The 121,770-nt window shown below is 37.7% G+C and overlaps 5 protein-coding genes across 10 annotated transcripts; 2 read left to right on the top strand and 3 right to left on the bottom strand.

Moving 5' to 3' along the window:
- Window positions 1–21,698: 21,698 nt before the first annotated feature.
- On the bottom strand, window positions 21,699–90,816 carry elfn2b (extracellular leucine-rich repeat and fibronectin type III domain containing 2b). The gene is made up of 4 exons (XM_088436373.1): window positions 90,698–90,816; window positions 66,130–66,292; window positions 32,075–32,689; window positions 21,699–31,522 (listed from the first exon to the last, which is right to left on the bottom strand). Exons 3-4 carry the CDS (start codon window positions 32,411–32,413, stop codon window positions 29,033–29,035), a joined length of 2,829 nt encoding a protein of 942 aa, XP_088292499.1. The 5' UTR covers window positions 32,414–32,689; window positions 66,130–66,292; window positions 90,698–90,816; the 3' UTR covers window positions 21,699–29,032.
- Window positions 90,817–97,769: 6,953 nt separating this feature from the next.
- Window positions 97,770–105,703, bottom strand: LOC148410616 (adhesion G protein-coupled receptor L4-like). Its single transcript, XM_088436872.1, has 23 exons — window positions 105,697–105,703; window positions 105,554–105,598; window positions 105,111–105,479; window positions 104,897–105,025; window positions 104,670–104,816; window positions 104,460–104,585; window positions 103,367–103,510; window positions 103,014–103,160; window positions 102,781–102,927; window positions 102,647–102,684; window positions 102,111–102,191; window positions 101,980–102,009; window positions 101,728–101,890; window positions 101,528–101,641; window positions 100,768–100,943; window positions 100,479–100,670; window positions 100,201–100,404; window positions 99,746–99,987; window positions 99,570–99,636; window positions 99,383–99,474; window positions 98,871–99,030; window positions 98,726–98,788; window positions 97,770–97,876 (listed from the first exon to the last, which is right to left on the bottom strand). Exons 1-23 carry the CDS (start codon window positions 105,701–105,703, stop codon window positions 97,811–97,813), a joined length of 2,949 nt encoding a protein of 982 aa, XP_088292998.1. The 3' UTR covers window positions 97,770–97,810.
- A 3,843-nt stretch (window positions 105,704–109,546) lies between these two features.
- LOC148410615 (ubiquitin carboxyl-terminal hydrolase 37-like) lies at window positions 109,547–112,283 on the top strand. The gene is made up of 9 exons (XM_088437917.1): window positions 109,547–109,606; window positions 109,731–109,862; window positions 109,943–110,066; window positions 110,158–110,309; window positions 110,377–110,479; window positions 110,550–110,626; window positions 111,540–111,648; window positions 111,727–111,787; window positions 112,117–112,283. Exons 1-9 carry the CDS (start codon window positions 109,566–109,568, stop codon window positions 112,278–112,280), a joined length of 963 nt encoding a protein of 320 aa, XP_088294043.1. The 5' UTR covers window positions 109,547–109,565; the 3' UTR covers window positions 112,281–112,283.
- A 1,219-nt stretch (window positions 112,284–113,502) lies between these two features.
- gtf2f1 (general transcription factor IIF, polypeptide 1) lies at window positions 113,503–118,923 on the top strand. Of its 5 annotated transcripts, none has more exons than XM_088436378.1 (14): window positions 113,503–113,598; window positions 114,539–114,584; window positions 114,762–114,808; window positions 114,939–115,011; window positions 115,576–115,769; window positions 115,856–116,026; window positions 116,106–116,308; window positions 116,388–116,532; window positions 117,006–117,061; window positions 117,142–117,273; window positions 117,402–117,472; window positions 117,622–117,763; window positions 118,242–118,380; window positions 118,489–118,923. In XM_088436378.1, exons 2-14 carry the CDS (start codon window positions 114,573–114,575, stop codon window positions 118,691–118,693), a joined length of 1,590 nt encoding a protein of 529 aa, XP_088292504.1. In that variant the 5' UTR covers window positions 113,503–113,598; window positions 114,539–114,572; the 3' UTR covers window positions 118,694–118,923. The 5 variants fall into 5 exon arrangements, with proteins under 5 accessions (XP_088292504.1, XP_088292501.1, XP_088292502.1 ...); XM_088436375.1 differs by having other exon boundaries at window positions 117,402–117,475; XM_088436376.1 differs by having other exon boundaries at window positions 113,521–113,719; window positions 117,402–117,475.
- alkbh7 (alkB homolog 7, RNA demethylase) lies at window positions 117,412–121,360 on the bottom strand. 2 transcript variants are annotated; one of them, XM_088436380.1, is made up of 5 exons: window positions 120,994–121,360; window positions 119,857–120,030; window positions 119,648–119,772; window positions 119,397–119,565; window positions 117,412–117,753 (listed from the first exon to the last, which is right to left on the bottom strand). In XM_088436380.1, the coding sequence occupies exons 1-4, from the start codon at window positions 121,294–121,296 to the stop codon at window positions 119,445–119,447; spliced, it is 723 nt and encodes a 240-aa protein (XP_088292506.1). In that variant the 5' UTR covers window positions 121,297–121,360; the 3' UTR covers window positions 117,412–117,753; window positions 119,397–119,444. The 2 variants fall into 2 exon arrangements, with proteins under 2 accessions (XP_088292506.1, XP_088292505.1); XM_088436379.1 differs by lacking the exon at window positions 117,412–117,753 and having other exon boundaries at window positions 119,232–119,565.
- Between the last annotated feature and the right edge of the window lie 410 nt (window positions 121,361–121,770).

Here is a 121,770-nt window from a genome sequence, read left to right as displayed (position 1 = left end):
ATTTCTTTAATTCTTTAATTTTCTAATTTTCTTTTCAGGGAACCATTAGTTACCAGGGGTAAAATAAGCTCTGATATATACATATGTATGTATGTACTTTATAACATACATAAATACATATCGGGACAGACACCTTCATCTGACATGCTGAAAAAAAGTATTTGAAGTATTGTCTTCCTTTAAAATATTTGGGCAGCAACCCTTCACCCGAAGTGATCTTCAAGCTCGTATGAGTTACCTGCATTTGATCAAATATTTAAGGCACTTCCCTTCATCCCACTTTTCCATGAAGGCTCAGCACAGGAAATCAAATATTGAAAGTCTATATTTTAATAAGTAACTTGGGCATGCTGCACATCCTCGCAATCAAGAGAAGAGATGCTTCTGTGCTCACATGCAGCCATGCATGTACAACCAGCGATCTACATAGTAATGTCTTACACAAAAATACCATTTTACCGCAGCAAAAGGCTGGAATAGAACATTTTGAGTTGCTATTTGTGCCTCCGCATACAACATCAGTGATTCTCTGTGCTGCCATGCATTGTATAAATAGGGTTCACACGAGAATTCGCCTTCAATCGGTGTGCGAGCATATTATGTATACGCCACATGCGTCATCACTGGGATGCCACATTCCCTGAGAACGTGACTTGACCACTAATGGCTAAGAGAGACCAAGTGATCACATCTCAGCACTGGTCCGGCCTCACTAACTTTGACGTTTGCCCATTCATTTTAGATGACAATATTTCAAGATTCTAATAATATACACATTGTAATTTATTCAAATGCAGTTTTCTTCTGGAGAGCATGGTATTACACAATATTAGGTTATAATTGCCTCATTGATTTCATCATGATGAGTTGATTTTCTCCCAAGAGCCGTCCCATAAACACCTTTACTGGACAAGAAATCGCATTTTCTAACTTTATTGGTGAGGACTCACTCTATTGTGCTGAACAATCAGTGATGAAAAATCAGTAAAAGCAAAGGAAGAAAAATGGAATGTGATGCTGTTTGCCAAGCTACAGTTACATCAAGGCTTGAAATGAGTTTTTACGTGTTTTGTGAATTGTATTTTGTCTCCATAATTTCAATTCTCAAGCATTACCCTTTTAAAAAACAAAAATAAAAAATAAATAGTTTGCTACCTTGAAAATAAATCTGCAATGTAAACATTTATCTTACCTTTTTCAACAAAAATAAAGAGTTTGCTACCTTGAAAATAAATCTGCAATGTAAACATTTATCTCCCGAGGGAAAAGAGATGAAGCGCACATATAGCATTTTATTGACACAATTATGAAATGGTTGAGAATATTTAGTTACCCTCTTAATGTTTCCACATCCCCTATGCAATCTTTTTTTACTCAACATTGAAAAACTGCTGTAAATTGCATCTGTATTATTACTATTATTATTATTATTATTATTATTATAAATATTCTAAAACCAGTCTTGTCACAAACATCTGATCTGAAATAATTTTGGTTTTGCTTTGCTTTGATTCAAATGAAAAAATTGATTTGGAACATTTAACATTTTAAAGTATTTAAAGCTCTGTGACTTTGTACCAGATGCTATATTTGTTCTTACTATCGAAAAAAAAGGAAATACAGTAATAAAAAGAATGGGAAATCAAATAAGAGAAAATAAAATAGAATATAGAGACTATAAACTCCCTTTCAGTTTTTATGACCCTAAATGGTAGCTCTTAACTTGAAAAAAACAAACATTAAGCCTTGGCGGAGGTCTTCGTCTTCTGAGCGCTCTTGCTTTATCAAATTCTTCTCTGTTCTACCCATTCTATCTGCTCATCTCCTGCACACTTCTTTGCTCAGCTTCTGAAAAGGAGCTTGACAATGCTTTGCTCCAACGGCTCACCTCGCCGCTACACATCGAGAATGTGAATGGGATGCAGAGAAGGGTGGCATGAGTAAAATCCTGTAACGGAGGGGGGATGGTTTCATTTCTGGTGCAAGGATAAGTCTATACAGCTGTGACGCCTCTGTGCAATAGATGGGAAGTGAGCATGTGATCTATCGTGACTGAGGTCAGGATTTAAAATAAAACGTTTAAAATCAGTAAACATGGCATATTTATCTTGAAATAATCACTTGTCTGTCTCAGGTTATCTGTCATCGTCTCCCTTTCCTCTTAAAAGCCAGAGCATGCTCACCATTGATCATTATTATTTAAAAGCGAAATCAGCAAGGAGAAGAAAGTTTTTTCCGCGTGTCTGTCAAAAAAAAAGATTTTAGAACATCAATGTTTAATTGTGCTTGCGGCAGACAGATTGCTAGCTTAGCAAATGAAGCAAAACGGCAAATCTAAAGATTTAGCCTTGTTGAGAACATGGTTTTGAAAGAATTTCAACCTTATTCAGCAAGCAAGAAGGTAAATCCCCGCAAAGTGACTGTACACTAGATTAACACTCTCCAAAATACACATACACACACACATGCACACACACGGTTGGTGATTTATCCATTTTCACCGTGAGACCAAGGAGAGGTGAGCATCCAGCACCGAGTAATAAAATTTAAAGCTGACTTTTACCAGCTAGCTTTACTTTTATTAGAAGTGCTGAAGCAGCAAGATCACGATATGAAATATGCCACAATTCATGCTAGGAGCAATATTTTAATCTGGTTCCTGTAAAACGGTTTGAATAGATCAAGTGCGCTTGGTTTCCATATTTAAATAAAGGTACATGGGCACATTGGTTATATTTCAATGAAAGATAAAAAATGAGCAATATGGTCTGTGTTTTATTGTTATATGTATCATAATTTCAACTAAGATATTTTTTTGCCTAATGACTGCTGGCAAAATTAATTTCCTACTCCACTACCCGATAAAATAAAACACAACACAAGCAGAATGGATCGCATTAAAATCACATTTAAAAACAGCATGCACATTAATTTTATTCCACCCGGCAGAACCTATTTACCAAATTATATAATAGTGTATGAAAGGGAAAATAGCTTGAGGTGCAATGCATTTTCCTCTACTCAAAACAGCATGTACTGTGGAGATAAATGTACAATAATGTAATTCTGTTGCCAGTTTCACCTTTGTGAATTTGTCACAATGTGTGGATAGTAAAATCCTCCTCCAAAAAATGGGGATATGCAAATGAAGACAGTGAAAAGGCAATAATTACGAAAGGTTAAAAAGTAACACTTTGGGGAAAGTAAACTATACCTGAATGTTATAATAAAAGTATAACGGAAGTATAATTCAGTGAAGCGCTATATGTACAAAGATTTATTTTATGATGATGACGCATTCATTGTGCTATCTAGTGTGAGTGAGTTAGTGCTGTTCAAACAAACATTTCCCGGAAAAAAAATGCCTCATAAATCAAACAGCACCTGGAGTTCAAGGTGAATGGTTTTACTTTTTGTTTTATTATGTGCTTGGATTCTCTAAATTCTTTTTTAGATTTGTGTGACAGCTAGGGAAGTTAAAGTTAATGATAGCAACAGTTTGAGTCTGGAACAAATACATTTAATGTCTGTTATATCACAGATTTATACCATGCACCTTTTCTTCTTTCAGTGGTCCATTTCTCACCAGTGCTTCCTTGTTCCAGTAAGTGGTGCAAATCTTGTTTATCTAGTTGATGTCCGAACTGGTATGACTTTGTCAATTGTGAGAATTCCAAACCTGGGCTTTGGGCCAAAGTCAGTGTTCTTAACCCCTAGAATATGCAGCCTCTCCCATGGATTACCAAAAGTCTCAGGCAACAGTAGCCCAGTAGGAGAAGGAGCCAGATGGACTGTCATTTAAAGATAAGACCCTTTATGGCATGTACAACATGAAATTTAAGGAGTCTCTGACATTAAGTGAACATATCAGTGGCTTGAAAAGTCTGGACTGAGGCCCTATTCATGGAAGCACAAGAACAGGCCCTAAAAAGAAAATCAATATAGGCCAGGATCTACCCTATCAGACAGGATCCCATGTGTAAAGAAGCCTCAGAGATACTACAGCACATCACAGCAGGGTGTGCTGGCGGGCAAGGCAAACATGGAGCGACATAATCAGGTAAGAAGAATGGTGTACCAAATATAGATTAGCGGTCCCAGAATCAAGATGGCAGACACCTCCAAACATACTGGAGAACAACCAGGCCAAGATTGTGTTGGACTTCGAGATAAAGACTGACAAAGTGGTGAGGGCCAACCAGCTTGATATAGTAGTGGACGATAAACATCAGAAGACAGCAGTTGTGATAGATGTAGCAACCAAGAGTGATGGCAACATCCGGAAAAAAAATCACTTGAAAAGCTGGAGAAGTATCAAGGGCCGGGGGGAGAACTAGAGAACATGTGGAGGATAAAAACAAGAGTGGTATCAGTTGTGATAAGGGCGTGAGGGGTTGTTACACTCAAGCTGAATGGATGATTCCAGCAGATACCAGGAAGAACGTCTGAAAAAAAACGCAACAGTAAGAACAGCTAATATCCGAAACAGAACCCTCAAACTCCCAGGCCTCTTTTAGAGGAGATACCGCTTAGAGCTTGGAGATACCGCCCAGAGCTCGGAGATACCACCCAGGTGGACAAGAAAACAGTTTTTAAATGTTACTTATTCAATATACTGTACATATATTGCATGTGGCCATTTATAAAAAGTGAAGTGTGGAGAGTCTCTGTTTTTGTAACAAATTCAATGAATGGGGTGTTCTGTGCCTCTAAATTATGTACAACATCCAGACTGTAACTAATTCATGGTTACAAAAAAAAAAAAAACTTTTCATGTTTTTATATTACTGTGTATTTTTGCATTACATAAATCTGTTTACTGTGGGTAAATCACAGCCGAGACTTGACCTAGAAGCTGCAATCAAGCACACCAGCAAACATCACCCAGAGGTGCACACCCCTCCACATAATCAAAATAATATCTGCACTATGATGCAAATTCACATACTTTGCATTGCTCCCGGCAAATTCCCAACCGTGCATCTTGATTTTAAAAGGGAAGCCAACCCAAAAATGTTTATTTCACAATATGTTCAATTCAATCCCACTTGTCTAAACACAACTAAAATTATCTGACTGGACTCATTTGCAACACTATTTTCGACATGAAACTTTCTTCCACAGGTATGCAGTTTTGCAGAAGTGGCAAGGGAGAAAGACACCCCCAAAATACAGGTGATATCACAAATTTGGGCTTATTCCAATTAAAAAAGTGTGACAAAACTAAAGTAACATTCAATTATTGCAAAAAGAAAAAGGCATGCCGCAGCAGTACTTTTGGAGGGAAAAAAATAAACATTTTCAAAGACCGTTTTGACATACAGCTCTTATTACCTGACTTGGTGCACCATCTAGTGGCCCAATGCCCGATGCTCTTTATGTGCTTAAAGGGACACTGTGTATAATTTAGACCGTTTTTCATTAAAAAGGAATAAATTAAATGATTATGGATTTCAAAAACTTGCAAATAAATGTATGTTTTAAATATAATCGTGGGTCTCGTTATCATTAAATTATATTACATGGGGGCAGGCACTTCTCTGGAGGCTGCCATGTTTCTTAGAGCAACAGACAATGGTAAATGCAGCACCTGCAGCACCTCCTGCTCTCCATAATGAAAACTAATCTAAATCTTACACAGTTTCCCTTTAAAAAAAACAAAAACACAAATTAAGATTGCCCAGTTTGCTTGTCAAGAAGAAGAAGAAGAAGAGCAGGAAGTTCTTGACCTCATAGAAGCATACAGCCTGTAAGCTTGTATAATACAGGCAGCAGTTTATTCATGACACCATTACATGTGTAATGTGCATATTAACACTATATGTAATATAAATGCTCATAACTATGGGTTGACCTTAAGCGGTAATTGCTAGTGCTAATGCTAATCGCGGTTGCTAACCGGTTCAATGGTGACAGCCCTACTGTTGACTGAAAATGACATCATCGTTATTTAGAACTCAGGTAATAACCAATCACAACACCAGGTGAAGTTTGTTGGTTACTTCCTGTTCCACAAATGCAGTATGAATCAGAATATTGTTTTACAACCAGTGGGGGCTCAGAAATACGGTACAGAAAATGTTTCGGTTGACTTCTCCCTTAACGGTTGACACTTGAAGGCGTTTTTTTCAGTCCACTTTATTTTTTTGGGCTGATTGTTGTGGTAAACGTAGTCAATAAATGTGACCCTCTGCAGTCTGATGAAAATCCTCGCGTGCATTGATTTCTGGCCTGCTGTCTGCGCTTGTCACTATAATGTAGCAATGCTTTATATGATCAGGAGTCTGCAGAGTGTTTTATTTTGAAGACCTCGATTTTATGTCAGGGGTCTGCCTGATTGAGCCCGCGCAGACTGATGCCGCTTCTACCACAAATGGACTGCGCTGTTTTGAAGTAGAGCATAACGAAGAAATGCCTCCGGGATGCTTTTGCAATACAATATTTGTCGCAGGTGGACAAGGTGCGAGTCCTTGTCACACTACCTAACAGGGATTTGAAATATGGCATCCCAGCTGTACTGTATGAAAAAAAAAATCTATCACTGCCGTGTGTACAAGGAAAGCGTCTGTAGAGTTTATCCTATTACATTTGACACACATCGCTAATAGGATTGGCCCAACAACTACTACTCGAACTAATAGTGTAATGTGACACTGCCAGGGGACACTTGAACCGAAGCATAACACGGAACTCATGTTACTCCAATACTGGGACTGATCAGCGTTATCCAAGAACCACTGGCCTGATATTCTATCTGATTGCGCGTTTGCACTCAGAACTCGGAGAGCGTAACCCAGGGTGACAATTCAGCCCCGCTTCAGACCACGAATCCAAGCGTAAAGATGATTTGAAGAAGTCAAACGCTGACAGAGGCAGGATGACTGTGCTTGGGTGCCGTTTCCCATTCGGAAAAGTCGACCGTATGCGCTCAGTGCGGATGCCAAGCACCCTCGGGTTCCGCTGTGAATCAGGTTTTCTGTCGCAACGCATTCGTTATAACGCAGACATGCTCCAGGGAGTCTAGAGCCGAACCTCTGTGCTCAGTGTGCATGTGTGTGTTTCTGTATGTTTGACTGGATGGGTGTAAAAATGCCATAAAACTAGAAGCGATATAAAAAAGCTTAGTAATAGTGTCTGGAATTTTAACATAGTTTCATTTCGATTTTTTTAAAACCTAAAAATATTCTTCATCACATTTACAAGGCCTTCAAAAATGAACTTTTACTTTAATGATTTAAGAAATATTGACATTGGCCATCAAAATTACAGGTCATCTGCAAATACATTTTGATCTTCATTAATTAAAAACAATGGATACTGTCCATCACAGTTACAGTTTATTCAAAAATCAATTTAGATCTTAATGAATTAAGAACTATGGGCACTGTCCATCACAGTAGAGAGAATTTGCAAACACAATTCAATCGTAATACATTGTAATTTAAGAAGCATGAACATTGTCAAACAAAAGTGCAGTGCAGCTAAATTTCAAATATATTTTGACATTATTGAAGAATTAAGAATATTGTCTATCACCATCACAAGACATTTTCAAAACCATTTTGACCTGACTGAAATAAAAAACCTATGAATATTGCCCTACATTGTTATAGGTAAATTGCAAAAACATTTTGGGTTTAATGAATTAGGAATTATGGATTTTGTCCATCAAAATTACAGCTCAATTGCAAAAAAAATTAGACATGAATGAATTCTGAATATTTCCTATCAAATCCATCAAAATTACACATGAACCACAATTACATTTTGACATTAATGAATCCAAAACTTTGAATGGTTATGTGTTCCATCTTGTAATATTTTAGTGTGATTGTGGAAATACGACTGCGACGCTCTCAAAATTCCCTCCATGCTCGCTATCTTCAGCCCACCTCTTATTGTGAACTACTCATGCACTAAATTGCCTCTCAAGAAATGTAAAAGATGTAGAAAGATGCGAGAAGAGATTCTTGCAAGAGGATTTAACTTTCCACTGCAAGCAGCATGTTCAATTCATGTCTCCGTCCTTCCATTGCACACCTTGCACACGTCTCCTATTATTGATCCAAGTGAACAGATTTAGCGGGGCGCGTCGATGAAAAAGTGGCGAGCTATATGCACGCCATGTGTTCTTCAATCTCTCGATCTCTCCCCCATCAAACCTTCAGTCATCCAGTCATTTCTTCACCTATCAACCATCATCACCTACTGGATCTATTCTAATGTCAGATCCTCCATTCCATTGCTGGCATTCCTCCACAAATCTTACATAAACTATTTCTCTCATTATATCTCAATCATCCCTCCATCTACCATTCTTTTTTATCAACAATCCATTCCTTCATCATTCCATTCCTTCCTCCATCAACATATCCATCCTTTCCTGATGTTACTCGTTCTATATTGACATTGGGTTAGAAAAATAAATATTTGTTTATTCAGTGCCAATATTTTTGTGTAACGATAGTAAATTAAAAAAGTGAATGCCGGATATCCGCTTAATATCGCAGGGGAGCGTATGTATTGACTCACTTTTGCAAAAACCCAAGCTTCCCTTTAATCAGCGCGCAAAAGAGCAGAAATCTTTACAGCGCCCGTTACAACCTTCAACGGTATGAATTATTATCACCATGTTTTTCTGAGTCGACTATCTTTTCTTTTCCTTTCTACTCTTATCCTTATTTTTCCATTTGCTGGTTTTGCAGAGGTGAGTTACCGGTAATTACAGATTGCACACGCACAAGCACGCTCACACACCAGAGGCCCTCATGGAGGACTGGAGCATTACAAATTTATAGGGGGGCTCCGAGAGGTTATGCCTCCCTGAAATTTTAATGTTCTGTATCTTTACAGCTACAACCTATGGATGTACATCATATACGGTCTAGCAGCAGAGGTGGGTGAAAGGTGCCCTGTGATTATCGGACACACCCCATTCACCCAGCCACACAAAAACACTTATGCATATACAGTGCAAAATATATACATATATAATCTGCAAAATAATGCTCCAGAAAATTTGAAAATTGATACTGAAATTAAATCAATGATTCACACAACTAATAATAAATCAATCATTCATCCTTGTACAGGTATAAAGAGTAGACTCCTGTGATAACAATGCAACTTTGTCATTTATGATTATTTTCCCAAAATTACATAACAAGACAAGTTTAGACCATCTATATCATTCTATAACTGCTGCATTATTGTATATTCTTGAGATTCACAAAGGTAATGCGTTCATGATAATATTATAGCTACTGGTCAAAAATTAGTCGTTTGAGTTGCTAGTAATAAAGTTCGCAAAAAGTCAAGGGTTCATGAAAAAAAACGACAAAAAATTTCATATGACTTGCCCAGAAAAGTTACTCTTTACTCCTTTTTTCCCATTTTTAATTACTTAAAACCGAGAATCAAATGGAAGAGAATTCAAATGGCAGAACGCGGATGCCCAACCCTAATATACATACATACATACACACGCGCATTTACTATGCATTTAAACACATACTATGCATGATCTAAACATAAACATACACCACAAATAACATTAACTTAATGTGATAAATCATTCTTTTCGACCCCAGCAGGGATTGCTTGTTTAATTTAATGATTTTAAGAAATGTGAGTAGAAATTGCATTTTGTTGGTTAGCCTTCTATATCCAGCGAACTTGCAAAATAATCCAAGGTTTCAGCAAAGTGAAGTAAAGGGGACATTTTAGTAGTTGTTTGTCCAAATACCTTCATGCTGCACTAAGTAGTCAACAAGGTCGTCGTGTGTGGCGAGCTGTCAGCTGGGGGTTCATAGCGTGATGAGCTCCAAGTGGAGCATGACAGGCCTGGCGGTGGACAGACCTCATGGGGAGGTCATATTTCTGGGCTCGGGGGAGAGAGGTAAAGGTTAGTCACCACGGAACATGCTGCGGCCCATTTGGGACAAAAGTATTCTAGGATATATATGATTTAAACACAGAGTGTGAAATAAAGTGGTAAACTTTTGGAAAACTAGCAAATAATTCTGCCCAAGGTGACCTTTAATGGCCATAAACTCCTTCGATCCCAAAGACATATTTTTACTTATCAGATCAGTATGTAAAAAAAAAAAACGGAAATTAAAACTAAACTGATTGCTCCGTTCAAAGTTCCAATACTTTTGGATGAAGTTGCGTTCTATCCCCCACGCTGTCCAAATCCTGCTGCCGACTTCACTTGAGCAGATCAATCGCTCGGCCGCCCGCATTCTTTGAACCCATCAGTCCCTGTTGCTGTGCTCCAAATAACATTGCACACCCAGTGAAGTGAGGACGCATCGTGAAAGCAAATTAAAATGAAATCCGATCTTCCCTTGTTAAAATAGTAATAAGAAAAAAGACTACAATCATTTCCCCGAGGAAATATCCAGCTCTCACATCACAACATAATTGAGTGAGTCATTATTTGAGCTATCACATGAGAACTCAATTATAAGAAATATCAAGCGTAAAATTATTGTTTAGGGTATGACAGTGCATTCAGATTGAAGAAGAAATTGTGACTAACAGATATATTTTCCCCTCCGCATAGTTGATTAAATGAAGCGGAGTATCAGAGAAGCAGAATGACAAACATCATCTCGGTGGAAGGCTGCACGACATTGCCATTATCTGTACAATTTTATACAATTCATCAATATAGCTCCCACTATCCTGGCTGATTCATAACAAGACCATCCAGCCATCCATTCACTTTATATAGCTGCTTATTCTCACTAGGGTCGCAGGCTTGCTGGTGCCTATCCCTGAACTGGTTGCCAGCCAATTGCATGGCACATAGGGACGAAGAACCATTCACTCACCCAATCACCCCTTAGTGTCCAAAACACCTGCCATGTATGCATTTGAAAGGAGGGAGCGCGCAGGCTTGGGGAGAACATGCAAACTCTACACAGGAAGGCCGTAGCAAGCTGGAATTGAACTCAAACTCAAAAACAGCAAGAGAAGTGCTAACCGCTCCTCTGCCGAGCCGATCTAATTTTGTTCAAATAGAGCACATTGTTGAGAGTGCTCACATTTCATCAATTGAGTTCTTTTCATTAAACGATGCAGACCGGGCTAACAAATGCAGAACCCGGTTTGATGATGGTGCTGAATGTTGCCGGTGAGGCAAAGTTAAGGATTCATTTGCACATGCTGACACAGCACCAGAAGCAACTGGGGATTTAGTAGCTTGCTGAAGGAGACGTTGAAACTGGGGATCGCAACATGAGAATATATCATCTTCATAACTCTGCACACACATGCAAATTCATTACAAAATTCACTTTTCGCTTCAACTCTTCTCCAAACGCTGTGTAAAAATGTATCCGGGAGAGGCATCGAGGGGGGAAAATGTTTTCCAAAATAATATGTTATTGTCGACTACGCTCGCTGGGCAGCGTGACTCAGCCACAAGAGGTGATTGGGATTGCGGGCAAGCGCGCTGCAGGAAAGCAATGCGATAAATTGGATGGTGCAAAATAAAATTATTCATCCACCCATAAAACAAATATCATATAAAATAAAAGGAAACATTCAGCGCAGGTCCTGCAGCGTGCAACGACATCACAGCGCTTTGTGGTGTACATTCTTATTCCCTGGATGCATCGCTTAAGCCGAGAGAAGTGAAATCAACAAACCACAGCCCCGTTCTCAATGCTTGTCACACTTGAATTAGCAGAGGCCTCTCTGAAGGGAATTGGGATCTATATTGCGTCATATACAATAAAGTGTGTACATTGCACACAAAGCACATTTGGTACTGCAAAGCTGTGGTTACGTACTGATAAAAGGCTCACAACTATTGTGAAGATGTAACAGCTAATGAAAAAAAAAACATTACAATAATACTTAACTATATTCATAATTGTATGAATGTGGAAATTTGGCATTCAATTTCATTCATATTTCTGGAGCAATTCAAATCATTCCAACTTCAACATGTTCCAAAAATTCAGGATTCCAAGCTATTATTATTCTTATTTATAATTTTCACAGTATTCAACATTTTTTTTCCCTGAAAATTCCCATTCATTTCTGATGGGATAGGTTGTAAAAATGTGTTTCCATTTGAAATTCCAAATGTTTAGCACATTCAATTTACCTCAAATTTATTTTGAGATTGAAAACAGTAAATGGATAATATAAAACATGTTTTACAATACAACTTAACTATATTTATAATTTTATATACCTGTGTGTGGAAAGTCCATGTTACCAAAATATATGTGTGCCTGTATTTGTGCAGTCAAAGAATAAGCCCCATCTTCTGTATTTTCACTAGGTCTCAATTTTTTTTTTTTTTGTTAGAATGTGGCCACATATTGTGCAATAAAATAGGTTAAAAGGGAAGTCAAATAAAATATTTTCTTAACAGTATTTTCTAACAAAACCTGGTATCCTGATTAAGTTTGTGTTTGTGGACTATGAATTAGGAAGCAAAATCCATCTGTTTATATCCATCTCAGGGGACGGCCATTTTGCCACTTGCTCTTGAGTGAAAATGACATCAGTTGCTCACGTTCTGGCCTCAACCAATCACAACTCATCTGTTACCTAAGTTTGGTCATGTCGCATTCATAAACGGAGTCGTAATTCCCTTGTCAAATTGCCGCACCTTGAGATGTATAAAAAGCAAGTATTTGTGTTTCATAACTCATATTCCACAAACTCAATATTATTCAGAGTGTCATATTTTGTAAAGTATAGCATATAACATATAGTAAAGACATTTTTCATCAGACTTAAAGGTATTTTACATCAAAAAGCATCGAAAGAAGACACTAGGGAGCTGAAATCTCACCCAGACGGTCACATCGTGTCAAAGTTCATCACGGCACGGCCATTGTTAGCATTATATCTGTTCATATTCATGTTTTTAAAAGTAATTATTTTACTTTTGTTGATTTAAAGTTGTTTAGTGAACATTTTATTTTGTTAACACATGGTAAGAAATGTTTTTTTCTCCCACAGAGTATATGTATAAGTTGTAACCGCAGTACTTATCTACATAATGTTATGAAGAACCTGTCTGGCCCTGACATGAATGCATGAAGTTAATGTTCATGCTGCCAATGAACGGTGCTGTCAGAGTGGAAAAAAAATTGCCAAGGACGTGTGATCATCCACTTGAGACCTTGTTACAACATTGAAAAAGGCCCATTTACCAACACGAATATCTCGTACTTTCTTCTTCTCACCTATTACTCTCTTTGAAATATTGCTCTCAGTGCATTCTACTTTTTCTTTAATGGCAGGGCTGTGTTATTTGTAGTCAAAGAAAAGAGGCTGTATTTTTTTTTAACCTGATAATAATGCCAGGTGTTGCACATTATATATATATATATATATATATATATATATATATATATATATATATATATATATATATATATATATATATATATATATATATATATATATATATATATATATCCCTTTGGTGCACTTGGTTATTTTTTTCTGTTTTAGACTAAGCTGTAACCCATGTAAAAACTGTAAAAATATTAACAGTTGAAAGTTATTGTTTTATATTGCTTTTTTTTGTTAATATTAAAAAGGATACAGGCTTCTGTATACTTATAAAACTTGTATAAATAATAATCTTATTTATAATCATTTATTATTTGATTTATTATTTATTACTGTGTGAGGGGTGCAAAAAACGTTTTCTTTCCGAGGAGGGCTTGTAAAATTATGACTGAGAAGCACCGTATATTATGAGCTGGAGTCTTTTATCGAGAGTAAGAGAGTCAACAGTTGTGTGAGTCTATCTCACCTCTTTCAAGTTAAGTTTGAGCAAAATTTCCATTAAAAAAGAGCATCGGAGCAAGCAAGCTTTCCTAAACAAATCAAAAATCACTCCGAGGCAATTGAGGCACTCTTACTTTGTGATCGCGGCAATTTCAAGGTTTGCGGTTTACTACTTTAATCACCCGCTAATCTATCGGTGGCAAAGTGACTAATGATCAGATGATTACTTGAGTCTCATGAGTGAAATTTGTTGTGATGCGTGTTATTATGACAGACAGGTTTCTCAGGGCTGCTATGAAAAGCACTCTGGTGAATATTTGCACAAATGGCTCCTGTGATTTGTGTAATGAGAATTGTGCTCCAGCCCCGTTATTCTTTCACTCCCGGCATATGTGTTACGTATCGATCTGCGGCTTTATTGGCCTCGAGGATCAATGTTGAGATTCTGGTGCGGCTGAAAGGTTTTACTGGTGCAATTATGTCCACGCTAATGGCCGTTGTGTGCAGCGTTGTGACAAGAGCAGCTGCTACTAGCTAAACATGCAGAGAACTTTGAGCAAAGCTCCTGGGCACGTTCATGCTCACAGGCATTGCGGGGGGATCTGACATCACTACGCTTGAGTTAGCCGCGCAGCATCCAAGACGCGTGTTTTGAAAATGTGTGATTTGTGCCGCATGTGCCGGATGTTTCTAGAATACACTGACTGCGTTGGCACTGGCGCAAGATCACTGTGATTGTTACCGGCGGCAGTGTGAGGCTGGCTGCGTAGCGGTGCCAGGAAGGTCACAAATTAGATGAAGCCAATTTTACTGGAAAGATGATGCAATAAAACACACACACGAGTAGCACTAAGCAAGAGGCACATTATGACTGTAGTCAGGGAGGCTTTGGAACAAATGTGTCTAAAAACACATTCAAAATTCATCATCTAGCATTCATTTTTAAGCACAATGAATAAAACATCTGACAGAATCCTGAATGCTCATTCGACATTAAAAATGAAGAGCATGCTTCCAACAGGTTTTAATGAGCCTGAAAGGTTGCAGGAAAGATGTGATTTGTGTCATGTGTCACATTGTCAAGTTTACCAAAGGCGTGGTAAGATGTGTTCCGTGGCAGCTGAACTCTGGAAGTGACTAATTATAGGAGGATTGTATTACAATTTTTATTTTAACTAATTCCAGTAGTTTTGTCAATTAAGGCAGGTCACGATATATCGAAAGGTCGTTTGTAGGGGGATGAGATTTTCCAAATTAAAAAACTGAAACATGCGAGAAATCTTCGCGGGAAATTTTCAAAGCAAATATAATCACTAAGCTTTTTTGCTCTGGATCAGTGTTGTCCAAATTGAAAATTTGTATTCCCTGCCACTGCAACTTGAGTTGACATGCGGCCGTTCAGATCTTGAGTTGTAAAATTAATTATAAAATGTTTCCACGTACCCCCCGACAATGTGTTCACAGACGATTCTATGCTCTTTTGTGCATTTAATGAGTATTTCCATTGACATTTGAGATGTCCTACTGCGCAAGTGATCGCTAAAGGCCCCTCCAGTCAACTCAGTGAGCGAATACCATGCTCGCTTTTTTTGCTTCCCCACACAGCTATCAGTCATGGAAGGCAAGCATTTTTTTTTCAAAACCTAGACATCAATTGGCACAAGACACTATGCAGGCCCAAGCGTCGTCAGAAAGCTCAGATGATTACGGTCTGACGTCATTTTCCATGATTCTTAGACATGGAAACAGTAGTTCCGATTTGACATCAACATGAAAGTATACAATTTAAAATACTTTTCAACTGGTTTATTGTACAAACGCCATAGGTGGGTATTTTATCAATTTATTTTTGTGCTGGTCCATCCTTTGTAGTCCCATCTGTTCGTGGACCCACTTTCATTGCTGTTGGTCTGTTCTTTTTGTAAATTTACCCGAATTGTATCGGCAATCGGTTAGCCAAATATTAACGGCACTTCTGTCATCACATCAAAAAATGAAAAAACATGCTCAAGAAAACAACTATAACATCTCCATCCCCTTAAACCAAAAGCCAAAGCTATTGCAGTATTGCAATTATCCTAAAAAGGTATAACAAAAAACACTAAACCCACACTATAATGCCTAGCATGCATGCCACAACACACATATGCTATACGTTGGTGTAATTTGGTGTCACTTTGCGATGAGCTCATTGGTTACTTGAGTGCCGTACCCTGCCAGGCCAGAATGTTCAACTGTGTGCAAGCTATTTATTCATTTAAATTATATTTAAACAGCGCTGGCGAAATCCATAGACACTCCAAACACAAGTCTTTGTCCCAGTTAAATCGTCATGTCTGCTCAGCCTAATTATTCAATGGGAAAAAAAATGCACACTATCTTTTTCGGGGACTCAATAAATGGTAATTTGCTTGTGTGTTTGTTTATATATGGCTTCATCACATGTGCTGCTTCTCCCTTCTGTCTGTCAATTTGGACCGTGCTGCGAAAGCAACACTTTGTGCACACACAAACACTCGGGATGGAATGGCTTTGGAAAAATGCTTCATTTCTATGATTCCATTTGTGTCTCATCCATGTACTGTATATCCATGTTGAACTCTATCAACTTTTTTAAGGCGCAACAGTGATACTGATGCTAACCATTGTTTGGCTAACAGGGATAATCTGCAGTGCTCTTTTTTTCATATTTTCATTGCTCGTTTAATTTACAATATGTTATGTGGCCAGCACCAGTTATCTTCTTGAGAATTGAGCATAGATTCTTTTTAGCTCATTGCAAGATCTCTGGTACATCAAGAGATGTAACAGCTTGCCTCAAAATCGCTCTATATTTATACTTTAATTAGATAACATGGAAATCATCCTATGTTGAGCCAAGCTATCAGTTTTACATGATAAAAATCTCACAGGTATCCACGATAGAAATAATACACAAATTAATGGAAAAATAGGTAAAACCAGAGTTTATCGTGATAGTTTTAGGGAAAATATATCATCCTAAAAACATGTTATGGTGACAGATCAAATGAACTTTAATAGAAACTGGAATGGGGCTGTGTCATGAGCAAATTGTTAAAAAACAAACAAAAAGCAAGTAAGTAAGTAAAAAGTATGTAAGTTTTTTTCTGTAAATCATGAAAAATATTCTATATAACAACAGTTTAGCAAACTGATGCTAACGCGTTTCCATGGCAACAGCAAAGATAGATTAGTCCTGTATTACAACAAGTATGTTTACCATTGTAATGGGGCATTACAAATTGAATAAAAGCCATTCTTCAACACAGGGACACTTTTCTATTCATCTGGCAAAAAAAGAAAAAAAAAAGTTAAATACTCAACATGGCCTTGATGGCAAGATTTAAAATGGATTAGGAAATTGCACAATCTGACAATCTCCACCTTCGCTAGGGAGCAGCACGATAGGCTCATGCAAGGTGTGATGAACTAACATGAGGATTACGGCGTAAGGGACGTTTAAACGCTGACGGAGGTTGGGATGGCAGCATGAAAGGACATTCAAATGAGAGTTAATCGTTTTAAAGCTGCACCGGGTGACATGTTTTTAATGCCGGAGCAAGGATGACACATAGTATTCAGAGTAATAGCACGTGCTGTGGAAAGCTTTTAAATCCTCATAGTGTGGCTGCCTTTTCAGTCTATTGTTCTTTTTGTTAGCAAGAGGAAAAAGAGATGTGCTTCATTAACACCTACAACAACAAAGCAGGTGATGCTACAATTTCTGTACTGGGTAATCAAAACATGTTTGGATCTAAGCTTTCAGCACTCAACCAATTAATAATAATGACATGTTACTTTTCAGGAACATTATTACAGTAAATGCCTATGTGTTAGGTGATGAACTAGACACAAGTCTGATAAATCCTTTCAAAATACATTTCTGATGGATGAAATCGATCTATTGATCGATCTATCTTTTTTTCCAGTACAATGAGTTGGTATTAGGCTATTATCATTTTTAGGCAGCCCTGTATTCACATCTTCATTTATTTTGCTAGCTACGAGTAGGCTAAAACCACGCGCTAGCAAATTGACTACAACTGTGTTGTTTCCACACACTTTGACCACAATTTCATTTCTTGGGGTGCTGGGAGACAAAATGGAGATTTTAAGGATGACTTACCTTCAAGATAATGGTCCGGAGTTTACTTTGAAATCTTTCTGATTTATCGTTGCGATCCACACGTTTTTCCTCCGGTCTCTCAATTGCTTTGTTTGTTCACATTCGCGGTGTCTAACAAAAGGTACGCCAAAGAAGCTTCCTTTCACATCCTTGTTTGCTTTATTGTTGCACCCAGGAATGATGCATGTGTGAACCATTGTGAAGGGGCTAGTGAAAAAAAAGAGAATGAATGAAAGTGACTTTTTTCAGCTTTTACGTTTGATCCCTGGCCTACAAAAGTTTGTTAGACTCAGAAAATCGTCACTTGGTCGATTTGGATGGTTCAATGACGTCGTGAATACTGTCGACATCATATCGATTTGCTACTTACTCTACTCTACTTACTTGTTACTCTATGGAGGGAGGGGGAAAACAATGAACAATGACATTGAATTTCGGATTATAAACCACTACTTTTTTCTCATGCTTTGAACCTTGCAGTTTATAGTCCGGTTCAGTGTACGTGCATTTTTTTTAATAGCCGCCAGGGGGCAATATACACTGGATTCTGTGAAAGCAGCCACCAGGCATGTTACTTTTGATTTTGTGCAGTATTCTAACATTACGAGTGTGTCGGAGTGATGTCAAAAATATGCTGGTGCTGCTCTTATTTCTAAGCATGGAAAAAACAAACATTTTTCTTTTTGATGTTTAATATATATTACTATATGGTATAAAAACCACCAAAGTGTACAGTGCGCTATTTGAATCTGAGTGTTGCAAAAAGACACAGGCTTAAAGAGATAGCAGTCAGGATTAACAGTTAGTTTAAATGAAGAAGGGACAGCGAAGGGTTAATCCGGCCCTCTAATCCTCAAGCGATAAAGATCTTAATGTGGATGCTGCACAGTTATGGATATTTAGAACTATGGGTTATTTCTGCAGTGTGTCGGCTTATATAATAGTCAACGGGGAATTGGTAACAATAAAAAAGATGGCCAGGGGGTAGTACGGTCAGAAAAACAGCAGGGAGGTGAGTGACGGATGAAACCGTGAGGAAAGAAAGCAACAGAATGTTGAGACATTGTATGAGCTTCAAGTCATTGATTCCATTTCTGGGGATGCATACAAACTGATGGGATAACATTTTGATCACCGACATGTACGGCTCCCTGTAATTGGATGGTAATGCTTGGAACCTGCAGTCATGATGATACATTCATCTTTAATCACTCCTTCGACGTCAGGTTAAGAAAGTGGGGCATGCAGACAGCATCATCCCTCCAACCCTGACAGGCCTTAAAGAAACAGCACTTTAATTTCAAAATGGTGAGTGTCTTTACAAGATGAACGTCTTATTAGCTCGCAGAGTCAGATACTCGATGGATGGATGGATAGATAGATAGATAGATAGATAGATAGATAGATAGATAGATAGATAGATAGATAGATAGATAGATAGATAGATAGATAGATAGATAGATAGATAGATAGATAGATAGATAGATAGATAGATAGATAGATAGATAGATAGATAGATAGATAGATAGATAGATAGATAGATAGATAGATAGATAGATAGATAGATAGTGAATGTGTGTGTGCATATAGTTTTATTGCATACACACATACTTATATGTATACATTTATACACACACGCAACTGCAGTAAATATATGCACAGTATAACTCAATAAGAAACTTTCCTTTTTTAATGCCATCTTGGTTTTGTCATGATACGTATACAAGTCTTCCATGCAAACACGTAAGCATTGAAGTTCTATTTCAACAAGATTTCTTCATTGTCAAAACAGTCCCTAGTGACTGAGCGCAATCAAACACACTTCTTTCGCAACGTTTTTATTACGCTTCAAACGCTACAAATGCCGCTGAGGGAATAAATGATCCTACCAACCTATTCGACCAATTCCAATAGTCTTTTTAAACTTGTGATTATAGTGAAGACAGGTACTGGTTCCAACATTTCAAACACAAACATAAGTCAGAAATAAGACTTATTTTGCCATCTGTTGTTGTGTCAGTGCAAAAAGACTCCCTGATGCTGACCATTCAGCTCACAGCTCCCTTTGGTGTACCGTTCCAACATAATCAGGCATTCTCCAGTGGCAATAACAGTAAAGACAGCAAACGTGACCAAGGGCAACCATTTGAATAAATTGCACATTACAATATGCACCCTTTTTGAAAGGAATATGGACTAAGGCTGTAGAACAAGTATTCATTCCTTGAACACATTTCTACCGTGAGTGCACAAGCCGCCTTGAACATCCCACCAATACTGCAGCATTGAATCATTTTAATGCACTGTCTAAACGCAGTTCAGCTTGACATTTTGTGCCCCATGAAAACACAACAGATCCCTGCAAGCGCATTATATCATTGACATGTACCGGCAACAGCCTGTCATCTCAGAACCCCACCTTTTATGTCATATTTTGCTCCACTATGTCCTAGCGGCACATAAAAGGTCACAAAGCAAATTCCCCGGCTGTCACTGCCTCATACGTCCCCTTGTTCTGTCACCTACTCATTAAAATTGTACACCGAGCAAAGCGTTTTCTAGCATTAAACTTAAACAACTGACTCTCAATGGAACTGGTACTTAGGTGGACCCGTCGCTTTAATGACTCATCATACTTAGTCCTTGAATACCCAGATGTGCTGGAGAAATGGTGTCAAGAACATGGAAAGGTTTTTACCCAGCCAAAAAAGCCAGCTGTGTGTGTATGCGCAAATCCAGCAATCTGTCACTTTACAAGTAGTTGAAGCCCTTGGTGCATGAATAATTGAATTGCATAGCATCAGGAAGTCTGCTCTCACAAGAATTTAGCAGGATTTTGTTTGAAAGGGACATTTTTCTATGAATCTCTTAGAATGACAAAACCAAAGTTTTAATCTTTGCAAAAAATACTTTTCAGTATCAAGTAAGAAGTTCTGAAACTTTGATCTGGTCAGATGTTGGAACGTACTGAAAATAATGGAAATTGCTTTAATATGACCAACGATTGAAGAAAACCTTTGAGATTTTGACATTGCCATAAAAGTATAAAAGCAAGCAGGGGTGAAACGAGTCTTTCATGTAATTTGAGTACCTCTGTCCCAAAAAAAAAACGTTTAAGGTATTTTTTCCCTTAGCAAATAAAATCTATATTCAAATTGTTATCCAACTACTCGATATTCGATTCTTCAGCCCTAAAAAATAAGGTAAGAAGCAAACAAGAAATTATGGACTTACCCTTTGGCAGTACGTCGAGGAAAACTGCTGGTGAGTCATCATATTTCATGCTTTTTGAACTTTTTAACTGTCAAGAGTGAAAAGAAATGAAGCACAATATGGATTGAACAATACTTATATCAAAAATGGGTTAAGAAAAAGTCCTGCCAAAAGTGAATCCTTTCACAAAATCCTCTAAATGCAGTTGTTGGGGTGTATATTTGTATTTCTATTGTTAATAATGCCGGTCATATTACAATGAATTACAATGACAAATGTAGCTATTTATTGCCATTCTAATAAAATCAATAGCTTGGTTCAAATTTAATGTTTTCTTTCACTTCATTGTTATGGCACTCAATGAAAGCAAAGAAAAATCCAAAAATAAATGTGGTCCGATACTCTTTTCATTCGCCTTAATTCATCTAGTACTTTGGACATGAATGCGTTTTTATATCAAACCACAGGTAAACTGCATTGAAAGCCTCAAGGAATCAGGCCCAATGTGAATCAGCTCATACAATGCCTCTTTCAGCAAGGTTTTACAATAATGGCCAAAAACCCAAAGTTTGATTTTAATTACAAATTTATTGCAAATATAGAAATAGATCTTTTGTACAGAAATTGCAAATGGAACATGTCAATACCAGCAACCAATAATACATCAGAGCAAAAAGAACATTTTTTTTTTCCATGTACCACCATCTATCATATATATATGATGCGTTTTCACAAAAGCAGGCCTATGTCATGAATATTAGTTTCTAATTGATCACACAAAAAGAACAGAAGTGCATTTTTAGGATCTCCATTAAAAAAAGCCTCCTTAAGGTCATGACTTTCATTTGGACATTACTAGCAGCCAAATGGTCAAAATGGTAATTGAAGTGTATGAAAATAAGTTTGTAGATGATGCACACCAATGAAAGATTAATTTGCCAAAACTTTAAACATGTTTTCTCAAAAATAGGGCTTTCAGCTTGGCAGCATTCAAATTGTTGTAACTTTGTCAATTTTTGAGCTACCTCGTGTGTTATAGTTTTAAAAAAAATTAGAGGTAAACATAAGCCTGATTTCGTGAAAATGCATCATGTATATATATTTAGTGTGTGAGCCTCATAAATACTACATTTAAGCAAACATATTTTCAAAAGAATGATGTAGTGACAGCCCCTTATAGGAAACAATAAATTTGAGAAAAGATTAGTGCAAGAACCTTGTTCACTATAGTGCTTTGAAATTAGTTGGGCCACTTGATGGATCACACGGATGGATGGCAAACTTCAGTTGCAAGGTAAGGATCATACCAAGAATCATCTTACCCAAAAGAAATAATGTTAGTAGGATAAAGAATCCATCCTCTGCAATCTAGGAGCATAACAAACACAATTAATCAGAATAGTCGGGAACTGACGTCTTCTCTCAGTCCAGTGAGACCTTTTAATAAGTCGCACTGCTCTGGAGGTTAAAGAAATGTCATTTCTGACGTACAAAATGGGCCCCCGGCACTAATAAATGCCCGGCTCATGTGATTATGGCGCAATCTCATCCAATTAAAACATGACTCCACAAATTGGATGCCAGATGCGAAATGGCCGCACTGACAAGTTGAGTAGTCGTGCGTGGCAGATCCCTATCTCAAACAAGGGGAGGGCGCAAAGGCCAATTGTATTGGATAAAACTGCCAGTGACATTTGAATGAGCCGCCGATTCAATAATGAATACATCAAGGATATGGAATTTGTCATAAAATGTTACATGATTAATGTTGAAAAAGGCAGGCTGTTGCCGTTGTTTGGGTGATGTATCGCGCATGAGTAAATGTTGGTTTTATAGTTCGCAACCAAAATGATTACTAGCTTCTGCAAGAGTCTCAAAAGGAGAGATTGCAGACAGAAAAGCAATGCCGCGCTAATGCGGCGACATTAATGGAAGAGCAAAGCACTTAGTCAGCATTCAGTCTGATTTTTTGGGATGTCCTTCCTATACTTCCACCAGCCATGGAGATTTTACTTTTACCTTTTTTTGTCTATGAATGGTGAATAATGGGAAAAACCTTTTTAGGTCTTTTATCAAATATAGTTATTTCTTTAGAGACTTTAATGTGGACTATAAGCTTAGGTTTCAGGTGATATTCTGTATTTTATTATTCATTACCAATTTTACGTTGTGCCGTGAGTGGGAAGTGTATGCTTTTAATTAAACTCTTAAATCCTAGTGCTACTTGCAGGTGTTACTACGTGGAGTAATAATTTTCAGTATTGTGACACATACACAAAAGTAACCAATGGCGACATTAAAAAAGTAACTTCAATCTGATTTCGAGTGCTGCAAACGTGAGTCACGTACGTTTTATTTTCCCTCCGGTCTTTTTTTTCTCTCCATTCTCATGGAACAGCAGGGGTCACCAACATGGTGCCTGCAGGCACCAGGTAGCCCCAGAGGACATGAGTAGCCTGCGGGCTTGCTCTAAAAATAGTACCAGTGAGATGTGTCTATTTTTGTGTGTGCTGCTATTCTTAAAAAGAAAGAGAGAAAAACACAGCATACCGGTTAGAAGCATCTCACCTTTTGCTATTCTCTTAAAAAAAAAGTATATATATATATATATATATATATATATATATATATATATATATATATATATATATTTTAAGTGATTTTAAGTGATTTCCATCAAGTGGCCATTTAACATGAGAATAGCAAATACGGGAAAGAGACTGGTGCTGTAGCCCACAGAAAGTGGGTGCACGCAGAATCAGCTGATGCGCTACTAATGGTTCAGGATTAAATTATGAGCATCAGAACATTCCGTGTTTGATCCAGAAAATTCTTCCATCCACCCACATAACGTATTGATTTCGAAAAGCATGACTTTTGAAGCACTTGAACAAGTTTTGCAACTTTGAAGAATTACGCATGACTTTGCAAGTGAAGGGACACTTTCTTGACCACGTTTTTGTGCCAGAAAAAAACAAAAAAGAAAAATGTAATCATCAAGAGGTACAGAAAACAAGGAAAAGCTAGAAAAAAATCTAACTTATACGTACAGTCCTTATTTGTTTTTGTTTCATTGCACGTCCACTCATGGTACACAACAATATACATTTTTTTGTCTTCCAAAAGTACAGAGAATCATGCAAATATACAACTTTCTTTTATGTAGCATACTATTATAAGCTTTCTCTGCTCTTAATCTGTTATAACACATACCACTGCATGTAATAAAGTCCCAGCACCCTCAAAACAAAAATAACCATAGATCAAAAATACATTTAAAAATAAAGAAAAATAACACAGACATATCAAGAGCTCAGGCTGAGTATAAAACATCCATATAAGTATTTTTACATATATTTTTTGAGTGTGTACAAAATTAACATATTTCACAGATGCTTTCAAGTCCTTGTGTCCTTTGAAAACCAAACCCTATACATGGAGGTCATTATAAAAGATCAAATCAATCTATTTGTGAATAGTGAAAAAAAAAGTTGCGATGGGCAGTCTTGTGGTAATTATTTAAATTAAGCTTGGAATTTAAGTGCTCTTCTGCTCAGAAATCGCTGAACAGCAGAAACACATTTGAGGCGTTGATAACGTCTGACATTCGCATACAATAATTGACTGTCCATACCGTACTAATGAAGCCGGCTCCATCCTAGCATTTTTTTTTTTTTTTTTATCCATCGTCAAGAGCGTTGGCAAATCGGTAGTTTGCGTGGGAAGTGTTTGCACTGTCAAGTGCGAAGAGTGTCCAAGAAATCAGTCAAGCCATTTGTCTGGACTTAGCAGTCCAACTTCAAAGCATGAATCTATCCACCCCCCCCAAAAATTACATGCATTTGACTGAAAGGCATTCAACTATCCATCCTTAAAAAATAGTTCAGCGGAAAGTCAACAAAGGGATGGAAGATATCGTTTCCTGTCGGGCCTAATTAATATCTGCCTCCAAAACGAAGCGCTCTTTTAAGGCTTCAAAGCTGAGCTGCTTTTTATTCATTTGAAAAGCATTAGCCACTCGGGCTTAGTTTATATGTGCACTTTTACTTAAGCGCCCCTCAAAATCTAACAGGGTCAGTTGGAGGCCATGTGGAAATTCCACATTATATTGCCCATTTGTGGGCCTGCATTGTGCCAAAGACCTCGTCTCACTGTTCACCTCTATTTGAAGACCTTTCTCTTTAGAATTGCCTTTCAATAAAATTTAGCGTGTGACTCATTCTGACTCACTTGCAACTGTTGGGGAGCGGGGAGGGCACAAGAAGGCCAAATCAAAAATAAATTAAAATTCTATTTTTTTCATCATCTTGTCTGAATTGATCATGTTTAGTAATTTTAATGAACTACAGACTTTGCTCGTCACCTAATTTTGACTGACCAACACAGGTACATTTTTCAGTACTGTAATTTAAAAAAATGATTGGATTTGAATGGCTCACATTCATTATGTTTAAATAGAGGATATAAAAAACTAATTAGCTGTACAAAATAATCCATTTGAGCTTTATTGAGTGATGATGAAGAGATAATGTATTTTTGCAAGTTATCAAAGCTTTGACATTCTTCAATAGACTTTATTAACTCAGTCAATCCCAAATGCATTCATTTTTTTAAAGAGTCCAGACGTTCACACTTACTATTTACTCTTTTTGTGGGATTGACTAAGGGAAGGTCTTAAATTAGCTCGTAATATAGAAATTAAATACTAAAGTAATCGTTACATTAGCTAATTAAGTACCTAAGTAATCGTTGTCTACTAAAGTAATCCAACTCTATTGGTAATTAACTCCTGAAGAAATTGGTAACTTCATCACCTATTAATTACTTTAGTACTCAAAAAAATCTAATACTTGAGTACCAAAGTATTTTGATTAGTCTTTATGTACATAAAGTAATTGATTACCTCAGTACTTTACATCTCCAATAATTGTTTCCTTTTGAACTTACTTGAAACACTTCATTACTTTATTACTTACACTCTAAAAAAAACAATAAAACTAGAAAACTTTTTTTTTTTTATGTTTACTTGTAGTAAACGACCCACTTTTACGAGGGGAAAGTAGATTTATATTACTTCATTTGTTGCATCAATGTTAAAAAGGATGGAGGTTTAGGTATAGTTACACAATTTTTATAGATCATAATATTTTTTTATTATTAATAAAGTCAGCGCGTCGTTATTGGGGGTGCAAAAGGTTTTCTCTTTCCTAGGGGGGTCTTGGCAAAATATTGAGAAGCATTGCCTTAAGTAGTACAGTACTAAATTAAGCAACAGTAATTCATTACTTTAGAACTTAATTTATTTAGTAGCCACCATTTTTTCACCTGGCTTTAGCCAAACTTGTAATAACTGAAAAAAATATGCACATAAAAATATCTTTGGGACTGAATGAATTAAGTAGTATAAATTATGCATGAATATTAGCCCTGCGAATGTATGGTGTTCTGTGTGATTTATTTCCCTGATTTATGCCAATTTTACACAGTTGAATAACACAATATTGTCGACACAAAAGCACTAGTTTTGACCAAACAATCACAGGTTTTCAATGTTAATGTCAGACGTGGAATGTGGAAATCGCTGAGCAGAAGAACACTTTGACACAACGGCTATTTCATCACATTTTGATTAAAAGTGAAAAGTCATCCATGTGACAGCGGCAAGATGTAATGACTGTTTGATGGCAGTTTAAAAAAGATCGATCCTGACACAAGTGCTAAAATGAACTTTCTGATATCTATCCTCCAGTGTAAGTCCGCGCCTTTCAAGATATTTCGGCAGTCTAACACACAAAATAAGAAAATCCTCTCCCCTCAAATGATGCAACGTCGGTTTATAATCACAGTAACTTGGCAACGTTTTCACATTATAAAAAGATCAGAAAGTGAACATTTTTCTTGATGTGCTAAAGAGGGTGTGGTCAATTCCGCGACTGAAGCAAAGAAAGATCCAAAAACAGAACGCAATTCTGCTCAGATTAACACTGGAGATGGGAGTAACATTTAAAAAGAGATTCTACTCCATTAACTCATTCAGTACCATTGACAACTATAACATCCATTTTTATTGGACTCTACTGACGGCTATAGAAGCCAAAGATCCATTTTAAATGTGCTGACAGTGAATGAGTTAAAAATAACAATTGATCGTCATTTTTTTTTCAAAACTCAAGCATATTACGCAAGAAAATATCTAATGATCATTCAGCTAACACCCTAAGTATGAACAAAATTTGACTATAAATGAAGATTCTAATATATATATATATATATATATATATATATATATATATATATATACACACACACACACTCACAGTTAAAGCTATCCCAAGCATACTCCCTTACGATTCCTTCATACAATCAACAGGTGGTAACAGGAAAGTGATGAGTGGTGTGCCATAAATCCTCACGCATTGATTATTAATCTAGAAAGGCCTGAATTTAGAAATGCCTCTGTAACATGTTTTCATTATCAGCCCTAAATATAAACGTGAGGCAAGGATCACTTGAGTTTTCACATTTGAGGGCAGGAAAAAAAATAGCCAAAAAATGTATTATGTTTCACAGCAGTTTAGGTAGGCAGATTGGTGATCCCAATCAGATTGTTGCCATAGAAAAGGCCAAGTGAAGGAAAATGTTTGAAGTACATAAATATGATTATGGCTGTAGTAGCAAGAGGCACTGGGCTACTTTAGAATTATTATGTTATGATGTACGTCAGGAAAATAATGCAAAATAATACTACTGTTGTTTGTGCATTCGTCTATGTCTTTCGTCACGTGGAAGGAATTATACTGTACATAGCAGGACATTTATTTAATCGGATATTCACAAGTATTCAGTAAAATCAATTTAGGCATAGACGATAAAATCTGGCAAGGCATGCCGACACCCACTTTTACTCAACACTGTGCACTCACACACGCACAGACACTTAAGTCATAAGGTGCAAGTGAACATGCCTGTCATGAGATGGGTAATTTAAAAAAAAAAAGAGCAAATATAAATAAGTAAATAACCGCAACAGATCAGAAATGTTGGCAGTAAATTGAAATGAGGTCTTCTCACTTTTGTTACTGATTTGATTTAAATATGAAAGGATTTGGAATGTTTTGTCAACTTTTTTCTCGGAATTTGCTTGAATCTGATTTCTTTTGCAATTACTTCATGATATCGTCTGGTCTCCTTCACAGTCATTTTCACTAAAACCTAACCTGGGGTATTTTGTTGTTGTTGAAGCATAAATTGACAATAATCAGCAAAAAGTGTGGTTAAAAGTGTGGGGCACCACATTGTTTTTGGCAATCATTAATATGCCGTGACATACTGATGCAGGTTCCACTTTCCATTGGTATTTATTTGACCTTTTTCCAGTGTAGACGCTGCTGTTATAGTGTAAATACATCTATTCCTTTGGGTATCTCGTGGTGAAGACCAATAATCAATCGACTCAGCTTCAACTTCCCTCAGATCAAAATGACGTGCCTCTGGTTGGTTCCCAAAGACTAAAAAAATGGCACGGAGTAAGTACTATCTAAAAAATCACAAAATGTGAGCACACATACTGTATATTACTTGACTGCAGAGTTAACTTTTGTTCCCTGTGGAGATAAATGAAACCCGCAGTTGTTAAAATAATCCTGAAAGGGTGCTACAATGAAGTGTAAAATAAAAGCCTGTAGTGAGTTATTATCCCAGGTTTCCCAGGCACAGTTGCACAGTCCGTGCTGAACGCACAATACTCTATACACTTGAGCATGCCCAAAAAAGAAAAAAAAAGGGCAAAACTGTGTCCCACATGTTTTGTCCCTTCAAGAAGATTCTCCAGCCAAGAAAGGGCACGACACAACCAGACGTAAACAACCGCTTTCCTCACAATGGTGAATTCTGGTCCCACAGTCAAAGCTTCTGCTGTGCTGACACCCCCTTCCAGTAATCCAGGATGTCATGGAGGTCCTCGCCTTTAGCGAATTGCACCTTTTTTCGAAGGGCATTCCCGGCCGTTACATAACAGGCCTCCTCGCGCTGGCCTTTACGGTAGGGACGAAAGCGCTCCCAGATCCTCAGTGTGCTCTCTGACGAGTACTCTGGGCTGGAGGAGTAGCCAGAGTAACTGGAATGATGGCGAGCTGGTGAAAGCTGGGAGTAGGAGGCCGCATCCTTACGGGAGCGCGAGAGTGGCTTTAGAAAGGAAACCCTCTGGGCTGGGGAACCCTGATGGGAGCCATCGTAGTAAAGAGCTGGGACGGAGTGGCGGTGCTCTGAGCAGTGGTAGTCTTGCTGCACCTCTAACTGCTGTTGCTGCTGTGGCTGTTGATGGTAATGGTGTGGATTTAGGTTTTCTTGATGTTGGGCACCAACACCACTACTGTCGCAACCACCGCCACCCCCTCCGGCGCAGCTGATACTCCCCACTAACGGCAGTCTTTCCAGGGGTTCCCCGCAGCCCACAGGACTGGCACGATCTTGGTACTGTTGTTGTTGATTGCAGGCATCCGGACTCCTTGGCTCTGGAACGTCCAGGCTATATACACGAGACCCTCCGCGTTCCCTTTCCCGGCCCACAGATCCACATGAGGCGGTGCTGCCCTGTTTTTTGACAGCATTTACAATCACCACAGCCGCATCTGCACTCATTTGGCGCTGGATGGGGCGTACAGCATTGGCTGGTGGAGGCGGCCTGTAGGGAGGGGTAGCAACAAATCCACCGCCGCTGATCCCCGGGCGCTCGGAAAGTGGGGTATTCAAAGCGGGGAGTGGGGGAGGAGGTGGAATTTTGTTAACTTGGCATGATTCATTCATCCCTTGAGAAAGAGTTATTAAACCACGAGTGAGAGCAGAGGTGCTGTTTGGGGGTGGGGAGGTAGGGTTGGAGGATGGCGTCGGATTCGGAGACGAGCCCGAAGCAGCGACAGCGGCCGCATCCAGTTTCAGCGCGTCGATGCAGTTGTTTATAATCTGGTTGACTTTGTCTACCTCCATGGCGATGGTCGAGATCTCGGATGCGGAGCCATGTCCGTCGTCGTCCGAGTCATCCCCGACATCAGTGCCGTCGTCGTCCCTTAAATCTTCCCCCCTCATACCTCCGTGCCCACTCTCTCCTCCGTGCCTCTCGATCCCTGCCCCTCCGCTTCTGATATCCATGTAGTTTCCTTTACCTCCCATGGCTTCCGAGAAGGCAGTGGCCATTTTTTCTACTTGGGGGATAGAGGAAAGCCTCGAGGAACTAGTGTTGGCCGAGTGAAGCATTCCAGAGCTCGAGGACGTAGACATGGGAAGCTTGCCCCCGTGGTGGTGGTGATATTGGTGGTGCTCTCTGGAGTGTTCCTGAAGCTTGTGGACTGCCGCCGGATCATTGGCAACTGCTGCTGCCACCTCAGGTCCGTAACGCATTTCCAGTATTGTTTTCTTGACACAGATGGACTTCTTTTTCTCATCATGCATGCGTTTCTTACGTAAACAGTAATAAACAAAGCCCAAAACAATGAGCATGCCGAAGAGACATCCCACAATGGTCATGATGTAGTGTGTCGTGGTTGATGGTGTGGGGAGAATGTTGTTTGGATTTTGAGACCGCGTGGAAAATTGGAGGCACGTGTGGTTATATCGCTGGGAGTTACGGATAGATGCCACACAGAAGGTGTAGTTGGTGTGAGGTTTAAGCTTGTTGAGGGTGATCATCTCCTTCTTGTTTTTCAGGGTCATAACGTCAGATACAAAAGTGTGGTTGTATTGTGTTAGTATGTACATTTTGCTGAAGGGCCTCGGGATCTGTACAAGGAGAGAGGCCGACGACAAGGACACCTGATGGAGCTTGATGCTAGGAATGAAACTGTTTTCTGTGGATGTGGAGGTGTTGGGCTGGTGGTAAGGTCCCACACCACCAAACATCTCTGGACCAATTCCGGACGGACCGTCTAAGTCCGGTGGGAGGGATGTCATTCCAGGAATCATCACTCCATCTCTGCAGTGAGAGTACAATATGTTTTTGGCATTTCGACCAGCATGACCGGCAGCAATGGGGCTTAGGAGGGGAAAGCCAAACATCTCCCGTGGTGTCTCACACTGGAGACGATCGTAGGTATGTGTGACATTGTTGAAGGATTCTAGCCAGGTAAGGAAGCTGTAAAGATCACAGCCACAATGGAAAGGATTTGCAGCCAGTTCACAAACCATTAGGCGATTGAGAACAGTGAACGTAGATGGATCAATACGGGCAAGTTTGTTGGATGACAGGTCAATGCTGCTAAGGCTGGGGCACTCCCAGAATGCATTGCTGGCAATAACTTCAATGAGGTTGTGTTGAAGGAAGAGACATTGCATGCGGCCAAGCCCTCTCATCATACCCTCTGTTAAGTTGGTCAGCTTGTTATAGCCCAGTTGAAGAACCTAAGAAGCACAAAATCAATCATAAATACATAGATATGATCATATATAATGCTGTAGACTAGAACACACCCATTGAGACAAAGACAAAATTAAGATAATTCAAGGCAGAATCAAGACCAAGACTTGAGAAGGTTGAGCCAAAGACAAGACTAATAACTTTGAAGGTTTAGATCGAGACAAGCCCAAGACTTTTAGAGATTGAGACAAGACCAAGACTCTTGGAGGGTGAGACAGAGACAAGACCAAAACTACATTTATCAAAGACAAATCACAAAAAAAAGTGTTAGAAACACAAAAATACTGCTCTGCTGTTTTTGAAAATAGTAGTGTGAAACAAACAAAAAAAAGCATGCAATTTCTCATTCATCACAGCAGTAGTAGTAGTAGTAGTAATGGTCTTTGTGAAAAATCCAGAGCCCGCTCTTTCCAAGACTGAGTGATGCTTTCAGAGATGGGGCCCTTAAAAAGTGGTCTTGGGACCAAAGCTAATCTCGAGTACTACGACACTACTAATCCACAACCGTATACAATAAGTTGTTTTTCATTGATCACCTGCAGGTTAGCTTGTCCCGAAAAAGCTCCGTCTTCGATGTAGCCGATTTCATTCTTGGTAAGGTTGAGGTCTGTGAGGTTGGTAAAGCGGTACATGGAGTTTAAGTGCACCGCTTTCAGCTTGTTCTCATTGAGTCTCAAGTCATGAACGGTGTTGTTGATGTGCTGTGGAATGGTCTCATACGGTGGCTGGTTCTGACTGCAGATAGCCAACCACACATACCCTTTGTCCCCTTCAATGAGCCAGCAGTCCCCATTGACCACGCTGGGAAAACGGGTGGCAATTAGGAGGGAGGAGACAATAAGAATGAAATCCGAGGTGGTGGAAAGGCTCTGCATGATGGAGATGAAAGAGGGGATGTTATTGTAATCAAGAGGAGAAATGCAAGCACAAAAGGGGGGCGTGATTGTTGGAGAAAAGAAACTAGCAAAGGTGTCTGGGAAGGACTGCGGCAGAGGAGGAACAGGGTATAGAAAAAGGGGTTTTGAATGCCAGTCACAGCTTTAGGGCTATCATGGTGGATTAGCAGGTCACCCAGGTTATGTCATATCTTGTTGGGCTGCAATGAGGGGAGTCACAGCTTGTCTTCATGCTCTCTCAGGAGGACCTCAGCTCTGTGGGAACAACAGAACAGAAGGCATACATTATAGGATATATATTTTAATGACTTCATTTAAAAAAAAATGTACAATTGGCTACCACGGGGAATGAACGTATTGAACTATAATATGCTATTTCTCTTAGATGTTGACTTGTTTGTTTAAATTGTTTGCAAGTAATCACAGAATTCTCTGCGAGCTGTGGAAGAATTCATTGCTCTCCCTACACTTTGAAATCAGTTTTAGCCAAAGTGTTTTACATGTACAAAGTTCATTTTCTGATCTAGACTGTAGATTTGAGAGCCACTATTACTGATAGAATTTGAAGACAAAAAAAAGCTATATTTTCTGGTATTGAACTCAAAAAGCTTAGCACGTCCGCCTCACAGTTTGGATGGTTACAAGGCGCTACAGTTCAACCTCAAACCAAACTATCTTAAAATCTATGAATCTCTTTAAATGTTACGCAGCAGCCTGTTTAACATGTTCAACTATTTCTGCCCATTTGAACCGACATCAAATAATTTATGTTCACACAGGATCTTATTACCGTCATTCATCCCTTCAAATTCTCCACGCCTCATCAGTGCATAGCCTTGTAAATATGTGTTGCTTTGATGCAGGAGAAAAATAGGGAATTGACCTAACCTTATAGCTATTAATAAGATTCCAGACGGTAGAAATATAGCCATTGATTTTGCAGGTGACAAATGCTGAAGCCTTGAAGTTGTTCTTCAATATTTCCGACGCTGTCATATTGAAATGAATTACATTTATACGGAAGGATGCAATAATAACCCAGCTCCGATCTAATTAAAAGTGCAAATACAGAATGTATAGATCGGCCCGTTTTCCAATTAATACGGGATGTTTCCATCACGGCGGTTGTTTATGACAACCTTTGGCTGCATCCATACTCGCTCAGCCCCTCCCCTTCCTGCTTCGATCCGATGCAATGAGGTCATTTCAGCTTTGTTTGGCATCTCCATATTCTCCTGCCAATTGCACCTCGGGCCACAGAGCAAAGGACTCAGTGGCAATAATCGTTCCAAAAATGAGAGCGCATAGTCTCCCCTCAGACATTCTTTGTTTCCTGGCGGAAGACGAGCTCTAACCCATCTGCATTTCATTTGAATAGCAGTCAAGTGTTTACATAAGTAGAGGATTAGCAGCCTGTTGCATCATGATATAAATTGCCCACTTGCTGGTTGAACGGCTGGCGGAAGCGTACCTCATTTGACGTATATTATACAGTCACGGCACACCCTCTATTATATGTTTTCTCAAATAAAACTTTTACATGTAGAATGCGTCATCAAACGTACTTTCATGTTCCGGCACTTTCATCCCACATTCGTCTTTTACAGCCCTGTTCATTTCCTTTATCGCATCAAAAACCCCTCTGTCTTTAACTCTCCGGAACAGGCCATTTCCTTTTTTTTTCCCCCCTTTGTGCTCTATTTTCTGACACAACGGAGAATTGAACTCCTTCATGTCTATTCCAGTCCACAATCCCTTGAGTTGGCCATCTTCTTTTGTAATCACTAACTACTGCAGGGTATTGTAGGAACAAATAGTGGGAAGTGGTTGATTCCATTAAAAGTTTTAATCCACAGGTAGCATTGTGGTGATGACAAAAACAAAAGCACATTTCCGATTTCGATTTCCCGGTTCCCTTTTCGTTGAATTAGGCATGAGTACCCTTTGAAGGCCTTTCAGGGTTTATGTAAGATTTTAGCTGGGTTTCCGCATTTTGCGGCATATCTAATTTATTGCTTTTTCATACAGTGACAGGAGCAGTACATTGTCTTTTCAAATTAGGAGAAAATGAATTGGAACATGAAGCAACTGAATGCAAAATGGTGTTATAATGATTCCTTCGCAAAATGTTGGATGCCTTTGTTTTCTTCAGTTTTATCTTTTAAAAATCAAGAGCTGTACTCTTTCACATTTTAAGTTGATCATATTTTCTTCTATCTCGTGTTGCGGACTATTGTTTTTTCTTTAAATGCTGGGTGCTTGATAACACTTTTGTTAAATTAATGCAAGATCACTGATACCAAATACCAACACCAATAATCCTTTTGAAGCAAAAAACAAATAATAAATGTCAAGGATCAATACAAACAGTTGTCAGTTAAGGAATTGAATCAGATTCCCATTCCTGACTTAAGCGTCACTTACAAAGTAGTACATGTGTATACTCAGACACGGTTTTAATTATGTGCGATTTATTTGAGGCATGATCTAATTTGCTGCTCCACATAAAGTCAGAAGGTTCACATTGGGGAGGCAGGAAGCACCACATGCGATCACGGTTTGGGGACGTGGTTGCGTAATTAGGAATTTAGGCCATTGACAACACCTGGGATATAACACGAACATCATTGATCCATTTTTAGCAAGTATCAGAATGTGCAAGACAAATTCAACATGTTTCCTTTACAGCTGGTGAATGCACTCTTATTTTTTATATATAAACACCATACATGAGTAGATTTTTTTTTTTTACTTAGTGAGCTCCGGTCATCCAATCTAAGCAGGTCACTGTAGCCAAAGTGGTTAAAATCTTGGATGAGATGAACAGATGGTACAGAAGGGGAGCTCACTGGCACAATTCCATCCTCTTTTCAACAACTTTTTTTTTTTTTAAAAGCCTTTAAAGGCCCAGTGGCAAGAGTCAGTGCTTAGTGTTCAACTAACGACTTCTTGTACTTGATGCTGTCAGACTGTTGCACTCGGCAATTTAATTGGTCCTCAACATAAATCGGCTATCACACTTCAGTCACAATCGCCTTGATCTAGTTTTATGCCTTCATGATGAAAACGACTATAACAGAATGCCGTGTGTTCCTTGAAGCGCAAGGTACTAAGAAAAAAAAAAAAACGCCACGTTGTGACATCCGTCACATCTTTGATTCGATGCAGAAATCTGTTTGATGGACACGTTTTCAGTCAATATCTTCAAAGTGTTTGGACATATGCTGAATAATGCAAAACACAACATTTTAAACAATAGTGTTACATGATGGGACCATACTTTTTGGATAGAGCTTGCTTACCACAGAAATAGCTCAAGTTTAGCCTACCACATAAATATGAAACATCCAATAAAACGCTAGTGATATCAACAAAGATGCTAATATAGCAAGCCGTAGTTAAGCTCTGTGCCAAGCTTGAGAATATCCTGTGTTTGAGCACCTGTGTGAAAGACAAGATAAGCAGTTTTAATGTATTGCTATTTTCTAACTTTTTGGCGACTGATAAAAGAAAACAGCTACATTTTTCCTGATGGTGGAAACTAAAGGTTGCACCTTGGAGCGAGTCTGAAATACAGCAGATGGTAAGTGATGTCTTAGTTCAAGATAATTTGTATATTTTTTTGCTGTTCTACCACAAAAACAAAATGTTTCTACAGTAAAGTAAAAAAACTAAAAAAAAAAATAACAAAAAACAAGACAAAGGTTAAGAATTGATTAGGTGGGATTCAATGAGATTAATTATAGTAATAACTGATTTTAACTAATTATTCTCTCAATTTTTTAATCTTGGCAGCTACTAGACAGAAATTTTTCAAATCCTCAGTTTTTCAGTTTTTGACTAAATTATTTATTTGACTGATTATCCTTCTGTTGAATCAAAACTTTTGCAAACATTTCAACATTTTTGTCAATTTACTTTCATCTTACAGTAAAAATTGATTTTTGCATTGACAATTTGAAATAGTTTTTAATCCAATTGATTTGTTGATAGAAAAAATAAACAATTTATTAAGCAATTATTAAAATAAAGGTCAGTCGCAGCCTTACTGTGATGTGTTTTCTAATTGTGAGTTTCAAGCAGCAAACATGCTTGTGGTGCATTGAAGAAATCAATTTGATGCCTTTACTCCACAGCCAGGAGGGAAAGTTTATAGTCGGTTAGCTTATTTAGCGGATATTTAAGCGTCCCCTTGCAATTATCGCTTTTAGGTGATGTAACGCATTTGCTGTAAGCATAAACATCAGCAGCGACCAAGGCCGAAAACGAAAGTGTTATGTAGCCGTTAAAATGGTGCTCTTAACCAACCCTTGTTAAACAAACGCCATTTGCTTGTTATTTCAACAGCGCCTCGTTTGAGTTCACTCATTTAAATCAGAAGGTGAACGAGTTGAGAAACTTAAAACAACGCCGGTCCAGGGAATGCAAATATTTCGAGACGAACAATAACTTCTTTAATTAGCGCGCCCGCCGACTGCAGAGTGGCTTTTCATTGCACACTTCCCTCACATCTCAAATGTCCCTCGTATTGATCTTCACGCATACTGTATAATTAGCATTGCCAATTAAGAGTACTGCCAATGATATCCGATGCTGCTGGCATTCACATTAAATCAGCGCTTGCCATTCGCTTCATTAGCCTCAATGATGACATTCTCCTTCCTGCATAATAATAAGGCCCCTCGGAAATTGACTGTGACAGGTGTTGAAATTGGAATGCGTCCATTTACTGTATTTTCTATCAGCATGTCTGCTAGAGCGGGGCCGCCATCAACCCAAATGTGAAATGTATTTATAGCGAGCATCTTGTCGTTAGCCGCATATATGATGCCGTCACCTTGAGTCGTGTCAGCTGAGACTCAAATTGGATGTGCTTGTCAAAACGCCACATCAAAACAAAGGGAGATTTGTGTGGCTTAAACAGAAAATTTGCATCTTTCCATTCAAATCTCTGTCACAATATTGATTTGTTTTTTTCCTCCAAGCGAGTATGATGAGAAATTCAGGAAAGAGGGACATAAATACTCATTAAAAATAAACGTCACAGGAAACCATCTGACGTCTATTACGACATAAATTGTGTAATATTCACAAGAAATGTAAATTAAAAAGAACATGGCAGGTTTCTTTGACGTAGTTTTGTTTTGATGAATCTCATAAGAAAAACAATTCAAACCGTAATTGAACTCTTTATGCTGGTTTCGCGTTACAATTTAATTAATGAACAGCATTTAAATGTGTTTTTGTGAGCTTTAAATCATTCCTATAGGTTCTTTGGAGAGGATTCAGGTTTTTCTCAGTGGGTGTTTTAAATACGGCTTACGGCACAGTAACATTTCCCCAGGCGTCAACAGTGCCAGCATCCTGGTGAATTCATTTGAAAATGAACAAAACACAAATTTGGAAACAGGATTCACAGCATTGAGGTAATAAAAGAAACCAAAACCTGGCAAAGAAAACAAATTCAACTCAATCCCAAGGACATAATTTTACAAGTCCAGACATTCAATTTGAGGTACTTATGTTTATTTTATTTTTTTTTTTTTTTACTTTTTACTTTTGGCTCAAGGATTGTCTGAAAAAGCATTACTAAATAAATTAAGCACTAAAATAATCAACCAAAAAAGGTAATTAAGTATTAAAGGAAATGATTATTTAAGGATATTAGGTACTTAAGTTATCTACTACTTTTAGTAATGAAGCACAAAAGTGGATTCGTGAAGCTTCATGAAGCTTTGTTTGTCAATCCATCACCAAAAGTAACTGATTGTTAGATTAACAAGCACTAAAGTAAAAAGTTATTTTAGGAAATCAAGTATTAAACCATTTGAGTACTTTAGGTACTTCATTTAGGCTCATAAGGACTAAAGTAATCGATTACATAAGGGAGCTGAGTACTACAGTAAAAACTAGGTAACTATTTATTAAGGTAATGGATTACTTTAGAACATTATCTACTAACAATCTAATACTTTAGGAAAAGAAGTACTAAATTAATAGATTACTTTTTGTAATTAAACAAAGTAATTGATCCGGTTATTAAGCATTAAAGTAATTAATAATTCAAGTGATTAAGCACCAAAGTAATCAATTACTTAAATTAAATTAAATTAAATAATTAATTACGGCAGCTTTGTGATCCAGTGTTTAGTTAAGGGACCAGAAACAAAAAAAAACAAAAAATCAAAAACAGCTGGATCCGGCCTTCCAGTGTGGAGTTTTCATGTTCTCCCCGAGCCTATATGGGTTTCTTCTGGGCACTCCGGCTTCCTCACACACTCCAAAAACATGCCTGACAGGTGTATTGAACATACTAAATTGTCCTTGGATGTGATTGGGCGAATGTTGAATGTTTGTTTGTCTCTGTGTGCCCTGCAATTGGCTGGCAACCAGTTCAGGGTGGTCCGAAGTCATCTGGGATAGGCACCAGCAAGCCTGCCACCCTTGTGAGAATAAGTGGCTCCAGAAAATGGATGGATGGAAGTAATAATCATTTGATTGAGGTATTTAATTCGTTCCAGTCATTTATAGACACACGCTTGAGAATGACAGATAATTGAAAAAAAAAATACATATGAATACCTGTGATTTAATGGAATATATTTGGAAACGAGTTCATAATCGTCTCATTACACCTAACAAAGTGATTTGTCGATGTCTTCTCTAAAGAGTAACAAATGAAGCTTGATGGACTACACTTGATAAGCTATTTCCGATTAGTGTCTGCACCCAGTGACGCTTTGGGCAGGACAGCTCTTGACGTCTGCAATTCATTTTACTTTCTTTCATCTGTTTTCACACCGTAGCGGTTGACTTGCATTTGCATCATCTATTCTATTGGAACTAAAACAAAAGAAAAAAATAGAAAGAAAACGTCTGACTGAGAGCTTTGAAAACAACAAAATCAACAGCGGCAGATGCAAAAAGGGTTGCATGATAAAGAGCATCATGAGTTGACCAAATTCGTTTTGTAATTTGGATGTTGATAAAACAGGATGGATAATCCCGCTCCCATTACAGAAAGATGGCTTTGTGAAGAGGATTCCAGGTTTTTTTGTTTTTTTTTTTGAAGTGAGCCAGCTCATCAGTAAGAGTCCCTTTCTTTGCCTCTCAAATTGCTCTTCAGTAAGAGCCACTTTGAGTTCAACCATTTTAGTCATGTCCACTGATGGGTTATCCTGAACTTTAATATTTTTGCTAGCCTGAAAATGTTCCGTTATCCAAGCACTTGAATGTCAAACCATTGAGCCAGCGAGTAAAGGATCTTAATCTAATCTTGTAATGTGATTAAAGCTCCAAAATGTAATTTACTGTGCATGTTTCATGTACACTATACTGTGCCACTGATTGATCGTCACTTAATACATTGTCCATATGGTGAGTTGTAGCTACCATGTTCCCATATAGTTTTTTTTTTTTTTACAATTTAATCACTGCTCTGTAATTAATTTACAACACATATTTGAAACGAATAGGAAGAAGCATCATCTGGTCGGGCACTGGACTGAAACCTTTCCTTTTTGCGATTGAGTATCTCCAAATTTATTTTATCGTTTTACCAACCGCTGATGACAGATGGACCAGCAGAAAAAAGTAGGATACCTACCTCTAAAAAATATACACGGGTGAGTATTTTGATATTCTACTGACTGTGCTCAAATAGAATAGAATTGAATAGAATAGAAGTTGGCTCGGCGTCGCAGTGGTTAGCACGTCGGTCTCACAGTTAAGGGACCTGAGTTCAAATCTGACTGCGGTCTTCCTGTGAGGAGTTTGCACGTTCTCCCCGAGCTCGCATGGTTTCCCTCAGGGCACATTCCAAAAAAATTTGCAAGGCAGGTGTAATGGACACGCTAAATCGTCCTTAGGTGTAATTGGGTGTGTGAAAGCTAATTCATCTCTGTCTGCCCTGCATTTGGCTTGCAACCAGTTCAGGGTGTCCCCTACCTACTGCCACAAGTCAGCTGGGATAGGCACCAGCAAGCCAGCGACCCTTGTGAGGATAAGCGGCTACAGGTAATGGATAGGATAGAAAAGAATAGAATGCCTTTGTCATAGCTGCTATGCAATAACTGAGAGTGCTGTTCTGATTACATAAATATAAACAATGCATAAAAGAAATCTTATAGAATAAAAAGCAAAGTTTCACAAAATGCATTTGTTATTTTCAGTGTGTTCTTCTTTTGTTGTTTTTCAGAGCGTTTTTTGCTGAAAGTTTTTTGGAGCCCTGTCGCACCTTGTAATCTGTATCTGTATACATGCTATATATGATTGAATAAGATGAAATATATATCTAATAACGAATAATAATAAAGCCTTTTAGTGTCAGTGATTTGCAGGTTGACTGTACATAACATGTACTTAGTACTCTTTTCATTCCAATTAAAAATCTACGAAACAAGCTCAGCCTTTTCTCACCCAACCCACTCGATGTTCCCTCTACATTTTTCCTCCTGCCCCTCCCGAAAAGTCAGGATCTTCCTGCCCCTCAATTTCCCCCGGTTTGTCTGCAGCTCTCTTCTCCCTCCCCGGGCATCTCTCCGTCCATCTGTCCGTTGTGTTATTGTTCCTCTCAACTCTGCCGTGGTCCGTGCCAGCTCCCCCGAGAGCATGGAGTGGAGTGTAGACAGGTTGAGGTTGTGAGCAAAGCCTTCTTTCCTCTTCACTTCACAAGGTGCTTCCAGATGAAACCAACACGGCTGCAGACAGATGAGGCTCCTCTGAGAGTCTCACCACAGGAAGTAGTGCGCTAAAAGCAGCTGTACTACACATCAGTAAGTAGTCACTGCCGGACAAATCATCGCTTCTTGACGCTCGGGCAAGCTTAAATATACCTATTGGATGCTCTTAAATGTCCCTCTTTGAGTTGCCGTTTGCACTGAATGCTTTCATAACACCGCAATGTGCAAACATTAAAATTTGGAGCGACTCGCATTGATTCACATCTCTCAGGTAGCATGAGAAGGATATAAATAAATGAGACGCGTACATAAATAAATGAGGAAGATGAGAACGGAAAAGTAGATATAAAGATGGGGCTGTAGAAGTGGTAAAGCTGGGGAGGTGTTAGTTTGTCCTCCCCTTTTCACAGGACACGTTCAGTAGCTGCATGACAAATCAGCTTGAAAGCATCACATTCTTGTGAAGTGGGATGGAAAGCGAGTGGGCGGGAGGTTTTGTTTTCAACGCTGTTAATTAGTTGCATTACTCCACAAAGCAGAAAATAACCCATTGAATTGTATTCATGTTGTCATCTACAACATTGTTCTTGTCAAAACTGCTGCTGGCCAAAATATGGCCCTACACACAAACACTAATCATCTGCTACTGTTCCTTTTTTTTACCCCCACATTTGTTAACAGTTCATTCCGCTTCACTGACTGCTACAGCAAAATGTGAAGATGTGTGACTGGGCTGATGCGAGAGAGAAGTTAAATTAAGGCAGTGCTTGACAATAATTTTTTGCAAAGCCCTTCCTAGGAAAGAGAAATCCTTTCACACATCCCCCCACTCACCGAGCCAACTCTAAATATGATTATCCAGAAAAGTTGTATTAGTATACCAAAAACTGGATATTTTTAACATGAACAAAAGAAAGAAGCAAGATGAATAAACGTTCACCAACAGATAACTACATTTTTAGTGTTTATACATGTTACATGTTAGTCTAAAACTGAAAAAATAACCGAGTGCATCCAAGGGCCAAAAAAATGCCAATCCCTTTTTTTAATGCAATTAAATTAGCAAAAATTTTTTGCAATATATATATATATATATATATATATATATATATATATATATATATATATACACAAACGCTGCATATATGCTGCCTGCCTGGGTCTGCATCTGTTTTCTGATACCAATATCTGTGGTCACTCATGCATGACATCATATCCAATTCCTGGATGCATCATGAAGACGAAAGAATGCAACGAAGCGTGAGAGAGAAATGGCCTGGAGGTCTACAACTAAATGGAGCAGAGCCCTTAACCTCCCCTCTCAAACAAGCTATCACCTACAGTACATTCCCTTGACCATACCAGCATCACTAGAATGAGAATGGACATTGTGCAAGGCGGTGTGATGTGGATCAAGGGTTAGGCTCCACATCCCAAAGCTTATCTTATGTTTTAAAAGGCTTAAGGGGTGAAAGGAGAGTCCTTTATGGCAACCAGGTGGGTAGGTTTTATTTTATTTATTTTTTTGCTCAAAGCTAGTACTGAATGTAAAGATAATATTGGGACATGCTTGGACAAAGGCTTCTCAAGGGAAAGGGGAGGGTAAACAGGACTTAAACAGGATGGTAATTGCTAGGTTCAGGCAACCTAGAAGATTTAATATGCAACAAAGCAGAGAGAAGACAAAAAACTTTTTCTCACGAGGAGAGCGGACAAGAACCTTAACCTTCTGAAAACTCCTTCCAGTCTGGTTACAGATCCTTTCCACTGCTCATTTATTCACATAGGGGCACATAGGACCCCATGTCTGCAAAATATGCATTTTTAATTTTTCATTTTTCATACTACAGTTCTCACTGCATGTATACATCATCCAGTCTTTAATAACAAATGGTTTGAAAAAAAAGAAAAAAAACACTTTTTTTTTTCCACTAGGAGATCTCATGCATAATAATTCACAGTTGGCACGAATCTTCAAAAAAGAATGTGCATCTTTTTTGAGTACAATAACAAGTAAATTCTATTTTTTCACTATTTTTTAAGAGAACATTTTTGGGGAAAAAAATCCCAGGTGATGCTAAGCTCCAAGTAGTCCACTACATATAGTTTTTTTCTTCCATTAAATTCTTTTTTTTAAATCAAGGGGCCAGTTCGAATGTGACCCCAATCTGAAATCACAGAGCGCTTGTGGCGTGCAAGCAGCCAGTTGCCATTCAGAAACATTCCTAACCTTTGCAAAGAATACAGCTCAACCCTGATGGCATCATTATGTTTCTCCGTAATAACTTCAAGGTGCTTCAATATGGATCACCGGATAGGGTAAAATGTCAACCATTGTTCTTCTTTCCAGCATTTTTTGGATTTTGTGACAAGTTGATCAAAAGGAAAAAAAACACGATTCCCGGATCACTAGATTCAAAAGCAGGCAAGCGGCTTGGGCATTGCGCTTACATCACAGACCTGCTTGCAGCTAATGGAATTTTCTTTGCAGTGCCTTTGCGTTGGATAAAGCAAAGCTCCAATCAGACGGGATTTACTTCTCCAAGGGGATGCTTTTAAAATTGCATTCACTGATCGGGTTTTAATCCAATAGAAGTGAACACAGTGCATACTTTTCTTCTTCTGTAATGCACTATCAAGTATACTGTCAAAGGTTCAGTGAATGCAACGTGCGCTGTAGTCCACCATGCGTATTACAAACCTCGAAAACAGAAAGAACTACAATAAGCTAACAATTAGCGTTTGTTGTTGGCCAGTGTTGAGAAAAGGATTTATCTACAGAGAACACATTCTCATAAATAATAGTGTACTCAAGTATAATTGCAATGGTTTTCTTTGTAGCGTCCAATATTAGTTGGACATTGCATACAATTGTGAACCCAAGCATTGTGACGTGAAATTATTAGGCTATAGAGTTTGTTTTCATTTGAAGCAAATTAATTGGTATTACAGAAGAGAGATGTTAAGAGCAGCCGCACCAGCCGAGTAATATGCACACAAATGAATAGCGGTAATAAAATATTCATAAACATGCATGTTTATGTTTAAAGCCGGAGACATTATAAATACATGCATGGCTTCTTTGTCGAATATTTTTATTTTTTTTTTGGTTTTGTTTTTATTGCGGAATTAGTTGTTTATGCATTGTTAAATAGGTTCTCATTTAATATCCTAATTACAAATGATTTGTTGATTGGAGGGTGTTAAAATGTTGAAATAAAATGACTTCATCTTTAATACAAAAACTACTTGAATAAAATTTAATTAATTTACAGTTTTCACATCCATGTAGCTGATTGTTTAACGGGAAAAGTGCCTTGTGTAACATTTTCAAAGAAGCTTGCCTCTTCAGAGTGAAAGCATCATTGACCTATTAATTATGACTTTTATTGCTTAGGTTGTCAATTTATTTCTTTTTAAAAGGTTGACGCACACACGCGCTTACTGATGAAAAACACGTCTGCATTTTGTAATGCCGTTTCCCCTACGGAGGATTTCATTTTTGATGCCTACTCCTCAAGCAGTCCCTTATACACAACCGTACAAAAAGACTTTTGTGATGGACATTCACACACACACGGACGCACATTGGTTTGCCGCATACATTGTTTTACATCTAAAAGTCCCCTACCAAATGATCCCGTGGGTGTAACAGTGCTCTGGATCAAAGCTCTATACAGTGCATTTGTCTCCATCATTACTGTATATGTGGCTTAGCCGCTTTCACCAGTTCTGTCATAGCAACAAGGCTGCAGGCCTAAATTGCGCGTTTTCTTCTTGATCACAGGCGCGTGGAAGCTAACAAAGCATAGAGCGCGATAGTGGCGCAACATGAGTAAGATGCAGGGGGCATGTGCTGAGAAAGATGTATGTATGTTTTTATGCAGAGAGTGAGCCACAGGTATAGTGCATTTAGACCATAAGAGAAAGCAGAGTGTTTGGAAAGAAAGGTTGCATAGATAATGAAAACTAACAAAATAATGAGAAACTATATTGAAAATTACTTAATCGAAAGGAAAATATTCTTTGAAAACAATTAATTTAACTCATTCACTGCCAGCACTGTTAAAAATTGATCTTTGTGTCACAGGTAATGCATTTTACAATCTTTGATTTATTCATTCAATCTCTCTCTCTAACAGTCTTTGCTACACTGTATACGTCTGAAAGAAAGGTCCATCAAGAAACCTGTGGCGCAATCTCGGTTCCAGCAAAGGTTGAAACTGAATATTTTCAGTTGACTAACTTACACCCAACTTGGTCGACTTTTTTCCCCCCTCAGGCCCAGATCTTTTGTCTTTTTTCTTTTTTCTTTATTTAATAATGCAACACTCCTTATAAAATACTAAAAATAACAAAAAAAAATTACAGCCTTGTTAAGACATTCCTTTAGCCCAGTGCTTCTTAATTATATTTTGCCAGCCCCCCCCAGGAAAGAGAAAACTTTGTGTGCCCCTCCCCTCCTTTCTCAGTGCGTTTACTATAAATAAGACTATTAGCCATAAAAATTGTATAGTATACCTAAGCCTGTATCTTTTTTAACATTAACAGAAGAAAAAAGAAATATAAATCAACTTTCAACAATTGTTAATTCTTTTTTACAGTTTTTACGGGTCACAGCTTAGTCAAAAACAGAAAAAAAATAACCAAGAGCATCAAAGAGGCTGATAAAAAAAATGAACATTCTTATTTTATTGCAATAACACTTCACGTGACAAAAACAAAGCCATCTCCCCTCTATTTGAGAAGCACTGCTTTAGCCCAACACTTGAAATGATTTAAAAACACACATAAATTAACTACCTTGAATTGAATTTGGGATTGAATGGGTTATAAAATGAATAATAAACAACCTTTAAAAAAGAAACAATGAATTAAAAAAAAAGTCCACATGAAATTAAAAAAACAAAAAAATGCCATAGCGACAATTCCAATTGTACTCATCATTTTATGCAGATTGGCGTGGCACCGACTGCCCCAAAACACTTTGACTAATGCCAAACCGTGTAGCCAAAATGAGTTCATCAATTACACTTTGATTTTCATTTACCCCTTTTGCTACAAAGCAGTGATCCGAATCCAACTCCTGGCAACAAAAAAAAACAGAAATTGGGCCATGATTAGTTCCGTCTCTACAAATCAAAGACAGGAATTATATGGGGGAAACTGTATTAAGAAAATGAATGAACAAGCAGTGTTTGTGGTTCATTGTCTTGCGGCAGCGAGTGCCAAATCTATGCTTTTAAACTAGCTGCATTTAAAATCAATCAAGTATTCACTGACTGCAATAATATCTCATGCAAGTGTGTGCATAGAGAGTATGAAGGTGTTCAACCATGACAGGCTTTACAGTCAGGTTAAGGTAAAAGACCTGTGAGGGCTCCATGGGATTAGAATAAGGAAGACTTTGATTTGAAATAATGAAATCGTTTTGTTCAAATGGCTTAGTTAAATCCCACCTTGAAGGCTTAGCTAGTTAATAGAAACTTCACATCATTCATATAAATGCAAAATGTCCACATTGCGTGTAATTCAATGTCTTTTTACGCACTACGGTGCAAAATTTCCTCCGAGGAAATTCTCAGCTTGTCAGCAGAATCAGCATAAGAATATCAAAGAGGTTTTATTGGAATATAAAAGCAATAATATTTAGGCTTCACATTTTGTCTCCTCATTTTCCCCTCTGCCACTAGGAGACCATGCAGCATGATGCATGGTCAGCAATTTTTTGAAATCAAGACTACAACGGGCAGGGGATTTGAATTGCCAATGCTTAAATCGAGAAGCTGAATTATGCTTTTAATATCTCCTTTATGGAGAAGATAGTGCCGCGTTTAGTAATTCCACTATACATGGCGCAACCTTGAATTGAACGCTTTCAATGTCGTATGGTTCCATTTGATCAAAATAAGTCACCATAAAAATCACAGCTAATATGGATCATGTCTAATGAATAATATGACTTCATAATTTGCACAATTTATTCAAATTATAAGTAATAAGCACAAATGACAATGAAACAGCAACTTCTCATTTCTTTACAATTTCACTGGACTCACACGAATATGAAATGTAGTCTTGGGATAACCTACCGTTTGGGTCATTCTAAGTCAATTCATACAAATTCCCAGAATGTGCACACAGACACCTCTTCAGTTTGCCTGAATGATTTGTGTTGGTTGGGTTTCAATAGCATATGCTCAATGATATAATATACCTATGGTATATGATATATTAATATACTGTATATGATATATGATATGATATACAATATATGGTATATGATATGAGCTAATGTAAATATGACATGATATATATGATATATGATATGATGATATGATGATATATATATATATATATATATATATATATATATATATATATATATATATATATATATATATATATATATATATGTATATATGAGACTTATGAGACAGGATATAAAATATAAAATATGAGATGATACATGACATATTAGGATAGGATGCGATATATGAAATGATACAATTTGATATGATACAATACATATGATATGATATATACCCATTATGTTTATGGAAGAGACAGTCAGAGTCCCCATAGAAAACCCAAACCAATCACGATCAAGCAAAGAAGTCAAGCGAGTTAATTTTAGTGGAAAAACTCACCAAAATTAATTTACCTCTGATAATTGCACGTTAACATCACAATCAATAATGTACATGTTTTGTAAGAAATACGTTCTGGGCCATGATTACATTACCCCCAGTTGATATTGATTTACTTTATTAAAAAAAATGAGCGGACATTTGGTCCGGGCACTAAGTCATGTATAAAAATAATGAAGTGGACTGTCTGGGGCCCCAGATGCTCCCTCACCGAGTAGCCTGCGGCTCCAAACAGCCGCGCATCACAACACGAGTCACGTGAAGGCCGACACTGGTTTAGACAACTCACTGACACATGACGTGAGTGTGTGAGTGTGTTGCCAACCTCTCATCAAGCCCATGCCACCTCGTTTCCAAAGACGACCCGCTTCCAAACTATTGCTCCGTTTGTCAATGATTAAAAACCTTCAGACATTATGCGATGTAGTCCTCCACTTTTCCAATTTTGAGCTTACACGTGCACACGTGGTGACGTATGGACTTCAAGTTGAAAATGAAGGCCTTATTTGTGGGTTTTGACATTTGTTGGCATGGATGGAAGGGTGCTATCAAAAAAATCATTCCCACTGCTAAACTAGGTCACTGCCTGGCTTCAGGCATAAATAGATTGAAAGAAAAGGGGAGTGCAGGAGGCGAATACGAAGAGCTATTGAAGAAATTATGGAACGTCATACTTACAACAGACGGATGAAAAGGTAAATTGGTGGTGAGGTAACCATCTTAGATGAATAGATTCATGAAAGTATTTCAGATGCATTAGTGGTCTTACCATATGTTGTAAAAGGGGAAATTTTCTGCCTAAACATGGCATTTTGATTAATATTGTGTTTGTGGAATACAATTTAAGCAGCACAATTCACACGTTTATCTCAGGGAGGCGGCCATTTTGCCATTTGCCATCCACTGAAAATAGCATCACAGGTATACAAGGCTTAGGACTGATCATGTGTCTCCTGATGTCTGAGTTTGGTCATTTGAGACCTGAGCAACTGTGATGTCATTTTTAATCATCAGAAAGTGGCACAAACATCCCCTAAAATGGATAAAAACTGGAAAATGTTGTTGCTTTATTCATATTCCACAAAACAATTAGCAATCATAATGCTATGTTTAGACAAGTGGTGCTCCAAATTTATAAAACAAAAATAATTTTGAATTGACTTCCCTTTCAATGGGGATTGTGTCTATAAAAAAAAAAAAAAAAAACGTTACTGCAGATGCTCTGTTATGGCCATATCTTGATATGAATTACATAATGTTGTTAGCATTGACTCAAAAAATATGAGGCATACTCTTATAAATGTCTTTTCTCATCTGCGACTGAGCACAAAAAAAAACATCCCCCGTTACGAATATCGATTCATGCAGCGGATTTAAGAATTTTAACAAGCTCTAGCAGCAGGTTGTGAAACTGTCACAAGCTTATTAAATCTCAACAACAGGGAGTATGGATAACTAAAAAAAAAAAAAAAAAATGAGGCAGAGCTAGACCAAAGAGAGCAGTTTGGTCACGGGTCAAGAGCGTTCTCCCTCTTTGGCTCAAAGGCTGCAACACCAACACTAGGGAGAAAAAAAAAACAAAAAAAAAAACATCTCTTATAGGTAAAGGACTTAAAAATGAGCTGTAAAAAGCTGAAAAAAAAGATTGGAGGAGGATGAATTCTACTCCAGCTAGAAGAGAGGGAATACATATTAAAGCACAAACGTGATGAAAAGAAAATGGAGGTTGGTGAGCACGGAGCAGCCGAAGAGAGAGATGAAGGCGAGATTTAAACATGTAATTAGAGAAGGAGGAATGAAAAGAAATGAGGCGCTGACAAACGGCATATAAACACAACCAGGAGGATGTATGCGCAGAGAGGAAACAAGATGAATGTGCCACGTGAAATCATTTGAAGACTATATTGGATGTTTACAACCATGCACACATGCTTTCAAATGTACACTTCAGCAAAAAAGCACAAGGTATCAAACTGTCACGGTTCACGGATTAATACATCATGGGTAACGGCATGAATAGGTGTGAACGTTTACGGTCTACCGATGCTGTTTTCAAAATATTCCGTGCGCGTCCTAACCCGCTCTCTTAATAGTACCATTTGCATATAAAAATGGTGATAAATCAGCATAACATTGCATCCCAATTAAGATTAAAGAAAAAAATATGCTGCATAACTTTATTGAAATTTTTCATACTCCCAGCACACACAATGAATGAGCACCACTGCCATCTACTGTAGTGGATGTGTAATTACAGTTTTAGCCGATTTAGACATGTTAGAAAATTGAGCTAGCAATTTTCATAGTGAAGGAAAGGGAAAATATTTATTTATATCGTTTAGCATCATTATTCTTGTATTTTAAATGGTCAAAATACTCAAATTTCAGCCTCTCAACAGTAATCAATCTGATCGCTGTCTATCTTTTGTGTTGATTCAAAAAAAGATATTTGCATTTGGGAAAATGATGAGTGAACCAGTACTTGAATCAGTTTCTCCCATTTGTGAATATGCTTAAAAAAACACAATGATTGGCAAGTCTAATGTGGAAAAATGGTTTAGTAAATCACTATTGATTTTTGATTTGAATCATTGATATTCAAGTGATATAATTTCTAAAAATCCTCAATAAAGGTAGCCCTAATTGTAACATTCAATTTCTATAGTTAAAAAGGTAAATAGTTTAAAATTTATTTTTAAAAAGTCATTTTAAAAAGTCGTTTTAAAAAAGTGTTTAAAAAAAGTTATGAAAAAGTGTTGTATCTCAGGTTCAACTTGCAATATGCTGTATTAAAGTGCGCAGCATTTCATTGTAACCTAACTGTTTTTTAAATCATTAAACAATATGAAATAAACAATTGGTAGGTAAACTGGGAAAAAATTGGGAAAAAAACGTACTTAGAAGAGAAATTTAAATGCAAATTTCATGAGATTATTTGATTCATCGATCGAACATTTGATAAAACGATTTTCTAAATATATTTGACAGTGACAGCCTTCATATCCATCTCTCCATCCTACTTCTCTTCACACCAAACTGTTCCCTCCTATCATTGTGTGTGAATATAACATCATAGTTATTTATTATATGTGGGTTGCTTGTAAGTCTGCAGGCTTGCTGACAATTCACACTCTATTTATAAACGATGAACCCACGCTACTAATATCCGACATGTTCTCACATTTACACTCAAGTCCAATCCATTCGTGATGATCTTCATTTAAAATGTCCAGGAGGTATAATTACTTTTCTCCTTGTATTGTTGACAGCCAACCTTTCCCCAAGTGGCTAATTAAAGTTGTTTCCACCACCCAGTTTGAACCACATCATATTTCATTCCGTTTGTAGTTTAGGGAAGTTCTTGATTTATTTTTCAGGTCAGAGCTGATTTGACAGAAGAAGAAGCCACCGTCATTCCAAGTGACCAGAGTCGTATATTGTATTGTTGATCATCAAATATCCTTTGAAAAAAATACACACACACACACACACTATATTATATATATATATATATATATATATATATATATATATATATATATATATATATATATATAATGATTTGTTGATTGTATATATACACATACACACACATATGACAAATAACACAAATATTGTTAATTTAAATAGACAAATATGCAGTTGTCTTTGTTTTATGCTTAGTTTGAATATCTTCGGATGAGAGTGGGAATTAAAAATTGAAGGCCTATTTTTCGTGTTTTGTTTTTTTTTTAAGATTCAGTTACTAGCTTGTAACCGCTGTTTGCGGCTGCGTGAAATGAACATAGAAAAATGGCAAAATGAAAAGCCTATCAATGGCTCCTAGCATGCAAAAACTGAGTTATTGTTATTTCAAAACAATATTTATTTATTGTACAGTATTGCCCCTTACATTAAGTTTCCCACGGAAGTTTCTTTTGGCTACAGATGTCAGACAATATATACAAAAAATTTCATATATTTTATTTTAATTCTGACATATTTCCTATGTCAAACGTGGGTTCGCAGCGCACCACAGTTACACTGAGGTCAGTCAAAAAAAAATCTAATTTAAGCTCTCTCTCATTGAGCATCAAGACTAGCAGCAATCATACTTTACAACTTTCACCTTGACCTTGCGTTGTCGTCAGCAACCTTTTTTGACGTATTTCCCGCGTTAAACGTGGGTTCGCAGTGCAACACAGTTACATTGAGGTCAGTGGAAAAAAATCCAATCTTTCTGTCTCTTATTGAGCATCAAGACTAGCAGCAAATCATACTTTACAACTTTCACCTTGACCTTGCCTCGTCGTCGTCAACCTTTTTCGTATGCATGCTCGCAACTGTTCCCGAGGCGTGAGGATGCTTGATTTCAATGAGATTTCCTCCAGTGGAATGTTGAGTAATGTGTAGTTGTGTATGCCAACTGCCCTACAGCATCAGTGTTGCGATGAGACTTGCCAACACTTGAGCTTCTTCACAAGAATTATCATCACTCCGCAACCCCATCGTTCGCAACCTCCAGCGTCACACACAAGCGCACACACGCGCGCACACACAGCTCTCAGTCTCACTCACTTCTCTCTAGTTACATTTTTTTTCCAACTCACACTTGATTCCATCTCTGTCTTGCCAATGCCCTTCCTCGACTTCCACTCCTAAATCACCCCTAATTGATGGTCTCACCTGCCCGTCTTTTTTGCCACTTTATCTCCTCCTCTTCATTGCGGGTGCTCCCCTCTAATCCAGCACCCATTTATCTCCCACTCCAAAGCTCTCACAGGCTGATTTAAGAAGCCTAACATAATACGTCATTGAAGAATTAAAGCTCTTGTTGCAAACCAAAAAGCATACACAAACCAACGACCATGCGTCCATATTGTTAGTTGCGTGACAACCTTGTAAGAATTCACTCGTAATTGGCATCTTATATAGATTTTTTTTTTTTGCGTTATTTTCACTTTTTGAATTGTTGTGGATACATCACAAGAATTCACTCATAAAAATGGTTTGTGTGAAGAAGAAGAAGGGAAGAATTGTAATCCAATGAAACCATCTTGATCTTGTCGCGTGGGCAGATGACATTTCCTCCGTAATACATGCATGCAGGCTCATGAGCATATGGACTGCGATTGCCAAGGATAGTGGGAGAAAATTTGTGAAAATTGGGATAACAATAGTAACATGTATTGGCAAATGTAGTGATGATGATGGCTGCCTTTTTATCTCGTATTAGCCAAGTGTACCTCACTTTCAGACAAAATCACGATTTTTTATCATTCAAATGATACACATATGCCTTTGTTGATCACGTTGGCGTTCTCATTTGACTAAATGGTAAGTGTGTGTAAGTGAGTGGACTTAAGCACCATTTAGTGCTCACAGCAATGTTATCACATTTTTGTGGGGAATAAAACATCATTCTAAACTGTTGTAGAAGAACATCTTACGCATGTTGTGATTTTCGAAACTTTGTGATGACTTTGAATGAGCAAGATGAAAATGTGTTGAGTTTGTCATCCACAAATAAGTCATTGAAAGCTAAGTAAAAATGGATCTTTCACGTCTATAACCGTCAATGGCAGTGAACGAGTTGAATGTTCTCCCACAAAATTGCAGATTAATTCATGGCACTATTTTTTCTTCCCTGCAAGTAATGTTTGTTTCTGCAAGATGTATATTGGTAGACATGGGTATTTTCTTTTGGAATTGTTATGCCTCCTGCAGCTGTAATGAATCACAGGCATAATGACCTAATGACAGGATGGAAAAGTATTGGGTCTGTCACCATGTCCCTGGGAAAGAGGATAGCAGTAATTGCATGGACTGATAGAATATGAACTTCTACCTATGTCCTCCACTATCAGAAACTGATTGCTATCTTTGGTCATACTGTCCGCCCTTACCTTACTCAACCATAATGAATAAAAAAGGGACGGACAGAATTTGTAACCAAACCGGAAGGTCAAGTTCTTGTCCGCTCTCCTTGTGAGAAAACATTTGTTGTCTTCTCTCTGCTTCGTTGCTTATTAAATGTTCTAATTTGCCTGAACCTGGCACTGAATGAACAGCTAAAACCCCAAAAGTTTCAACTAATCACATTCGGATTATGACTTAAATTGAACTTAATGCTGGAAAGGAAGAAGAGGTGCAAGACACTGGGCCTTAACAGTTGGAGAAAGCAAACAGTTGATGAAATCCAAGACACACCCCTAGATTAAGTCATGAACCGTGTTATTATAATGGAAGATGCTTGTCAGTGCTCTGTTTAATGTGCACAGGTCTACAGCGTAAGTCGGAACGGAACCTTGTACTATAAAATATGAATGAGGAGCATGTATGCAGCATATACAATTTACATATGCATCCTCATGAATTCTTCACTTCATGTCGGACTGAGCCCCGTCCACATCGTGGTAACAATATGCCACGAGTGAGTACAAGATGTATCCGATGGAGTCCCAAGCAACCTCTCAACGAAACATAAACAACAACAAGTACATTTGACTGTTTGTTTTTCATCCATCCATTTTCTAAAGCCGCTTATCCTCGCTAGGGTCGCAGTCTTGCTAAATATGCTAGTGGTACTTACTGTATAATGTTATTGTTTTCTAATGGTGTCTTTACTAACAAACAGAATTTGTGATATACTTTTCTTTGGAGCACTATGTACGTTTTAAGTTTATTGTGCAATATTATTAGATTGCCCAGTCAATATACAGTAAATTGTACTCACCAACAATACTTTAAGTGCAAGAATGGAATCAAACAGCCGTTGCTTTGTGTCCACCACTTGAATGCAGTTGGTTACAAACAGGTTTCACTTTTAAAAACCCAAGCTAGACCGCTAATGGCTATTTGGTGGAATGGACATTTTTTTCCCTCTTAATGTGACTCAACTGAGCAGTATGTTGGCCTTTAAGGACTAAATGGCTTTTGCCAAAGTGCTTCATTGTGAGTTTTTTTTTTTTTTTTTAACAAGTTCTAAAGCCTAGTGTAATAAAATGTGCATTTGAATAGTCACAGAAACAGTCAGCAAACATGCTCTAGCAATGCTTAATGTTGACTACCGTAAGTCTTTTCATGAACTAGCCTATAAATGTCAGTCAGTGATAAATAACCAGTCAGAATTATTTTTAGATGCTATAAAAGACCACCTTATTAATTTGTTTGTAGAGATAGATAGATAGATAGATAGATATAGATAGAGAGATAGAGAGATAGATAGATAGAGATAGATAGATAGATAGATAGATATAGATAGATAGATAGATATAGATAGATAGATAGATAGATAGATAGATATAGATAGAGAGATAGAGAGATAGAGAGATAGAGAGATAGAGAGATAGAGAGATAGATAGATAGATAGATAGATAGATAGATAGATAGATAGATAGATAGATAGATAGATAGATAGATAGATAGATAGATAGATAGATAGATAGATAGATAGATAGATAGATAGATAGATAGATAGATAGATAGGGTTTAATTTACAGTATATAGCACCGAGGCATCCTAACTACCTCATTCACCCACTTGCGCACACATTTAGTCACACAATGATAGTGGAAGCTTCCAAACAAGGTAGAAAGCAGCTCATCAGGAGCTATTACCACCACTCTGCTTCCTGACCTGTGCAGCCTGCAGAATAGTAAGTCACTATCAGTCAATGCTGTGCACTCTACACTGACACTGCACAACACTATAATGCAATAAAATAATAGAAATAGGGCATGCACCTACCTGGAGTGATTTAATACCAAGTGACTCAAGGGCGGAGCTATGTTGTGGCTAATGGAACACCCAATCTTGATTTTGGCCACCCCTGAACCTACGTGGATAAAATGAGTTTTCACAAAACCAGGCTTGGGTCGGGGAAATTAGTTTCCGTTATCGACAAAAATATAAATTTTTGACAGGGATGCACATTTTGGGATTTATAAAAAAAAATAAAAAAAAAAACACCTCAAGGCAAACACTTTACAATCTCGACTTTCTGTTGGTGGTAGCCAAAAGGTTTGACGGTCATCAAAACATACGAAAATGAGGGATTAGTGGACGAACCACACTGCTGGAAGATGAATGTGGCAAAACTTTAAACATGTCTTTCTCAAAACTAGAGATTTCAAATGCTCACACACAAACTCGTAGTAGATGAACGCAGGAATAAACTCAAGTTAAGTAAATTAATAAATTACTGACCGTGTGTGTGCCCACATTCCAGGCTACCGAGATAATTTAACCCTGACATAATTTTTTTTACGTTTAAAATAGCACAGTGCTTGGTCTCAAACGAGAAACAAGTCCTCATTTAATGCTCCACTTACTATGTGTGTGTATGTGTGTGTGTGTCGTGTACCTTTAAAATACTGTACAACCAAACTTTTTTTTTTTTTAATAACACTGATGCTTAGAAGTGTGAAAAAGAATTCCACAGAGGCAAAAAGGTACTAGGAAACGCAATGAGAGCTCATCATGTTCCTGTCAGTGAAATGTGCAAAATCGGAAAGCAAGTTGCTTGTTTGTCTACTGCGGCGCTGTGATCCTTTATCTCGAACAGATATTCAACAGTCCCAGGAAGTTATTTTAAGATTAAACGAGCCATGGTTTATTTTGCGGGAATGTTCCTGATGTCTGTCAATTAATTGTTGTTTATCTGCACTCCCACCTAAACAGGGAAATACAGAAAGTCAGTGAAGTCTGATTGACTCTTTCATTAAAGTGCAAAACAGGATCCACATCTACTGCTGTTAAACTTGCGTTAGAATAGCCTGCTGTTTGTCACGTGAGGAGGAGGATTCAGCCCCGCAAGCAAACAAGACACCAAAGTGGAAAAATAGAAAGTCCGCGTTCAAAAAAGCAACCACGAGAAAACTAGAACTCCTATCTATACCTCAGAAAACTAGACTCGGAGACTAAACTTTTAGAACCAGGCTCATAAAAATACCGTAACTTAACATTCTGATATTGTTTCACCGAGAAGCTAAATCTTAGATTCTGTCAGACATCAATCATGTAATGCGAACTAAAGATCTGTAACAACTGCATAAAAACTGATACATCAAGGAACTAACAAGTCCCAACAATAAATACAGGACCCTATATGACAAGTGATGAATCCATAAAAATGCTAAAAGGTGACAAATACATGCCCATTATGAGAAACGTACCAAAGAAATTATCAAAGCAATTGCATAGCAACTGAGAATCTCAAAATAGTTTTCTGAATCTTATTTCCTAAGACCCACTTTCATGTCACAGTTTAAACTGTGGTCTAATCGCAAATACTAAAAGAATCACATCAAAACATTGCACATTTTGTTATACCCAAAAGATGTTTAAAAAGAAACAGAGCTTCTAAAGGCACACATCCAGCGTTGACTATAACAAATGTCTCCACAAGCTGGACCTGTGGGCAAGCAGTCATGCTCAAACAGACTTCATTTTCAGTTTGCATTCTGAATAATCTCTGAATAAATGAAAGCACAGCTTGTGAAAAACTGTATTTTGCACAGCATGTGAGCTCATAGAGAAGTCGCACGAGGGGAACGTGCTGTGATGATAAATGGCACAGTAGTTGTGGTCTCCACTTGTCTAAACTGACTGATTATGTAAATTATCAATAGTCAGGTACAAAAAAAAAAAGGATTTCTTTGGAGTGTAATGGCACCTCATATGAATTGCAGTAAGTTTCCTGTAGCTGGTTTAAAATGGACATAATCCAGTTTACACAGTTAACATTTGGAGCTCACTGTGCAATTTACTAAAATGGCAAATATTTGGTTTTCTTTACTTGAGACAAAACAAATGACGAGGCATCTGATATAACACAATGGGGAATAAAAGAAGAATATTAAAATTGTACTTTTATGGATATGTTTGTATTGTTTTCTTGACTGTATTGTTACTGTATATGTGTGTGGTTTTGGCTGGATGCTTCTTGCACCTGTGGGGACCATTTTGGTGGAACCCATGAGTTCAAACCTCTTTTCGAGGGTCAAAACTTAAGAGTATAGGTAGACTTTAGTTAAGGTTAATGTAAGGGTAAGGCAACCTGTTGGGGAATGCATTATGTTAATGGCATGTCCCCACTAGGGTAGAGAACCCCCGGTCCGTGCACGTATGTGTGTTGTCGACTATCATGGGTGTAAATTCTTGAAGTTTTGATCGGCAAGAAAACAAATGAGACAAACTAATTTAAGGGTGACGCAGTGAGACGTTGTAACTAATTTGGCAATGATTTTATTTTTCATGTACATTTAATACCTCGAAAAACAGATGTTGCCACTGAAAATGACACCACATGTCACCTTGAAGCCTCAGGTAACAAACAAGGTTTAGTAGCTTGTAAACATCATGGGACCAAATCCAGAAAACAGGTGAACCGTGATATGCGGTTACCTGAGCCTTGAGCATATTTTCAGTCAATGGCTAGTGGAAAAATGTGTTTTTAAATGTATTCATTGAATATGAAAAATAATTAAGTAATCGAATAATAGAAAAAAATAGCTTTGTCAATATAACAGATGAATTGCAATCAATTACAGTCATGCTTAAGCTCTGTTATTTAATTGCGTTTTTTAAATCTCTAGCTATGCTTTCTATCTGCTGATTAGATCCAGTTTCATGCATTGTGTTGTAAGGGGTTGAAAAACTCAGCCTGGAGAGGATACTGATTAGCTGTCATTGTGTTTGCCGTTACCTTATATTACCTTTTGTGGGTAGGTGGAGAGCTCAGAGGCAGAAGGAAGATGTGAAAATGGTATGTGAGACTTGTTGGTCCAATGAATGATAAATTCAACATTTAAAAATGCCCCAACAGCAACTTTGATAGTTTGATAGAAGGAGCTTGCTTACCCACAGAAGTAGCTCAAGTTTAATTGATGGCATAAATACAAAACACCCAACTGTGACTGCAGTCACAGCTAACGATAGCAATAAAGATGCTAATGAGGTGAGCCATAGGAAAGAAACTTGAGAACATACGCTTGAGCACGTCTGTGATGGACAGGATGGATCAAGTTTTCCTTTTAATTTCAAATTAATTAGCGATTGACAAAGGCTGACAATTCTACTTTGCGGTTTTTCCCATTAACCGTGAAAACGAGGGATAACTGTACTTTAAATGAACATTCTCATACTTTTTAACCCATGAGGGATTTTAATTATCAGACGACTATCTGAGGAAAAAAAGTAAAACTGTGAATGGCAGAAGAACTTTTGAAGAAAAAAAAACATTGATGAACTTGTCCAAAAAATGGACACAATCCTGCACATGCGTAAATGCTAATCACAGTTATTGGATTTAGTTAGCGTAAAAAGGGGCACAGATGTATATTGTCTGTGGACATATTGGCTGGATATTTTGCTGCTTCACCAGTTGTTCTACTCCAGTGATGGCAGCAGAAAAGTGAAACGAAATTTCTTGGTAAATCTACCGATTGGAAGACTAGACGCCAAAAATGTGATTTGTGAGAGAAAATTCACCGAGCGATTGTAGAATGGTCGTCTGTAGCTTGTGTGCATGCGTGCGTGTGTGTGTGTGCATGTGCTGAGGAACTGAGGATCTGAGTCAAACTGAAGATGGAAGCATCGGAGTGTGTTTATACAGGAGATCCCAGTTGTAGCTTTAGTTATCATTAATAACAGAAAGGTTCTGTGAATGGTATATATGGGATGTGACAAGCAGTCATCTCGCAAATACACACACACACAAATGCACAGGAGGTCTCTGATACTCTGCTTTCCAAGCACCCCCCACCTCTTTTCTTACTTGAGAATAGTGAACAACCATCATAGTGCGCATGAAATATACATCAATGATACACACACTCTCAGTATACAATATTCAAGCCGAATGAAGCCAGTCAAAAAAACTCCCCGAAGTCTGCTGAGGATCTGCAATATTCCCACAGGAAGAAAAAAAAAATGTCTGAATGTGCTTTCTTATTCTTTGTGAAGTGCTGCTGTCTTGCATTGGCTTGCGGATTGGGTTTTTGAAGCACACTGATCTGATTACAACACTGGGCCAGCTTACGTAACATGTAGGATTGGCTGCATATGGGGCATGTCTGTCTCTCACTCTCTCTCTTGGTTTGCAGGTCATAAAAAAAAAAATACAAAAAAATAAAAATCACCAAACCAAGGTTTAATTCCCTCCCTCACGATTTGGACGGTATTGCAATTTTCATCACTTATGTCTGCATCAGATGTCAATTTTAGTTATAATCTACAAATATTGCATTAACCTTTGGTGGAATTAGAGTTAATTTTCTGCTTAGTCCAGAGGCTCAAAGATAACAGATGGAGAGCTGTCTGGAATGTGTGTGTGAATAAAGTGGAACATCTAAATATGAACACAAAAAAAAGTCACAAAAAAAAACATCATAAGACGTTTATTTGAGAAGATGGTTCAACATTTATTTCTGACTATTTTAAAGGGGCCTTATAACATGAAAGTTAACTTTTTGGAACTTTTAACCAAGTTCCAATATTTATTTCTCACCCCAAACACCCCCAAAGTGTTATGTTTTTACATAAAACCGTATGACCAGGGAATAAATTGGTACCTGCCCAACACTGCCCCTGTATCGCTTGTGCAAGATTAAACACACGCTTATACACATGATTTTTCTATTCGTTTTAGTTCCAGAGTTGAAGATGAGAGATTTTGTTCCGATTTGACAAGGTAAACATTTTTTACGAAACTGTTGTTATAGATTCTGGGTTCCCACAAAGAGCGATTTGGGAAGATGAACATGTGTGAGTGCGATTTATAGACACGGTTTAGCATTTTAATTGTCAGTAAAACACCTGTTTTGGACTCCTTCATTCACTCGGCGACACTTGTGAAGATAATTGGTCAAAATGATTACTGGGTGGTTGTTCTGTTCTGTGGCCAGCGGCATCGAACGACATGATGGAGGGGGCGTGGCAGGCCCACGATGAGAAGCATGACTCGCCAATGAGACGTTCTACTTCCTGGTTAGAAATGTCAACACCATAAATAGTCATATTTAAGAAGAAATGTAATTGTCAACGTGCCAAATGTAATTTAAATACTTAAAGGGACAGTGTGCAAGATTTAGACTGTTTTACATTAAAAAGGAATAAATTAAATGATTGTAAATTTCCAAAATGCATGTGTTCTTAATGACAACCAGTAGGTTTTAAATATAATCTTAGGTCTAGTTATGATGAAATTATATTACATGGGGGGTGGCACATCTCTGGAGGCTGCCATGTTTGTTTAAGCTACAGACAATGGTAAATGCAGCACCTGCAGCACCTCCTGCTGTCTGTAATGAAGCTGATATCACATGGTAAATGTTGCAATTAATTGGTTAAGAACATTTTAACGGCACAATAATTTCTCTCTCTGTGATGTTACTTTTTCTTTGTGTCCACTTTCTTTTGTCCAATCCAATTCTTTCTGTGTGTTGCATCTATCTAACAAGCTGGTTCTCATCTCTGTGAGTGTTTGTCCCTTTCCAGTTGCCTTGTCCACGTCCTTCATGTCTTTTCAGATGTAGTGACTGATTCTGTTGTTGCAGGCTGGCTTTTGCAGCAAACTAAGCCTTGCCTTTGAGTTTTCCTCCCAGGGAAAAGAGGTTTATAAGAATTGTAGTTCTTCAAAGCCTTGTGTGGCTCAGACTAACTAAAATGGCAAACTCAAACATGGCTTAATGAAGGATTAGAGTAAATATTTTTCGCAAATTGGTTTTCTGTTTTGGTGGATTGCCATTAACTACAAGTCTCACATATAGCTTAAGTATATTCATACTGACAGAGTAAAACATGAAATAGGTTTATAGGCATATGAATGATCAATAATCAATATTGCTGGCAGTCACAGAGGGTCCCAAAAGCTAATTGAAGTCTTGGTCCACTGGATTATACTCATAATAATACAGTGCATTAGTTGTTTCCCCCACCGTTGTCCTTAAATACGGATATGAACATCCAAGTGAGTTCATAGCGGACCTCAGATAGTACTATGACATTGAAAAATGATGATGAAGGTTAGAATCGAAATCTTTCAGTACTGCATTGGCAAACAGTACAGAAACATCCATCTTGCAAAGACAAACAAGGCCAAATGATCCCATAATAACTTAAAATGCGTATATTGGTTAGACTGGGTTTAAAAGGCAGTTGTTAGGAGACATGTTGTTAGTAGGCATAGCTCATAATTAAAGAGGGATTTACAAGATTGATGGCTTAATGGGGGTGATCTTGCAGTCGCACTATCCACAGCTCTTTGCGAAAAGTGGGTATTTACAGTCCGTCATTTGCATTAAAAAAGCCTCCTTCTTGCATGTGAAGCGGCTGAGAGCGCATTGAAAAATTGATGACATAAAGAGTGCGGGAGAATAAGAGTCCCAAAATTGAGTTATTTTGAATAAACCAAACCGACACAGCTTCACGGTGCCGCTCACATTTTTTAGCCATTACCGAGATACTCGGTGTTCCCTAATTATCAAAACTACTTGCGTGCGTAGGCCTCGCATTTGATGCAATTTTTTGCCCTTTTAGGGACTGACTAAGTCTGTCCTTTGCTGACAAAGAGGTTAATTTGTGTTCTGTGTCCTGCCAAGATGGCTTTTACCAAGGCACCTCCACCCACTCAGCATAAAAAGCCTCTCACTTTGACATCTTTTGATAACATAGCGAGTCCATAGGAAGCCATTGTTTTGTGTTCGAGTACTTAGTAACAGGTACTGTGGCAGTTTTCCCAGAGTACAACCATAAAAATTAGCATGGTTCAAATGCCTTCTGCACTAAGACAAGACTGCCAGTAACTTATCATCAAATGGCAGGCTTAATTTTTTTTTTCTCTCATTAGGTCCGTCAATTACCCCCTCTAACCGTTTTTAACGGTTAATTGTTTCTCTTCTGGTGAACTGAAAAAAATGGTAATGTGGTACTTAGTATGCATAACGTGATTTCAGTCCCTTATTGTTGCAATAAGCACCAAAATTAATTCATACATGACACGCAGACTATAACATCCAGTTGCCATAGGTTTTTTTTTTTAGGTTTGATTTATTCTCCTGTCATACTCTAGCAGATGTAGTGCTAACCCAAAAAAAAAAAAGAAGGAAAAATGATTCTCCTCAAGCCTATTTTGCTCGGCTGCACAATTGGACCAAAGTAATCATTATTCCCCCTTTATAAGTGTAAAGTATCTAATTCCTTCTAATGCTTCAAGTCATCTATGATGCAGGTTGGAGTTGATTAGCATTATTATTAAGTATGCAGTGTTCTCATTGACTTTCAAATATAATTTAAAAAATGGTTTCTTTCTCACTCCTCATAATGCATGTAACTTATTGTTGTGTGCGCGTGTGTGCGTGCATGTGTGTCTGACTTTTACTATGTTGTTATAAAGTGTTCTTTCTCTACAATGTGCCACTCATATATAATTTCTTGGCCCGGGTACCTGTTTTTTTTTTTTCTTTTAAGTATGAAGCATGATGAGATTGATGTGTCTTTGAGATTAATGTGTTTTCTTTTTCATGGGGTCAAGGCCGCATGAACTCTGCCCAGCAACACATGATGTAATTGTGTTTATTTTTCCTCCTAGCTAGTAATGTTGTAATGATTCTTAATTTGGTGTGTATTTCTTTAGACAGAGGTAAACTGTATATCCTTTCACATTACAAATAATTGTTCAAGTAGGATGAGGCAGTCGAATAGCTCTGTACATAACTCACCATGTACTGTATATTACGAGTCATATTCAATTCTGGTCTTGTGAAGGTGGCTGTATCTTTTAGGGAAATTCTGTCAAAAAAAAAAATCTAACGAAAAAGCAAAACATGCTTGAAAATGAAATTAAAGATTGGGGGGAAAAAGATGGCAACTACATGGTGTGACTTGTGGGTTCATTGTCCTGTTGTACAGGGGCAATTAGCACCTAAGGTGATAAAGTGCATTCAAAAGGCTGTCTACCCTTAAATGCAGCAGGCAACATTTTCACTCTCGCTTGACTGATGTCCACACTTAAGTCAATCCTCCATTTAGTGGTGAAAAATGTTTAAAAGGTTCTTGCAGAGCTTGAGTGAGTTTCCGTGATCCTGTGAGGCTGCATCTCACAGTGGCTGATGGTGCATGTCAGGACACGCGAGGCCTGCCAGCGAGAACCGTGAGAGTATGCTGCCATGTATGCATATCACACAGGGTTTTTGCTGGAAACCAAATTCGACATTGGGGAATGGGGATCATCATGTAAATGCCTGATTTCACTTTGGAGTGTCATGCTGCTGCTCACACTTTTTTTTAGCTATTGCTGAGATATGTGGTGTTCCTTACTTATCTAAATGACTAAAACTACTTCTGTTTTGGTCCACTTTCTTAATAATCACATATATAATAGACAATAGAAGAGAGACAATAGAAGCTCCAGTAAGGAGAAGGAGCCAGATGGACTGCCATGGAAAGACAAGCCCCTGCCAGTACCACCATCAAATTAAAAGACTGGATGACATTAAAAACACATACCAGTGACTGGAAAATGCTGGACGGAAAGACAGCACAGAGACACTCATTATGGGGCGAATGAGAACCAGCCCTAATTACGAGATCAAGAGAGACCCATCACATTAAACACGATCCCGGGGGTAGGCTTGAGCAAGGAAGCCCCAGAGAGTGAGTGGCATATCACAGCAGAGAGCAGGAATAATGTCCCACTACATCTGAATGTAGATTGAACTATAGATTGAAGTTCCCAGAATCAAAATGGCAGAAACCTTCAAAGGTGGTCTAGAACCAGGCCTAGATCCTGTGGAATTTCCAGATCCAGACTAACTGTTGGTTTTTTTCTCCCCTCAAAAATAAGCAGAACAAAAGAAACAGTACTAAACTAAATCATATATCTGAAAACAAAACTTGAAAATGTGACACTCTTGACCAAATACCAGCTATCAAATAATGTAGGAAAACACAGATAAACTGTCACAAATATTGTTCCAAGAAATAGCAATAAACTCACTTCCCGTGATCGTTGTTGGGTAACTTTATCTCAGTAATACAGAAGGTCGGTGAGGGGGAGTTGCTTCAACATTACATTCTTCTCAACACAAGTGGGCGGAATGAAAACACAGATGAAGTAATTACAACAATTATTTCTCTTACTTTTCCATGGCCTGACACACATAGCACATTTACACAGTGCATCACGGCGACATATAATAGCAGTGGTAAGTGCGACGCTGTCAGCACAAATGATAGCCATGCCTGCGTAATAAGCGCGATAAAGCGGTGAAGAAGTTCTAATGTACGCCTGTGAGCAAAGACGCTAACTAATGCTTTCATTCCTACCGGTGCCAATCACTCACCTTTAAAAATTCACATTTACACAATAGATCAATAATATTGTTGCAGTCAGCTAAGTAAAAAAAAAAAAAAGTTGTGAAAAATGGAAAATTTATGTCAGGTATTATTTTATGATACACATTTTGGAAAATTGTGTCCTGTTTTGAAAGATTTGTTTATCGCGTCATCCTTAAAGGGAAGCAAAACACTTCAGGGTGATGGGCTGTGAATTATTTAGCTTGAAGTCGCATCTTGGCTTTAACTCTTTCGATGCCAGATAGTGTAACCCTCCTGTTATCTTGTGGTTAAACTGACCCATTTGATAATTCAGGTAAATGTTGAATGCAGTTTTTCAATATAAGACATCTGCTGTGATTATGTATGCTCAACATATCGATTAAAACGTGTCGTCATGTACATTTTAGTGAATGCAATTACAATGCCGATGCTTTTTGATTGTTTTTTTTATTTTTAATTTAATTTTGCAACTTTCAAATGACCCCGGAATGTTTCTGCTGTTTCTGAGGGGTAAAAAGTAATCACAAGATTTGTTAATAGGGCACACAGAAAATGTTTCTGAAACTTTAGGATAAATGCGCATGCTCCTGGGTCAAATTGACCCGGGATGTTATTCGTACTTCAGAAAAATACATGTAACACACAGGAATAAATTAAGTATAGTTCCTTTGTGGGTTTTTAATGAATACATACATTGTGGCTTTATTGTTACTATTGAATATGATATCTATTTCTAAACTGCAAATACAATAATGTGGAAAACTGCCCTGCAAAATCTTTTTGTAACCCAAACCTAAATATCCTGAAATCGGAGCATAGTTCAGGGGAGAAGTCAACCACATCCATGTTCTGTATTTGGAGACGTTTAAGCATATTCTGAATAAAATAATCTATGCATATGAAATTCAGCTAATTGACTTACCGCTACAACTTCAAGAAATGAAAGAAGTCATATGTTCACTGACATCCAGTTAGAATGCGTTCAATATAAACTCAATTCGAACTAAGCAATACAAAAAAAAAAAAAAGCGTTGACATTTCCTACCTGCTTCCCCACTATTGCCTGCTCTGTCGTCAGTCGGTTTTGTGACGATACAATTGAGCGAAGCCCTCTCGCCTAGCTGCGATGCTGCGTATCCGTCATGAAGGAGTGGGGAAAGAATTTTCCATAAAGTTGGTCGCAGGTTGGACAAGTTGAGAGGTTGGAACTAGAAATGAAAACAAAATCCAGATTACATCTGAAATATCAAATGTGATACAGCCTTTAAATACAATATATGTTTTTTTTGTTTGTTTTTTTGTCAGAACTGCGGGGTGTCAATTTGCTATCGTTTAGCTGTTGTGCACTGCTTCAGTCATATGCAAAAAAAAAGAACCTGGGGGCAAGAATAATTACTGACTGGGGCACATCAGAAGACTAAAAGAGGTAAGTGATGCCCTCATTTAAGTGGCGTTATATACAGCGCGTGATGGGATACATTCAGGATATTCCAGATGACGCCCGTCACAACACACCTCAAGCATGCGGACCATCTATGAATAATTTGTGCAAATTGCTGTCAGAGAAGCTGACATACAGCCACATTCTCCTCTGCCTCTCCTCATATGGCGCCTTCCTCTCCCACCCTGCAGCATTTTCACCCCCCACCCCATAACTTGCACACACTCACGCGCATACACAAAAAATCAGTTAGCAAGACCCAAAAAGAGCAGACTGTGACATCCTATTATCAGCAGTAATACTGTACTGATCCCTTTATCCTCTTGCAAGTTAAATGTGTAGAGAGATGCATTGTACGTGAGAGTGTGTATGTGTGAAGCATAAGTACAGAATGCCGTACTAGAGATACCAAACTGCTTTGAGCAATTGTTCATAACAAAGAATTACTTCCTATTCACGCTCAACACTTCTTAACACTCACAACCACAACTGAAAAGTGGTGGTGTGCATAAGAGCAATTCAGTTCAATGTAAAGATCATTTCAGCAGTGTGTATGAGAGCAATTCAGTTCAATGTAAAGATCATTTCAGTAGTGTGTATGAGAGCAATTCAGTTCAATGTAAAGATCATTTCAGCAGTGTGTATGAGAGCAATTCAGTACAATGTATAGAGATAATTTTAGCAGTGTGAATAAGAGCATTTCAGGAATTTGGTAATGTATAGTAATAAATGAGAGTGTTTCAGAAATGTGTATGAGAGTGTTTCAGTAATGTTTATCTGCAGAATAAAGTAGTTCATATAGTAGTTTGTATGCCTTTGAATGTTTCAATTGTGTTCAATAGTATCTTTAAAAGCGTTTTCAGTTTGTATGTGTTTCAGTCTTGTATATTAGAGCATTTCAGTAGTGTGTAGAAAACATAAATTTTATTTTGTTAATGAGAGGTTCACTTGGGTTTATGAGTGTTTCACTTAAAGGCATGTACACAAATGAAAAATACAAATGTGAGCTTTTTAGTTGTATGTTGGAAAGCATTTTGCTAATGTGTATGAGAGTGCTTCAATAGTATGTATGAGAATGTTTCAGTAGTGTGCATCAGACGATTTTCAGTGGAGTGCACCTGCGAAATACATATCGTTTACGTGCATTTCAGCAGTGTGTGAGAGTGTTTCAGTTGTGTATTTGAGTGGAAAAAAAGTGTAAACGAGAGTGTTTCAGTAGTATGTATGAGAAGAAAAATGCCAAACGTTTTATGAGTGTTTCACTAGTTTGTAGGAGGGTTTCAGTATACAATTATATGACAAACAAAAAAAGTGAGAGGATTTCAGTAGTATATGCTTGAAATTGTTTCAATCATGTGTTGCTTGCGTGGAAAAAAATGTGTATATAAGAGTGTTTCAGTCGTAAGCATGAGAAAAAAAAATGTCTTAAGTTTTATGATTGTTTCACTAGGTTACATGAGAGGTTTTCATTGAATAATAGTATACAAATGGCAAATACAAGTGTGAATGAGAGCATTTCAGTAGTATATATCGGAAAGTGTTCCGGCCATGTGTATGAGAGCGTTTCAGTGATGTGACTATGAGTGTCTCGGGGTGCGTATGAGAGCAATTCAGTGGCGTTTAACAGATCGCTGAAAGTAGTGGTATGAGCAAAAATATTTCAAATGAGAGCATTCCAATAGCAAGAACGAGAGAGTTTTAGCAGTGCATATGAGAACTAATCCTTAATTGTCCCTAACGGCCCCTCATACATAAGCCGCAGTCGCACTCAAGCACTAAAACAGAATCTTACACACAAACTGGCTGTAAAGCCGACTATTGAGACAGATTCAAAGTGTCTCCCCGATGTACACTCTCTGCCTGAGAGATCATCGAATTCGAGAATACGGTGATGGTCCCCCGTCTATTCTTCATTCCACTTTTTGAGCTCAGCTATGCAGAAGAAATTATACGTGGAATACCATAGCCGAAGATGCTTTTTTTCCCTACAGCGCGCTCATTGCGTTCACTTTATAATATGAGTTACGCTTCCTCTGGTGAATTGTGACATTACAATTACTCTCAAATATGGTGTGCAATTTGCATTAGCTGAATCGCGATGTAATGGGCTCCGCTGGGACTGACGTCAAAAAACACCTAATTTTGTTTAATAGCATGGAGAATTAACTGCAATATGGTTGACATATGCTCTTACACACACACACTCGCTTGCGGTTGTGCGCAAATGCAAAGGTAAGATTGTGTCTACAAGTGACACATTCAAGTTAAGAGATGGCTGTTAAATTTGACGGGCGTTTGAATGTGGTATCGAAATAATGCGTCGCGTGTTACAAGTGACGTGCTGAGGCGCAGCGGCGGGCTGATCAGGACACGGTGTGCATGTCTTGAAATGTTTTTTTAAGGCTACTCCGAGGACGATAACAAATCAAGTCTTTATTAAGTGCGCTTGTATAAATTTGTTTATTTTTTGCTTTTCACACCTAGGTGTATTGGACAACGCTCTGTAGTTCTATTTTACTGCAAACTACAGCAAAGTTATCAAGAAGAAAATGGATTGTAAAGAGCCTTACTTAAAATGTTTGTTTTTTCTCTGGGTCAGTAGATCTAAACGTTTTTTTCAATGATATACCCTTGTGAATTTTTCTTTTTCACCCGTTAACAGTGCAAAGCATTTAAAAAGGTGTTAAAACAGAGTTTGTGTCTGATTTATTAAACTTTGGAACATTTTAGTTGTATGTCTACGCGTATTATCTTCAGCAAGTTCAGAAGACAGATTTTACAGCTGCAACTGTTTAATTTCTGGTTTATCTGCTGGTAAATTGCGCCATCTATGACAATCTGGACAATTGAACAAAATAAAGGCAATAAAGAGTTGTTCACAGTAAGTTTCTTCATGTTCCAATTTATTAGTCGCTAATTTGAAAAGAAAAATGTACTAATCCTGTTACTAAATCAGATTTATGAATGCCTCTATATGAGTCGTATGCTTAATAATTGGGCTTTAAATGTCAATTTAGGTAAAGTACTGTGGAAGGATCTTATATATCATTCCAGCTTATTTTAGAAAGACAAAGGGGACATTTTACAATGATTTCTTGAGGAGGAATACACAAAAACATAAAAATTAGAAAGTAGAAAACATTGTCACTACACTTTAGTCACATAGCCATATAGAATTGTAAATTGCAGTGTATCATTAGTGAGAACCAAGAGTGTGCTTTTGGTTTTAGTTTTCTAGCATTTTAAAACAAATAACACCAGCTTAAATTGAATACCGTTTTAATTAAAGTTGTTCCTTAAACCAGCAACCTAGTCACATACTGCAACTACTGTACAAAAGGTATGCTTTTTTTTTTTTTTTTTTTAAATCACAAGAGAAGGCAATGCTTCGAAATAATGAATTGCCACCATGTAGATTGTACAAGCTCCAACAGTCCGTGAGGCAGTGAAGGTGTCCGTGAGTGATTTATGATTGGATGAGTGAGTCGAGGGCAACTGGAAAGTCTAATGTCTGCCAGATGAAGGTTTGAGTGAAACACTAGCTGGATGTTTTTGGGTGGGCATAATTACAGTCATTAACCATTCAGTTTCACAATACCAAGGTTGTTAAACGACCGCCACTTGCCCTCGTTTCAACGTCGAAACAGACAATAATTGTTATTCTCTGTCTTTTATTTGTTGCAGAAGGCTGTTTGTGAATTTCATTTAGTTCATTCTCTCAGCATGCGCCTTTCTATGATGACATGCATAGATGGACTTTGTTTGTTTTATTTTTGCAAATGACTGTATTGTTGGTATAATTATTAAAGTATTTCCATTTGTAAAATATTTCACCTTGCATATTGCCATGCCAATCGACAACCTGATTTTAGTGAGGCCTCCTCATTGTTTAAAGAATTAAGCTTTGAAGCTGAGCTTCTGGCTCTAATCAGTACAGAAAACAAAACTTTTCTCTTTCCTATTTTTCACCTACCTACAAGTATACACATTTGTTGGTCTGTTTCATGATATTTTAACAGGGTTTATTAATTAGTAGACTAATAACTCCTGCATTTTTTGAAGGCCAGCAATATCATATATATTTTATATATAAATCAGCATCATTTTATAAAATAACTTATTCAATCTATACATATTTTTTATATTTTTAACACATTTTTAAAAGGCTTTCTCAGCACAGTCATTGAGTCAAATCTTTTCAGTTGTATTTCATAATTGTTTCATAAATTGACATCTTGAACAGATACACACATTTGCTATACCGGTGGTTTGTCTCTTGGTAACTAGCAAAAAGAAAAAAACAAAACAAAAAAAACACACAAAAAAAGAAGAAGAGAAAGAAATAAAACCTGCAGAGGAGCTGCAAGGCTCAACTCATGAGAAAAAAGTTGAGGTTTATAATCCTAAAAATACAACACCTATTTTCAAACAGTGATAATTAAATAACAGAATAACGTAGAAACATACTCTTTTTTTTTTCTTGTGATTGATGAATAGAATCTAATCTTTTATATGGTACCAGACAAGTTTGCATAGACATAGCCTTGAAAGATGAGTGAAAACGCTCAAAATCCCGTGCCTTTTCCAAAAACAAAACCACTGAAAATTCATTGCCAGTCCAATAAACACATTCACTGCCATTGTTGACTAAATACGTACATTTATTACATTTTTACTGGGTGATGATAGATTTTTGGATGTATTGTTATATGACAAGATAATTACTACCAGTCAAAAAGAAAATGAATCTTTGAAGTCTTTAGTCATCATTGAGATTGAATAAGTTAAAAATTTATAATAATTGATTTAATGTTTTTGAATGCCATGAGGAAAACAATACTTTTTCAAATCAGGAACAAATTAATTAGTAATGTTGCCAACTTGTGAACAATAAATCCTTTGCAAAACTTCATATTTTACGGATGCGCTTTGTCACCAGTGCATTTTTCGGTAGATGAGCTAGAAATAAAACACCTGATGTTGCACGCTCTATCTTCTGGAATTTCCGAATACAATACACCTAGAGATAAAAAATATCGTTCTAAACTTTGATCAAACACACACAGATGGCACAGCACTTTGTTTTTGTCTGTTTGCTTCAGCCATAAAAGTTTTGCACTGCGTTGGCTGAAAAAGAAAAAAAAGTCTCTTGAACAGTCACACAAAGTGTTTTCATTGCAAGATTGGTCTGCACAATTAAAAACAACTGTGTGCTAATTTATTGTACAAAATACGGATATATTACAAATGCCGTGACATGACATCATCTCTGTTGTAATAGTTGTCGTTATTAGTGGTATCTGGCGTGATATCACCGTTTTAAATCGTTTTCACGACGGTGAAGGACAGGCCTAAGATGGGCTCATCTTTACGAGGCCACATAAAAATCGAGAACTTCCGTGACCCGCCACTGTCACTGCTACAAGCTACGTGGATTCCCAGGAGGCTTTGAGGCTGTTTGTTATTATTGTCAGGTTTTACGCGGTGACACCTGTGTTGCTATTCACAATGAGCGCTTCCGAATCTCGCTGGCTCATACGAGTTTTGTCTCCGTCGCTCAAGCTCACTGTCATCGCCGCATTAAAATGAGCAGCTGTCAAAACACGGAAATGGATTGAAAGCAGATCAGTCAAAGTATTTGTCAAAACGTGAACAAGGTTTGTTTGGGGCTTTTAACTAGAAAGTAAAACAAGCATGGCTGGGAACTGACTTAAGAACTGAGATACCTAACAAACACGTTTGCATCACATAGTATTTTCACAGTCAATATCATGACATTTGTTTATTATTTTTTGGGAAGTCAAAATATTCAATTCCAGGTGATTATTTAGATTTTTTCCATTTTTTTTTCAAAGTGTTTTGTCTGAAGATGGCTGATATTAATAGAAATCATTACTTACTGTAATTCAGTACCATGGTAATCCATTACTTTAAGTAAAAAAGTACTATACTAAATTATTCCATTACTTGAAGTAATTAAGCACTAAAGTAATCAATTGCTTTGGGTAATTAAAAACAAAGGTATTCAATTACCTTAGTTAAGTAAATACCAAATTAATCGATTACATTAGGAATTAAAAACTAAAACAATTGATTACTGTAGCGAATTAACTACTAAAGTCATCAATTACCTTCGGCACGAGAGAGCCAAAGTAGGGGGGGATCTAAAAATGTAATTGATTATTTTTGGCACTTAAGTGCTAATGTTTATCCGATACTATAGGTATTAAAGTAATCGATCACCTATATGCTTAAACTATCTTTATTACTTGGTAAAATATAAAATATATTAGTAAGTAGAATTGAATGTCTGGACTCTTAAAAAAAAATAAAAATGTGTTTTTGGGATTGAATGAGTTAAGCATTTCCGTTTTTGGAGATTCATTTATTCATCAATCGGTCGGTTGATGATATCTTTTCATCCATAAGGTAATGGTTTCAACAACGGAATTAAAATGGTTTCCATCGGCCGAGCGGGTGACCATGCCGAGTATCAATCTCTGGAAAAATGATGGATTTTATCATCCTTTTGCTATGTTTTGTGAACAATTGTATTTTTAGTTGTTTTTTTTTAAACTTGTAATTGAATAAACAATCTGGTTTAATTATGACTTCCAACTTGGTTCAGGCAGTACATTTCAAAGGCCAGGCTATTCTTCGGGAAACACTTTTCTGACATGTTGTGATTTATGCAATTACTGTGAAAGAAATCGTGTATTATTTAGTTTGTTCTTTGTTTCTTCAAGTCAGTGAATATTATGAAAATGTGCTCCAACACAAAGCTATTTTTAAATTCAGTAGAGGCAGACGTGTTTGGGGACTGTGTCACTGTGCGGCTAAGCGATGAATTCGAAAAGAGAAAAAGTCTTTACAATAATATGTTTTGTGCGAGCCCACTAGCTAGTATCGTGATTAGCGGTAATATTGAATAAGTTGAATAAGAATTGAGTCCAATTTTAGGTCTACTATCACAATTACTATAATTCAGTAGAAGCAACTGCATTGGAAATGATTCTTTTATGACTAACTAATTTGAGCTCATTTCAGTTGTACTCCATCAGATCTCATTAAATGTTCTAATCTGATACTGCAGCTGATGAGTGGATGGTCTTGAGTGCTTGCTCATAATTACCATGTGCCACATTCATATTTTTAATTACAGGCGGGGGGAAGAAAGAATACATATTGAGCGTGAGAAAGGCCTGACCTCTCCATCTGCATCTTAGCATGAGAGCATATTTGTAATTAGCCCAGCACAATAGCAGGATGCCCGAGATATGCAAGTTGTATGTAATTGTGTCATTTGGCGAGAGAGCGATCGAAGATAAAATTATTCACACGAGACTTTGTATTGCAAATGAACAGAATGGAATTTTGAGACACAACTATAAATATATATGAATTTTGTCCAATAACATATGTCCTACTTTTTCTTGTAAGTGTAGGCTTGCTTTCATCTACTCAGAATAGTCACATGATACAACTGTAGACCGGACTAAAGCAAAAAACATACAATTCAAATGCTTGCCTCCCTTTGAACAGTTCTGTAGCAAACCACACTCCAAAAAAAAAAATACAGTGAGTATCTTTAGATTTCTGTCTACATGTGCTGCTGCACCATCTGTGTTAAAATATGTTGCTCAAAGTGTTATCTCACTGCCAAATACAGGGTAGTCGGAAACGCATCTATGATGTTTCTCCATTATGTCTTAGAATTAACCCAGTGGACTTTAAAGCAATGTTATGTGCTTGTGTTAAATACACAACTTGTAATTCTCTTAGTTTAATGTTTAGTTTGACAATAAACTTTAACTGGGGGCGGCATTAAACAGCTTGAACCCTCTTATTAGGAGATTTGTTCACTATGCCAAACTGCTGCTTGTGAAGTGAGCTGTGTTAAGTTAAAAAAAAAAAAAATGGGCCAAAAGACAACACAAAACTTTTAAATCCTTTGGTAATCTATTGTAATATTATACTGAGTTGACATGAAAAAAAAATATGCTCCAAAACTGGGACCTTGTGTAAAATGTACATAAAAACGGAGATTTGCAAATCCTTTCAACTGAATACCTTACAAAATACAAGATGTATGAAATACTGTGTATCCTGTAAGGTTAGGTATTTTGTAAGGTTCTATCTGATGTTTGTTGTTGTTTTTTTGTTTTTTTTTGCAAATTTTCACTCATTTGTAATTTCTTACTTGTAACATGCTCCAAAAATGCTGGGTAAAGTAAAAATGGATCTTTGACGTCTTTAGCAGTTATTGGCAATGAATGAATCAGTTTTTTTCCTGCGAAATCACACACTATCCGTTACTTACTGCAAGCAATGCATTTTATTCAATATATGCCAGTGAGCTATAGTGACAAGAAAAACAAATTAAATCATTCACTGCCAGCTCAGTAAAAATAGATGTTTGACGTCTATAGCCCCCTTTGGCAGTGAATGAGGTAATATGAAAAAAAAAAATACTTATACGATGGTAGCCAAAGTAAAGTTGTCCACCAGCTCAACAGGTAACTCGCGGAAAGCTTAGCGAAGCAAAACCACCAAACGTCCTTAAATAATTTAAAAGACCCCGTAGGGTAAAACATGGAGCGACTAAAGCGGCGTGGCTTTAAGAGCGTGAAGCAAGCAGGTGAGATTCTGGCAGGTGTCCCCATTGAGCCCACATCTGCTGAATGTGTCACTGTTGGTTAGATAACAGCGCTTAAGGCTGGATCAAGTCTGAATAAGACACTGACTCATCATTGTGCAGAGTGAGAATTTTACCGCCTCAAAGACGGCGGCAGAGTTCACCTTTGAGTTGGGGCGCTGTCAGAAAGGAAGAATTGGGAAGCACTCGAAACCCAAACGAGCATCTAATGAATGGCATCCATCTCTATCACCTACCCATCTGTCTTTATATCTCCGTGCAACCAGGCGCACGCATGCTTAGTACCGCTGGGCAAAGCATGCCAGCAAGGCTTATAACTGTAGATAAGTGAGGAAAAAAAAAATGGTTAAACTACAGAAAAACATCCAAAGTCAACACACTAGAGGTCTGTAACATTGGTTGACTTCCAAGTTGCTCTAATTTACGAGCATAGATTTTTCCAAGCTGTACGGAGAATTTTTTAAACTGAGATTTTATAGTTCTCAGCTGTCATATAAAGCAAAACTAAAATAAAGAAAAACTATACAACTTTTAACAAACGCCATATCGATGCTTGAAAGGGTGTTTCTCTTGATTTCTTCTGTCGGTTCAACCACAACAAAGGATTTTCAAAGGATATTTTGAAGATTGTCTACTTTCCATCAGGATTTCGTTCAACCTTGACCTTTCTTGGATGAAAAGAAAGTGTCATCCTTTTGCTGATCAACTAATTTGGTACCAGCAATTTTTAGACCAGTCTTCCATCTAACATTTAAAACATTTGAAGAATACGTACTGTATAGATGAGCCTAAAATATGAGATGAAAACACGCTCAACTTTGAATATTAACACCCTCAAAAAAATGGAAAAATGTTTGGTCTTTCTTTGTAGCTGGTGAATGTTGATGACGCTAGCTGGTGATGACACTGAGGTGAAACACAAGTCAACAAAGAAATTTCTGTTTGCTGACGCAGTTTGACCTTCGCTCAATGGAATGTTGCAAAAATCGCAAGAAAATCAATGTCATGAATTCTATTAAAATTCTCCTCAAAAATTGAAATTATAATGGTTTTGAATGGTCCCAAATTTGGACAATGACCACTTTTGCAAACAAAAATCTCTCACGTCCAGCTGCAATGACATAGAAATGTGAGAATTGATGCATTTTGAAATTTTACATGTTTCAATCATCTGCTGGAAATTTCAGCTTGCTCGTGTTTTTTTCCCCATAGATTCTTTTATGATATCATGAAAAGAAAAAAAGAAATCAAAAGAATTTCCATAATTTGTAACACTATGCCACATTGGTTAAAAGGACGAATAGTTTAAAATATAGTAGGTGAGAAACCTAAAAGCACTTGGTATCGATTTATGTATTAAAAGCTCACATATTGCACAGCTCTAATACGTTCCCTGTGGTTTTCTGGCAAGCAGTTTAAGGAGTCACTTGGCACAGATTCAAGCACACGTGACAAGAGATACTAAAGATGTTTGGGTTGAAAAACTAATTCATAACACATTTTCAGGCTTTGTGGAAAATATTCAGCCAGGCCTTGATGGGTTTCAAAACACAATGCATCACCAGACGAGCACAGTACAGACAGTGATGCACGACTGGCCTACAGCGAGTTTTGGGGTTATTTTCTTGAACTGTACCTTTTGTCCAAGTGGAATGACTTATGAACGCTTAGGAATTGCAGACTGACCCGGGGAGGGCTGTGCACAAGAGATGACCCCTCCTCTGAAAGATTCATAGCAGGAGAGGATGCACATATTGCTGAATTAAGTTACGCTATGAAAGTGTTTCCCAAACAGGGGATTTTTTTTTGCCATGTGAAAAGTAACTGTCATAAAGAAGGGGGGTGTCAGCTTGTGAGCCTTATGGAGGAAACTAGAGGAAACCTTCAAATTTATTAATATTTTTGGAATTACTTTCCATAATAGTAAAAACTCAACATCACTATTAATCGGAAAACATTAAGATTACTAATAATCATTAAACATTAAACAACAATTCAGCTCATTTTTAATACTTTGCATATTCATCTCGCGGGCCGGATTATACCGATTTACGGGCCAGAACCGGCCCGCGGGCTATATGTTTGACACCTCTGACTTAGACAAACATTTAACCTGTATAAATGCTGTAAAAAAAAAAAAGTAATTAACAGTTGTTGAAGGTTTTTTATATTGCTGTTTTCTCTTTCCAAGAGGTGGTTTTGCAAAGTATAATTGAGAAGCACTGCGCTACGCTAATGGACTCCAACATGAAAAGACTGAAGGTGATCATTCCTGTCAAAGGTGCTTCAACAAAGTTTTTATGCATCATCCCTGCTTTCTTTTAACACCACAAAAAGCCAAGTAACTACCCTGGTTCATTGTCTATCTCCACTTTGGCGGCCACCTACAGACAGGTGAATCAGACAGAAGGCGAGGGCGAAAACGCGAAAAGATGATGACCCCGACATGGGCAAGTGAAAGCAAATTCACCTGAATGCGCGCTTGCCTTGTGCATTCATGCGTGAGTTTCTTCTCAAATTAGTCTGCTGAATCACGAGTCTGACCTACAAGGGAACCTCTCAGCGAGCATCATATAAACAGCCGACACGCACGCAGCCGTACGCGCTTGGTAGATTGGGCCGCAGCGGCGGCGCAATGCATGCAGGGAAAAACATGGTACATAATGAGGACGACAAGCCGCGGCCAGCAGTATTTCTCATGAACATATGCAAACACAATCATACTCTCTTGCTGCGATAATCCTTCAGGCCTAATGAGCTTTTTTACCTCCGGAAAGGTCATGACAAAAACAGTTGTGGAAAAACAATGACCACGTTCTCAACACTTGGGATCGCTTTAAAAAAATAACGCTTAAATAGTCGGTTGCATTCACTCACCATTTTTGTTCAGGCAAGGAGATCAGGTTATGGCTGGTGGATAGGCTTGAAAAAAAAAATCGTGCATGTCAAGCTCATTGTTCACTCACACAGAACTGAAGCGGCCATCTTGCTTTTAACCTTGACCCAAGCAAATGCTGTAGCCATACCTGGCCAGTGGGGGGCATACTAAACAGGAAGTACTAAATTCAACCATTTCCAAGATACAACTTACATTTATCACAATCATAACAAAATTAACATTTGAGACATTTTATTTGCAAAGAAAATAACAAAAGGAGCACCAATGATCTGGTAGATCCAAGTGGGCACTGGTGGCGCTATTTTTCATCTTAGTTTTTTTTTTTTTTGAAAAGCATTACATCTTGATGCTCCAGACATCATTTCCTGTTGCTCGCAAGCAGAAAACATTTGGATAAAATTAGCTTAATATTTTTTAACAACATTTTTCAGTTTACAGACTTTATGAAATATTTAATAGTTTTAAATCTAGAATCTAAAAATCAATTAATTGTAATTGTAAGTAGAAATTGCAAATATAAATGCTTGTCTAAAGCCATATTCTAACCTTAATTCTACCTTTTAAATCTACATTTCAAATCTAAATGGTTTTGGCAAAATAAAAAATTACCAGTAATATGAAAATGCTAAATGCAAGTAGCTAGGAGTATCAAAAACATGAAATTATTATTTTACTGTATGAAATCCTGACTATGCAAGAGCGGGTGAAAATATAAAAATAACAAGTCGGCCCTCTCAGTTGGCTCTAGTAGCTTCAGGTCATAAATCATTTCTACAAAGGGCCATGTCTTAAAAAAACAAAATTGTGAAAACTAATATTGTTTAAAGTAATGATATGATAATATATCAAAGGAAGAAAAAGCTAATAAATGCATTTAAGTCTAAAATTACGAAAATATAATGCCTATGAATACTCCTGTAACTTCGCTAAGATAATAATGTTCAATGTTTTAGTAGGTCGGTTGCATTATTTATTTTCACAAGTTATTTTAATTATAAATTCACTTTCAAAGTAACGCCCCAACTCGTGTAAGATTTTGTCACCGGGCTTGTGGATTAAGTGCTTGCGGAATTTAAACCGCCCACGAGTGGGCATGTTTTGGGTCTGGCACGTGTGAGATGGTTTGGCCAGGACAAACTGAGCGACTGCTTTTGAAGAACTCTTGAAGACCATACATTTGTGGTATTTATTTTTTAAAAAAAAGGAAGAAAATTCCAAGCCATTCTTGCACAAAAGCGCAATAAATATCATTATCAACCAAGACTAGAGATAGACGATGCATTTTTTTCTATCAATTTGTTGTAGCCAGGAGCTTTCAACATTAAATTCAATTTGACTTTTTCTCTGCAGGCTTGACCCAGAGCATTGAAAAAAAAACATTCAATAAACTCCATTTAATAATTTTAAGAATGCATGGCAGAACTGGATAAGCAGCACGTTAAAGGTGACGTGATAAAATTTCACTGAACGTTTGTGAACAGTAATCCACCCTATTTTACCCTCCGAGGTTCGATCTGTCCGCTCGCGGTGTGGCAATTCAATTTTTAATCACATGATGTGTTCAGGCATGCGTCCCACAATGCATTTCAATCACAGTGCCCTTACGCATCTCTCCAAACTGTCCCCTCTGGTCTGTTAGCTTCAAGTGGCAAAACGCATTTGACTTGAAAGCACCGCAAAGCAGATATACGCTCAGGAAGGACAGATGGACAGAAAGAATTAATGTCAGATGAATGAGACCAAGTATCTAATCTCTGAATGTCCAGGAGAGCATTTCTCAGAATTGACAAGGGTTTCTAAGAATTTAGAATTTGCCAGCCACTTGCTGCAAGCTTTGTTTGGAGGCAACTGTGATGGCTTTAGAAGATACGCAAAACAAGACTTGGCATTAAAATCCAAAGTGCTATTTTGGGAAATCTGACTTTATGGTGCAAACAGTCATCATACAACCAATAGAAAGGCAGAGGGTTCAAATTTTCAAAACCCGAATGTACGTTCTGCAGTGTTTTTTTTCTTTACATAAAAAAGTATTGCACATCAAATGAAAGCATCTGAAAAAAGACATCAGGAAGCTGAAACTTCACCCAGATAGTGACAATACAAAGTCAAAGATCAACATGGCACAACCACTGAGGTGTCACACTACCACAATTGCATCATTCCTTGGCTAAAATACTGCAAAAATGATGTGGAAGAAAAGGACAGAAAAACGATCATAATACTGGACAAGGATTAAATAAGTTTGTTCAACCTACTTGAAAATACAACAAAAATATTTGGAGGCTTAATTCTAAAATGATGCCATTGGATATTGAATGATACAGATGCATAACAAGAGATATAGGAAAAATGCCAAACGTAATCATAAAAAAATTACGAATAAATAATGTTTATGTACTAGTTTGTCGGCCAAATGCAGCGCACATGTTCATTCACATTTAGCCCACATGTACATTTGGAAGTATTTTTAAGTACATTTGAACTTATTTGGAAGAACAGTAAGACATTCAAGTTACGGTTAAGACTTATAGTACAGTCAAAGACACTTACTTGCAAATATGCAAACAGGCAGGCAAAAATGTTCAAAACATTGCATTCGGTATAAATATGGTATAGCAATATGCGGAAAAACATGTAATGCTATGTTTGTAGCATTTAGCTTATAAATACATTCAGACAAATATTCACCGTTTGAACATCTTTATAAATGTGTTCAAACTTTTAGTATGTTCTAACACACTTGAAAATATGTGCAAACATACAAAAAAAAAAAAAATGCAATGCTATGTTTTTAGCATTTAGCTTACAATTGCATTCAAATGTATTAGCGAGTAAATCCGGAAGTATTAGTGAAGTATTTGAAAGTGTGTTTGAACTTATATGCAAGTATGTTCAAACATATTTATAAATTCCAATTTACACACGTTTAAACAAACTTAAACACATCAAAATTAACATTTACTCCACTTTGGCAGCTCCGTGCCTCCATAAATATTAGCCATATATAGTATTGTGCACAACGCCTATTTGGATCAAGTGGAAGCTTTTGTGGTGTGACTTTGATTAGTTATTAACAACACATATAATATTTAGATGATTTTGTGCTGTTGTAATTAAGGCAGACATCCAATTTCTGAAGGCTGTGTCACACATTAAAATGCAAACAGATGCGTCAGTAGGGCGCCCCGACACTTCTTCACTAAACTGTGCCAAGACACACTTGCACACACACACACATCCAGAATAGAGATACTGTTTATGAAAGTGCAGATGCGTAGCTAAAATATTTACAACCCGATCTTAGCGCGCCGATGTGAAGAGTGAAGGATGGATAGTAAGAAGGAAAGGGAGAAAGTCTGGACATGACAAGTGTGCGTCTGTGCTCGAGAGTGTGCGTGTGTGAGTATTCACGAATGAGTGAGCGAAAGAGCGGGGCGATAACAACGGATAGGGATAGAGTGGGAAATGATTGTGCGGCACAGATGCCTTATGAATCTAGGCCAGTAGACAAAAAACAAGGCATTATTCCAAAATCCACTTTGTACGCAAACGTGTGTGTGCATGTGAGTGCGTGTGCGTTTTGCAGAGGCTGAAATCTTTCCATATATTCCTTGCTTAGTGCGTTTGCCCTCTCATCCTCATCAAGCTTTTACAATTACTGCGCTGAATATACAACACCCACTCACCTTGAAGCACAATCTAATGTTCACTCCTTCTCACTTATTCACACTCGTAGTTTTTTTTTTTTTTTTCCCACACGTTAAAACATTTATGCGGTAATCGGGGTTGGGGGCGGGCAGGTTTTTCGGGTTGTTGGCCAGAAGGATAGATGGTGACAGATGGTCCCGAATGAACACGCGTACAGCTCACACACATATACTGTAAACAACGACAAAGCCGAGCCGCTGTATGATTATTTCAAATTTATAAACGACAGTAAGATATGATGTCACTAGCGGGCTCGGAAGATATTTTTTCAATTGAAGCTAGGGAAAATAGGGGAAAATTAAGAAATCAATACTACATTAGTGCACCGCGCTTTCAGCTTGAAAATCAGATGCCGCTGGGGAAAAAAAAATGCATGTTAAGTCTAAAAGTTGTCCAGATTCTTGCCTTTGCAGGTGAAAACAATTGAATGCAGTTTGCATGTTCTCCCGGTGCCCTAGAGAGGATCCTAGTGAGGATAAGTGGTGCTAGAAAATGGATGGATGGATATTTTCTCGTCTGCAGAATCTCAGGGAAAAAAAAAAAAACTATTACCCTGTTGAAGATCACTGATGTATAAAAAACATTTATGGTAGATGAGATTCTTAATGTAATAGACACAAGAGAGGTAGCAAAGATGTTATGGCGCTGTCATAAAATAGGTTTTATTTAGCATTTTCAACAAAAAAAGATAATAAGGAATCTGACAAAAGCACTTACAAAATTGGGGGTTATGGATGTCCATGAAAAAGTGAGTGTCCCATAATTTGAAAGTGTTAAGTTGTGGTGATTTTTTTTTTTTTTGCTGTAGACCTTTAATACATTCACTATTTTTCAGTTTATGATCATAAGTGTGTGTATGTGGGTGTGTGCACATGAATTCCTTGGAGTTAAAAATGTAACAATTGGATTTTTTTCTCTTTCTATATATATATATATATATATATATATATATATATATATATATATATATATATATACATAGTGTAATTAATGTAAATAAATGTCTTGTAAATTCGACACACCTCAGGGAAAAATGTGTAAACCAAATTCGAATAATTAAAATGTGTTACCAAATTTGTAAAACGAGGCCATCAGCAGAATGCAGTGAAACCACACCTCTGCTCAGATGTCAAATTCCTCCACTGCCATCTGGAAATATAGATGCTTTTTCCTTTTTGCGTGTCTTCAATAGCCTCCTCAGCTTTTGCATGCATTGACAACGAGGCACTCTAAAGTGGGCGTGCTTCAGTCTCAACAAAAGTACAAAAGATCTGGAAGTCCTTACACCATCACACACACACTTTCACATACTCAATCACCAGCGTCCATATTGTTTCTGCGTGTCGCCAAAGGAGAGCCAGCACCTTCCATCAAGCAGACACAGATAAGCAGCCCCCCTCCATCCCTGATAACAGCTTGTCACCATCCAGCTCGTTTCCTCCACAACGGGTCATGACGCAGCACTTTGTCACTGTGCTAGCACATACAACTGCTGTGCTGGTACTATCAACATGCAAGAGAGGAAATCATCAGGTGTTCCCAGTGAAGAGATAATGAATATTGTCGTGACGTTACCTTTGTACCCCCACACACACGTGACAGCATAAAGGGCTTTAATAGGTGACAGTCCCTGGCAGCATCTGGTGTAAACGAAGCAAATTGACCACTCATTAAGTCAGAGCTCTCAGACCGGATTTAGAGAGCATCTGTTCAGCCGCAGGAATATCAACCCACTGTTCAGCTGACACGTTTATATTGCAATGTACAGATTCACTGTCACTCAAGGCAGTTTTTTTGATGTAATACGTGAAAATAACAAAATTAAAAAAACCTGATTAATATCCTGGCTAATTTAGAGTGAGATTCGTTGTCATGGAAGCGTGGCGCTGACAGTTTTTGACTGGCAAATTTGTTTGACTCCATTAACAAGTATCCACGAATATATATATATATATATATATATATATATATATATATATATATATATATATATATATATATATATATATATATATAAATATATATATATATATATATATATATATATATATATAAATATATATATATATATATATATATATATATATATATATATATATATATATATATATATATATATATATATGTGTGTGTGTGTGTGTAATTGCAATAAAATAGGAATTGTCAACATTTTTTAGACTAAGTTGTAACCCATATAAAGGGTGTAAAAAATGTGCTAAATTTGTATTTTTATTACTTCTTTCCTTTGTTTATGTAAAAAAAGTATACAGGATTAGCTATACTTATACCATTTTTGTAGATAATAATCTTATTTTCTTCCCAGGGAGGCCTTTGCAAAATATAATTGAGAAGCACTGTGCTCTGTGTGAAAAGTGATGTAAAGAGTGTTGTTCTAAACGCTGCTCAATGCAACTCAAAACAAATGTGGATTAGCGTTGAAGCGTTGTATGACCTCATCTGTTTGCACAGACCCTGAGCTGTGTGGCACTCACGCAAATCTCTATTGATATAATTGTTGAAATATAATATTTATTCTCCTCATTTTTACAGCATTGGAAAATGTTAATAATGTTTGTGGCATGTAAACCAGAAAACAAATAATATATTCCTATTTTTTATTTTTACAGAATTATGAAAAAGCTCCAGGAAGCCCCTAGGGCGGCGCTAAAGAGCGATATTTGGCTCCGGAGCGGCAGGTTGCTCTGCAGATTCCAGGAAGAACATCTTACATCTCCGTGCAGAAAACTGCAAGCCTCGGAATAGCTAAGATCCTGTGCAGAACCCTGAAGCTTCCAGGCCTCTGGTAGAGGGCCCCAGATACTGCTCATGTGGGCGAGGAAATTATTATATATATGTTTATTGCTCTGATAGGTGAGAGAGCAGATCCAACACAGTCAGACTGTCAGCGCAGCTGGCATTCAAGCGACTCCAGTCAGGTCATGGTAAATGCGCCGCATTTATATAGCAGCTCAAACAGCCTTTAGAGTGCGGCTTAATTCACCTATTCAGGTAATGACGCCATATGGCGGCGGGGTAGAAATGTTAAGGACATTCACCTCTTGCTCGATGATATTTCAACAGAACCGCGGAGGAGCCGGGAATTCGACTCGCAATGGTTCAAATGTGAGACAGCTGCAACTGAGCCAAACCTTTTGTGTTTCATCCCGCAACACTGTTGTTGGCCAGGCTCTCTGCATTGCTCTCACACAAAGACTGCGGCGATCACAGCAAATAGGCACATTGACAAAGAGAGTTTGCGAGGCTTGATGATGGCTTTTCTCTTGTCCCTGTGTTTAAAGCCCGCAGCAAAGCAAATAAACCAGCACGCCATCCTCCCATGACAAGTTGTCGCCGTCTACTCTTCTAAAAGCTCATCAGCGAATCATTGTCAGCCACCGCTCTTCGTCTCTGGCCTGAGGGGGATCTCCCACAACAAGCTCCTGGCATCGAGGGAACGACTGGAGTTGTGAAACATGACCGTGGTATTGATTGCGCCGCAACAGCTGGTAGGCAGAAAGTGAACGCGCTATGCTAACGGCCGAGGATGGCATGTGGAGGAGTGAGTTAGTGCGAATGTGTCCCAAGGGTTATCCATCTTAGGATCTTTGCATAATCCCTCCCGTTGGATGCAAAAATCAATACGGAGGTTGTGCTGGGAATGCGGATCTAGCGGAGGTGGGTCGAGCGACCCTGTTGCATATCGGAAAGGACTGTAAAGATAGTGGAAGATAAGATTACATAAGGCGCATCGGTACAACACAGAGGGATGCTATCCATCCATTTTCTATACCGGTAAATTTCGACGTGGTGTTGACAAAGACACAGTTAGGTCTTTATTATTAGCATTCTGAAAAATTAACACCAAAGACTTAAGTGTAAGAAGTTAAATCTTGATTTCATCAAACCACACCAAAATCTCACACGTTGGGAAAATGTACTGTGGTCTGACGAGTCCAATGTTGAACTTTTTGAAATCTGAAAGGTATGTAACATTTCTTATCCCCAAATGAATACCAGAGGTACAGAGGAGCATCATTGGGATATTCTTAGTTTGGAACTGATGTCATAGATTAAAATAAATTAATTATAAACAGCTGAAATTTATTAAGGGTGACGAAGAGGCACTTTAAATAGTGGCTGTTTGTGCCAACTTTCATCAAACACAATTTTGAATATGATTGCGTTAATTCTGAACACATCACTTGAAAGAGGGTGTGCACACTTATGCAACCACTTCAGTTTTTTTTTTTTATTTTGACATCTTCTCAACAAAATAAAATAAATTCTTGGCTAGTACAAGATATATGCCTCATAATGGTGACTAAAACTTCCCATTTGAAGAGGGGTGTGTAGACTTTTTTTAATAGCTCGCGTATGCTTTTCTTGACATTTTTTGTCAAAGAAAGTAGGACGGTAGAACGAATGTGGTCCAGCAGGTAATTGTCTTTACCTGACTAATCACATGTGCTGTAGTAGAACTAATGACCCGCCAAATTTGCTCCATAATTCAATTGACCTGAAGCGTCGACGGGAATTAATTCAGCCACCAAAGCCCAAAGTGCGTTGGCCTCTCCGAACGTTGAGGTCAGGATGCTTTAACGGCACTAATGGCTTTGGCTGTTAACCCTTCTTAGCTGGAAAGGAACTCAATCAAGTGAAGACCTCCAGCCGCGTTTATCAAATTGTGGAGGGCTTCATTAGTTTGTTTATCCCACAGCTTCTTGTTCTGTTCGGCTAAAATGTTTTAGAAAACACACGTTCTTGACAAACGCTATATTTTTATAGCATTTAGCCTATAAGTGCATTAAGATGTATTCACATATATGTGCAGAGGTAATCGCAATTGATTAGGTATTTATGAGTAGATCACTACATGTTTTCAAATACGTTGTATGTATTTTGAAGTAGACAGTGGTATTATGGGAACGATTGCTATATTTATAGCATTTAGCATGTACATTCGGACATATTTGAAATTATATGTGAATGCATATGGAAGTAGTTTGAAGATATTTGAAAATACTTTTTTTTTTTAAATAGACTGTGGCATTACGGAAACAAATGCTATATTTTTATAGCGTTTACATTAAGATGTATTTGCAAGTACTTTTGATCGTATTTGCAAGTATTTGTAACTGCTTTTTCAAATAAGTTCGAATATACATGAAAATATGTTCAAACATATTTTCAAATAGCCCGTGGATCATGGGAACAAATGATATCATGTTAGCATAACCTGTAAGTACATTTGCATGTATTTACAAGTATGCTAGAACTAGAACAAGCACATGTAAACATATTTTAAAATGCTTGAATGTACTGTTATTTTGAAAAACGTTTGGCCATAGGGTAAAATAGATTCAAACGCATTTGAAAATGTGTTCAAACTCACGTGGGAATAAGTTTGAACATACTTGAAAATCATTTCCAAATGAGTTTGCCAGTCAAAAATAAGTATTCCACTTCGAGTGGACCCAAATCGGCTGAAGTGTATTTGCATAATCCAATTTGTATTAAACTCACATCTTATCGTTTTTGCACACTTCTGCGAACGAGACAAACGAATGACAATCACAGCGACGTGCTCACTCTTCTCGCCATCTGAATTCAGCCTACGTAAGAAATATTCCTCTTCTTATTTTGACTATGCGCCTCAGGAGACACCACCCTCACTTTGTCTTTGATTCCGCTCTCACCTTTGTGTGTTTTTTCTTTCCTGCCGCACAATATGCATCAGCTCTGGGGAGCACCCCCGACAGACAGCGCCACGGATTCCCTGAATTATGACTAACATACTTCAATACAGTTCCGATGAACTCGAGATTACAGAGAAACAAGTCAGTGGGTTTGCAAGGTAGGTGGTCATTATTCAGGTCTCCCGGGCCTGCCTCTTTTTACTGATTTCCTCTCTCTCTCTTTTCCACACGCTACACCACCGATCTGTGATTGCAATTGATCGGAGACTGCTCATCGTTCCTCCGCCAGCAACGTCGGAAAGCATCGATACCGGGGAGGACGGTTCTAGCCGGAGATGATAAAAAAATAAATAAATAAATGCATGTTTTTGGTGGAGCGGGGCAGGAATGAAGAAATGATGTGGGGGCCAGGGCAGCGCCACTTACATTCTCCACATAGCGTCTTCATTCAAGTGGGCGTGGCCAGTGATTGATAGCAAAGGTCTTAGAAGGGGATTACACTATTGACTGCGGTGAGAGCAAATTTACAACTCTCTATACCAGCATACCTCCTGACAGGGTAGGGTCATTTTGTATTATGAGTCTCATGTACAAATTATTGATTACCGATCATGATGAATGTCCTATTGAGAAATGCCTCTTGTGTATGACGCAGCCGACACTGAATCCTAATTTTCCTTGTGGTAATTGAAAAACATCTATGCTCTTCGTGGAAATGTTGTAACCCGAGAGGAATCAGTAGGTTTCCAATTCCGTGTATTTCCTGAATTTATGCAGAATGACAAAAAAATATTCACTCATTGTACACACAATTGTTTTTAGATTTCAGATTAGATTCGCTGCATACATCAGGAAATTATTTTTTTTTTTAAAAAAAAGCTTAATTTGGATTGACAGTGTACTAAATCTGATAACAATAAACTTAACACATTCACTGGCAGCCCAGATGAAATGGATTTTCGACTCGTATACCTGTCAATGGCAGCGAGTGAGTTAACTTATTCACTGCCAGCCTAGTAAAAATGGATCTTTGACGTCTATAACCGTCAGTGGTAGTGAATAAGAAAATATTGTGGGTGGAGTTTGCAGCATTTTGATTACATGAGATTTGCAACTTATCTATCGTTTTTTTTTTTAACAGCCATCCGGGGTGGGGCAAACAAAGGGACACAACCAAAGTGGTCTTATTTTTTTTTAACTGTTACTTTTATTCGCCACAAAGCAACACTTTCCACTAGTAAGCACAATCAGGTGTGTTACTGTTGTGTTGATTTAGTATTCTAACAACTCGAGTGTGTCTGTGTTATGTTGAAAATATTTTGTTGCGTCTCTTATTTCTTAATGTTTAGGTATGTTCTGTTTTGAAGCCATGATGTTTCTGTTACCAGGCAATGTCAAAAAAAGTTTTAAATAAAAGCAAACATTTAAAAAAACCTCCTTTAACATCTGAATATTTGATGTTACAACCAGTAGCTTTGGTCCAGTGTGGCCTATACATGACAAAAAACATGATCTGCTCAATTTTTGTTGGTGTTTCTGATGTTCAAACCCAGTATAAACATTATAGCATCAATAATAATAATAAAGTACTGTAAATAAATCCATTTTCTAAAGACCTCATTCATTTAAAAAAATCTTTCTAATCCCTTAAAACAATGCTGTTCTTTGCTTAATACGGTACATGGTGCAGTACACGCAATGTCACCAAATAGCATTATGTCTTCTTGTCATTTTTGTATGTTTTGAAGGGTGAAATGACACCGTTTATGCTTTATTTTATAAATATTGAAAAAATATTTCTGTTACTACAGAATGCAAATATGTACAGTAAATAAACAAGTTATTTAAAGAAAATTAAAACGAAATATTGCCCTATCTTGATAATTGAAATGATGATCGGTTATTTTGAAATTCACTGATCGTCGACTGTGATCGGCTCCAAAAAATCGTGACTGAATAAAGTATAAAGTATATACCGCACTATAAGGCATATCGGATGATAAGGCACACCTTCAATGGTCTATTTTAAAACTGTTTTCATACATAAGGCGCACTGCATTATAAGGCGCATAGAATAGAAGCAAGCAATGTATATAAGGTATAGTATGTATTCTCACTGGTATTAAGGCCAAAATTTTCTTGTTGCGATCCTCACCAGACTGTACCTAATGGATGTTTCATACCTTTGTTGGACTGCAGCATGTTGAACTATAAATACACGCAATTGTGTCCCTTCCCAACCCCCAAATGACTAATGTGATCAGAACGTGTTTGCTCTAATCTGATCAAGCATGCATGTGCATAATCAAGCATGCAATCCCCCCAACATGAGGGAGGGGATCACAGGCCTCCAACGTGCTGGTTCAGCACTGTGCGCTCTCCGTGGTTCTGAAGTTAGTCACACAGTCGATGCGTGTATGACATATGTCACTAATTAAAACCAAAGCAGCCGTGGAGAGGCTCGTTTATCTCTCGGTTATTGTCGGACTTAAGATCTTTGCGTCCAAAAAGTGTGGGCGATATACGAGCGCTCTGGACACTGTTGCTGCCAGTGGCGGGAATTTCTCTTCTTCTCTCACACGATCAGACGCAGGAGTGCTCAGAGCAGCTGACACCCAAGCGCTCATTGCAGGTGAAGTCTGCACTTGTGCGTTTGTGTGTGTGTGTGTGTGTGTGTGTGTGTGCAATTCAACACTGTTGTAGCTGGGCCATTCACCCTCAAACGCACACATGCACACTCACTCACTGCCAGTTTTATCCCCTGCGTGATTCCTCCCACGACTCTAAATCCCTCTCGCACATCTGTCCATGGCGCAGCCCGTCCAATCTTTCTTTCCCTGCAACCCCCCGTTTATTAGACGACCCCCGCCCTCACCGCCACTCCACCCCACCGCACCCCTTCCAGACTCATTCCTCTCCTCACTTTAAATCAATGCGCGTTTTAACTATAGCAAAGAAGAAGGAGCATTCCCACATGGGGTCAGTCGCCAACACTGTTCCGTTGCTTAACGCTAAACCCACGCTGCTGCAAATCAGAGTGAAGAAAAAAAAATAAAAAATACTGCGGGAAGACAGCTCAAGCCAGCAGAGAGAAAAGAAGTCTCAAGTGCAGGTGCATGATCCCTCTCGCAATATTTACCACTGCAAGGCTTTATATCATTTTAAAGAGCACGGGGCGTTAATGCTCAGATAGAACAGATTGGAGTACAATACCTTTACTTGTTTCCTCTCCAGACTCTGCTTCCATTTGGCTGGAGCTGAAAAAAGATGGGTGATTATTCTCTTTTTCTCATCCACCGGAACGTCGCAGGCTCAGCAGTAGCAGCAGCGCACTGGTTTAGAGGATAACTGAGAGAGAGAGGGAGAGCGAGAGGAAGAGAGGGAGCGAGCAAGAGAGAGAGACACTAGTTAAAGTGCGCTGTACGTCTGTCTACCTTTCGCAGATCATATCGGCGGCTAAATGTCCTACTTACACGAACTAATGTATTTATCGGGCACCCGTGCGATCTAAAAAGAACGCACAGAAGATTCAAGAGTCAGATAACTGAAATTAAATTTCATGCTCAGGTATCGATAAGGTGGACGGTGTCCAACCAGAGGCTCAAGGGCCAAACCAGGCCCATTATCATTTTATATGGATTTCCAAAGCAAATCATTTGACTCTTTTCTAGTATTGAACGTCTGTTTGCTATTTTGTTACATATTTTACACGGAAAAGTACAATATTTTGATCCGAAGCCTACTTACAACTAAGCAAATTATTTACTTTTAAGCAAATTTTAAGCAATTAGCAGTCAAAATGTCATTTTTGGTCCTTTCAAACCGATTTTTTTCCAAACTGATTTTTCATAATAGGTCTCAATTGACACTTAGAACTGTATATATAAGGAATCAGGTGAGAAAATCAATGCCATTTCACAATGGTAAATAATATATTCGGGTGACTAAAGCAGAAGCTTTTGTCATGCAAACAGGTGGAAAACATTACCCTCTGGTGGTAGGATGACAAAGTGCTTGATTTGACATGTAGAGTCGGCTTTTTAAATGTTAATATCGCTGAGGATCAGTTTAAATAATCGTGTCAGCCAATATTGTGATTATGATTAAAATTCAATGAATTGTTCAGCCCTAGTACAACGTTGTACAAGTAAACCGATGGAAAGCTTTTTAATTTAAATTTTAAATCACATACTTTAACCTTCAAGACCCACGCCATACACTAACCAATGGCAGCACACAGTTTTGTTTGTTTGTTCTTTTTTGTTTGCTTATAGTAAACTTTTAAATCCATTCTTGTTGCCCAATTTGTGCTAGCAAACTAGCACTAAGCTAACAATCAAGGGACTCTGGCCAAGAGCCCAAGTTTGTAATCTCCGGTCATGCTAGCATGGCTAAGTAACGACAAAGACATTGAAAAACTCCCTGATGGCCTTCTTTGATTAATAACAGTCCAACGAAACGCTTTATGAGCCGGCTAAAGACTACAATTGAGACAAATGAAAATTCAAAGTTGGCGTTGGGTCATTTCGCTAATCAATCCGAGTCAGCACCTTTTCATTCCACCCTCTTTAAGTAAAATCGGATTATTTCCTGTCGCGCACCTGATGATTTGCCACGGGCCACTAATGTGCCGGGGGCACACTGGGAGAAAAATAATAGAAAGATAGTCTCAATCTGCCCCTTTCCCATACTGAAAAAAAGGAATATATTGAAGGTGTGATCATACTCAATTAACACTCCCTCGTTCTCATTTCTCACACAGTACATTCTGGCTCGCAGCATTGGGCGCGCACGCGCAAAGGCACGCGCGCGCAGCTCATTAACTCGCCCTCGCTCCATCTCTGTCTTTTTTTCTTTTCGGCGAGAAGACGATTTGCTCCAGAGACTGACGCGGTCCTGAAACTCTCATTAATATTTTCTCATTATCAGTGCTTCAAGTGTTAAGCAATAGCACAATGGCTCGTCTTGGCATGATGCTCGATAAAGCTGTTATCTTTTGCCGCAACTGGGAGGACGCGTGGTCATGTGTGATGAGCTACTAAACGGTTTCGCAAACAATGGCCGACTTTGTGAGTCGCGTATAACCGTGACATAATAGCCACGATTTGATTTCTCGCCTCAAAGCTAATTTATTACTGCTGGCTTGAATGTCCCACGCGTTGAAAAAAAAAAAAAAAACATAAGAGTCGTACGCACCATCAAAAGAGCCAAGACAAACAGCACTTGTAACTTGTAAAAGCATGCTCTAATAATCCCAGCTGCATTTGCTGCAGGATTGTGAGTGCATTTGCTGCGTCACTATCGTCTGGCAAGACTATCACAAGGTGGAAACAAGAATGAAAGCCCAAATGAGTCAAGCGGGAATGTTTGTCTTTAGTCACCCTCCATTTTGGTGCTTTTTAGCATTTAATCCTCTGTCATTATTTTTTATTATGGCAGACTTGTATTCAGTCACAAGCATAGCACTCTGATTAAATGACTTTCATCGTTTTTAAATACGAGCTGCCGAATGATTATTTTTTTTAATCAGATTAATCACACCTTTAAATTATGATTAATCACTCATTGAATTAAAAAGGCTTTTTAGAAACCTTTTTCGCTCGGCAAGTTTGAGGACCACCTGTGTTCATTATTTCGACGTTTGTTGTCGGTTCGCTGCTAGCATTCTCGCTAGCGATTGCCTCAAATGCATGTTTGGCTTTGTGATGGTATGTTCAACTTGTCGCGCTTCTGTCGTTAAAAATTAATATAAATTACCCGGTATTTTCCTATCTCTGGTTGAGCTGATATTTTTTATACGAAATTCAACACCGAGCACATTAAACGAAGGCCTCGCACTCATGAAGGATCACGCTTGAACAAAATAAACAATTTGAATGAGATCGTTCATAATCGAGCCTTTTTTTTTAACAAATGTTAAAATCTTTTGGCAATCCTATTAGAAATACATAATACTCACATTTCAGAAGACTCCATAATGTACGACTTTTAGGACTCTTTAGATTTCAAAGAATCTTGTTTCTTCAGTGCCAGGAGCCCAGACGGGAGAATTGCTTCACCTTGAAAATGTGCAAGAAAGTTGCGTGAGAAACTGACATAATGGGAGAACTTGCCACTCAATGAGGATACACACTTGCATTGTCTGCTGTCACGTCTGCTAAGCGTGGTGTCAATGTTCCAGTCACAAACAAACCGTTGAATCATCTTGGTAAGATGTGAGTGAACCACACTGAAGTGGAAGAGAGGAGCCACTTAGATTGACACAAAATGGAGTCAATTTTGTTCATGCCCCCAACAGCGCAAACTGCCCTTTTTCAAATATGCTGTCATTGGAACATCTGTGAAATTTCCAACACAAAGTCTAGCCTGCGTCGGTACAGATTTAAATTGAGCACCATACCAGATTTGGGCAGATAAAAAAAAAAGGACATGTAGGGAGAACCTTTTACAATCATATAAACATTTGTATTTGACCAACGTTAAATTTATTTCATGATGGCTCTTTGAATGTCAAATTTTACGTTCTGTTGTTATGTAAGACCACGTGCATAGCATGTACATTATATTTTACCCAGAAAAAAGATAGTATTGCTTGGCTTTTGGATGGATTTCAAAAAATGTTTTGAGGCATGTTCAGTCTGTTGAAGATAGAAAGTTTCTCTAAGGGGGTGATTAGAAAAAAATTTTTTCGAAAAATTGTTAAAACTTCCATTTCTGCGTGAATATCTCATGCTACGACCCGCAGCTCATAGCCAGGTGGGGCTTATCCATGACTTTTTTTTTTGCTTAATTTTTGCTGTTGTGGCTTACAGTACTTTCAGAAAAAAAATTGAAAATTCTCCTGTTGAATTATAATTGCATAGAAAAAACAAAAAGCGGCAGTGTATTATACAGTAAGTATACCGCACAAGTCGATACTGCCTTGTCGCAACTTTCTTACGGATAATTATTTTACCAAACGCGGCTGCAGGCATGTTCACTTTTGATGGCAGGATTGTTTACAGCACCAGGCATTTCAGCAGAGTGGTCTCACGACTCTCGTGCTGCCAGTGTGTTTCTATGGTTACCAAGAGTAGTATTGTGAAGAGAAGCAAAGAGACTTAGACTCGGAGATACCAACACTGTGCTCTTGTCTCCTTACCGGCTTAAAATTCATGTCAAAGCTAGTGCCGCAAATTGTCTGCATTGCTTATTTGGAGAGATTTCAAATGTGTCTGGACAATGTTTGCGCTGGAGTCACTCCTGCCCGCTGCAGTCTAGTATGGATGAGAATACTGAAGTACAGTTCAAGTCTGCTGGCAGTTAAAGCCCTGTTGCATCATTTTGTAGCCACTAAAAACCAATAATATATATATATATATATATATATATATATATATATATATATATATATATATATATATATATATATATATATATATATATATATATATATATATATATAATATATGTGTATGCCTCTCGCAAGGGGTCTCCAACCACCGGTTTGCGACCCAGTACCAGTCCATGGGTCAATTGGTACAAGGCGGCACCCAAAATGATTAATTATTTACATTTTATGTATTTTCTGAGGTTGAAAGATATTTTATTTTGCAGAACCTGTTTTTTTTTTTTTTTTAATTGAGCAGATGCTGATGGATTTAATTCGGTCAGCACCTAATTTCATCTACAAAGTAGCGAAATGAGGAAGAAACAGATGTTTTTAGAAAATGTATTTGGGTTGGGAAAAAGGTCTACTGAAGACACAGGTTTAGAGTCTGCAAGTTTGAAGAAAAAAAAACGCTTTTAACAGGCAATACCAGGAATCCTCCTTGAAATAATGATTTATCGCAGTTTCAGCGCTACTTTCGAGCTGAAAAGGACCCACAACATGTACACCTTACACTAAAAAGCCTGTATTTAGTCCCAGTCTAAAGTCTAAAGAGAGTAAAGTGTATAAGTACAATTTACACTTGGAAGAGAGTAAAGATTTCAACGTACTATAAATCCATTTGGGTCAATAAAGCACTTGCACCCGAGAAGCAGTGAATATATATATTTTTAAAGGGCTAAAAAGCTGCGATATAGGCAATTATTTAAGACATGGAACAAATTTAATGTAAATGGGCTCTTGAGCGTGCCACCACTAGCTATTTAATGTGTTCACATGCATGGACACACCACCTAAGAGACCTTGGGCACAAATGGGACTCAATCAGTTCTCACGTGGACACGACAGTAAAGTCCAGCTGATGCTTATGGATGTTATGCATCAATAATCACCCTCATTTTTATATGTTCAAAGTTAGTTCAGGTTCATTCATGCATACAACTCAGACTGATTATTATTTAATTCATGCTGCTTGCGCCATTGTAGACGTAGCCCATCTTGCAATATGCAATGCTAATAAAAAGGCCATAAATGCGCACGTTCGTCGTTCCGTTACGCATATATGCTCACCAGACACCACGCGATGCACATTTTCTCAATCAAACGAGATAGAATGCAATAACTGTGTGAAAAATGACACCGAGTCAGAGATGATGATGTTATAATTGGCAATCGATACTGAGGTGAGCTGAGCTGTTATGTTGCGTGAAGGGAGCAATGTGTTGCAGGTGCGTAAAACCAGCAGAAATATGGTTTGGATTTTAGGGCTACTGAGGGGAACATGTGACTGTTCATAAATCAGAGCGAATGTAGTTTTCTATCTCTTTACTGACATCTAACGGTAAGTACTGAAAATTACAGCAATGTTGCTCTTTTTGGGAGCTACCGTGTCAAGGGATTTGCCTTAAACCCGGCTTGCTTTTTGCTTAAGACCCATTCTTAACACGCATCTGTAAAAATTCTCTTGAGGTTTACCAAATAAATCTGACAATAGCTGAGATGCCAGAGCGAATAACAATGCATATCGTGTTGAGATTTTTTATAGGTGGAAAAAGTTTTCGATTAAATTCCAAGATGAACGATGCACTCCATACTTAACTTTTGAATGCGGACTTAATTTAGAATTCTTTCAATCATAAAAGGCACAATGGGCTAAAAAAAAAAAAAAATCCAACGTCCGACCTTTTGTTTTGTATATAACAAGCATCACATAATCACATACGCATATCACTATGTAAATTGAAAATGATCATTAAGAAACATAATTGTAAACATATAAATAGGAGACGGTGGTGACATGGTGAAAACAAACTGTCAGAAAGTGTCATTAATAAATGAGTAAACTGTGCAAGGCAAACACACCTCCAGACTGGATCACATCATGCAAACACAATCCTCAGTCTAAATATTTGCTAATGTATAATTTGTCAGTTCTGTATTCCCAAATATGTTTGTTGACTCGATTACTGTCGTATTTCATTGCTATTGCCTACTGATGAAAAGAGCTCAATATAATCACAATCTGTTGTTCTGGCAAAGAGGCAATTACTGTTGCAACATCAATTCTTAACTGCCCCAGAAAAAAAAATATTTTAGCTCATGATAATCTAAATGATAAACTAATGCAGTTTAAACTATTTTTAAATGTTGATGTAATGCATACTGAAAATTACAACAAATAAAGGAACTTACAAATGCACCGATTCAACTACAAATATATTATCTAACTGATCAATAACAATACATAATCATTTAATCATTTCAAGTTCTAGATCATTAATATTTAAATTGTTGTAAATTGTAGGGGTTTTTTTTGCATTCATGTAAGCAAAACGCATTATATTTTGTTTTAAACTTAAAAATACAACTTGTATTTATTTTCATTCTATTTTTTTTTTCATTTTACACATTTCATGAAAGTATTAAGAAATAGCAGGGACAAATCCATCATTTCAAATCGGTTCCAATTTCAGTCTTGCATCAAGCTAGGAAAATGAATTCAGTCTCAGCGTGACTGTTTTGTTATGTCAGGCCTTTCTATTTGTCTTGTAAAGCAAGATACTTCAGAAGGGAAATGTCACCTAGGGCATGAATGTTTTACATTGTGGGGCATTTGTTTCTTTTAGACGGGGACACTGCTGTGCTTGATAAAGACCAACATCAACTGTAAACAAATCATGCAAAAGCGACAAGTCCTCCATGTGCGCACTTACACTAAATGACTTGACATATTTTCGAAAATGAAGATGTTCAGCCGTAGCGCACTAAGGCATTAGCTGTTGGCTACATTTACAAAAAGTGGGAAGTAGGCCCAATTAGTTGTGTAAATGTTTTATTGGACACGTAAATACAATTATACTGTAGGTACATCATAGCCACAGCAATAAAATGACATATGGTTCCAAGTGGATGAGGTTTCCATCATAACTTATTTCTGATGTTTTTTTAGTCGGTTTTCAACTTGTACTGCGTTTTTCCTCCTCGGTTTTGTCAAAGTCCTCAGATACTGACTGCACGTCGTTCTAATAAAAGAACATGAATCACAATCATTTCACATGCACTGTCCAATTATTGTGCAGCAAAAGAACCTCCAATCGTTCACAATGTTAAGAACACTTGCATAATTTAATATGTGGAAGAGATATATTGGAACATCTTCCTCAAAATTCTTCTTTTTAGTTTGCTTTTCTTTTGTGTGGGGAAAAACATTTCAAATTGTGTTATATTGCCTATGGAAAATCTTTTCCCCAAATACCCTCAAATTAGAGTAAACTAGCACAACATTGTTTCTCAACCTTCACCTCACGTCTTCAATTTCTATTCATTCCAACTGGCTGACAAGTTTCCGTTCAAAATGTTTAAATTTTATGGAGGGCAGGACATAATTCTGAGGCATCATTATAATAAACGTCATGGCCAACAATTAGCCAAAACTCTCAATGTAACAAGAAGAATCTATGAAGATTATTGGTAAGAACGGTCGTGCGGGTAACACAATGGTCATTAACAAAATAAATTATTTGTATTTTCTTGTAATAGTTATTGTAATAGTTATTTCTGATGTGATATTATTGAGGCGTTTGCAATGTTTACAGAAAATTCAACAAAGATGGCAGTCGCTCCTCCTCCTAACTGTATAGTGCGCAAAAAAATGCAGTTTTACCTGCAAAACACCACAAGAGGGCAGTATCACTCATTTTTATATATATATATATATATATATATATATATATATATATATATATATATATATATATATATATATATATATATATATATATATATATATATATATATATATACACACACATATACACACACACACACACACGCACACACACACACACACACACACACATATGTATACTCACCACAGAGCCATCTTGGTTCTTGTCGAATGAACAGCGTAACCATTTCCTGTACTCTTCCCTAATCTAAAAATGGAATCATTCTTTTAGAATAATATTACACAAAGGTTTTATGGCCATTGTTTCCAATGCAAAATGCTCATCTGACCTCTTTGTTGAGTACGCAGTGTACAATGTAAAGGAAGGTTCCCTGCTGGGAGTTGAGAAGTATGAAGAGAACATGGAAGAAAAGGTTGCTCTGGTACAATCCGATAATCCACGTGCAGCCCAATATGACAAATTGGGCAACAATTTTAAAAACAATCAACCTGCACAGATGCATGAATGTTTTATGTCAATAATATGACCATATTTTGGTATATTGAAAACACGCTCATATCCTCCTAGACCCATCGTATTTTTTGTGTCCAATTTTTCTCAGCAAGACAGGAAAGTTAACTGCATCCCACCCAAGCATTTGAGACATCATTGGAATAGCCGGGCTGTCCTCCACTGAGCACACGAGGACTTAGTAACTGGTTTAAAGTAGTTCTACGTCTGTGCAAATGATACAGTCATGAATACACGTTTTTTTCTCAATTCCAACCCCTCTAATTGTAAAAGACAGTCCTTGTTTGTTTATTACCATACTTCAATATACAATAATAAAGACATAATCACCTTGTGTCTCTGGACTGAGAGACATCACTCCTCATGTCAGCCAAAGTAGGTCTCAAACTCCACAAAGTAGCAACGAACAAGATGACATTAAGCTGGGAGAAAAAGCATAGTCACTCTGTATTTGGAATCAAACCAGTTATTTCTCGAAAACATATTTTTGAACACTAACAGTCTATTTCATACTCACTGCAAGAACAGTAATGACAGGTCCTGAGACAGCCAAGTTGAAGTTACGTTTTTGCGACAGCCAGCAGCTGAAATTCACCCTAACATTAGCCTGTCTTCTCCATCATATCCCAGTACTGTATCGCACATTACACATGAAGAAACACGCATCTATATTTCCCCGCTCATGCGACTCACTCCTTTGAATTTGTTGCTCCATATCCATCAGAGTAGACCAGCGCGGAAACACCCACGATCACAAACGGGACGCCGTAGCCGATCAAGTAGAGCGAGAGCTTGGGAAGCCCGTCTCTCTGGATCACCTGCACTCTGGACAACTTTCGGACCAGCAGATGAAGCTGCAAAGCCTCCAGCAGCAACCACACAAAGCTTGCAACTACTAAGAAGTGGAGGATTCCTGCTATGACTGTGCAGGCCAGCTATAGAGAGAACACATATATATATATATATATATATATATATATATATATATATATATATATATATATATATATATATATATATATATATATATATATATATATATATATATATATATATATATATATATATATATATATATTGTAAATGTGTGTTTCCATGTTTTTTGCATGCAATGTAAGCAAAATACATAAATGGGGTTTTCCGTGTACCTCGTCTTCAACATATCTGTCATTCCACAACAGCAGGAGATGGGACAAGGATAAGTTGAGACACATGTGAAGACGTGCCGTGTTGTTGATCTTGGGGTTCCAGCTGCACAGCAGAAAGGTGAGGATGGCCAAAGCAAAGAAGAAGAGTCCCACTATGACACAAATGCGGTTCAGCCATTCTAAAAAAGAATAGTCTGGTGGAGGCTGAGAGAAAGATCTCCGTGTCAGAATGCGCGCAAACGTGCTATTAGTCTCTCACAAGTGGTAAATGAGATTACCTCGCCAATTTGAAGGATGAGGGCAAACGTGGAGAGATGAGAGCAGCTGCACACTGTGAAGTTTTCATTTGAGTGAGCAACCCAGCATCCGTCTTCGGACCATCTGGTTTTCTTCATTTTTTCTTCCTTTACGAACTCTTCTGTTCCATCCTCCCAGTACACGCAAGTCACCAAACCAGATTGCGGTAATATCTAATTAAGCAAGAATCACCACGCATACCAAAAGTTATCAAATCTTCTATAATTCAGACTATTGAGCGCCAAGCGTTTGAAAATGAGACATCGAAACCCTCTTGTGTTGAATGGTGAAGTTGACGGGCTCGGTGAGGTTAGTGTTGTTTACTGAGGGCAAAACTGCCGTGATGACATCCGAGTACATCTCCGTCACGTTTTCGCTTTCAAAATGATGATGACTGAGAAGATTCTCCATGCCTGTTAGTGTCATAAAGGCCACGGCAGCTGAACCTGGTGAAGGAAGCGCATGTGAAACATAAATAATAAAGTAGAAACGTTTGGAAATAATCGTTTTTGTAACACTGCATTAAAGTTGCATTGAAATTGCCAAATGTGATTCTGACTATATAAAGTGATATTTCTTAAAAGTCAACCCTGAAATTTTCTTTTCAATAATCGAGCATACTGGCCCTCACTAGTCATTTAGTTACTTTAACAGATATATTTGCATGCATTTGTCTTTTGCTGTAAGAGACCTCTTGACCCTTTTTTATTTTTTTTGTCAATGTTAAATGCGGGTGTTCTTTCTTGAGATTAGTAGGGCAAACCACATTGCTATTGCTTGCTAAATTACCTTATTTGTTACTCTCAGTAACTGCGACAGCTGGGTGCTTTGCATTTATGTGGTAGGCTAAACTTAAGCTCCGCCCTCCTACAAGAGCCTATCAGGTTAAGCCAAGCACAAGCACAAGAGGCTTGATGCAAAATAACACATCTAATCACCATACAGACAGCATTAGATTACTGAAAAGAACATGTTGGGGTTAACTTCATCTTTAATAATGCTTCAAACAAGTTCATGATATTTTTCTCACCATTGTTGTTCTCTGCCAGACTTTGGAGGTTAATGCCCATGATGTGCCCATTTACTAAGAGGTGAGAGACGCTCTCATCACTACTCCCAGGCCCAGTCGTCTCGAGGGTTAACGCTAGCACATACGGGGGTTGCAATATGTTCAATGGAGCAATCACACATGCAGTAAATAATAGTATGGAAAAGGTGAACATGTCTTACCCACTGTTGAAGTGTTCAAGGTAGTTTTGGTTTCATTCTGGCCTGGCGACACCATGGCGCTCACAAGGCGGTCTGAAATGGCGAGGATCTTGCTTCCTGTCTCTGCATCTGCTTCACTGCTCACCTTAATTTTTTGGACCCGTGGTCCAACACCTGAAACCTCCTTTAGCACAAATATAATGCAAGAAGGACTAGTAAAATAGGTTTTTGGCAAAAAAGAAAGTACTGCATATGAAATGGTGCAACTTGTACCATAGAGGCTGAAAAGCTGTTTGCCACTGTCTGAGAAGAGAATAGCAAAAAATCGTATGTTATCACCAAGTTTTATAAACCAAAGAAAGTTGCCATAATATTTTGTGGTACAAAAAAACTGTTTTACTTACAGGTACTGGTAAAATAATATCTGTGTTGTTTAGAAGTTGTTGGTCCATGTTCTCGAGAAACATTCTTTCTTTTGTCTGACCCTGCCACAAAAACAATCACTTTCACTTATTTTGTCACAGAATTTTAGAAAATGTCATATGTAATGATTAATTTAATTGGGCAATTATTTTTTTTAAACTTTTTTTTTCATCTCTTTAATAAAATTGGCAATAAAAATTTACAATACAAAAATTGATCATGTAAACTATTTTTTTAGAATTTGGTTGCTGGTTCTGCCCGTATCAGAAAATTGAAAAAAATATTTATTTTTTTTTCCAAAAGTAAAGCAGATCTTGGTAAATGCATTATTTTGATTTAAAACAATAATAACCAATCTGCTTTCATAAAGGACTAAAGAAATCTGAGTCGAGAGACTTTAAATTATGAGCATTTGGACAATTTCACGATGTTAACGATGAACCGATTACCAAAAATAATGACTGATTAATTACTGATCAATCATACACTTTTATTTGTAATCCTCAAATTCACTCACAGCGGGAGGCGTTATCTCATCGAGTATATCCTTCAGACCTGTGAAATGATCATAGAAATCACTAACTTCTTAAGTAAATAAAAAAAATAAGATGTAAGATTCAAGTTGAAATGTTAGTGCAATTTGGAGCTCACTTTTACAAAAAGAGACTCCAACAATCCATAAAATCCCAGTGGAGGGGTAGAAGCCATCTGGACAGGAACAATAGAATGTCCCTGGTGCATTAGTACACATGGTTTGATAGCCACATATATCAGGCATCTCTGTGCACTCATCTATATCTATACAAAGACACATAATGCAAATTTTAAATGTGACGTATTGGAGCTTGTCCAATGTCAATACGTTTGACAAAAAGCACACACACCTGTACAAGGGTTGGCATGACTGGCAATCACATCTGGGTTGCTCAGCCGGTATCCATGGAAACAAGCGCATACATAGGAACCCATTGAGTTTGTGCAGTTGGAATCCGGACCACAGACCGCGGCGTCCTCGTTGCATTCGTCAATATCTGTCAAGAGCAAATTGCGCAAAAAAAGCCGATTCGTCTGGACAGCGTGAATTCATCATCATACTCAATTTAAATCTTGTCTAAAAATATTACTACTAATAACATCTACCTTGTCTGGAAATATGAGTGATTGATTTGGCTTACTAAGTGTTTTTTTGTTTTGTTTTTTTTAACTAATATTTCTTTTCCGCAAAGTCGTGGTTTACCAAGACAGACGTTTTTGGCGCTGGGTGGCTGTTCAGGTTCAGTTGGAGAAAAGCCCTCCTGACACACACAGGTATAAAGGCCGGGTGTGTTGATGCATTCAGAGTGGGGACCACAGAGCGAGGGATCCAAGCATTCATCGATATCTGAAAATAAAACAGGCGATGTAAAAAAATTAATAAAAAAAATAAGTGAGCAAATGTGTGTTTCATGAATTTCTTTCAAAAGAGTTTAGGACTTTATTGAAACGCAATGACATGCACAATTTTAAGAAGTGAATTTCAACCAGTGATTTTTTTTTTTTTTGGTAATTTTATTTTTGGAGCCATTACAAGCCATTACAAAGGGCCGCACAAAATTCCCCAAATTACACTTCATAAAAGTCACTTTTAAAATGCAAAATTCCATAGATTCTTACTTGAGAGCCTTATTGTTATTAGATTACATCAAATGTAGATATGTTATAATTTAGACGATGTTGAAATGCTGTGTAATCGACGTTGGGAGAATGTAGGAATTGGAAAAGTTTGATTGATTGGGAAAAACCCAAATTGTTTTAATGTGGAAATTTATTTTACAACATTTTGGAATGGGAAGCGCTAGCAAGGTGACTTGAATGGTATGAACATTTTGAAAATGGAATGGTTTCAATTGCTCAGAAATCGTAAAAATAAGTACAATGTAGGGCTGCACAAGTAATCAAATTTTAATCGCAATCACGATATTGGCTGTCACGATTAATTAAGCTGATCCTCTGCAATATTAACATTTAAAAAGCTGCGAGCCGTAAAAGTCAACTCAAGCACTTTGGCATGCTACCACCAGGGGGCAACGTTTCTCACATGTTTGCATGACAAAGCTTTTCTCACCCTAATATATTATTTACCCTAATATATTATTTACCAGTGTGAAATGGCATTGGATTCTCAATTGTAATTCGTAATCATGATTATTATTTCGGCCATAATCATGCAGCCCTAGTACAATGTAAAAATTCCTTTTCGTATATGTCACTTTTTTTTTTTTTTATTTTGCACTTTACCACTCAAGCACTGATAAACAGCAACAGTAATTTTATTAATAATAAAGCTGTACCTTGGCAAATAGGAGTGGCGTTTCTCACGTTCTGGTAACCTTCATTGCATTGACATTGATAACTTCCTGGCTCATTCAAACACGTCCCATCATCACCACAGACATTTTCCAGACACTCGTCGATATCTTGCATTGAGATGGAGAAAGGCTGTTTCAGCTTGTGGAGAATGACACCCCGATATGTGAATAAAACACTTGCGCATACAGTACCTATGCATGGATTCTCGCCTCCAGGCGGTCGTTCTGGATTTGTTGCAATGTATCCAAGCAGACAGCTACAAGTGTATGCTCCATTTGTGTTATTGCAATCGGAGTTGCTTCCACAAACACCCGGGCTTGCCGTGCACTCGTCTATATCTATTGAAAGATACAAACATTGGTAGGAGAATGTCATTTGAGTATACTCGGAAGAAGAAACCAAAAATGTTTGTATTTACCCGTACAGCCATATGAATCTGTTGTAGGCAGATGACTTGGGAGTAATTCATACCCGGTCACGCAAAAGCATCCTCCATCATTACACTGAGCAAGTGGCCCACAAGAATCATTTCTACAAACGGAATGGTCTGGAAAATACACACATGACACAAACCACGTAAACAAAGGAACGAAGTAAAAATGAGAAAAAGCCAATGGTTTTGACTATCTTACATGTTACAAAGCCGGAACTGGTTAATAGGTGATTTGTTGGTTTATATATGTAGAAACCTCCTGGACACAGTACCACCTCCATTACGAAGCTATGGGTATCACATGAACTAGAATGAATATACGCGGTCCCTGTTGATGCAGTTGCAGACTCCTCGGTAGGATAAGCAATTTGTAAACGGATGGGGTTTTGGAAACCACCACGAGGCCCTGAGTGGCAGCTGTCAATGATTCTGTCACCACCGATTCCAGTGAAGCGTGACCACTTATTCAAAAGGTAGCCGTCGTCATGGGAGTAGCCACTGAAGGAAGAGGATGTAAAGGCCTTGTTGCGAGATGTCTGAGTAACATTGCTGTAGCTATCACAAGAACCTGCATGAGAACGGAAGTTGTCACCGTGGTTATATGTCATCCCTGTATGGAAAGAAAAGCAATGTTGGACCTACCGGGTGGAAAAACACAATGACCAATGAGGAAGAAGGATCCTTGGCCTTGGGGAAACAAAAACAGAATATCTTAATGCAAGTAGTTCAGTTTTATATCCTTATGAGACATGGCACTTGGCCTTGGCACTTGTGTTTTGTCGCACTCTCCATTTTGACAAAGTTAATGACATGCCGTCCAAAGAAAAAAGACAGCACTGGAAACGCCCGGGTGTCTTCTAGTGAGGACAATGATGCACACTCTCTTATGCCTGCCTTATTCTAGAGAAAGCTGCCCATTTACCTATTACCTTTGCAGATGTTTACTTAAAATACTTCTCCATTTGTTGCCTGAGAGATGGCAAGGTACCAAGGTTCAACAACATCCCAGCCTCCAGATATCTCTTTCACAGGGTAATAATATTAATAATAGCCCCCTCTTTTAGGTGCTGATGATTGTCTGACACTAAGGGACTCCACACAAGTTTTAAATCACTCCTTGGAATGCCTACAACCTAACTCACCTTTGTATCTCCCACCTTTGACATCCCACAACTCCATAGAACAGATCACACCAATTCCATAAATGTTTAAAACTCACTCATTACATAATCATTAGGCAGCTAAGAAAAGGGTAGATATTCTACATAATAAATCCCAGTAGCATTTTTTTTTTTTTTTTGCTCAGTCACTTTGGAAAGTACATATATACTGAGATAAATGCCTTAAAATGATATACAATACAAATGGGAAACTCACCCAAGAGAAGAGTTAAAATGTAGCCTATCATGGTGATGAAAAAACACACCTGTAAAGTTCTGCAACTCAAAAGTGGAAGAGAGGCTTGCAAAGCAGCCAACACTTGTGTTTTCACTCTTGTACTGATGCAAAAAACAATGCAAATGTATTTGCTTGTGATTCAAGATGGTGAGGACAGAGACTTGAGGAGTGGGGCTGAGTAATGTGTTTCTCAAGATCTTTTTTTTTTTTTTATTTTGCTTGTGGTGAAAAATGGTGGAGTGCCCAAGAGCAAGTGAGCGGGGAGGCAAGGTAGCTCTAAGAAAAAAAATGTAAATGAAAATATGTGTCCAGTATTGTAAAAATAAAATCATAGACACATTTGACACAAACTGATCTATATTTTATATACTGTATGTATAATTATGTATATATATATATATACTGTATGTATAATTATATATATATATATATATATATATATATATATATATATATATATATATATATATATATATATATATATATATATAAATAAACTGACAGTATATAAAATATAGATAAAAACATATAAATAAAGTGATCAGTATCATGTATTAAATATAATTAATTTACACAATTTAAACACAGTTTTTACAGAGTACAAAATGATGTCCTGTTTAACGATGAATCATCTCTGCTGATGCTGATGATGTAATACCTCTGATGTTTTACGAATAACGCGATGTCATTTATGACTAATTGAGTATTACGACACAGAGGGCGTCGTGTTAATAACCGGAATGCAGAAAGGATCCTAGACACGTTATGAGACTGCCACATCTCCCTGTTTGCATTTTGGCGAACGTGTGCATTTGTAGCCAAAAGGCTCATTGATAGCCAAGATTTACAGAGATGTTTCAGAAGAACATGAGTGCTGTACATGAGGAGGCATATGACAGCAAACGGATGACATCAGTTTTAGCTCGCATTTCTGATGGTAAGGGCTCAAGTATTTCAGGTTCACAACAGTAGTTCTCTTGACACAAGACTGCAATTTTCAATCGCCTCCAAAAGTGCCCTTGCAAAAAAAAAAAGAAACTAATTGTAAAATGAGTGAAAAAGAAGGAATTAATTACAATGTTTGTCTTGATCAGCAGAGTTGTCAACCAAGTTGATCTCGCTGCCTCTAAGGAGGAAAGTCATTCTTGGGCTGTTTGTCTTTAAACTGTCAAACCAACCAATAAAAGTATCTGTCTCACTAAGACAGCGAGAACAAGTCCAACAAATGCAACATTGAGGTAAAATAACTATAAATATTCTGTGTTTACTTCTAATTTGACTAAATACGAAATTCCAAAATTGCATATTGCCTTCCAATGTAATAAAAAGTTCTGCTTTAAATGCTCTCACAGTTAACGCGACTCAGAATTAAAATGTGCTGCAAGAATTCAACACAAGCGCGAGAGTTTTGGTGGTGGGCTTGTTGCAGTGTAAGTTTGACAAAATGCATCTCACTTTTTGATGTTGTGTCACAACTTATCTGATTTAATCATCTGTTCTTTATTCCAAAAGAGATGTGGAATATGTCCTGAAATAAAGAGCCTTCAAAAGCAAAACCGTGCCGTCTCTCGCAAAGACACGGCGGAAGAGCGTGAAAGCCGGCCAGCGAAGAAGAAAACACTCCGCGTGTCCTTTCGAGAAGACCACGAAATCATAAATCCCACAAGTGACAGCGACCTAGATCTTTCATCATCATCATCAAATCAGAAAATAGCCATCTTCCAAACGCTCATTGATCAAGAACAAAGCAGTCTTAAGTGAGTATATTAGATTTTCAATCATTCCAAGATGCTGCTATTGCAGCAGGTTATTTTATTCCAAATGGAAAAACGGATCTTTAGCGTCTGTAGTCGTCAATGGCAGTAAATGGGTTAATACCTAATTCATGATTGCACTATAAATAGGTTGTCGATCACTGCAAAAAAAATAAAATAAAAAACTGACTGTGACTTGCGATACAAGTAAAATGCATACGAACAATGTTCATGAATGGAATTCTTCTTCAACAGGGAAATCGTCCAAGATGGCATCGCTCCCAAGGAAAAGAAGTTACGATGGTGGCAGAGGGTAAGAAGACTTTGAGCAAAGTGCTTGATTATACTTTTGGATTTTTTCAAGCAGTAGGATTTAAAAAAAAATAACAATAAATAAATTTGAGAAAACCACAATATTCTTGTTATTTTCAGTATTAATACTGGATATCCTTTGTCAATGAATCAATAAATCAAATTAACAAAAAACATTTTATTTGCCACCTCCTTATTCAAAATAAACATTACTTATATAAATTACCTGTATATTATTATTGTTATATATATTATTTGTATTACTCGAGAGAGTATTGGGGAATATTTAAAATATTATAAAACATACAAAAAAAATATCAATTTACTATTTACTTCAATTGGCAGCTGCAGTTTTCTGACCCTGCAAACAAACTAAATAGGAGACTAAAAGACAAAGACAACAAATATGTACGTTTACGCCAAGTTCAAACAACTGTTCTGTATTGTAGTGTAAAGACACAACACGGCTGAGGCGTAGCGCTAATAGGCAGAACTAAACCTATGAGACGTTTTAAGAGTGACTATGAGAAGACTGAAAAAAAATGTGTGTAACGTTGAGTCGGATTTAGTAGTTTATTTCAACAGTTGTATTTTACAGAAAAAAAAACATGATTAAACAAAGAAAGCTATTGCAAAAAATCTGTTGTTGAGGATTTTGCAAGTAAAAGTAAATATCTGTGAAATGCAATGTAAAAAAAAATGTTGAAAAATGTAATTAATCGCGGTTCATTTTGGATAGTTTTGTGATTCTTGTATGTTACAGGAAAAAATACAATCAAAAAAACAAATTATAAAAATCTTTCAAACAATGTTTTGCTGATCCATGTAAAGAAAAATATGACTTGACAGCACTAATATATATATATATATATATATATATATATATATATATATATATATATATATATATATATATATATATATATATATATATATATATATATATACATAAGAGCACACGGTACATTATGAGCGTTGCCACAAGGAAAGGTTTAACATCACATGAACTAACCAAAGCTTTTTTTTTTTTTTTTTTGCAACAGAAATGTAAGGTAGCGCCAAACACAAAGGAACAGTGCCTTAACTCGTCTTGCCAGGACAAGCCGATGGTGTTGGGTGGCCTCGCAGAGAGGAAGATAAGTTGGAAGATGAGGAAGAAAAAATTTGATGACACCATAGAGGCCACATTCATGAAGCCAAGCCTCCGGTTTCAGTCGTTCAAATATCTTGGGTGAACATCCATATGTCTGTAATACTAGGAGTGTATCTCAAGAACCTATTTTGGTTCATCTGTACACAAAACATCAATTGGAAAAAAAAGTTAGGTTTTTAGTTTTGCCTTTCTTGTGAGTCAGGCTTCCTAACCCGGCACAGATCTGCTACATCAATGCCAGCCTGCAGAGCCTTCTGACTCTGGGGGATTTCATTGAGGGTCTCAACCGTCAGAAGCAAGTCTGGAGTTTAAGTCCTGAGGCTGCACTTATAAGGTCAGGTATAGAAACCCGTTGCAGATCTGAATGCTACTGGCACACTCTCAACTCATATCATTTTGTATCGTCTTCTTCAGAGCATTTATGAACATCAGCACATGTCACAGCTCCAGTAACATCGAGTACAAAATCCGCTGCCTTTTTGCATTCAAAAACACTGTCTCCATCTTGGCGCCGGAGTTTCAGGATCTCAGCCAGAAAGTAAAGACATTTAAGAATCGAAACACATTCTTTTACAGTACGTTTCATATTTCATTTTCATTTTGAAATGAATCTTTGTGAGCATTTCCAGGATGCCCATGAATTTTTGGCCTCTGTACTTGATCAAATAAGAAATCTGAAGCCAGTACAGCTAAAACTGGCCACCAAGATTGGAAAATACTACAACTGTCCTGTGGAGGAGAACTTTGTGTTCAAGATGCAGAACATCAGGATGTGTTTGAGGTATTACTACAAGTATAATCATTTCTTTTCAACCTCGTCTGCTAATGTTCTGTACTTCCTAAAACAGGTGTAACCGCACATTTACTCGAGAAGAGGAATTTACAAACCTGTCCCTGGATCTGCTACCAGGATATGGAACAGTTGAAGAAATGCTTCAAAATTATTTGAAGGTAACCTACGACAAGACATTACATTCAATGAGTTCAAGTCAAATAAGGCTATTCTCTGTCGTTTGCGCAGAAGACTCAAGTCGAATTTCAATGTGAGTGTGGATCCAAGTCATCGTGGCAAACCTCTTCCTTTATTACCGTGCCAAGGTAAACCAAATTTTATTCACCTTTAATTCAAGGCCAGACATATTTTTACACTTCTCTTACGAGTATTAGACATTCAAACCCAGATACTTTACATTTAATCTATCTGCTGTATCTCATCTAGCTAGCTAGCTAGTAAGCTATCAATCTAGCAAGCTAAATATCTGCTGCAACTAGCTAGCTATTTATGTTTTCATTTGGAAAATGACAGGCATTGAATCAGTTAACAAATTCAATGCCAGCTATTTTGAGACCCTCCTTTACCCTAATATTTGAAAAAAAAAAATCTGCAAATTAATATTTGGGACTGAATGTCTGGACTTTCTAAAGACATAGAAATATATCTGAATATATGCCTTGAATGAGACTGACGTCATACGCTTATAATGCGAGGCAACGGAAATTACTTAAGATGATGTCCAGAGAAATTTGTGGTGGTTCTCACCACTTATGTTCTAAAACGACTGTCCATTTTAAGTTATAAAATGGCCTTCTCTCTAAAGCACCTGTAATAACCAGGAAAGGGTTTAGTAGCCTTATACAACCACCCGGACATGTTTAATCATGGCAGTACTGATGTTATGTTTGACGTGGCGCCCATTTTCCATCATCACGTTACACCACTAATTACACCTGCCAACGCCTGGCGCCCTACTCAACAATAGAACACCGCAGAATAGAACAGAATAGAATACAATGTCTTCATTGACCTTGTAAAACTGGTATAGAACAACATTGTACGCGCTGCTTTAATTAGTGCATATTAAATAAATAGAATAAATAATATAGAATAAAATTAAAAATGATAATTCTGAGTGTTAATAGCTCGAGGGAAAATGTGATTTCCTGAGTCTGTCTGTCCGGGGTTGCTCCCCTCCCTCTTCATTTAATCAATGTATTTTTTCCTTATCTACAGAGTGCTGGTCTTGCACCTGAAGCGCTTTGTATTTTTTTCAGTGTTTGGGTCAATAAAGGTTCGACAACCTATTTCTCTTTCAAAGACATTGATGTTCCCTTCATATCAGGTAACGAGAAAAAAAACAAACTCAAAGTAACAAGCTTTAGATATGAAAGTGCATATTCAGATGGTTGGTTCTTTACAGGGTAAGGCCTGCTATAGTTTGGTGAGCCTCATCAATCATCATGGCTTTACAACAAGCAGTGGTAAGAAAATCAGTTTAATAGTGTTATTCTTATCCTTACTGCTTTAGTGAGTGTCATGTTTGAATTTCACAACCTAGGTTCGTTTTGACAGAAATAATGCTGAATGATGTACTCAGTGCTCTGGGCTTGTGAGGATAAATGTGAATTTTGTGAATTTTGACTGGTTAAAGACACTCATTGGTAATATAGTAAGCCCTAACTTTAAATCTTGCCATTACGTGTCTGTACCATTGGGACAGATACCGTGAAATTAAAAATAAATAAATTCATTTAAAAAAACAGCTTTTGTGGGAAGAATGAAATGGGCTAATGTTTTTGTTCTCGTGTAGGACATTATATAAGTGATGGGATGTATCCAGCTGTGAAAGAGAACAACTTCAGTAATCGCTGGTTGACCTTCAATGACCTAGATGTCCAAGAAACAAGTTGTGCCGCTGTATGTGAAAAGCGGCAAACTACTGCCTATGTCCTATTTTACAGAAGGCATGAATAGAAGGACCTCCAACTCAAAACCAAGGTGGGTCCACTCTTACTTCATAGGCCAAATACCCAAAGATGATTGTGAGCAGCCAATGTTCACACAGCTCTCCCGAAGCTTGCTATTAAATCAAATGCTGAAGCAAATGCTGTTAAAGTTTGTGGAGGTGAGTCAAACAATATTCTGGCAGCGAGCTAGATATATTAGGTAGTGGGCACGACCCCATCATGTACTGCATCTAACCCATTTTATGCAAAAGTTGTACAGCAACTTCGCTTTAATAACCTCTGCCAGAAAGCCACAAATAGATAACACAAAATGTATTGTATATATTTTTCAATTAAAAAAAAACTTTAATATTGTGATATTTCACACCCGGAACGAGCTACTGTAGACCGCAACTCACGATAGCTCTAACTAACCTGAACACACAAGGCGGTTCCCCTTTCGTTCTCTTTCCTTGTACCTCCGACTTCACCTGACCTCTTTAACAACAGTGACTCCTCCCCACTAACCCGCAACTGAACAACAATTCACGGACATCACAGTACACTGTTAACGTTTTGTCACAACCAAAACGAGCGGCGAGGGTAAACTATATAGAAAATAAGCAGTTGAACATTGTTTTTACAAACGTCTGCATTGACTAAACATAATTTAACGTAGGCATTCTCGTACGGTTATGCAGCGAGAATTTGAATTTGGATGCGTACGCATCTGCGTATGACGGACTTTTTTTTTTTAACAAAAGCAAAAGCTTTGAATGTTAAATTTACTTTAAAACTCGTTTAAACCTCAGTATGGATTTCGGTTCTCTCATCATTTTGGACGAAATGCCCTTTTTAATCAATTAAACCCGTAATCGTCCTAGGATCATTTTTTAATGTATAAACAGTGTTTGGAAATTAAGATTAAAAAAAAAAAACTACACACATACTATGAGATATTTATCTTTGACAGCGTATAAACGTTTTGTCACAACCATAACGAGCAGCGAGGGTAATATAGTAAATAGGCAGTTGAACATTTTTTACAAATGTCTGCATTAACTAAAATATATTTTAACGTATGCATTCTCATATGCAGCGAGATTTTGGATGCGTACGCATTTTAGTTGTTTATGACCGTCTTTTTTTTAATTAATTTATTATGTTAATCTTTTATAAACTTTTTTTGGCTCATCTAAGAAGTTTCCAGCCCGATCACGTGTACTACGGAACCTTTGTACGTACGTGTTTCCCACGGTCGCAACAGTAAAGGACGAAACGTGAGCTTGGTCTTTGAGCAACTACCGAATTTTTTTTGCATTTGTGAAGATTCGTCGTTTCTGTTTGTAAGATTTCACATTTTAATCATCATGGTCCGAGGCGGCGATGTTCAGTTGATTTAGAATCTCTATCTCAAGTTGGCGGTACATATTGTACCGTGCAGATATCTTTGTTGTTTGGACGGAGGTAAAATTATAATATTCAAATTGTTAAACTGATAAAGGGGTGGGTAATTCATTTTTTTCTAAAGGGGCCGCCGCATCGTATTGTTTTGATACCTGCTACTCGTCGTATATTTCTTATATTTCTGGTGACCATAAGCAAAACAGATAAGGTTTTATCGATTCTTAATCAACAATACAATTTTAACAACAATGTTTACAACGTGGATCAAATATTCTTTAGTTTGTCTAGTGTAGTTACATTTTGAGGACCTGTAACCAAGTAGTTCTTGGTTTTGCATCATAGAAAATTCCATTGTTCATTCTGCAGTAGATACGAATGTTTAAGTCCATTTAACAGTCTTGATAGCGCCATGGCACGCATTTTACATCACAAAAATAAATACCACAACACAAAAGCAAATGTTCCATACTAAGGGTCAATGCTGGAGTAATTGTGATGTCGTATCAACTTACAAATTAATTACTGTGTGAAATTTGGCCTTTAAAACACACACACACACACACACACACACACACACACACACGCACGCGCGCACACACACACACACACACACACACACACACACACACAAGTTGCTATGTAGAAAGCCTTGACTTAATATGAAGGTGAATTGGTAACATACAGGTGGATACAAATATTTACTGCATTTTCTGCCACCTAGTGGGGTAGCATGTAATTGTTATGCCTGTCACTATATATCGCAGGCATAGTTAAATGAACAAATCTAAGCCCTAAGATGCATATTTATTATTTACACAGCCCTTGAGAAAAAAAGCCATAAGTCAGCTTCTAAGTCCTACTTTAATTTTTCTCTTTGAGGTGTACCTGGAAGTTGAAGTCAAAACAGTGAATCATGGCATCATTGGTGAGTAATTGTTTATGCTTTGGTATTATAGTGCTCTTCTCTAACTCCAATCAGCACGACCTCTTTTATTGACGGAACAAGTCCATTTTATTTTTATTTTTGTATAATACATTTGACAAGCCACTCAGTTGGCCAAATGGGTGGAATATTTTGCAAAAGAAAATGATTGTGTTGCAGGGGAGCAGCAGTTCTTCAGGCACTGAATACATTGTGCGAGTCCCCAAGTGAGTAGCGCAGCATATACACATTATTCCGTACTGTATCAAATGTCATATGGGTGTTGTCTTTGAGATATTTGCAACAATTTGGTTTGAACATCTCACATGTTTCTTGTACATGCATTCCCCCTACCAGAAATACTTGCAAGAAATACAACATAATGGCTTTTAATGCTGGAGATAAAGTCAACTGTTCAACATGGACACAGGTCAGTGAAGTAATTGTTTACTGACAATAATCCTGATGAGTCCAGACATTAAATCCCAGGTTCTTATTTACAGAATGGGGCATTTCATCAGTACTAACGGACTGTCCGTCGGTTAGTCATCGACGGGCCGGCTAATGACTAAAACCTATTTTCAAAATGACAATATTGCTGACCGTTTGTCATCCCACCCAGTTAAAACTTCTAAATCTCTGAGACATTTTTTAAGTGCCATAAACCGGAGCGCATAAAAGTGTAAACACAGTCTAAATAGCTGGCAAGCATACATACTGTACATGTGACAGTAAAATCTCTTTGAAATTTTGTAGTCACAGACAATTTTTAGACCGTCGTTTAGCCAAACAGATTAAGTAACATTTCAAAAGTATATACAGGTAAGTACCTGGTACTTAATGCCTGGACACTTAGGAGAACGTAAAAATATGACTTTGGGATCAATATAGTTAGTTACTAGAAAGATGGTCTTAGCTGTTAGTGTTGACAAATCATCTATTGTTGTGAATTTCCAAGATTTTCAATGCTACATTTCTGAACCCCTTCCCTTAGGCGCGCATGGAGAGAGACATGAGTGCTCGGAAGATATATGGTGAGGAGGAGACACCCGAGGGTGCAGCTGGCAGCGAGTTTGGCAAAAAGCAGCGTGAGGAGGCACGACGGAAGAAGTTTGGCATTGTAACTCGTGAGTTCAAAGTCGAGGACCAGCCATGGATTCTAAAAGTCAACGGCAAGGCTGGAAAAAGGTCAGATGAAAAAAAAACATGTAATTCTTTTACCACTTGCTTTTAAACTTTAACAGCTAAAGCTGAACTCTGTCTGTTGATGAAAGGTTCAAAGGTTTGAAAAAGGGGGGCGTCACAGAAAATGCATCCTACTACATCTTCACGCAGTGTCCTGATGGGGCCTTTGAAGCTTTCCCTGTTCACGGCTGGTACAATTTTACTCCGGTGGCAAAGCACAGAACCCTAACAGCGGAGGAGGCTGAAGAGGAGTGGGGCAGGTGAGGGGGGGGGGGGGGGGGGGGGGGGGTTGAATGGTGAGATGTTCAGATTTTTCTTACATTTTTACAACTTACACAGGAGGAACAAAGTAGTGAATCACTTCAGCATCATGCTTCAGAGACGTCTACGCGAGCAAACGCAGGGTGACGAGGAGGAGGAGGAAAGTGAGAAAGCGACGAAGAAGAAGAAGGCAGGAGGTCGAGGGGGTGACCTGCGCATTCACGATATGGAAGATGACTTGGAGATGAGCAGTGATGACAGTGACAACAGCATGGGCGAAGGTGAGGGGAAGTCAACTCCTTGTTTGTGGATATGCAAATATGCAACATATCGGCATAATCAAAATGCTCCCACGTTTAGAAGGGGAAGGCAAGACAAAAGCAAAGACTGAAACGGGGAAAGGAAAATTAAAGAAGAAGAAAAGCAAGGACAAAGAGGCTTTGGAAGACAGCGATGATGGTGACTACGAGGGTCTCGAGGTGGATTACATGTCAGATGAAAGCAGGTCAGATTGCTTTATGACTTAAAATAGACCAATGGATCAACCTTTATTCAATGATGTACCCCATATGAAATACTTTTTTTTCAGCTAAGTACTCCCCTCGACCATGATATATTTTTTTAATTGTAAATCAATTTACAATTGAAAAAATGCATCATGTCTGATTTATTCAAGTTTCAGGGCATATTTTATGAAGCAATTCCAATGTTTTGTTTCTGACAGCTCACTGTGTACAATGTACATCCATATAAAAGAACAAAATAAGGCATACAAAGTTTTACAAAGGTTCTTCATGATCCAATTAATTTGGCCCTAATTTGAAAAGAAGACTGTACTGTTAGAAATAACATTGTGGATGCCTGCAGAAAACCCTGTTAGAAGCTCACACATACCCTTTGGAGAGCTACTGAATTATTATGTAAGCAAGAATATGGCTCTCAGAATGTAAAATCAACAATTTTGTCTCCTATAACCAGTTCAGACGAAGAACCTGAAAAAGGAAGGCCCAGTAAAGGAGAAGACCTCCCTAAAGGTCAAAATAATTGTGGTGACCAAACGTTTAAGATATAGTTCATGAGACATATGCTGAAAGGTTTTTTTCCCCCTTTACAGGAATCGATGAGGCATCAGAAAGCGAGGAAGAGAGCGAAGAGGAGAAACAGAATGAGGAAGAAGCAAAGGAGGAAGATGAGGAAGAAGAAGGAAAGAAAACACCAGCACAGACAGAAAAGAAGAAGAAAAAAGGTAGAGACCTTACAGGAGCACAGCTGTCTATAAAATGTAGTTACAAATAAATTCTTGCATATTTGCATGCTTTTTATATTGTGGTTTGTGCATGTTTATCTATGAAAAAACATTCAAATTTTCTTCAGACAGCAGCGGTGAATCAGACAGCTCAGACGACAGCGACATCGAGGGAGAAACGGCCTCCGCTTTGTTCATGGTGGTTAGTGTGTGTGTGTGTGTGTGAATAAATATGTATATTTTCTTGCTTCAAAATAGAGAATCAGTTGGATTAAATGTGGCTGTAAAAAATATATTGAAGAGGTTGCGTTGATCCAAAATGAGTCTTCTTGTTCCGTCTTCTTCTAGAAGAAGCGCACTCCTCCAAAACGTGGAGGTGGGCGCGGCTCTGCCGGAAGTTCCAGAACTGGCAGCCGGCCAGGGACGCCATCGATAGACTCTGCTGCCACCTCTAACACACTTCGTGCTGCTGCCAGCAAACTAGAGCAAGGTGCGTACATGTAGAGTTCCAGTCAAAAGTTTGGAAACTGCTATTTTTTTTTGGGCTGTACACATACTATTTTTTCCTGAATTGAAAAATAATTATAATAATTAAGATACCATAATTTTGAAGAAATGTTGATGGAAGTATTTGGTCAATGGAAAAAAATGCTAAGACTCAACGTTTTATAGTTAAACTTCAGTTTAACTTCTAACTAGGAACTTTTTTGTCCAGTTTACAGCCTTTTGCATATCCTGATATTTTCTCAGTCAGCTTTATGATGCGAAGAGGGAACGGAAATAATTAACACTTATGGAATATATTATTGTGCATTGGTTGAATATATTTTTGGCCCAACTTCTACCAAGTAAACGTTTTTTTTTAAACCCACAGTACTTTCCAGAGCATACTTTGTTTCTTTGTAAAGTTATGATCACAACTGCATTTTCAACTTGTACCAGTGCCAATCAGCTTGCACTTTCCAAAGGTAAAAGACAGACGCAAGGCCCAGGGACCGACTCGCCAGCTGCCAAAAGGCTCAAGATGGATCCCAGCAGTCAGAGCCCTGCTCCCTCTGGGAAGAGCACGCCTCAACCCCCATCAGGAAAATCTACCCCTAGTTCCAGGTGCTGTTACATCTCACTGTGGTCTTACTCATAGTTCATCAAGCAAAGACACTTACATAAATGGAATGGGTTTGGGAGTTGGCTTGAACTGTTTTTTTGGCCCCACAGTGATGTACAGCTAACAGAAGACGCTGTCCGCCGTTACCTAATCCGGAAACCCATGACCACCAAAGACCTGCTGAAGAAATTCCAAACCAAGCGTACAGGCCTGAGCAGTGAGCAAACTGTCAACGTGTTGGCGCAGATTTTGAAGCGTCTCAATCCGGAACGCAAAAACGTTAATGACAAAATGCATTTCTATCTCACTGAATAAACTTGGTGCTAGGATAGGCTCCAGGTCACCAGCGATCCTTTTGAAGATAAACGCGATAGAAAATGGATGGATGGTTGGAATAAACAAGGACACAAGGAAAGTGAAAGAATCATTCTACTGTATAGGGTTTTGTTATTGTTCTGTAATGACACCATACCTGGGGCGAAACCACTACACGTGAAGTGATTGGTTGGTGATTTTGTGTTTTCTAATAAAACTGCATCCTGTAAGTCTTTAGAGTTTTCTTTTAACTGAAAAGTAATGCAATAGTTGGATTGTTTACTTTAAAGGGAGGTGGGGGTGGGGCACCTCATCACCACAATCTGTTCAGGCCTTGGGTAATAGACCAATCTTGGCCCTGAGCAACTGATGCCATTTTCGGTTGCCAGATGACAAAATGGCCACTCCCAGAACTCTATAGTTGGATTTTGCTGCTTATTCATGTTGCACAGTTGTAATATTCATCGGAATGCAATGTTTTAAAATAGTAAGGGCGCATAGAATGTATAATTGTAAAGAAAACTTGACTCGCTGAGGATTGCATTTTTGAGAAATAGGGAATATAATATTTAATAATACATTCCTGTATCACTGTGAAGAACCCTCTTCTTATAATCCATGAAAATAAGGACTCAAAACATCATATTGCATGTTCATCTAATACCAGTTTTGCACACTTCAAAGTCCAATGAATGAACATTACCTTTGGAGCTCCATTAGAATTCATATCCCAGCTGAGCCGAAGTGCGTTTTAAGCCGGAAGGTTCCGACAAATAACAGCAATGCGTCGCTGTCGGGGCACTCTCTGTCCATTAAACAAAGACTCCTCATCTTTTAGGATCTCATGAGTGAAGTTGTATCTAGCCTGGTCTCTATAATGTGAGAGAAAAAAAACATTAGTGTAGGCACAGCAACTCTGTACATCTCCAAGTAATATACTAAATGTGCTAAAACCTTAGAATGTAAAGGGAGCGTCTGGGTAGCAGCAGGTCTAGCCACTCGCTGGGAGCATCTTCTTTGACTAAGCGCATGACGCTGTCTGAGAGAAGACTCAACCCAGAGATGGTGCTGCCACAGAACTGTAAAAAATAAAAATACAATTATACAAAACAAGTCATGTGCACCATAAGCTGTCTTTATAAATCTTATTGAATGTCTTTCACCTTGACACTGTCAATGTGAGGTTTGATATAGCCGCTTTTGTCTAGATCTAGAACATGGACGGGCCCAAGGAGTGAGCTTCCAGAGTCAAACGCTGCAGATCGGACACGGGCGAGGATGCTCTGGCATGCTGCCCCCCAAGTCACACGTTCGGTTTCTCTGTAGCCATGAATAGCCTAAATTGAAGGAGGTAACCACAAAAAATAGTTATCATGATTATTTTGAAAGTGTGTACCCCGAAAAAGAGGCCAATCTTAGTGAGTGACACGAGACAACAAATTAGCTGGTTACCTGTTATCCAGGCTATACACTATGCATCCATTTTGTTACCAACTGTCATAAGCCATTTGTTGTGTACCAATGGCTAAGTCATATTGGCAGAACTTAATATTTTGTTTATAATTAATGGATGACTAAACTACATTAAGTACATTTATTTTCTATTTAAAAAAATAGTAATATTTGTCATTAACTGAGCCTTACCATATGTGCAAAATGTTTTTGTGTGTGTGTGTGTGTGTGTTTGTTTTTGTTGTTTAATGAATTGGAAATGATCATTTATTATCACATTTACTGTTTTACTGCTACTTTGATGGCTAAATAAGGAACTTGGCTGTTTGTTTTTGTTGTTTAATGAATTGGAAATGATCATTTATTATCACATTTACTGTTTTACTGCTACTTTGATGGCTAAATAAGAAACGTGGCCGTTTCAGCACTTATGAGTGTATTTTATTGAGTTAAATTGCCTGTTTGTTAAATTACATTAGTTGATACTTACCACTGTTTTGGCAAGTTAATTTTGATTTGAAATTTGTTATTTTCTATTTTATGAGTAAATTCATCCCAGTTTGGGGGCATTTTCTGTGTTTTTACACACTTTTCCTTCAAGTTATTCGATAAGTTTGAGATCCACATATTTTCATTGCAAAAAACGATGCACGGTAGTGGCATGTCCTGTAACAGGTTGATTTTCTAAAATACAGATCTTAACAAATATGTAATTCTGATTACACTACTATAACCATATTTAACGTTATGTTGTGTGACTTTAGTCGTAGTCTTCATTTGGTTTCATAGCAGCTAGGCTTCACTAGTACCACATCATCATCACCATCATCATCATCATCAATACTTACATCATCCCAGTGATCAAATTCGTAACGCTTTTTCTTCAAACCAGGCTCCAGCTCCCGCAGCAGTTCACCCTCCTCCTCTTCTGTGATGAAGGCCGTTCTCACTTCCACCTGTGTTCCGAGTCTCTGGACCAGAGCCCGGCTTGACCCGACTATCACAGGTGGCAGGTCCCCCTCAGCTTTCAAGCCGCTGTCTGCCAAAAAGCTCAGATAACGAACGGGATTTTCGTAAGAAAATGGCTTATGGACGATTTTCGACAAATTAAGAAAAAGTTTCATATTTCTGTCCAGAATACAGTGCGACATTTCAACTACTATTAGTATTACTTATTATGGTTCTTCTATTCAACTAACATTGAAGGACGCCATTTTGAAAACGTAATGCATTTTGGGTAACGCCTCCACAGGAAACTGGTGAATACATTTCTTGTTGGCCGCTAGAGGTCAGTAAAAATCATGATTTTTATAGACCCGAGTTTTTTTTTCTAAGTTTCGCAGTACCTTTACGAATTGGGCGAAATTCATTAACACTTAAAAGTGAAGATGTTTGGTAATGCACCAACACAAGATTCGTACGATAACGCAACAGTGAGAGACAAATCATCAGTGCTATTGCCTTTACTGGTGTATTTTTTGCTGGTACGCATAAATAATTTCTCTTTGTTTTTTTTTTGGTTTTTGTTTGGTTCTTTTTGTCCATGAACTATAGAAACTGCGGGAAGCATCATGCATGAGTAAGATAACCAGAAAAATCGCCCATGGTGCAATGTGCGTGCACTT

This window comes from Hippichthys cyanospilos, chromosome 16 (genome assembly GCF_059441005.1).
Source record: "Hippichthys cyanospilos isolate Australia breed blue-spotted pipefish chromosome 16, RoL_Hcya_1.0, whole genome shotgun sequence".
Classification (NCBI taxonomy): Eukaryota; Metazoa; Chordata; class Actinopteri; order Syngnathiformes; family Syngnathidae; genus Hippichthys; species Hippichthys cyanospilos.
Note: the sequence above shows the minus strand (reverse complement) of the source record. Positions and strands in the feature narration are given on the sequence as shown.

What these genes read in the sequence shown, in the direction of transcription:
- gtf2f1 (XM_088436374.1), top strand. Translation starts at nt 114,747, where the DNA reads ATGATTGTGTTGCAGGGGAGCAGCAGTTCTTCAGGCACTGAATACATT. An exon ending in GCTGAAGAGGAGTGGGGCAG is followed by an intron (nt 116,027 to 116,105) that starts GTGAGGGGGGGG and finishes CAACTTACACAG; the next exon opens with GAGGAACAAAGTAGTGAATC. An exon ending in AGGAGAAGACCTCCCTAAAG is followed by an intron (nt 117,062 to 117,141) that starts GTCAAAATAATT and finishes CCCCCTTTACAG; the next exon opens with GAATCGATGAGGCATCAGAA.
- LOC148410616 (XM_088436872.1), bottom strand. An exon ending in TCTGGCAGAGAACAACAATG is followed by an intron (nt 100,944 to 101,527) that starts GTGAGAAAAATA and finishes TTCCTTCACCAG; the next exon opens with GTTCAGCTGCCGTGGCCTTT. An exon ending in TCTCAGTCCAGAGACACAAG is followed by an intron (nt 99,031 to 99,382) that starts GTGATTATGTCT and finishes GCATCTGTGCAG; the next exon opens with GTTGATTGTTTTTAAAATTG.
- LOC148410615 (XM_088437917.1), top strand. Translation starts at nt 109,566, where the DNA reads ATGAAGCCAAGCCTCCGGTTTCAGTCGTTCAAATATCTTGG. An exon ending in TTCAGGATCTCAGCCAGAAA is followed by an intron (nt 110,067 to 110,157) that starts GTAAAGACATTT and finishes GAGCATTTCCAG; the next exon opens with GATGCCCATGAATTTTTGGC. An exon ending in TCCTTTATTACCGTGCCAAG is followed by an intron (nt 110,627 to 111,539) that starts GTAAACCAAATT and finishes CCTTATCTACAG; the next exon opens with AGTGCTGGTCTTGCACCTGA.
- alkbh7 (XM_088436380.1), bottom strand. Translation starts at nt 121,296, where the DNA reads ATGTCGCACTGTATTCTGGACAGAAATATGAAACTTTTTCTTAATTTG. An exon ending in AATTTGATCACTGGGATGAT is followed by an intron (nt 120,031 to 120,993) that starts GTAAGTATTGAT and finishes CCTTCAATTTAG; the next exon opens with GCTATTCATGGCTACAGAGA. An exon ending in CTCACATTGACAGTGTCAAG is followed by an intron (nt 119,773 to 119,856) that starts GTGAAAGACATT and finishes TATTTTTTACAG; the next exon opens with TTCTGTGGCAGCACCATCTC.
- elfn2b (XM_088436373.1), bottom strand. Translation starts at nt 32,413, where the DNA reads ATGCAGAGCCTTTCCACCACCTCGGATTTCATTCTTATTGTCTCCTCC. An exon ending in CGGGACAAGCTAACCTGCAG is followed by an intron (nt 31,523 to 32,074) that starts GTGATCAATGAA and finishes TGTGCTTCTTAG; the next exon opens with GTTCTTCAACTGGGCTATAA.